At 41.0% G+C, this 132247-nt stretch overlaps 1 protein-coding gene and 1 pseudogene across 1 annotated transcript; both read left to right on the top strand.

The window, feature by feature from the left end:
* Positions 1-7296: 7296 nt before the first annotated feature.
* LOC110143874 (testis-specific Y-encoded protein 1-like) lies at positions 7297-9602 on the top strand. Its single transcript, XM_020903635.2, has 6 exons — positions 7297-7483; positions 7553-7965; positions 8784-8885; positions 9045-9156; positions 9266-9417; positions 9525-9602. Exons 1-6 carry the CDS (start codon positions 7360-7362, stop codon positions 9600-9602), a joined length of 981 nt encoding a protein of 326 aa, XP_020759294.2. The 5' UTR covers positions 7297-7359.
* Positions 9603-13185: 3583 nt separating this feature from the next.
* LOC110143872 (testis-specific Y-encoded protein 1-like) lies at positions 13186-96937 on the top strand (annotated as a pseudogene).
* Positions 96938-132247: the final 35310 nt, after the last annotated feature.

Consider the following 132247-nt stretch of genomic DNA (forward strand, 5'->3'; position numbering starts at 1 on the left):
GCCTCAGTCCTCCCAATGAACACCCAGGACAGGACTGATCTCCTTTAGGATGGACTGGTTGGATCTTGAAGTCCAAGGGACTCTCAAGAGTCTTCTCCAACACCACAGTTCAAAAGCATCAATTCTTCAGTACTCAGCTTTCTTGACAGTCCAACTGTCACATGCAGAGATGACCACTGGAAAAACCATAGCCTTGACTAGACGGACCTTTGTTGGCAAAGTAATGTCTCTGCTTTTTAACATGCTGTCTAGGTTGGTCATAACTTTCTTTTCAAAGAGTAAGTGTCTTAATTTCGTGGCTGCAGTCACCATCTGCAGTGATTTTCTAGCCCAGAAAAATAAAGTCAGCCACTGTTTCCCCATCTGTTTCCCATGAAGTGATGGGACCAGATGCCATGATCTTAGTTTTCTGAAGGTTGAGCTTTAAGCCAACTTTTTCACTCTCCTTTTTCACTTTCATTAAGAGCCTTTTTAGTTCCTCTTCGCTTTCTGCCATAACAGTGGTGTCATCTGCATATGTGAGGTTATTGATATTTCTCCCAGCAATCTCGATTCCAGCTTGTGCTGCTTTGTCCCAAGGTTTCTCATCATGTACTCTACATATAAGTTAAATAAGCAGGGTGACAATATACAACCTTGACGTACTCCTTTTCCTATTTGAAACCAGTCTGTTCCATGTCCAGTTCTAACTGTTGCTTCCTGACCTGCATACAGGTTTCTCAAGAGGCAGGTCAGATGATCTGGTAATCCTGTCTCTTTCAGAATTTTCCACAGTTTATTGTGAGCCACACAGTCAAAGCCTTTTGGCATATTCAATAAGGCAGAAATATACTGTAATGGTCTTTATCTTTCTGGCTTACTTCGCTCTGTATAATGGGCTCCAGTTTCACCCATCTCATTAGAACTGATTCAAATGAATTCTTTTTAATGGCTGCGTAGATGTATAGGACAGACTTGTGGACTCTGTGGGAGAAGGCGAGGGTGGGGTGTTTCAAGAGAACAGCATCGAAACATGTATATCTAGGGTGAAACAGATCACCAGCCCAGGTTGGATGCATGAGACAAGTGCTCAGGCCTGGTGCACTGGGAAGACCCAGAGGGATGGGGTGGAGAGGGAGGTGGGAGGGGGGGACCGGGATGGGGAATACATGTAAATCCATAGCTAATTCATTTCGATGTATGACAAAAACCACTGCAATGTTGTAATTAGCCTCCAACTAATAGAAATAAATGGAAAAAAAAATCAGTTACAGAAAAAAAAATGTTTATTAATAAAAAAAAAGCGGAAATAGATGTGTTTTTGAAACCCTCTTGTTTTTTTTGCTGATTCAGCAGATGTTGGCAATTTGATCTTTGGTTCCTTTGCCTTTTGTAAAACAACCTGAACACCTGGAAGTTCTGGGTTCACATATTGCTGAAGCCTGCCTTGGAGAGTTTTGAGCATTACTTTACTAGTGTGTGAGATGAATGGAATTGTGCAGTAATTTGAGCATTCTTTGGGATTGCCTTTCTTTGGGATTGGAATGAAAAGGGATCTTTTCTAGTCCTGTGGCCACTGCTGCGTTTTCCAAATTTGCTACCATGTTGAGTGCAGCACTTTCACAGCATCATCTTTCAGGATTTGAAATAGTTCAACTGGAATTCCATCACCTCCACTAGCTTTGTTTGTGGTGATGCTTCTAAGGTCCACTTGACTTCACATTCCAGGATGTCTGGCTCTAGGTGGGTGATCACACCATTGTGCTTATCTGGGTCGTGAAGATCTTTTATGTACAGTTCTGTGTGTTCTTGCCACCTCTCAATATCATCTGCTTCTGTTAGGTCCATACCATTTCTGTCCTTTATCAAATCCATCTTTGCGTGAAATGTTCCTTTGGAATCTCTAATTTTCTTGAAGAGATCTCTCTCTAGTGTTTCCCATTCTGTTGTTTTCCTCAATTTCTTTGCATTGATCACTGAGGAAGGCTTTCTTATCTCTCCTTGCTATTCTTTGGAACTCTGCATTCAAATAGGTATATCTTTCCTTTTCTCCTTTGCTTTTCACTTCTTTTCACAGCTATTTGTAATGTCTCCTCAGAGAGCCATTTTGCTTTTTTGCATTTCCTTTAGTCTTAATCCCTGTCTCCTGTACAGTGTCATGAACCTCCATCCATAGTTAATCAGTTTATCAGATCTAGTCCCTTAAATCTATTTCTCACTTCCACTGTATAGTCATAAGGGATTTGATTTAGGTCATATCTGAATGGTCTAGTGGTTTTCCCTACTTTCTTCAAGCAATAAAGGAGTTCATGATCTGAGCCAGTCAGCTCCCGGTCTTATTTTTGCTGACTCTATAGAGCTTCTCCATCTTTGGCTGCAAAGAATATAATCAGTCTGATTTCAGTGTTGACCATCTGGTGATGTCCATGTGTAGCATCATCTCTTGTGTTGTTGGAAGAGGGTGTTTGCTATGACTAGTGCATTCTCTTGGCAAAACTCTTATTAACCTTTGCCCTGCTTCATTCCATACTCCAAGGCCAAATTTACCTGTTAGTCCAGATGATTCTTGACTTCCTACTTTTGCATTCCAGTCCCCTATAATTAAAAGAACAACCTTTTGGAATGTTAGTTCTAAAAGGTCTTGTAGGTCTTCATAGAACCGTTAACTTCAGCTCCTTCAGCATTGCTGGTTGGGGCATAGGCTTGGATTACCGTGGTATTGAATGGTTTGCCTTGGAAATGAACAGAGATCATTCTGTCGTTAATGAGAGTGCATCCAAGTAGTGCATTTGGGGCTCTTGTTGACTCTTGTTGATGGCTATTCCATTTCTTCTAAGGAATTCCTGCCCACAGTAATAGATATAATGGTCATCTGAGTTAAATACACGCATTCCAGTCCATTTTAGTTCGCTGAGTCCTGCAATGCCGATGGTCACTCTTGCCATCTCCTGTTTGACCACTTCCAATTTGCCTTGATTCATGGACCTAACATTCCAGGTTCCTATACAATATTGCTCTTTACAGCATCAGGACCTTGCTTCTATCACCAGTCACATCCACAACTGGGTATTGTTTTTGCTTTGGTTCCATCCCTTCATTCTTTCTGGAGTAATTTCTCCACTCTTCTTCAGTAGCATATTGGGCACCTACCGACCTGGGGAGTTCATCTTTCAGTATTACATCATTTTGTCTTTTCATACTGTTCATGGGGTTCTCAAGGCAAGAATACTGAAATGGTTTGCCATTCCCTTCTCCAGCAGACCACATTTTGTCAGACCGGTCATGTCCAACTCTGTGACCCCCTGAACTTGTAGCAGCACACTAGGCTTGCCATCGTTCATTACTTCCCAGAATTAACTCAAACATGTCCATTGAGTTTATGATGCCACCAAACAGCTCATCCATTGTTGCCCACTTCTCCTTACCTCAGTCTTTCCCACCATCATGGTCTCTTCAGTGAGTCAGCTCTTCACATCAGAGGGCCAAAGTATTGGAACTTCAGCTTCAGCATCAGTCCTGATTGAATGATCAGTACTGATTTCCTTAGGATTGAGTGGTTTGATCACGCAGTCTTAAGATTCTTTTCTTGCATCACAGATGGAAAACATCAATTTTTGCTGCTTAGTCCTCTTTAAGATCCAACTCTCCAACTGCCTCCTGTTTTCCAAGAAGTGATGGGACCAATTGCCATGATCTTTTTTCGAATGTTCAGTTTTATGCAGGCTTTTTCACTCTCCTCTTTATCATTTTCATCAGAGGGCTCTAGTCCACTTTGTGCTACTGGTCTTCTGGTGTTAGATCTGGGTTGAGAAGATCCACGGGAGAAAGGGATAGGCTACCCACTCCAATATTCTTGAGCTGCTTTTGTGGCTCAGCTGGTGAAGAATACACCTGCAAGGTGGGAGACCTCGAATTGATCCTGTTTGGGAAGATCCCCTGGAGAAGGGAAAGGCTACCCACTCCAGTATTCTGGCCTGGAGAATTCCAAGGACTGTATAGTCCATGGGGTTGCAAAGAATTGGACATGACTGACTCACTTCTACTGTTAGAGTTGTGTCATCTGTATGTCTGAGATTATGGATACTTTTCCTGGCAATCTTAATGCCAACTTATGCTTCATCCATCCTGGCATTTCATATGGTGTACTCTGTGTATATGTTAAATAAGCAGGGTGACAATACACAACCTTGACAAACTCCTTTCCCAGTTTTGAGCCAGTCAGTTGTCCCATGTCTGGTTCTCACTGTTGTTTCTTGTCCCACATACAGGTTTCTGAGGAAACAGGTAAAGTGGTCTGGTATTCACATCTTTTTTTTTTTTTTTTTTAAGTGTATTCTACAGTTGTGATCCACCCAGTCAAAGGGTTTAGCCTGGTCAATGAAGCAGAAGAGGATATTTTTCTGAAATTCTCTTGCTTTTTCTGTGTTCCAACAGATGTTTGATCTGGTTCTTTTGCCCCCCCCTCCTGCTTTTGCTTTTTTATTTGCTTAAAAATAGATTCAGGCTACTAATTTTACTACCCTCCCTGTTTTTATTTTATTTTTAAAAATTAATTTATTGTAATTGGAGGCTAACAACTTTACAGTGTTGTAGTGGGTTTTGCCATACATTGACAAGGATCAGTCATGGGTATACATGTGTTCCCCCATCCTGAAATCTCTCTCCACAGCACCTTCAGCGTTTGCCCCATTGCACCAGATTTGAGTGCCCTATTTCATGCATTGAACTTGGACTGGTGATCTGTTTCACATATGGTAATATACGTGTTTCAATCCTATTCTCTCAAATCATCCCACCGTCACCTTCTCTCACCGAGTCCAAAAGTCTGTTCTTTATATCTGTGTGTCTCACTGTCTTGCATATAGGGTCATCATTACCATCTTTCTAAATTCCATGTATATGTGTTAATATATTGTATCAAGTGTTTTTGTTTCTGACTTCACTCTGTATAATGGGCTCCAATTTTCATCCACCTCATTTGAACTGATCAAATGTGTGTGTGTTTTTTTTAATAGCTGAGTAATTTTCCATTGTGTGTGTACACCACAGCTTTCTTATCCATTCCTCTGCCGATGGACATCTAGGTTGCTTTCATGTCCTGGCGATTATAAGCAGTGCTACGATGAACATGGGGTACATGTCTCTCTTTCTGTTCCTGTTTCCTCAGTGTTTAGGCCCAGCAGTGGGATTGCTGGGTTGTATGGCAGCTCTACTTCCAGTTTTTAAAGGAATCTCAACACTGTTCTCTATAATGGCTGTACCAGTTTGCATTCCCACCAGCAGTATAAGAGAGTTAGCTTTTCTCTGCATACTCTCCAGCATTTATTGTTTGTAGGCTATTTGATAGCAGCCATTCTGATCAATGTGAGATGGTACAGCATTGTGGTTTTAAGTTGCATTCCTCTGATAATGAGCTATGTTGAGTATATTTCATGCATTTGTTAGCCATCTGTATATCTTCTTTGGAGAAATGTCTGTTTAGTTCTTTGACCCATTTTTTGATTGAGTCATTTATTTTTCTGAAATTGCGCTGCATGAGTTTCTTGTGTATTTTTGAGATTAATCCTTGGTCAGATGCTTCATTCCCTATTATTTTCTCCAATTCTGAAGGCTGTCTGTTCACCTTGCTTATAGTTTCCTTTGTGGTGCAAAAGCTTTTAGTTAGGTACCCCCCCCCCTTTTTTTGCTTTTATTTCCTTTATTCTGGGAGGTGTGTAATAGATGATCCTGCTCTAATTTATGTCAGAGAGTGTTTAGCGTATGTTTTCCTCTCGGAGTTTTATTGTTCCTGGTCTTACATTTAAATCTTTAATCTATTTTTAGTTTATTTTTGTGTATGGTGTACAAAAGTGTTCTAGTGTCATTCTTTGACAGATGGTTGACCAATGTTCCCAGCACCACTTTTTAAAGAGATTGTCTTTTCTACATTTTATACTCTTGCATCCTAATAAGGTGTCCATAGGTGAGTGAATTTATCTGTGGGCATTCTGTTTTGTTCCATTGATCCATGTTTCTGTCTTTGTGCAAGTACCATACTGTCTTGATGAGTATAACTTCATAGTATACCCTGAAGACAGGCAGGTTGATTCCTCCTGATACACTGTTTCATAAGATTGTTTTGGCTATTTGAGGTATTTTCTATTTCCATAGAGATTGTGAAATCATTTTTTTTTTTTTAGCTCTGTGAAAAATGCCATTGGTACCTTGATAAAGATTACATTGAATCTATAGATTGCTTTGGATGGTATACTCATTTTAACTATATTTCTTCTTCCTCTCGCAGGCAGGAATTCGAACAATATTCAGGAAGTTCGGTCATGCCAGCAGACCTAGACATTCTCTTCCTCTGTCCAAGGTGTGGCCATGCCCCCTTAGTACTGTGTAGTGTTCATGTCTGCCCAGCAAGAGAGAGAGGGTAGCCCATCCGCCTCTATGGTTCAGCAGTGATGACCCACTGTTGGATTTCAAATTTGAGAAAGCACTGTCAAACCATGTGGAACAGAATAGTCTGATCTCCCATGGGTGCAACTCACTGAGGAGGAGAAAGGCTTGCTTTCACTACAAGGTTAAGCAGCTCTTCTGAGCGCTGGTGTCCAGAGAATGGCAGGCAGCCACAACACCCCTCACAAAGATAGACACAAAGAGAGAGCGGGCCCTATGACACACACAAAGATCACTTCATGCTATGCATGAAGCAGAGACAAAGACACACAGAAAGAGATCTGTACCCTATGGCTCTGGTGACCCTGAACAGTAGAGGTCAAGTGTTGCAAACGTTAGGGTTTGTAACCACTCCCCTATGATCCCAACAGCAACAGGCTTCTGTCCCATGGAGGAAAGTATCCAGCCACTTTGTACCCCTGCCTATCCTTTGGATAATCAGGGAGAGCTCCCAGGGATTGACGGTCCCATGGGACACAGGAGTGTGCTCTTTGGATTGTGGAGCAAGAACACATGGCTTCAATTTCCAGAGGCCAATTCAATGTCAGAGCCTGGGGGTAGCGCCAGATGCAATAGCCTGTCCTCCCTGAAGCCGAGTGTCGCCACGTGGGGGCGCTGGAGCCCAGGAAGCCGGGAAGACGCCCTCAGGTCTAGGGCCATGTCCATCAGGGTGCCGCCCCCTACCCTCTCTGCCATTGGTCTAGATATGGCCAAGGAGCCTGAGCGTGTCTCACAGCCTAGGGGTCCCATGTATTGGGCTGATCTCCGTGCACATTCTCCTAGCCTCTCTGGAACCCCCTTCTTCAGCCTCAAGGCACCCGCCACACACCAGTCCCCCCCCTGCTGACCATTCCACTCTCATCTTACCCCAAAGAGCTAGCGAGCCCCAGCCGGTTACTACAGCCCGGGCCGCCTTTGCGCACCACTTGCTGTGCTATTATGCCCGGTCCCTTCGAATCTGCCACAGCTCGGGGTCATGGCCAGGGCCAAGAGGAGCAAGAGAGGCGGCCAGAGGAAGGCAGCAGCGTCCCGGGACTCCGGACTTTCTTAGCTGGGAGCCCAGGTGCTCAGGGGGCAGTGGCCACACGGCCTGTCGTGATGCTGTGCACGGCTGGGACTTTGCAGCCACCAGTTGGCACACCAGGCGAAGAGGTCACCCTCTACGTGGTGGAGGCAGTGGACGACAGCGGGGCCCTGGTAGACGGAGATGAGGCGGGGATCTGGCGGGAGTGCCAGCTGCTGGTGAAAGACATCATGGAGGAGGGGGAGGTTGTGGCCGATGAGGTGTGGGATCGGGGGTCCTGCCAGGAGATGGAGGAGAAGACGGTGGAGCAGGGCCTGGAAAGATCCAGAGGCGTGAGTGAGCAGCCGGCGCTAGATATGCTACAGGCACTGTGCGCCCTGCAGTTGAAAATGAGCTCCCAGCATGAGGAAAACTGCCGGGCCTACGTTCGGTTCATGTACATGAACCATCTGAGGAGGAAGCATCACTTGGCTTGGAGAAGTGCCATCCCCAAGGGCATCCCTGGCTTCTGGGCCAAAGCTGTATCCTTCCTGCTGCTCCTAGAGGTCTGCCTCTCAGGAAGAGGAGGAGGAAGTGGAGCAGAAGCTGGAGCATGTGCCTGGCGGGAGGGGTGGCGGGTTGGGGGCGGGTATGGGGCGAGGGCACAGGAAAGGTGACAAAGCCCGTTGAGGGAAGTGTGGTCCTGGGCAGTGGCAGGTTCCAAAGGCACAGCCAAGTAGAATTCGGGTAGAGCAACACCTATAAATGTCACAGCCATGACTCTGGGTTTCCCCTTCATGCCTGCGTCTGAGGAGGACCAGCACCCGAGGCCTCTAGGTCAGGATGACCAGAGAAAGTACACTAGAGCAGCAACTGCAGACATTTATTGTTGTAAATGTGGATGATCCCCAGAAATAGCTGAGAAAAGGGTCTCACATACACACAGACACCCACTCACAGTGATACACACACATTCAGACACACACATTCAGAAACACACACACACCCCAGTTTCTTTCAGATACGGTGTCACAAGGACTGCAAGTCCGAACCATGTTACCAGTGACATGCAACTACCCAGCAAACACGGGCCAGGAGGGAGGCAGTAGAGGTCAGAAATAGCCCCTGGTTGCGAGATGCAGACCACCTGAGCTGCAGAACAGCAGAGAACCCAGAGCCACAAGCATGTCTGATGGTATGGCAGGGCCTGAAGACGTCAGTGGTGGCCGGGGAAGTGGGAGTGCCCAGCATCCTTGCAGATGCCTGATCCAGTGTCCTTCTTCCAGCCCAGACTAGGGCTGTTGCTCCTGGCTCTACTTGGCCTGGCATGTGGCCTGAATGGCTCCGTGACCTAAAGCAGATTATGAACCACCCTCAAGTGTCCATCGTAATCAGCACCCAAGATGAAGACTTTCTTAGCTACATGATTGACTTCAAGGACAGTGAGGGAGGCTTAAGATGGGTGCGTTTGGCACTTGACAAGGAGCTGGGGGATGGTGTTATCCATGGGCCTGTACTGTGAGACTTTGGAGAGGTGTCATGTAGGCTGTTAATGCCTGCCTGGGAGGCAAGCTGAGGCCCCTCAATGCTTGAACCTTTTCCCTACTCCCTGTGCTGGCAGGGCCAGGTGCGGAGCCATCCGCGGCCCCGCTTCAAGCTGATCTTCACCTTTTGGAACAACTCGAACTTCTGTAAAATGGTGATTGTTAAGGACTATTACCTTGAGATCACTGGTATACGTGGCTCCTAGGGTGTTGAGTGTGGGTGTGCAAGGGGGCTGGGGTGTGGGGGGTGGATGCTTCAGCTGCGGCATCTACCCCTGTCTCCCATGTCTTTCTACAGGATATAGGGTACGTCGTTCCACTCCAGTCCACTGGTTCTGGGACTTTGAACGGGGAGCACACAGCCACAGGCTGGACACCAGGAGCCTTACCTTTCTCAATTGGCTGTCAGGCCACAACTGCCCAGAATCAAACAGGATTGCTGATTGTTTTGTGTGGGCCTGCGCACAGTTAGTGATTGATGTTGGAACTCTTGGCTTCTGACAGGAGGGTTAGGGGCCTGGTCAGCCCCAGGCTGACCTTGCTCTTATTGCCATCAGCTCATTGGGCAGGACGTGTGGGATGATCCCCCGATGTACTACCCCAGGGAGGAATTTTGTGCCATGAGAGGTAGCTGACAGAAACACAGGTGGTGAGGGGGTCTGCAGGGAGGCCCTGAGGGGACAGCCGTGTAGAAGTTGGGGCACTGTCCTTTCCCAGATGGGGATCCTCAGGCTCATGCAACCTGGCTGCGGAGCCTGGGTTTGGGTCATGCATGTAGCAGGTGACGTGCTGAGACTGGAGGCTTGGGGACTTGGTGTGTCCATGAGTGAAGCAAGTCTCCCTCCAAGCAGCTGTGGTTGCAGTGCCAGAGTCATCGGTGATTCTGCGCGAGGCAGGGTGAATGACGTCTATTTGTCAGAATCGTCCTTTGCTCAATCCCGCCATCCCCGGCCTCCTGCTGCTCAGAGAGTATGAGATTGTCTGAGTCCTTCCCTCCTGCCATTTCTCCTGAGATAACCTATGACTGGAAGGGCATCCTCTCTGGTCTCCCAGTGCACTTGAGTGCTGAGTTTGGGGTCATCTGTGAATTTCCACATCCACCAATCGCCATCTCACCAACACCACGCAGGGCGAGATGGAACTGGCTTCAGGCCGGCTTGGGAAAATATGGAAGAGCTGCGGGACAAGGTGGATAGGGGGCCCCAAAGGAAGGACATGGTGCCTACTGATGCCATCTCCCACATTGCTGGGCACGGGCGTCTTCAGCTACTGAGAGAGCTGTGGTCCCTGTTTGCGTTTGTGTCCCTGTGCTGAGCATGTGTGTGTATATACACAAGTGGGCTTGTGTCACCTGTGTTAATGTGGGTCTGTGTGTGTGTGTGTGTTTCTGGCCCAGCGCAGACGCACAGATGAAGGTCTCAGGAGAGGAACTGCCAAGCAATGAGAAGAGGAGGCACAAGGTGTCCCCAGACTGAGGGTAGTTGGTCGAACTATCTCTGCAGTGATCCTGTCCAGGCTGGGAAAGAGGAAAGGGTGGCCAGTGATAATTCAGAGCATGGCTCCCATGTGTGCAATTAGACCAAAAAGGAAAACATGTTCACCATTTTACTGTGTTATTTTGTGTGTTTGGACCAGGTGGAGGGTTGAGTGGTCAGAGGATTGTCCCAGGGAAAATCAGGTGGTGTGGGGCTTTGAATCCACTGCCTATGGACCCCTCAGTCTGTGGCAGAGTGGGCCAGCCGATGGAAATATTGGACGTGGCTACGGCAGGGCCTGGGATGGTGAGGAGGCTAAGGTCCTGTGGAGAAGGGCAGAGACCTGAAGAGGGAGGAGTCACAGAGAGCCTGCTGCCCTGGAGACTTGTTCCACACACGTGAGAAGGATACACGGGAGAAGTCCTGGGCCAGGGCTGCCCCGGATTTCCCCGTCAGGCAGCACGCTCCCTCCCAAAGGAGCACACACTGGCACAATAGAACACAAAATGTCAGCTGTGCTGATGTAGGCTGTCCGTGTGAAACCCCAGGCATTCTAGCAGACTCAGGGTGTGAGCGTGGCATGCCAGCAGGCACTTGCACCTGGCAGGGCAGAACGGCAAGGAGAGCACAGGTGTGGGGTGTACGTGTGTGTCCCTCTACTGGCGTGTGCCTGTGAGGCAGAGAAGTGGGAGGATGCAAGACTGGTGGGCTGGCTGCTTGTCCCAAGGGACCTTGGGACAGTGGGAGACAGGGAATGCCGAGGGGTGCGCTCAGAGCCTGCTGGTTTTCACTGACCCTGCCAAAAGATAGCTCATGGCTCGTGCTGAACGCCCTGATGTGAATCCCTTCCATCTTTTAGGGTCTTGTCCCTGGCTGTAAGGCCAGAGTGGCACAGGTGACAGTGTTATCTTGGTGGATTCTGGCAGTTTCACTTGAGCAGAATCTCTGATTTTGTCTTAGGGGATCTGTACCAGGTGACACTCAGAGGAACCCTGCTTTCCAGGTGACCATTTTCGATGTCCCTGGGCCCAACTGGGGACTGCCTTCCTCTGCCCGTGGCCTAGGTAGGCAAGCAGGGATGCCTGTCTTTCAAGAGACCTACCTGGGCCTAGTGAGAGTAACTGAAATAGAGCCTTGGCATTTATCAAATGATTGAGGCCTTGGGTGGGATCAAGCCCTCTGGGTGCACTTGAGATAGAAACGGTGTTTTGTGCCCAAGAGAGGCATGAGCTGTGGGCCTAAAAGGGCCAGTTTCCCAGGGCATCATCCTTTCGGGGATTCTTGTGTGTCTGGGTAGTTGTGAACTGATGGGACTATGTCTAGGGATGCCGCCTTACCTTTCTGGCCTCAGGTCCCATGCCTTGTATTGGAAGAGACCCTATAGATGCATGTGCACCTTCTTCACAACATTGTATCAGTCCCAGGCCTGCCACGGTCTCTTTGGGCTCTTGGAGGCTTGGGCATCTCATTGGCCTTTTCCTGCTTCAGGGAGACAGCGCTTGGGTGCACAGGTAGACAGGTGCACACAGAAAGCTCCAGAGATAGGGAGGGCAGGGGACCTCAGCCAGAATGTTGTGGGCCCTAACAGATGATAGGCTTGCAATGGGGCACAGACTTGACAAGGCATGATGTAGAGAGGTGCACACCAAGAAAGCAGTTCTCCAAGTCAGCTGAGCCCAATGGCCCTTGTTTTCTGGTTCCCTGAAGGAATGCACAGGTAATGGAATCATGCCAACGTGACTGGTATTGTGAACCTACCCAAGGTTATGGGAGACTGTGGAACACAGGCGCAAGTCACTCAGCTGTCCATGGCGAGCACTTTCAGGCCTGGCTGACGCTCTGCAGGTCGGTCGTTGTCATGAACAATGCCAAGATTTGTGAACCTTGAGGACAAGTCACAGAGTTAGAAGTGCAAGCTGACAGGATCAACGACCAAGTGAAGGAAAATAACATGGACAAAGAAAGTTGGGTGCTTACCAGAACCCATGTTCTGGAACAAGAAAGCCTATACTTCTGCACATGTGTTAGTCTCTCTCAGGGACGTGAGTGTGTACATGTGGATGTGTGTGCACGTACTCACACAGAAGTGCCTACCGGTACACTTGTGATTGTGAACATTTGGAAGACATCTAGATAGGTGACGCAAGAATGGACAGCAGAAACATGAAGGGAACATAGACTGTTGCAAGCAGAAGCACTAAATTCAGGGAACCATGCCCTATGATCTCACTGAGTTAGCAAGTTCCACATCAAAATAGATGCCTGCAGCCCGGACCCCTGGCAGAAAGGAGAGGCAGGAGGAAATCACCTGGGCATGACACATGGCTTGAAATTCCAGAGGCCAATTCAATGCCAGCGCCTGGGGTAGTGCCAGATGCAATAGCTGTGCCCTCCCTGAAGCAGAGTGGCACCATGTGGGGGCGCTGGAGCGCAGGAGGCATTGAAACCACTCTCTGGTCTAGGGTCATGTCCATAAGGGTGCCACTTGCTACCCTCTCAGACATTGGTTTAGATTTGACCCAGCAGCCTGAGCCTGTCTCACAACCTAACGGTCCCCAGTGTTGGGCTGATCTCGGTGCACCTTCTGGCCTCTCTGGAAACCCTTTCTTCAGCATCAGGCCACCCGTTACACACCATGGACAGCCCATGGACCATTCCACTCTCACCCCGCCCCAGATAGCAAGTGAGCCCCACCCAGTTACTGCAACCTGGGACGCCTTTGTGCACCAGTTGCTGTGCTATTATGTCTGGTTCCTCAACATCTGCACCTGTTCGGGGTCACAGCCAGGACACAGAGGAGTATGAGAGCTGGTCAGAGGAAGGCGGGAGCTTCCTGGGACTCTGGACCTTCCTAGCTAGGATCCCAGGTGCTCAGGAGGCAGTGACCAGGGGGCCTGCCGTCGCGATGCTGTGCATGGCTGGGACTTTGCAGCCACAAGTTGGCACAACAGGCAAAGAGGTCACCCTGTACGTGGTGGATGAAGTGGAGGACTGCATGTCCTGGTGGATGGAGACGCAGCGGGTATTGGGTGGGAGTGCCAGCTGTTGGCAGACGACGTCTGGAGGAGGTGGAGGTTGTGGCGGGTGAGGAGCGGGAACAGGGGTCCTCCCAGGAGCTGGAGGAGAAGCGTGTTGGGGAGCAGGGCCTGGAAAGACTGGAAGGCCTGAGTGAGGGGCCGGCGCTCGACGCGCTAGAAGCAATGACTGTCCTGCAGGTGGAAATGAGTTCTCGGCAAGTGGAAAACTGCCGGGCCTCCGATCAGTTCATGTGCATGAAGCATCTGAGGAGGAAGCATCACTTGTCTTGGAGAAACACCATCATCCAGGGCATCCCTGGCATCTGGGCCAAAGCTGTACCATCCTGCTGCTCCTAGGTGTCCACCTCTTAGAAGGAGGTGGAGGAGTTAGAGGAAGAGGTGGGGCAGAATCAGGAGGATGTGGGGGTGGCGTGGCGAGTTCAAAGGAATGATGCCAGAGGCCCCTGAGGGAAGTGTGGTCCTGGGCAGTGGCAGGTTCCAAAGGCACAGCCGAGTAGAATCTGGGCAGAGCCACACCTGTAAGTGTCACAGCCATGACTCTGGGTTTGTCCTTCAGGCCTGCATCTGAGGAGGACTGGTACCCCAGGCCTCTAGGTCTGGAATAACCAGAGAAATTACACTAGAGCAGCAACTGCAGACATTTATTGTTGTAAATGTGGATGATCCCAGGGAATAACTGAGACATGGGAGTCACACACACACACACACAGACACAGACACACACACACGTACAGACAAACACACACATACAGACACACATAGAAATACACACATGCCTGTTTTTTTCAAGTATGTTTTGTCTCAAGGAGTGCCTGTCCTAACCATGTAACCAGTGACATGCCACTACCCAGCACACACAGACCAGGAGGCAGACAGTAGAGGTCAGAAACAGCCCCTGCTTGTAGGATGCAGACCACCTGAGCTGCAGAACAGCACAGGGAACCCAGAGCCACGAGCGTGTCTGATGGTATGGCAGGGCCTGAAGGCGTCAGTGGCGGCCGGGCAAGCGCGAGTGCCCAGCATCCTTGCAGATGCCTGTTCCGTCTTCACAGATGCTCTGTGCAATCCTAAATGGGAAGGAAATTTTTTTAAAACAGGAGATAAGTACATATAAATACACATATGCAGAACTGATTTACTTTTCTGTACAATAGAAAATAACACTACATTTAAAACATATGTACATGTACTGACTGCAGGCTCCATTTATAGGGGTGAATACAATTCACAATATTTCTTTAAAAGTGCATGATATTCACTCATTATAATGATTTTCTGTGAATTGAACTCTTTTCTGTTTTACTCTTTGAGAGCCTAGAGACAGTAGCCCATCAGGCTCTGCTGTCCAGTGAGTTTCCAGGGAAGAATTCTGGAATGAGTTGCCATTTTCTCTTCCAGGGGAAACTTCCCAACTCACATCTCCTTTGGCTGCTGCCTTTGCAGGTGGACTGTTTACACACTGTGCCACCTGGGAGGTCCAGTGTATTATTAGAGATATACAAACTATACTAATGAGGTATCACCTCTGAGTAGTGAAAAAGTATCAAATATTATACAAAGACATGGTAGAGAAACATTTTTAAAGGGGAATCTTTATGGTACTAGTGGGGTATATTTGGTAGGAGCCATTATAAACATGACTACAAGGTGCCTTGTAAAGTTAACAACAGACTGACTGTCTGATCTAGCAGCTTTACTCCTAATAGTAAGGAAAAAAATTAAAAAAAAACATTTTGAAAAATACATTTAAGCCAACTATGTACTACTGGAAGATTAACAACATCCTAAACATGAAAATCAAGAAAGTGATGCAGTCACTATGGAAAACAGTAAGCAGTAATTTTGTAATTAATGTTTATTTTTTTATTGAAGGATGATTGCTTTATAGAATTTGTTTTCTGTCAAACCTCAACATGAATATACTGCTCATCTCCTTTCCTGGTATGCAGTTTTTTAAAAAAAACTAAAAATACAGTTACCATATGATCCAACAATCTCACTACTTGGCATATATCCAGTAAAGATGAAAACTCCCATCAGAAAAGGGACCTGCACAACAGTGCACAGTGAAGCACAGTGTTCAGAGCAAAGACATGGAAACAACCTTAAATGCCCATAGATAGGTGAATGGATAAAGATATATTATGCATAAAATGGAATATTAGCCATAAGAAAGAATGAAATAATGATATTTGTTTTCAACATGGATGGACCTAGAGATGATCATACTAAATAAGTCAAACAGAGAAAGACATGAGGCACTTAGGTGGGTTCAGCTCACCTTGACACTTCCTTTGGACCTCAGTTGATAGGAGGTCTTCATCTTTTCCTCTTGGGTATCTAGAGTTGGCTGTTCCATAACAGCTCTAGAGCCTTGTGGCTTTCCAGTCACCTTAGTCATCTTGAAGACACTGAGTGATCTGATTCAGAGCTGCTGAGACCCCTATATATACCCCTCCCCAGGGAGCCACACCCTTATGCTTTATGAGGTCAGCAAGTCACTTCCCCAGCCAATGGTGCCCTGGGTGAGCCTTGACATCACAAAGCCCCATCCTGACACCTCTAGGGGAGGATGGGGAGCAACTCAGATGTTTGGTGGGAGAAATGAGGCATTCTCAATGCCCCTAAAGAGCCCTCCAAACTCACCTGCCATCCTCATCTCTCTAAGTCAACACAGATGGGCCACATGGCAGGGAGAGTGTGTCTCCTCCAAACCTTGCCTCACAGCCACAGTATGCAGGCTTTCCTTCTGTTCTCTCTCATTTCACCATTATCTAGTTTTTAATATCCTACCTAAAATCCTTCCATGATAATTAGGCTATATTGAAGTGTCTGTGGAAATGAGAATCATTCCACTTTCCTCCTACAATGTGGTCTTAAAGCACCCTGAAGACCACTTAAATCTGGGCCATCTAAAGAAATGTTTCCCATCCCACCTCCTTTTCTCAGTATTCACAGAGTTCTCCTCAGTTTTCTAGTTTCCAGTCTGAATCCCCTGTCTTCCCACTGTGAGAACGCACTGAATACACTTTCCCTTGCTCCACATGAAGCTGTCTTGTTTTACATCTAGGATGCATGGGCAGCTCACTAGGTATATTACTCAGGTTTGTGTTTTCACAGTGTGATGGAGAAGAGGCAGACAAATGCATGCTTCAGGTAATGCTGGATGATCCCAAGAAGGACATGATCACCTGTGACTGATTAGTATTCCCATGAAGGAGTGGAGCTTGCCCAGAGGTAAGTGAGTCTCATGTACAAAGGTCTCAACATGTGCCCTCAAAAATCTCTTTTCTTGTCTTTCTTTCCAGCTGGCCCCTCCATTGCAGCTTACCTCACAGTCAAGACCATGGTGGAATTCGTTTCCATGAACAGCTACCACAAGCTTCCAAATTTTTGGAGGAAACACTGGGTAATCATGTCCTGCCCATCTAGTTCTCAAGATCTCTCACTGAGGTGGTTTTCTCTGGAGAAAATAAGTTTTGGGCTTCACCACAGTCCTTGTGTTCCTAATTGACAAGCAGGGTCAAACAACCTGAAGTGTGCTTCTGGGGACACAGATTTTTTTTTTTTTTTGTCATAGTGGAATGTCCTGGGTTTCCAAGAGGTGCTCACTTCCTGGCATCCAGTGGTTACTTATTCACTCAGAATGCATCACACTGCTTAAAATTTTAAGAGGTAGAAGAAAAGCACACCATAAGCAGATCCAAACGATGACTCTTAAAATTTTTAGAACCAAGAACCTAAAACATGATAGAAAAATGTGAAAAAGACATGAGCCAACGGTTTATAAGAAAGATATCGCATAAGACATTCACTTTATTAAGAGATGTTCAAAAGACATGAGCAGCCAATTGAAAAGAAAGATGGAACTAGACTTTAACCACATTAAAAAGATATTTAATCTACTAAGGTAAGAAAGTCATATTAAAATTCCCTTGAGAAATCAAACTGATCCAGAATTGGCATAGATTTTAGAAATTGAAGAGACATTAAAATATTTGAAATAACTGTGTTTTGTATGTTATAAAATTAAGTAGAGATGTGGAAGTCATAAAATAGACCCAATTTCATCTTATAGATTGAAAACTATAGTGTCAGATGGCAAACACAGTGACTAGAATAAATGAAAGTTTACACAGGGAAGTAGGAGAATACTGTGCACTTGAAGAGGTAGTCATAGAAAGTGTCCACAATCAAGCACAGACTACACCAATGTATATGAAGTATAACACAGCATAATCTGTTGGCTTTTGTCCCCTTAAGAATGCAGCATTGGTTTAAAAGTTGAAAATAAATCAGTGTAATTAGCTTAATAAAAACTAAGGTCATCTCAATAAATGCAGAATAATCATTTGATAAAGTCTAATATCTATTCCTGGCTTGTGAAGAACCCTTGGAGAAGGGATAGGCTACCCTCTTCAATATTCTTGGTATTCCCTTGTGATTCAGCTGGTAAAAAAATGACCTGGCATGTTGGAGACCTGGGTTGCATCCCTGGGTAGGGAAGATCCCCTGGAGGAAGACATTACAACCCACTCCAGTATTCTTGCCTGGAGAATCCCTAAGGCCAGAGGAGCCTTTTTGGCTTACACTCCATGGGCTTGCACATAGCTGGACACAACTGAGCAACTGATCATATTCTGTATATACTTCTTATCAAACTAGAAGTATAAAACTTCTTTAACCTGATGAAGGTAATAAACTTCATATAACTAACATCAACTTTATGGCAGAACACTGAGTGTTGTTTTCTTTTCCTACTGTTCTTTCCCCCCTTGCAGTTAATCTTTAATGTATATAAATCTTCTTTATCTACCTCTATTTAACTTTGCATATCTATTTTTTTTCTTTCTTTCCTTTCCTCTCAACATATTTATTAGTTTTATTTTCACTGCTTTATTCCCCAATTGGCACCTTGCTCTAGTTTCGCTTTCCAGTTTGTGCTTCAGTTAGTTTTCTTCTGGTGGATTTATTTTTTGGTTTCCTTGATTTACCAGGTCAATCTATTGTACTTTATTTTTGTTGGACTGTTTTGATTTTGCTTATGGGTGTATATGTATATGTGTATATTCAGTCACACTTTTTATTGTTGTTATAAACCTCTGCCTCTACGTTGGGCTTTTGCAGTTCTGTGAAGTTTCCTTTTATTGTCCCCCTTTTCTGTAGTTTTCCATTTTCTTATTCTTTTCTTTTTTAGAGTTTTAATTTTTAAAAACCTATAATATTTTTTCTACCTTTATTCCATTATTGCCTTTCTGCTCTTCTTTCCCCCTTGCAGTTAATATTTAATGTGTATAAATCTTTGTCTACCTCTAAATCCTCATAAATATTTTTGGTTTCTTTTCTTTCTTTCCTTTCCTCTCAACATTTCATTAGTTTTATTTTCATTGCCTTAATCCTCACTTGAGAGTTTGCTTTAGTTTTGTTTTCCAGTTTGTGCTTTAATTAACTGTGTTCTTAACTGGTAGATATCATTTTTGGTTTCCTTTGTTCACTGAGTAAATCTACTGTACTTTAGTTTTGTTGAACTGTTTTGAGTTTGCTTATGGGTGTATATGTGTGTGTTCCCATTATGGGAATACATGTGTATATTCCATTACTCTAAATATTATTTGCCTGATAGTGTAACTTCCATTTGTCTGGGATTCATCTTTGGTTTCTCCTTTTTGGGTATTTTTAAACTTTAACAATGCCTTAACAAAGCACCTGTGGTGTCTCTGTTCCTGGCCAGAGATCCAGCCCTGAGCCTTTGGAGTGCGAGCACTCCTTGAGACAAAACATACTTGAAAAAAACAGGCATGTGTGTATTTCTATGTGTGTCTGTCTGTGTGTGTGTGTCTGTGTGTGTGTGTGTGTGTGTGTGTGTGTGAGAAATATCAATAACCTGAGATACTCAGAGGACACCACCCTGATGGAAGAAAGGGAAGAGTAAGTTAAGAGACTCTTGAAGAAAGTTAAATAGAGTGGGAATCTGGCTTAAAAATTCAACATTTAAAAAACTCAGATCATGGCATCCAGTCCCATCACTTCATGGCAAATAGACAGACTTTATTTGGGGATGCTCCAAAATTACTGCAGATGGTGACTGCAGTCATGAAATTCAAAGACACTTGCTCCTTGGAAGGCAAACTATGACTAAACAAGGCAGCATATTGAAAAGCAGAGACATTATTTTGCCAACAAGTGTTCATGTAGTCAAAGTTTCTGCTGGTTTCTCCAGCAACCGAGTAGGGATGTGTGAGTTGGACTATAAAGAAAGCTGAGGACTAAATAATTGATGATTTTGAGCTGTGATGTTGGAGGAGACTCTTGAGAGTCCCTTGGACTGCAAGAAGATCCAACCAGTTCGTCCTAAAGGAGATCAGTCCTGGGTGTTCATTGCAAGGACTGATGTTGAAGCTGAAGCTCCAATTACTTCAGCCACCTGATGGGAAGAGCTGACTCACTGGAAAAGACCCTGATGCTGGGAAAGATTGAGGGCAGGAGGAGAAGGGGGCAACAGAGGATGAGATGGTTGGAAGACATCACTGACTCAATGGACATGGGTTTGTGTAGACTCTGGCAGTTCATGATGGACAAGGAGGCCTGGCTTGCTGCAGTTCATGGGGTCGCAAAGAGTCAGACACGACTGAGCGACTGAACTGAGCTGAACTTGTGTTTAACCTTTGCTAGATTGGTTAGTGTGTGTGTTGCCGTATTTCTCCTTGGGTTTACCCTGTATGGGTCTCTTTTTGCCTCTTGGATTGTTTGACTATTTCCTTTTCCTTTTTGGGGACAAACCTGTGTCCATTGAGTCAGTGATGTCTTCCAACCATCTCATCCTCTGCTATGCCCTTCTCCTCCTGCCCTCAATCTTTCCCAGCATCAGGGTCTTTTCCAGTGAGTCAGCTCTTCCCATCAGGTGGCTGAAGTAATTGGAGCTTCAGCTTCAACATCAGTCCTTGCAATGAACACCCAGGACTGATCTCCTTTAGGACGAACTGGTTGGATCTTCTTGCAGTCCAAGGGACTCTCAAGAGTCTCCTCCAACATCACAGCTCAAAATCATCAATTATTTAGTCCTCAGCTTTCTTTATAGTCCAACTCACACATCCCTACTCGGTTGCTGGAGAAACCAGCAGAAACTTTGACTACATGAACACTTGTTGGCAAAATAATGTCTCTGCTTTTCAATATGCTGCCTTGTTTAGTCATAGTTTGCCTTCCAAGGAGCAAGTGTCTTTGAATTTCATGACTGCAGTCACCATCTGCAGTAATTTTGGAGCATCCCCAAATAAAGTCTGTCTATTTGCCATGAAGTGATGGGACTGGATGCCATGATCTGAGTTTTTTAAATGTTGAATTTTTAAGCCAGATTCCCACTCTATTTAACTTTCTTCAAGAGTCTCTTAACTTACTCTTCCCTTTCTTCCATAAGGGTGGTGTCCTCTGAGTATCTCAGGTTATTGATATTTCTCCTGACAACCTTGATTCCAGCTTGTGCTTTATCTAGCAAGTCATTTGGCATGATGTACTCTGCAGATAAGCTAAATATGCAGGGTGACAATATACAGCCTTGACATTCTCCTTTCCCAAATTGGAACCAGACTGTTGATCCATGTCTCATTATAACAGCTTCTTCTTGACCTGAACACTGATTTCACAGAAGGCAGGTCAGGCGGCCTTGTATCCACCCCCCCACCCCCCACCCCACACCTTGAAGAATGTTCCACAATTTGCAGGGTTCTACACAGTCAAAGGCATTGGTGGAATCAGTAAAGCAGAAGTGGATGTTTTTCTGGAATTCCCTTGCTTTTTCTATGAGCCAGCGGATGTTGGCAATTTGATGTCTGGATCCTCTGCCTTCTCAGAATCCATCTTGAACATATCAAAGTTCCTGGTTCATGTACAATTGAAGCCTAGCTTAGAGAATTTTGAATATGATGTTGCTAGCTCATGAGATGAGTGCAGTTGAGCAGTAGTTTGAACATTCTTTGCCATTGGAAGGAAAACTCACCACAGGATAGAAAAAAGTCAGTTTTCAATGGAATGCTGCTGAGTCATAAAAAGGAACACATTTGAGTCAGTTCTAATGAGGTGGATGAATCTAGAGCCTATTATACAGAGTGAAGGAAGTTAGAAGGCAAATGACAAATATGGTATACTAATGCAAAGATGTGAAATCTAGAAAATGGTACCAAAGAATTTATTTTCAGGGCTGCAAATGATACAGAGACAGAGAGAAGAGAATAATGGACATGGGGAGAGGGAAGGAGAGGGTGAGGTGTATGAAGAGAGTAACAGGACACATATTACCATATGTAAAATAGAGAGCCAACAGTAATTTTCTGTATGTTTCTGAAAACCAGACGGGCTCTGTATCAACCTAGAGGGATGGGATGGGCAGGGAGATGGAAGGGAAGTTCAGGATGGAGGGGATATATGTATATCTATGGCTGATTCATGTTAAGGTTTGAGAGAAAACAAAAAAATTCTTTAAAGCCATTATATTAAAATTTTGTTTAAACTTAATTTAAAAGTCGTTAAAATAAAAAATTTCAAATTATTAAACAAAAAAGTTTTAAAAGAAATTAAAAAAAAAACAACCCAGTTGAAATGACTCAAATATCCATCAACTGGTGATCAAATAAATAAAACATGCAATGCAAACTTATTCAGCTATCAAATGAACAGAGTTCTGATACATGCTATAGCATGCTATAGGTCTGAAATGATTGTGTTATTTAAAAGAAGCCAGGTACAAAAGGCTGTATATTGTATTATTCTGTTCATGTGAATGAATTCGTCCCAGACTAGGTAACTCTCTAAAGACCTAAAATAGAGGCATGGATGCCAGGGCCCAGATGAAGGGGAGAATGGCATGTGTCTGATGATTATATAATATTTCCCTTTGGAGCAATGAAAAAATTCAAGAACGAAGTAGTGGTTATGGTTATGCAACCTATGAAGAAATTACAAATCAATGAATTATACCCTTTAACTGTTAAATTCATGGTACATGAACAACATGCCAATAAATAAAAAGTTTTCTTAAACAAACAAACAAACAAAAAAGCTACATAACTTATCCTCGACGTCCAGGAAAATCATCCTTCAAAAATAAAGAAGTAGATATTCTCATATGAATAAAAAATTAGGGAATCGATTCTCAGCAGATATCTGATGTGTAAGAACTGTTAAAAGTAGCTATTTACACAAAATAAAGTGAAATAAAGAGAAGCTATGAAATAAATAAATGAAGGCAAAATGAAATGAAGGTTTTCTTTTTCTTATTATTAATTGGTAAAAGATAATATTTGTTTCAGTTTCTCCATATTAACTTATCACTGATTATGAATCTTCATAATTAAAGTGGGGTTATTGTACACAACATATATTTTGGTTCATTGATAAAGAACCTGCCTGCAATGCATGAGCCTTGGCAGATGTGAGTTATCTCTGGCAACCCACTCCAGTATCCTTGCTTGGAGAATCCCCATGGACAGAGAAGCCTGGTGGGCTACAGTCCATGGGTTGCAAAGAGCTGGACATGACTGAGCAACTAAAAAACACAGAGACATTCCTAACAAAAACCCTTAAGATACTAGAAACAGAAAAGAAAATTCTCAGCCTTAACAAAGCAACTCAAAAAGCCTGGACAGTAGAGCTGAATTATTAAAACACACACACACACACACACACACACACACACACACACAAACCAACCCGGGCAGTGCAGTTGAATTATAAAAGATTTTAGGCAATAAAATATCTCCCAACAGTAGTTTAACCAGTGTGTTCCACACAATAGAGAGGAGTAACTTTTAGTACCCATTCAATAGAAAAACTTTCCAGTTACATTCATAAATTAAAGGAAATAATGTCCAGAAAATGAGAAGAGTATAATATCCACTGATCCTTTTGTATCTAATTATGACTGTAAAATTTTAAGGGAATTTTTTAAGAAAAAAAATCTGTGAAAGATACAGTTTTAGCAGCCTCAATTAATGTAATGTTATTTTCTTTGGTCCATAGTTTCAAAATAACTCACAAGAGTGAATTTCACTATAAAACATTTTTCAAGTTCAGCAAGATATTTTATGTCCCAATATGAGAAGATTTCATGCATTTCAAACTAAAAATATTTGTACATTGCATGAATACTTTTTCCCATTGATTTAGACATAAATAATTGCTGGGAGAAATATCAATAACCTCAGATAGGCAGATGACACCATCCTTATGGCAGAAAGTGAAGAGGAACTAAAAAGCCTCTTGATGAAAGTGAAAGAGGAGAGTGAAAAAGCTGGCTTAAAGCTCAACATTCAGAAAACTAAGATCATGGCATCTGGTCCCATCACTTCATGGGAAATAGACGGGGAACAGTGGAAACAGTGTCAGATTTTATTTTTCTGGGCTCCAAAATCACTGCAGATGGTGGTTGCAGCCATGAAATTAAGACACTTACTCCTTGGGAGGAAAGTTATGACCAACCTAGATAGCATATTAAAAAGCAGAGACATTACTTTGCCAAAAAAGGTCCGTCTGGTCAAGGCTATGGTTTTTCCAGTGGTCATGTATGGATGTGAGAGTTGGACTGTGAAGAAAGCTGAGTGCCAAAGAATTGATGCTTTTGAACTGTGGTGTTGGAGAAGACTCTTTGAGAGCCTCTTGGACGTCGAGGAGATCCAACCAGTCCCTCCTAAAGGAGATCAGTCCTGGGTGTTCATTGGAAGGACTGATGTTGAAGCTGAAACTCCTTTACTTTGGCCACCTCATGTGAAGAGTGGACTCATTTGAAAAGACCTTAATGCTGGGAAGGGCGGGGGCAGGAGGAGAAGGGGACGACAGAGGATGAGATGGCTGAATGGCATCACTGACTCGATGGACATGCGTTTGAGTAAACTCTGGGAGTTGGTGATGGACAGGGAGGCCTAGTGTGCTGCGATTCATGGGGTCGCAAGGTGTCAGACAGGACTGAGCGACGGAGCTGAACTGAACTGAAACAGAAATGAAAGCACTTTGTGTGTCTTTACCTTGGCAATATTTGTTGCATCACTGTGTATATAGAATCAACTGTTTAAACGTGGTGTGTGCGTTAGGATGTTCCCCCTGGGACAGCAGGCTTTGCAGGAAGTGGTCTCAAGGACTTCCAAACCATTAAAGATTCTCTGTTTAGTGAAGCAGTGCTAACCTTGGCAACCTGTGTTGGCACTAACTGTTTAACAGGGTCTTCTATTAATTAGCTGCCTCGTAGTATACAATGAACTTTAAAAGATAAGTGCTAAAACTGTGGCCCTCTGAAATTGTGTGTGTGTGTGTGTGTGTGTGTGTGTGTGTGTGTGTATGTATACTGTATATCTGTTGTATGTTTGTATGTATATAAATATTTTAAAAGTTTGTACTTTGTGAATAATATATGAAACATTAAAACCTGACAAAACGGCAACAAAGTTTAAAAATTTAAGCCAGCAAAATTTGATTTTGCAGAAGGTAAGTGTTTAAATCCTGACATTATTTAAGAATACTACAGTATGGGCATATCAGATAAAATAGACTTTCAAATAAAGAATGTGAAAAGAGACAAAGAAGGACACTATGTAATGATCAAAGGATCAATCCAAGAAGAAGATATAACAATTATAAATATATATGCACCCAACATAGGAGCACCGCAATATGTATGGCAAATGCTAACGAGTATGAAAGAGGAAATTAATAGTAACACAATAATAGTGGGAGACTTTAATGCCCCACTCAAACTATGGATAGATCAACTAAATAGAAAATTAACAAGGAAACACAAACCTTAAAAGACACAATGGACCAGCTAGACCTAATTAATATCTATAGGACATTTCACCCCAAAACAATCAACTTCACCTTTTTCTCAAGTGCACATGGAACCTTCTCCAGAATAGATCACATCCTGGGCCATAAATCTGGTCTTGGAAAATTCAAAAAAATTGAAATCATTCCAGTCATCTTTTCTGACCACAGTGCAGTAAGATTAGATCTCAATTACAGGAAAAAAATTGTTAAAAATTCAAACATATGGAGGCTAAATAACATGCTTCTGAATAACCAACAAATCATAGAAGAAATAAAAAAAGAAATCAAAATATGCATAGAAATGAATGAAAATGAAAACACAACAACCCAAAACCTATGGGACACTGTAAAAGCAGTGCTAAGGGGAAGGTTCATAGCATTACAGGCTTACATCAAGAAACAAGAAAAAAAGCCAAATAAATAACCTAGCTCTACACCTAAAGCAATTAGAGAAGGAAGAAATGAGGAACCCCAGGGTTAGTAGAAGGAAAGAAATCTTAAAAATTAGGGCAGAAATAAATGCAAAAGAAACTAAAGACACCATAGCAAAAATAAACAAAGCTAAAAGCTGGTTTTTTGAAAAAATAAACAAAATTGACAAACCATTAGCAAAACTCATTAAGAAACAAAGAGAGAAGAACCAAATTAACAAAATTAGAAATGAAAATGGAGAGATCACAACAGACAACACTGAAATACAAAGGATCATAAGAGACTACTACCAGCAGCTCTATGCCAATAAAATGGACAACTTGGACGAAATGAACAAATTCTTAGAAAAGTATGACTTTCCAGAACTGAACCAGGAAGAAATACAAGATGTTAACAGAGCCATCACAAGCAAGGAAATCGAAACTGTAATCAGAAATCTTCCAGAAAACAAAATGGACCAGATGGCTTCACAGCTGAATTCTACCAAAAATTTAGAGAAGAGCTAACACCTATCTTACTCAAACTCTTCCAAAAAATTGCAGAGGAAGGCAAACTTCCAAACTCATTCTATGAGGCCATCATCACCCTAATACCAAAACCAGACAAAGATGCCACAAAAAAAGAAAATTACAGACCAATATCACTGGTGAACATAGATGCAAAAATCCTCAACAAAGTTCTAGCAAACAGAATCTAACAACACATTAAAAAAAATCATACACCATGACCAAGTGGGCTTTGTCCCAGGAATGCAAGGATTCTTTAATACCCACAAATCAATCAATGGAATACACCACACTAACAAACTGAAAGATAAAAACCATATGATTATCTTAATAGATGCAGAGAAAGCCTTTGACAAAATTCAACACTCACTTATGATTAAAACTCTCCAGAAAGCAGGAATAGAAGGAACATACCTCAACATAATAAAAGCTGTATATGACAAACCCACAGCAGGCATCACCCTCAATGGTGAAAAATTGAAAGCATTTCCCATGAAATCAGGAACAAGACAAGGGTGCCCGCTCTCACCACTACCATTGTGAGGCTGTCACAGCTAACGCCATGACAGGCAGCCTAGATTAGGAGTAGGCCTGGTTTCCCGGGGTAACATAATTATCAGGCCTCCTGGAGCTAGCCAATCAACATATGCCTAGCAAGAAAAAAGGGAACCTATCAGGGGAAAGCTGAAAGCCCCACGTTGGGCCAACAAAAATTGCCTTGCAACTGTGTAACCAATCCGCTTGCGCCAACTACCTGCTGCTTTTTTTGACCTAATAAAGTACCCGAGAGAACTGGGGCTCGGGGCCTTTTCGTCCTCACACCCTTGGTGAGGGCGGGAGGCCCTGGCTCGAGTCAGTAATAAATTCCCCTATTGCAAGTTGCATTGTTTCGAGGAGTCTTCTTTCCCGACCGGGGACTCGGACTACGGGCAGAACACTATTCAACATAGTGTTGGAAGTTTTGGCCACAGCAGTCAGAGCAGAAAAAGAAGTAAAAGGAATCCAGGTAGGAAAAGAAGAAGTGTAACTCTTGCTGTCTGCAGATGACATGATCGTCTACATAGAAAACCCTAAAGACTCTACCAGAAAATTACTAGAGCTAATCAATGAATATAGTAAAGTTGCAGGATATGAAATTAACACACAGAAATCCCTTGCCTTCCTATACACAAACAATGAAAACACAGAAAGAGAAATTAAGGAAACAATACCATTCACCATTGCAACAAAAAGAATAAAATACTTAGGAGCATAGCGACCTAAAGAAAGAAAAGACCTATACATAGAAAACAATAAAACACTGATGAAAGAAATTGAAGATGACACAAATAGATGGAGAAACATACCGTGTTCATGGGTTGGAAGAATCAATATTGTCAAAATGGCTATTCTACCCAAAGCAATCTATAGATTCAATGCACTCCCTATCAAGCTACCAATGGTATTTTTCACAGAACTAGAACAAATAATTACACAACTTGTATGAAAATACTGAAAACCTCGAATAGCCAAAGTAATCTTGAGAGAGAATGGAACTGGAGGAATCAACCTGCCTGACTTCAGACTCTACTACAAAGCCGCAGTCATCAAGACAGTATGGTACTGGCACAAAGACAGAAATATAGATCAATGGAACAGAATAGAAAGCCCAGAGATAAATCCACGAACCTATGGACACCTTATCTTCGACAAAGGAGGCAAGGATATACAATGGAAAAAAAAAGACAACCTCTTTAACAAGTGGTGCTGGCCCAATGTTCATCGCAGCACTGTTTATAATAGCCAGGACATGGAAGCAACCCAGATGCCCATCAGCAGACGAATGGATGAGGAAGCTGAGGTACATATGCACCATGGAATACTACTCAGCCATTAAAAAGAATTCATTTGAATCAGTTCTAATGAGATGGATGAAACTGGAGCCCATTATACAGAGTGAAGTAAGCCAGAAAGATAAAGACCATTACAGTATACTAACACATATATATGGACTTTAGAAAGATGGTAACAATAACCCTATATGCAAAACAGAAAAAGAGACTCAGATGTATGGAACAGACTTGTGGACTCTGGGAGAAGGTGAGGGTGGGATGTTTCAGGAGAACAGCATTGAAACATGTATATTATCTAGGGTGAAACAGATCACCAGCCTAGGTTGGGTGCATGAGACAAGTGCTCGGGCCTGGTGCACTGGGAAGACCCAGAGGGATCGGGTGGAGAGGGAGGTGGGAGGGGGGACTGGGATGGGGAGTACATGTAAATCCATGGCTAATTCATATCAATGTATAACAAAAACTACTGTAATGATGTAAAGTAATTAGCCTCCAACTAATAAAAAAAAAAAAACAAAAAGGAAAAAAAAAAAAAAAACAAAAAAAACAAGTGGTGCTGGGAAAACTGGTCAACCACTCGTAAAAGAATGAAACTAGACCACTTTCTAACACCATACACTAAAATAAACTCAAAATGGATTAAAGATCTAAATGTAAGACCAGAAACTATAAAACGCCTAGAGGAGAACATAGGCAAAACACTCTCCCACATAAATCACAGCCGGATCCTCTATGACCCACCTCCCAGAATATTGGAAATAAAAGCAAAAAGAAACAAATGGGACCTAATGAAACTTTAAAGCTTTTGCACAACAAAGGAAACTATAAGCAAGGTGAAAAGACGGCCCTCAGATTGGGAGAAAATAATAGCAAATGAAGCAACAGACAAAGGATTCATCTCAGAAATATACAAGCAACTCCTGCAGCTCAATTCCAGAAAAAATAAATGACCCAATCAAAAAATGGGCCAAAGAACTAAACAGACATTTCTCCAAAGAAGACATAGAGATGGCTAACAAACACATGAAAAGATGCTCAACACCACTCATTATCAGAGAAATGCAAATCAAAACCTCAATGAGGTACCATTACACGCCAGTCAGGATGGCTGCTATCCAAAAGTCTACAAGCAATAAATGCTGGAGAGGGTGTGGAGAAAAGGGAACCCTCTAACACTGTTGGTGGGAATGCAAACTAGTACAGCCACTATGGAGAGCAATGTGGAGACTCCTTTAAAAACCTGGAAATAGAGCTGCCATATGGCCCAGCAATCCCACTTCTGGGCATACACACCAAGGAAACCAGATCTGAAAGAGACACGTGTACCCCAGTGTTCATCACAGCACTGTTTATAATAGCTAGGACATGGAATCAACCTAGATGCCCATCAGCAGATGAATAGATAAGAAAGTTGTAATACATAAACCCAATGGAATATTACTCAGCCATTAAAAAGAATACATTTGAATCAATTTTAACGAGGTGGATGAAACTGGAGCCTATTATACAGAGTGAAAGGAAAACGCCAATACAGTATATTAGTGCATATATATGGAGTTTAGAAAGATGGTAACGATGACCCTGTAGGCAAGACAGAAAAAGAGACACAGATGTATATAACAGACTTTTGGATTCTATGAGAGAAGGCGAGGGCTGATTCATTTCAATGTATGACAAAGAGCACTGCAATGTTGTGAAGTTATTGGCCTCCAACTAATAAAAATAAATGGAAAAAAAAAAAAAAAAAAGAAGGCGAGGGTTGGATGACCTGAGAGAACAGCATCGACACATGTATATTACCAAGTGTGAAACAGATCTCCAGTCCAGGTTGGATGCATGAGACAAGTGCTCGGGGCTGGTGCACTGGGCTGACCCAGAGGGATGGGATGGGGAGGCAGGTGGGAGAGGGGATAGGGATGGGGAACACATGTACACCCATGGCTGATTCATGTCAATGTATGGCAAAAACCACTACAATATTGTAAAGTAATTCGCCTCCAACTAATAAAAATAAATGGAAAAACAAATAAATAAAATAAAAATTTCCTTGCAATTTTTTAGTGTTTATTAGACATAAGATGATCAATAGATTTTAGACTATGTTTATTCTCTCGACATTTTTATTTCATAAGTTTATGAATGTTACTAGAAAGTTGTTCTACTAAGTGAGTATTAATAATTACTCCTCTCCCTTGTGTGGAGCACACTGTTTACACTACTGTGGGAGATATTTTATTGCCTAAATTCTTTTATAATTCAGATCTAGTGTCTATATCTTTTTTTATAATTCATCTCCACTATCTAAGCTTTTTTATTCCCCACTTGTTTAGGCCATGAAGTTTCCCATGTATTTTTAGTATCTTCAGAGTTTCTGTTAGGAATATGTGTCTGCTGTTGTTTAGTTGCTCAGTCGTGTCCGACTGTTTGCCACCCCATGGACTGTAAGCCCACCAGTCTCATCTGGCCTTGGGAATTCTCCAGGCAAGAATACTGGGGTGGCTTTCTATGCCCTCCAACAGGGGATAATCCTGACCCAAAGATGGAATTCCAGTCTGTTACGGCTCCTGTATTGCAGGCAGATTCTTGATCACTGAGCCAAAATATATCTTGTATCACAAGAAACGCACTTTAACTATGAAGATTAATAATTAGTGAAAAGTAAAGATGGAGAAGCTCAAACATTTATCTTGTACCAAGTAATAATAAGAAAAAGCATTCATTTCAATTTGGCTTTGTTTAGTTACCTTTAATTTATTGTTTTGTTGAAGGATAATTGCTTTCCAGAATTTTATTGTTTTCTGTCAAACTTAAACATAACAGTCTTTCTTAACTCATAGTTTCTCTTCAATATCATCTTATTCTGTGTAAATAACTCCTCTTAATCTTTCTAACAGATCAGATATCTGCTTAAAATAAATTTCCTAATTTTTTGTTCATATGAAAATGTCTACTTCTCCTTTATTTTTGAAGGATAATATTTCTGGACATCAGAGTTAGGTTAAGTAGCTTTATTAAAAAAGAAAACCACAACTTTCAATTTATTGACATGTTGCTCATGTACCATTTATTTCTCAGTTCAACTGTATAATTCATGGATTTGTAATTTCTTCATAGGTTGCATAGCATAACAACTTCCTCATTCTGGAATATTTTCATCACTCCAGTGGGAAACACTGTCCAGATGGCAGACATTCTCCACTTTCCACTTCATCTGTACCCTGGCACCCACTCCACTACTTTCTGTCTTTCAGTTCAGTCACTCAGTCATGTCCAACTCTTTGCGACCCCATGAACTGCAGTATGCCAGGCCTCCCTGTCCATCACCAACTCCAGGAGTTTACCCAAACTCATGTCCATCAAATCGGTGATACCATCCAACCATCTTATCCTCTGTCATCCCCTTCTCCTCCTGCCTTCAATCTTTCCCAGCATCAGGGTCTTTTCAAATGAGTCAGCTCTTCATACCAGGTGGCCAAAATATTGGAGTTTCAGCTTCAACATCAGTCTTTTCAATGAATACCCAGGACTGATCTGCTTAGGATGGACTGGTTGAAACTCCTTGCAGTCCAAGGGACTTTCAAGAGTCTTCTCCAATATCACAGTTCAGAAGTGTCAATTCTTTTGGCACTTAACTTTCTTCAAGTCCAACTCTCCCATCCATACATGACTACTGGAAAAACCATAACTTTGCTTAGACGGACCTTTGTTGACAAAATAATGTCTCTGCTTCTTAATATGCTTTCTAGTTTGGTCATAATTTTCCTTCCAACTAGTAAACATCTTTTATTGCAGGTCAGGAAGCAACAGGTAGAACTGGACATGGAACAATAGGTTGGTTCCACAAAGGAAAAGGGGTACGTCCGGGTTGTATATTGTCACCCTCCTTATTCAACCTAGATGCAGAATACATCGTGAGAAACGCTGGGCTAGAAGAAACACAGCTGGAATCAAGACTGCCAGGAAAAATATCAATAACTCCAAGTATGCAGATGATACCACCCTTATGGCAGAAAGTGAGGAAGAACTAAAGAGCCTCTTGATTAATGTGAAAGAGGAGCATAGAAAGGTTGGCTCTAAGCTCAATATTTAGAAAACTAAGATCACGGCATCTGGCCCCATCACTTCATGGCAAATAGATGGGGAAATAGTGGGAACAGTTGCTGACTACTTTTGGGGGGTTCCAAAATCACTGCAGATGATGATTGCAGCCATGAAATTAAAATTTTCTGTCTTCAGAGAATTACCTAATATGGGATATATGTATTTGTATGAACAGAATAATGCAGTATGCAGGCTTTTGTTCATGGCTTCCCTTAATTAATAAAATTCAGAATGATAGCATAGTATAGCATGTATAAGAACTCCATTAATTTGATGGCTGGATTATACTTCATTGAATGATTTATTTATTCGATCACCTGTTGATGAACATTTGAGTCAATTTTTTCCATTTTTTGTTTATTTCTTTTTAAACCATTAATTTTCAATATAATAATTTTACATTTTAAAACTTTACATCTTTTTCTGCATCTATTTAGGTTATCATATGATTTTGCTTTCCTTTGGTAAATATGGTCTGTCACATTGATTGATTTGCAAATATTGAAGAATCCTTGCATCCCTGGAATAAAACCAACATGATCACAGTGTGTGTGTTTTTTGACGTGTTGACTTCTTTTTGCTAAAATTTTGTTGAGGACTTTTTGCATCTATGTTCAACAGTGATATTGACCTGTGGCACTTTTTTTGCTGTTTTTGCCTGGTTTTGGCAGCAGGGTGACGGTGGCCTCATAGAATTAGTTTGGAACTGTTCTTTCCTCTGCAATTTCTTGAAAGAGTTTTGGAAGGAAAAGCATTATATCATCTTAAAATATTTGATAGAACTCAGCTGTGAAGTCATATCCTACTGGGGTTTTTACTTTTGGGAGATTTTTCATCACAACTTTGATTTAGAGCTTGTAATTGGGTTGTTCCTAATTTACTTCTTCCTGGCTCAGTCTTGGAACATTGAGATTTTCTAACAATCTGTTCATTTCTTCAGTTATCCATTTTATTGCAGTAGAGTTGTTCATAATAGTCTCTTATAATCCTTTGTATTTCTGCATTGTCCATTGTAACCTCTCCTTTTTCATTTCTAATTTTGTTAGTTTATTCTTCTCTCTTTTTATCTTGGTGACTCTAGCTAAGGGTTTGTCAATTTTGCTTATCTTCTCAAAGAACCAGGTTTTAGTTTTATTAATCTTTACTATTGTTTCTTTTATTTCTGCTCAAATCTTTATTTCTTTCCTTCTACTAATTTTGTGTGTTTTTGTTTTTTGTTGTTGTTCTTTTTCCGGTTGTTTTAGGTGTGAAGTTAAGTTGTCTAATCGATGTTTTTCTTGTTTCTTGAGAAAGGCTTTTATTGCTATAAACTTCCCCTTAGAGCTGCTTTTGATGAATCCAACATGTTTTGAATCGTCATGTTTTCATTGTCCTCTGTTTCAAGGAATTTTTTTATTTCCCTTTTGATTCCTTTTTTAAAAAATTTGGTCATAGCAGACACTTTTTATTTAGTCATAGCAAACACCCTCTTCCAGCAAAACGGGAGAATACTCTACATGTGGCCATCACCAGATGATCAACACCAAAATCTGATTGATTATATCCTTTACAGCCAAAGATGGAGACGCTCTATACAGTCAGCAAAAACAAGACTGGGTGTGAACTGTGGCTCAGATCAGGAACTCCTTATTGCCAAATTCAGACTGAAATTGAAAAAGTGGGGAAGACCACTAGACAATTCAGGTATGACCTAAATCAAATCCCTTATGACTATACAGCAGAAGTGAGAAATAGATTTAAGGGACTAGATCTGATAGACAGAGTGCCTGATGAACTATGGATGAAGGTTCATCATTTTGTACAGGAGACAAGAGCAAGACCATCCCCAGGAAAAAGGAATGCAAAAATGCAAAATGGCTGACTGAGGAGGCCTTACAAATAGCTGTGAAAAGAAGAGAAGCAAAAAGCAAAGGAGAAAAGGAAAGATATACTCATTTGAACACAGAATTCCAAAGAATAGCAAGGAGAGATAAGAAAGCCTTCCTCAGTGATCAATGTAAAGAATTGAGGAAAACAATAGGATGGGAAATACTAGAGATGTCCTCAAGAAAACTAGAGATACCAAGGGAACACTTCATGCAAAGATGGGCTCAATAAAGGACAGAAGTTGTATGGACCTAAGAGAAGCAGAAGATATTAAGAAGAGGTGGCAAGAATACACAGGAGGACTGTACACAAAATTTCTTCACAGCCTAGATAATTATGAAGGTGTGATCACTCCCACTCACCTAGAGCTGGACATCCTGGAATACGAAGTCAGGTGGGCCTTATGAAGAATCACTATGAGCAAAGCTAGTGGAGGTGATGGAATTCCAGTTGAGCTATTTCAAATTCTAAGAGATGATGATGTGAAAGAGCTGCACTCAATATGTCAGCAAATTTGGAGAACTCAGCAGTGGCCACGGGACTCGAAAATGTCAGTTTTCATTCTAATCCCAAAGAAAGGCAACCCCAGAGAGCATTCAAAGTACCGCACAATTGCCCTCATCTCATACGCTATTAATATTCAAAATTATCCAAATTTTCACAATTTGGTTTATTGACTATGTTCAATAATTTAACAAAAATGTTAAAATTCTCCCTGTTCCTGGGAACGATTCAAAACACGAGAAAAGGGGGATGACAGTAGATGAGATGGTTGAATGGCATCAGTGACACAATGGACATGGGTTTTGGTGGACTCCAGAAGTTGGTGATGGGCAAGGAGGCCTGGTGTCCTATGGTTCATGGGTTCGCAAAGAACCCAAAATGAGTCCAAAGAGACAGGGCAGATCTGGGTTGAATCCAAGGAGATTGGGCAGAGCTGGGTCAGAGGAGTCCTGCTCAGGACCAGGAGGGGATGTCTGGGTCCCTGGAAAGGGATTTGGGCAGTTGACTTTCTAATGTCCCCTTAATGCCACAGCTGGAACATGTACCTTGAGAGGGCCTTGGCTTTAAGTATGAGCAGGCCCAGTGGCCTTCTTTGCCACATTTGAAGTAGGGCCCAGTTGGCTTCCTTTCTTTGTTGGTTGGTGGAGGCTTGGAGCCATATAGGGCAGTGAGTAAGAGGTGGTATTTGGCCTGATCTTGTTGGGCCTTCTCTAGCTTTGCCTGTTCTTCCCAGTTATTGAAAATCTTAAAGGCTAAATTTAAAAGGTCTCGTTGAGGGGTTTGAGGGCCTTCTTCTGCCTTTTTTAGTTTCTTTTGGATATCTGGGGATGACTGGGAGATAAAATGGGTGTTAAGGACAATGGTGCCCTCTGCTGAAGTGGGGTCTAATTTTGTATATTTTTGTAGCACTTCTATTAACCTGGCTAGAAATTGTGCTGGGTTTTTGTCTAGCCCTTGAGTTATTTCCTGGAGCTTATCAAACGTTGATGGCTTTATGCCCTGCCTTTTGAAGGCCCACAATGAGGCAAGCAACCATGTGATTACGGGCTGCTCACCCAGGTCTCCCTGCCTGATAATCCCAGTTGGGATCTTCTTGGGGGACAGCTGTTGCCCCTTCTGGCTTAGTGTCGTCTGTCCTGTGTATCTCATCAGCATGCACCTATGAGGCTTGCATACCTGTTCCTTCTCTTCCGAGAGAAGAGTGGAAGAAAGTATAGTGTAAATATCATGCCAGGTTAAGTCGTAAGACTGAGTAAGATACCTGAATTCTTTTAGATAATTATCCAGGTCTGAGGAGTAGGAGCAAAAATTCTATTCAATCTGAGATAGATCGGTGAGGGAGAAAGGGACATTAACCTAAAAAACAACTTCTGCTCCAGCTACTTCCCCTAAAGGGAGGAGTGGGGCAGAGGAAGGAACGGGGTCCTGCGGTGAAGTTTTCTATTTTAAAGTTGTTCAGGACCAGGTACAGGGAGGGGATCTAGGGAGTTCAGGGTAAAGCCTTGGGACCCTCCAGATAGATGGTGAGGCTGAGGTCTCAGAGCTTATCTCAGGCACAGGTTGGGGAAAGATTTGGGAGCTGCAGCTGTGGTGGAGGCCTGCACTTGAGGAGGAGGGAAGGAGGAGGGGATGTAAGGTGGAGGTTGTGGAACTGGATCTGGAGTGGCTGCAAGGGGATTGGGAGCGACAGGGGGTGGGCTGTGGTCGGAAGGGTCGAAGGAAGAAGAAGAAAAGTCTGAACAGGGATTGGGAGACATTGTATTAGGAGGATGTGGCCCAGAGTGGGCTAAGAGTATCTGAGAAGTAGAACAGGATTCACAGAGAACAGATTGAGAGCGAAGAGCAAAGAAAGCCTAAACATAAGGGGTTTATAATTGAGAGTTCCTTTTTCTGGCTACTGGGACCTGTTATCAAGTCTGTATTGCAGCCAGACAGTGTTAGAATAGTAAATAAGTCTTTTTGGTCTTATCTCCCCTTGGAAGCCCAAAGCTTTTAGGTTTTGGAGAAGGCATCCTAGAGGAGTAGATTTTGAGGGCTGGGATTGAGAATTTCCCATTGTAGCCTGTCAACTACAAATTGGCACTTACCAAGAGCATTGCCAATGACTGAACAACAAAGGCATTTGCCATCTGCCTCTATGGAGATTGAACCCCATGCTGCTATAGCTGTTGACCTTCAACAATCCCTGAGGGAGTTCAGGGTGGAGTGAGGCACTCTGTACTCCAGAAAATCTGATGCAACAGGCCTTTAGATAGTTGGATATTTTCAGAAACAGATTTTATGATCTCAACCCTTGCAGTTTCTCATATCTATTGAGAAGCACCAAATCCCTTCATGGTGACATCAGATCCTCATCACTAACAAGAAACCTTTTGTAAAATGAGTGTTTCATTGTTTTGAATTCCTCCGTCACCAAAACCTTATGTATTGACTTTTCCCCTTTGCTTTTTTGGAGCAGTTTTCAGAGCTACCTGAGATGCTGTCTCCCGGGTGCTGCAGTCCTCATTTTGCCCCAAATAAAACTTAACTCTCAAGTTGTACATCTTTCTTCAGTTGACAGGCCAAATAGGGAGGTTAGACAAGGAGAAAGAGAAAGGTCCGAGAGAAAAGGCGTCCCGTTCTCAGGACTTTCTCAGAGAGTAATAATAGTCTGCTTTGAAATGGGCATCCCCTATTTCAAAGTCAGACAGGGTGCAAGGTTGAGGACCCAAGGGCTGGATTATCCCACCTAGTGCTAGGATTATCCCACCTAGCGCTAGGACTTGGAGATGAGGCAAGAGAGAGAATCTGAGGGTATGGGATTTCACTCAACCTTGTAACTGATGTATGAAATGTCAGCCGGTGTGTGGATGTCTATCCAGCAAGGCAAAGGGAGAGTCCCATCCTGGAGCTTGTTTCAGTTTCTCAGAAAGGTCTAAGGGAGGGGACCAGCAGAGGTGGGCTCATGGGAGGAGCCCACCCAGTTGTGGATGGATCTTCCCTCCCAGGTTTTTGTACCAGAATGCAAGGCAAGTGTGGAGAAAAACAGAGCCAGCCAGGCATTTAGGCAAGAAAAAGGAAATTTATTAGAGGGAAAAGAGAGGGTGACTGGCTCTTAAGGAGAACCAGCATTCTCCCTTTCTGATGGAGTCCTTCTTATACCCCACCAATGAAAAATTCTCTGAAGGGATGGTCACGTAGCTGGAGGTCTGGAATCTGGTGGTCTTGCAGCTTTGAGAAGATAGGCACCAGTGAGATAACAGGATGCCATTTAAGCAATTTCATCAGTCTCACAGAACACTGTGATTTTATTCTTCGTTTGCAAGGTCGACATAAAGAGCCATCATAATGGGCCATCTTAGGGTCCATGTGCACACTATCAGGTGGTAGTAAGCTGTAGATCTGATGGGAACGGAGATCACCTTAGCTTTTCAACCTCATGTTCAGTGTCTTGGTTTGGGGGAGACCATTTGGATTCCACGTGCACCTTCTTTGTGACACAGTATCAGACACAGGTCTGTTATGTTCTCTTTGGCCTTTTGTAGTACTGGGTGTATATTTGGCCTTTCCCTTGGGGAAAAGGAATCAGTTGCACACAGAAAGCTACACAGTTAGGAAGACCAGGGGAACCTGACTCGAAAGGTCAGAGGCCTTAGGGGGTGGTGGGCCTGTGACAAGGATGTGGTATAGACAATGAATGGTATTGGGAGGGGCAGTTTGAAAAAGGGGCATTCTAAGTCATCTGAGACAAAAATATCTGGTCATATCTGTGTGGTTTCTGGAAGAAAAACACAAGGAATGGAATCATTCTAATGTGATGTCCCTGTGAAACTGTCAAAGGTGAGGGGAGAATACAGGACACAGGCTCCTGTCACTCAGTTGTCCATGGAGACCGTTTCCAACCCTGCCCACTTCTTTGCAGGTCGGTCCCACCCAGGAATAAATCTCAAGATTTTGCAACCTTTCAGGAGAGGTAGAAGGGCACATTGACTTGATTGATGAGGGAGTCAAAGAAAATAACTGGGGAAAAAATAGGGGTACTTAAAAAAATCTATTATACTGAATTAAACCTCTAGTTCTGTACGTGTTCAAGTTTCCTTCCAGGGCTGTGTGTGTGTGCTTGTGCATGCGCACATGCACACCTGCCTGCACAAATATGTGTGAGGTGTCAGAACCTGCCTGGATGGGGATGGGAGAATGTACAATGAATGTGGGGTGGGAATGACAGTAGAGTTTAAATATTTCATATCATATAGGTGGTGAATCATAAATTTTTAAGTGGAGGAGTGTTATGTTCTGATGTCTCTTCTGTGGAGTAAACATGGTAACCATAGACTTTTGATCACCCTATCCTCTTTAGAGTCTTGGAATGCTGTATTTTCAACTTGCCAGAAATTAGTAGTATGAGTGGAACAGACTGATGTTTACCCTATCCCTACTCCAGGACATGGATTACTCTGGCGTCCAGGCAGCAAATTAGTGGTATTTTCTCTTCCTTGAACATTTCTTGTAGAGATAGTATAAAAGACAGAATATATGGTAAGACCTAGTGTAGGAACATATTACAGTCATCCTTGAAATATGGCATCAGCAGCCATTGTTCTACATAGATCTAGCAAGATGTGCTGAAACATATTTATTTTTTTCAGCTGTAGATAACCTGAATTTAATACCAAGCAGCCCCTGCATGACTTCCTCATTAGTGCTGATGCTTTTGATATATATCCAGCCTCACTTCAAATTAGAATGAACCTGTACTTCATACGTTAACTGTAGGTACAAAGTTTACCATTATGACTCATACTAACTGATCTTGTTGCAAACCATGGCCAGAGGCTCCATTATGACTTGAACAGTTCTGCCATCGAATCAGAGAACCACAGACATCTCTCCCAAGGATATATGGCTCTCCTTCCTGTATTTCAACATTGTCATGCCTATTTGTATGTCACAAGTGAAAGAGGCTATAGATTCCATTGTATTCCACAATTGTTTCACGGCAATCATGCAAATCCCCTTGATATCCATTTGTACAAAGCTACTAGTCCTTTACCCAGAGAAGGAGTTCTCTGATGCTAGTGAGAGTTTTTGTAGTTTTTATAGCCTTTTAGCATATTTGTCTATTTCATATTTTAATAAGATTGATAGCAGGTCATGAGAGTGGTCACCGTTGACTCCATGAGAAGCACACAAGAATAATTGATGGAGGTATCTTGATGCTCAGGGGAAGATGAAAATGATTTTAGAAAGGTGAAAGGATGGCCTCCACAGTGACATATTTGAAGGTGTCAGAAACAATGGGTTAGAGTACTGATTGCTCTAATAAAATGAAAGGGGATGGCTAATGAGGTGATCAGAAATCTTGTCATGATACTAAGGAAGAAGCTGAAAAGTGTGGTTTAGTTTTGAGATCAAGCAGGATTGTATGCAGGATATAAGGTGAGGGCAGGGATTTAATGAGAACTAGCTGGGAGAAATAGGAACTTATTGACACTTATGACAAGTGAACTATTTACAAGGGTTGCTAATTTCTCATCAGAACATCCCCAACACTGCTACAATCAGCCAACAGCAATCCATCAGCCAACTCATGGCCTACTCTCCCATGACCTTAATTAATTACCACACTCCTCAGAAGTTTCGCTTGTCTATGCTTTTGCATTTTTTTTCCTGGGGATCAAGTCTGTAATCCAATGCATGAAAGTAAAAATTGAAAATGAAGTATCTCTTACCAAAGGGTAGGCAGGTTTGCTTTTTTAGGAGGGTAACTGGCCATTTTCTGGCTTTATCTTCACAGAGTAATGTCTCTGTGCTATCTGTGCTGATTTCCTTTCCTTGAAAAGAATCAGTCATGTTAAGCCAACTAATTAGTTAGACACCCAATTTCCAAATAGGGTCAGAATGAAATGACAGTTTGCTTACATTTTGACTATATACAAAGTGCAGAGATTTAGGTCTTCAACATACAATTTTTTTTTCATTTATTTGTATTAGTTGGAGGCTAATTATTTTACAATATTGCAGTGGTTTTTGCCATACATTGACATGAATCAGCCATGGGTTTACATGTGTTCCCCATCTTGAACCCCCCTCCCCCCTCCCACCTCCCTCCCCATCCCATCCCTCTGGGTCATCCCAGTGTACCAGCCCTGAGCACTTGTCTCATGCATCCAACCTGGACTGGTGATCTGTTTCACATTTGATAATATACATGTTTCGATGCTGTTCTCTCAGATCATCCCACCCTCACCTACTCCCGTAGAGTCCAAAAGTCTGTTCTATACATCTGTGTCTTGTTTTCTGTCTTTCATATATCTGTTTATCATATATATATATTCATATGTCATATATCATATATATTCTATCATTACCATCTTTCTAAATTACATATATATGTGTTAGTATACTGTATTGGTGTTTATCTTTGAGACAATATAGTTTATTCATAATATTGATTTTATTCTTTCCATTTGGTATAGCTGTATATTCATCCACCTCCCAGTGTTCACCACACTAACCATGTCTCCCAAACCCGGAAAGCAGCTGTGTAAGAAAAATGGGTTCTTCTGGAGTAATACAGGATGAAACAAAATTCTGAGAATCCTAGCAATCTCCACAAAGATATGTGGAAATCCTCTCCACAAAGATATGAGGAAAGAAATATTTCTATAATTGAATAAATATCAAACTGTATAATGTAATGCACCTGATAAGCAAACTTGCATGGGGCATATATATCCTTATGGCTGATTCATGTTGAGGGTTTGACAGAAAACAACAAAATTCTGTAAAGCAATTATCCTTTAACTCAAAAATAAATTTTTAAAAAGTTTCAGAGACCAAAAATATGTTTTATATATTTATCCTAGCAATCTATTTGGAGAAGGCAATGGCACCCTATTCCAGTACTCTTGTCTGAAAAATCCCATGGACGAAGGAGCCTAATAGGCTGCAGTCCATGGGGTTGCTAAGAGTCGAACAGGACTGAGCTACTTCACTTTCAACTTTTCACTTTCATGCATTGGAGAAGGCAATGGCAACCCACTCCAGTGTTCTTGCCTGGAGAATCCCAGGGACAGGGGAGCCTGGTGGGCTGCCATCTATGGGGTCGCACAGAGTTGGACATGACTGAAGTGACTTAGCAGCAGCAGCAGCAATCTATTGACTACGCTAAAGACTTTGATTCTGTGGATCACAACAACCTGTGGCAATACTTTTTTTTTTTTTTAGTTTAATTGGAGGTTAGTTACTTTATAGTATTATTGTGATTTTTGCCATACACTGACATGAAACAGCCATGAGGCTCTTTCGCCCTATTCTGGAGCCCCCTTCCACCTCCCTCCCCACCACATCCCTCTTGGTTGTCCTAGACCACCAGCTTTGAGTACCCTGATTCAAGCATTGAATTTTCACTGGTCATCTGTTTTACATATGGTAATATACATGTTTCCATCCTATTCTTTCAAATCATCCCACCCTTGCCTTTTCCTTCATCAGTTCAGTTCAGTCACTCAATCGTGTCCGACTCTTTGTGACCCCATGAACCACAGCATGCCAGGCACCCTTCCTATCACCAACTCCTGAAGTTCACTCAAACTAATGCCCATTGAGTCGGTGATGCCATCCAGGCATCTCATCCTCTGTCGTCCCCTTCTCCTCCTGTCCCCAATCCCTCCCAGCATCAGGGTCTTTTCCAATGAGTCAACTCTTCGCATGAGGTGGCCAAAGTATTGGAGTTTCAGCTTCAACATCAGTCCTTCCAATGAACACCCAGGACTGACCTCCTTTAGGATGGACTGGTTGGATCTCCTTGCAGTCCAAGGGACTCTCAAGAGTCTTCTCCAACACCATAGTTCAAAAGTATTAATTTCCCGCATAGTTCAAAAGTTTTTTCTTCACATCTGTGTCTCTTTTCTTATCTTGCATATAGGGCCATTGTTACTGTCTTTCTAAATTCTGTATATATCCATTAACATAATCAGTAGAACTGATTCAAATGTGTCCTTTTTTATACTTGGGTAATAATATCCCATTATGCACATGCACCATAGTTTCCTTATCCAGTGGTCTGCCAGTGGACATCTAGGTTGTTTCCATGTCCTAACTATTGTAAATAGTGCTGCAGGGAACATTGGGCAATATGTATCTTTCAGTTCTGATTTCCTCGGTGTGTATGCCCAGCAGTGTGATTGCTTGGTCATGTTGCAATTCTGTTTCCAGTTTTTAAAGGAATTTCCACACTGTGAAATTTCTACACCAGTGACTGTACTAGTTTGCATTCCCCCCAACAATATAAGAGGATTCCCTTTTCTCCACACCTTCTCTGGAACTTATTGTTTGTAGACCTTTTGAAGGCAGTTATTCTGACCAGTGTGAAATGGTACCTCATTGTGATTTTGATTTGTATTTCTCTGATAATGAGTTATGTTGAGCAGTTTTTTGTGTGTTTGTTTAACATTGGTATGTCTTCTTTGGAGAAATGACTGTTTAGTTCTTTGGCCCACTTTTTGGTTGAGTCATTTATATTTTCTGGTATTGAGCTGCTTGTATATTTTGCAGATTCATTCTTTGTCACTAGTTTCAGTTGCTATTAAATTCTCCCATTCTGAAAATTGCCTTTTCACCTTGTTGGCAATTTCCTTTGCTGTGCAAAAACTTTCAAGTTTAATTAGGTCCCATTTGCTTGTTTTTACTTTTATATCCATTACTCTGGGAGGTGGGCCATAGAGGATCTTGCTGTGATTTATGTCAGAGAGTATCCTGCCCATGTTTTACTCTAATGTTTTATTGTTTCTGGTCTTAAACAGTTAGATTTTTAATCGTTTTTAGTTTGCTTTGTGTGTGATGTTAGAAAGAGTTCTAGTTTCATTCTTTCACAGGTTTTGGACCAGTTTTCACAGCATCACTTGTTAAAGAGATTGTCTTTTCTCCATTGTTTATTTTGTGTCCTTTGTGAAGATTAGTTGTCCATAGATACATGAATTTATCTCTGGTCTTTCTATTTTGTTCCATTGATCTATATTTCTGTCTTCATTCCAGTACCATATGCTCTTGAAGATTGTAGCTTTGTGGTATAGTCTGAAATTAAGCAAATTGATCTCTTCATTTCCATTCTTCTTTCTCAAGATTGCTTTGACTATTCAAGGTGTGTGTGTGTGTGTGTGTGTGTGTGTGTGTGTGTGTGTGTTTCCATACAAATTGTGAATTGATTTCCTTTAGTTCTGTGGAAAATACCATTGTTAACTTGATAGTGATTGCATTGAATCTACAGTTTGCTTTGCATAATATACTCATTTTCACTATATTGATACTTCCAATACACAAACATGGCATACTTTCCCATCTATATCTGTCATCTGATTTCTTTCATCATTGTTTTCTAGTTTTCTATAGGTCTTTAGGTAAACTTTGTTATTGAGGCAAATTTACCCCTTAGTATTTTATTCTTTTTGTTGCAATGGTGAATGGGATAGTTTCATTAATTTCTTTCTGTTTTCTCATTGGTAGTGTATTGGAATGCAAAGGATTTCTGAGCATTAATTTTGTATCCTGCAACTTCACTATACTCATTAGTTAGCTCTAGTAATTTTCTTCTGGTGTCTTTAGGGTTTTCTATGTAGAGGATCATGCCATTTGCAAACAGTGAGAGTTTTACTTCTTTATCAGTCTGGGTTCCTTTTCTTTCTTTTTCTTCTCTGATTGTTGTGGCTAGGGCTTCCAGAACTATGTAGAACAATAGTGGTGAGAATGGGCATCCTTGTCTTGTTGTTGATTTTAGAAGAAATGCTTTCAATTTTTCACCTTTGAGGATACTGTTTGTTGTGGGTTTGTCACATGTGGCTTTTTTATGTTCAGGTATGTTCCTTCAATGCCTGCTTTCTGGAGAGTTTTCATCACACCAGGTGCTGAATTTTATTAAAGGCTTTCTCTGCATCAATTGAGATAATCATGTGTTTTTTTTTCTTTTTAATCTTTCAATTTGTTAATAAGGTGTATCACACTGATGCTTTACAAATACTGATGTATCCTTCATCTCTGAGGTAAAACCCATTGGTCATTACTTCTGATCTTGTTAATATGTTCTTGTTTACCAGAATTTTTTGAGGATTTTTGAGTCTATATTCATCAGTGATATGATGACATGGTGAAGCTCAGACTCTTGCAGACTGAATGAAGAACCTGGATTAGGGTCACGCAGGTAACATGTGACAGGCTGAGACTGGAGATTTGGGAATGTCACATGTCCATGTCTCACTCGAAGTAGCTGTGTTTGCAGCATGAGAGTCCTAGGTGATTCTGGTAGAGCCAGGGTGAATCAAGCACCATTATCATAATCATCTTTCCCTGGGTCCTATCACCCGCCCCAGGCCTCATCCTCATTAAATTTGAGATTTCAAGGGCCCCTCACTCTCACCCCTCCTTCTGGGAAGATCCACCAGTTCTAATGGGCTTCTGTCCGATGTCCCATTGTACTTCTGTGCTATCTATGTTGACTTCTGTGAATTTTCACATCTAACGCTTGGTCTCTCACTACACCAGCAAAACTGGATAAGGCTCAATGCTGGCAGGTGATAATACTGAAGAGCTGGTCGGGGAAATGGATAGGTATCCCTAATAGTCAGGGCAGCTTGCCTTCTGAAGCCATCTCCCATATCGCTGGGCACAGGCATCTTCAGCTACTGTAACACTGATGTACCCTTTTTGTTTGTGCCCCTTTGCCTTGCACATGTGTATGTACAGAGGTGCACATGTGTCACCCGCATTTATGTGTATTTCTGTGAATGTGCCTGTGTCTAGCCCAGTATGGATACAGAGATGAAGGTGACAGAACATGGAGCAACCAGAAGAGGAGGTACCAGTGGCCACATATTGGAGGCGACTGATCACTCTATCCCTGTGGCTCCCCTGTTCAGGATCAGTTCAGTTCAGTCAGTCGTGTCTGACTCTTTGTGACCCCATGAATCGCACTGTTCAGAATAAGGATGAGGAAAAAATGGCCAGAGACAACTCTAGAGTGTGGGTCCACAAACCTGGAATTACATCAAGAGACATAAACAAGCTCACTGTTTCTTCTGTGTTGTTGCGTGTGTTTGTATGGGTAATGGGGATGAAGGGTTTCAGGAATCATCCAGACTAAATCAAATGGTGTGGACTTTAAAACCACTGCCAGTGGATTCTTCAGTCTGTGTGGCACTAGTTGCCCTGTAAAGATGGTGCCGTGGCTAGGTCAGGACCCAGAATTATAGAAAGGCCAAAGTCCTTTGGAAAAGGGCAGAGAGTGGAAGGGGGAGGCATGGAAAGAGAGCCTGCTGCCCTGAAGACTTGTTCCAAAAATGTGAGAGAGAGACAAGGAGACAAGTCATAGGCCAGTGCTGCTTCAGATAAGCCTGTCAGCCAGCACAGTCCTTCTCTGAGTTGCACACATTGGCACTACGTGAGACAAATCACATGCTAAGGTAGTCTCCCAATTTGAAACACCAGGAATTCGAGGAGAGTTGTGGTGTGTGTGTGTGGTATCTGCCGGTCACATCCAGCCTGCTAGGCAATTCAGAAACATGAGAAAAGTGCAGATGTGGTGTGTATGTGGGGTTTCCTTCATGATTCATATGGTAAAGAGCACACCTGAAACGTTGGAGACCTGGGTTTGATCCCTGGGTTGGGAAGATCACTTGGAGGAGTGTAGGTCTACCACAGCCTAGCAAGGCAGTAGAAAAGAGGCTTGGGATATATAAATCATGAGGTCTGGAGTGGAATCAAGAACACTTCGTGGATTTGGGAGGGAAATGCTGCTTTCTGCACAAGGGAGGTAGGGCTGTGGTACCCGGGTGGGCAGGTTTCCCAGGGTGTCAGCTATATGGGGGCTCTGTGTATGTATCTGGATAGAAGTAAACTGTAGAGCCAATGTGATGGGAGGTCACCTTAGCTTTCTGACCTCGTTCAGTGTCTTGTTTCATCAGAGACTCTTTGGATCCATGTGCATCTTCTTCACGATGTTGTCTGAAGTCATTCTTCAACACAGGCCTTCTTCAGACAGTGTTTCAGGCCTCTCAGGTTGTCTCTGGACTTTTGCAAGATCAGGCATCTATTTTGCCTTTTCCTGCTACAGAAGATGACCCTTGAGGAAAAAGGAAAGCAGTTGCAAACAAACAGCTACAAAGTTAGAAAGAGCAGGTGCACCTGGCTGGGATATCCACAGGCCAGAGAGGTGCTGGTCTGGCAACTGAGGTGAAATTGACAAGGAATGATCCTGGGAGGTGCAGGCTGAGAAAGGGTTGGGACAAAGATACTGAAATAAAAGCCACTGGCCATTTCTGTGTGATTCCTGGAAGGAAAGCACACAGACTGGAAATCATTCCAATATGATTTGCACTGTGAACCTGTCCAAGGGGATGGAAGAACACAGAACACAGATGCAAATCATTCAGCTGACCATGATAATCACTTCAAACCCTGACCGCCTCTTTGCAGGTTAGTCCCATTCATGAGGAAATACCAAGACTCTGTAATCTTCCAGGATAAGTCATAGGGATAGAAGCGCATATTGACTTGATCAACAAAGGAGTGAAAGAAAATAACTGGGATTAAAAAAAAAAAAAAAGAGGGGTACTTACCAAAATCTGTTTTACTGGACTTAAGAGTTCTGCAAGTTTCCGTGTGTGTGTGTGTGTGTGTGTGTGTGTGTGTGTGTGTGTGTGTGCTGTCAGAACATTCCTGGCCCAAGGATGGAAGAATGCACAGTGAGTGTGGGGTGAAAATGACAGAAAGTTTAAAAACTTCATATTACATCAGTTGTGAAACTCACCAGAAAACTTTAAGGGGATGAGTGATAGGTTCTTATGTTTCTTCTGTAAAGAGTTGAATAAACAGATTTTTGAGGGCTACAGATGCTTTAGGCCCCTGGAATGCTATATATTCTCTTTGCCTGAAATTAGTAGGACAACTGGAAGAGATTGATGTTCAGCTTATTTCCTACTCCATGGCATGAAGTAATTCTAGCATCAGGGCAGCAAACAAGTGGTATTTTCTCTTCCATGAACATTTCTTGTGTGGATAGGATAGAAGATGAAATAGGTGGTAGGACCATGTGAGGTAACATGTTACAGCCATTCTTGAAATACAGCATCTGCAGTTATGGTTCCACATTGTTCTAGGAGCATGCTACAAAACATATTTATTTTCTTCAGCTGTAGATAACCTGAATTTCATACCAATCAACCCCTGCATGACTTTCTCATGGGCACTGAAGCTTCTAGATAAACACCAAGCCTGTCTAAAACACATCAGCAGCCGTACTTCATTCTTTAAATGTAGGTACAAAGTCTACCACTGTGCCTAGTACTTACTGATCTTGTTGGAAAACATGTCCAGGAGGAATAAGTGGCAACATGATGGTAATCTACAGTTGGTACTCCATGAATATGTGTTCTATGTCCATTTGGGACTTTCCAATACTGATCTCCAGAATCTCGTAAACAGAGCACAAATACTGGACCTATTGACTTTTTTCCTGGAACCCTGAGGGGAAAACCAGTGCCCCAGTTCATGAGTTTGTTACTGCTAACAACAAGGCCGCACAAATTGTGCAGCACCATTACAGTTACTAGAAAGTTCTGGGAGATGAGATCTAGAAAGAAAAAAATGAAAAGGTAGAAAATTTACTAGGTCTGACACAAAGATTTATGTTCCTCATCTCTTCACCTTACTCCCATCTTTCTACCTATTCTTCATGCCCTAGGTAAAAAATGCATTTAAAGAATGGCTCTTCTGTTTTCACATGGTTTAGAAACAAAATGGGCATCACTGAATTTTGAGGAAGGCCAGATTTCTAGAGTTTAACCTTTTTCTTTAATTTATTATTTCTATGCCTTGACCTAACCCAGTCCACAATATTACAAACATGCCAAGTTTACAAGTGCAGCTTTGGAGTTTCAGACTGTGTAGCAAAGGACTCTTACAGTTTTCTTCATCTTGAAAGAGATGCAAGAAAATACATGGATAAACTTTTCTTCAGCTATACAAATATAACTTATTGGGATAGGAAATGTCATCTCACACCAGTTTTCTTGCCTGGAAAATTCCATGGACGAAACAGCCTGGTCGACTGAACTACATAGGGTTTGAAAGAGTCGGACACTGCTGAGTACACACACACACCTAACTTAGGATCGATACAAAAATGTTCTTTTTTTTCTCATAGGACTTCATGTGGTTCACACTGAATGGCTATGGCTTTTTCAAAATTACCTCTGCAGCTTTCCTAAAGACTACTAGCTCTTTCTGTTCCTTCAAAAAATCAAAAAAGCTTCTTCCCATAGGGAGCGTGTTCTTCCTTACTCCTTTAGTTTTGGACCTTCTTTCCTGTCTTTTGAAATAAGGATTTCTATCTTATTTTAGGCTTAGGAATTTGTTCTTTGGGGATTTCTTTCTTTCTTTTCTATTTGGGAATAATATCAGGTTAATATCAATCCAGGTCAATACTGAAATCAGATTAACTATATTCTTTACAGCCAAAGATGGAGAAGCTCTATAGAATCAGGAAAAAAAGACAGAAATATGTCTATGGCTCAGATCATGAGCTCCTTATTGCAAAATTCAGACTTAAATTGAAGAAAGCAGGGAAAACCACTAGACCATTCAGGTATGACCTAAATCAAATCCCTATGATTATACAGTGGAAGTGGCAAATAGATTCAAAAAACTAGATCTGATAGGTAGAGTACCTGAAGATCTCGGATGGTGGTTTGTGACATTGTACAGGAAGCAGTATTCAAGACCTTTGGCAAGAAAAAGAAATACAAAAAGGCAAAATGCTTGTCTAAGAAGGCTTACAAATAGCTGAGAAAAGAGAAGATAAATGCAAACGAGAAAAGGAAAGATATACTCAAATGAATGCAGAGTTTCAAAGAATAGCAAGAAGACATAAGAAAGCCTTCCTAAGTGAACAATCAAAGAAATAGAGGAAAACAATAGAAGGGGAAAGACTAGAGATCCCTTGAATAAAATTAGAGACAGCAAGGGAATTTTTATGCAAATATAGGTACAATAAAGGACAGAAGTGGTATGGACTTAACAGAAGCAGTAGAAGATATTGAGAAGCAGTAGCAAGAATACACAGAATATATGAAAAAGATCTTCATGACCCAGATAACCACGATGATGTGATCATTCACCTAGAGCCAGACATCATGGAATATGAAGTTAAGTGGGCCCTAGGAAGCATCACTATGAACAAAAACCTAAAGCAGGTACTGGAAAGCAAGTTGAGCTATTTCAAATCCTAAAAAATGATGCTGTGAAAGTGCTGCACTCAATATGCCAGCAAATTTAGAAAACTCAGCTGTGGCCACAGGACTGGAAAATGTCAGCTTTCATTCCAATCCCAAAGAAATGTTCAAACTACCATACAATTGCATTCATCTCACACGATAGCAAAGTAATGCTCAAAATTCTCCAAGCCAGGCTTCAACATTACGTGAACCATAAATTTTCACAACTTTAAGCTAGATTTAGAAAAGGCAGAAGAACTAGATATAAAATTGTCAATATCTTGTGGATCATCAGAAAAACAAGAGAATTTCAGAAAAAAAAAATCTATTTCTGCTTTATTGACTATGCCAAAGCCTTTGACTCTCTTGATCACAATAAAAATTTAAATAGATGGGAATATCAGACCACCTTATTTGACACCTAAAAAATCTGTATGCAGGTCAAAAAGCAACAGTTAGAGGAGGACATAGAACAATGGATTGGCTCCAGATTTGGAAAGGAGTTCGTCAAGACTGTTTATTGTCACCCTGCTTATTTAACTTCTATGCAGAGTACATCATGCAAAATGCTGAGCTGGATGAAGCACAAACTGGAATCAAGACTGCCAGGAGAAATATCAATAATCTCAGCTATGCAGATGACACCACCCTTATGGCAGAAAGTGAAAAACTAAAAAGCCTCTTGATGAAAGTGAAAGAAGAGAGTGAAAAAGTTGGTTTAAAGCTCAACATTCAGAAAACTAAGATCATGGCACCTGGTCCTATCATTTCAAGAGCAAGAGACTTGTTTTTTTTTTTAATTTGGGGAGGTGGGGAAGCTTCAAAATCACTGCAGATTGTAACTGCAGCCATGAAATTAAAAGATGTTTGCTCCTTGGAGGGGGAAAAAAAAAGAAAAATTATGACTAACCTAGACCACATGCTAAAAAGCAGAGACATTACTTTGCAATTAAAGGTCTGTCTAGTCAAAGCTCTGTTTTTTCTAGTAGTCATGGATGAATGTGAGAGTTGGACTATAAAGAAAGCTGAGCACCAAATAATTGATGCTTTTGAACTGTATTGTGTTCCCTTCTCCAAATGTGTTGGAGAAGACTTGATATTCCCTTGGACTGTAAGGAGATCCAACCAGTTGTTCCTAAAAGAAATTATCCCTGAACCTTCATTCAAAGGACTGATTTTGAAGGTAAAACTCCAATACTTTGGCCACCTGGTGTGAAGAACTGACTCATTGAAAGAGATCCTGATGCTGGGAAAGATTGAAGGCAGGGGAAGAAGGGGATGGCAGAGGATTAAATGGTTGGATAGCAATACTGAGACAATGAACATGATTTTAGCCCTGGGAGTTGGTGATGGACAGGAAAGCCTGTTGTGCTGCAGTCCATCGTGGTAGCAAAGAATTGGACATGAATGAGCAACTGAACTGAACCTCTAACTTAACATTTCCCTTGTCTAGAGCAGTAAGGAGTACATTGGAAGTCTGTAGAACTGAGAGGAAATTATAAATGTGAGACCCACCTATATCTATTCCTTATCTAGGAGTAGGCTATTTATGCCTTGAACATGACTGTCAGAATCACAGAACTACACACTTCTCACCCAAGGGAACATGGCTTTTCTTTGTCTTTACCATGCTGTCATGTCTGTTTTAATGTCATAGGTGAAAGAAGTTAAAGATTCCATTGTATTCCACAATTCTTTCCACAGAAAGGATATGAATCTCGCTCATATTCTGCCCCATCAAGCTACAGGTCCTTTTCCCAGATTATATGAAAAAGGATGAGTGTCCCATTTCTGATGCAGTTCTAGGGTATTAGTGAAGTTTGCAGAGTCGTTTAATATATTTGTCTGTTTCATACTTTATAAAGATTGATAAAAGGTCTTGTGGATGGTCATAAATGTCTTCATGAGAAACACAAAAGAAGTACTCATGGAAGTATCTGGATGCTCAAGGAAAGACGTGGATGATGTAGGAAGACAGAAAGATTACCTCACAGTGGCATATTTGAAGGTGTCAGAAGCAGTGTGCTGGACTGTGGATCACTATCATAAAGCAAAAGGGGATAGCCAATGAAGTCATCAGTAATCCTGTCATAACACAAAGAAAGAGGTGGAAATGTATACTTTAGACTTGAGATCAAGCAGGATCTTCAGTAGGCAGTTTATATGATGAGGGAAGAGACTTAAAAGATAATAAGCTGGAAGAAATAGGGCCTTAATGATATCCATGAAAAATGAAATACAGGGGTTTGTGATTTACCATCAGACCTCCCCCCACGCTACCTTGTCAACCAGTCAGCCCATAGCCTGTTTTCCCATGACCTTCCTTTATTTCAGATACTCCCCAGAAGCTTGACTTCCCTGTGCTTTTGCATTTTATATGACTTGTATTTTCTTGAAAGCCTCTGGTATGCAGGAGGAGTGGGTCGTTTAGTGACAGGAAGTCATTTACCACAATTAGTACAGTTAAAGAAATTAGAGAAGGGTCCTAATACTAAAATATGTCTCCACAATATCCTGTACCAGGTACTGTTATCATTAAATATTCTCAGTTGAGCATGTCTTTGGCCTGATGTGCTGCAGTACAGAGTCTGTCTTTTAGGTTTAAGTATTTTTTTTTGGGGGGGCTCCAAAATCACTGCAGATGGTGATTGCAGCCATGAAATTAAAAGACGCTTACTCCTTGGAAGGAAAGTTATGACCAACCCAGTCTGCATATTAAAAAGCAGAGACACTACTTTGCCAACCAAGTTCCGTCTAGTCAAGGCTATGGTTTTTCCAGTGGTCATGTATGGATGTGAGAATTGGACTGTGAAGAAAGCTGAGCACTGAAAAATTGATGCTTTTCAACTGTGGTGTTGGAGAAGACCCTTGAGAGTTCCTTGGGCTGCAAGGAGATCCAACCAGTCCATCCTAAAGGAGATCAGTCCTGGGTGTTCATTGGAAGGACTGATGCTGAAGCTGAAACTCCAATACTTTGGCCACCTCATGTGAAGAGTTGACTCATTAGAAAAGACCCTGATGCTGGGAGGGATTGGAGGCAGGAGGAGAAGGGGACGACAGAGGATGAGATGGCTGGATGGCATCACTGACTCGATGGACATGAGTTTGGGTAAACTCCGGGAGTTGGTGATGGACAGGGAGGCCTGGCGTGCTGTGATTCATGGGGTTGCAAAGAGTCGGACACGACTGAACAACTGAACTGAACTGAACTGAATATGGAACATAGAGAAATCTTGTCGACATAATTTCTCGAGTTGGTAGATGATGTAAAGTCTGAAATCTTTACCCGTGCTTGTAACATGTCTATGGCATGGCTTTAGGTGTTAACAGTAAGATTGTCAGGAGCTTTGGTTTTGCTGTTAATCACAGACCTTGCTGAATGGAAGACCATATGCATTTCCATTTGTTGGGCTCCTTCAGTTTGGACTGGATTGTATTCCTTTTTTTTTTTTTTTTTTTTTTTAGACATGTAGTTTGCAAACTGGATTAGTAGGCTTTAGATGTTCTCAGGAATCCAGAGGTCTGGTGATAATAGTGGGAGCCATAGACTACAAATTCTGCTATGGAGTAGGTACCACCAATAGGCCTATTAAATTCTGGAGGAAAGGCCCAGGTAGCTCCAATGGTTGGGAAGATTTATGATCCTCTAGGCTTCCCATGGCTACTGCAGACTAGTGTCTTGGTTAGAGGAAGTTTAGAGAGGCATGGTTGACATGACATCACCACATTCTGACATCACTAAAGTAATAGGCAGCAATGTCTTGATCACTGTTGCCTTGTAGGGATTTAGAAAGAGAGCTGTGGTAATGATAAAAAGGGAGGACTGTATCTTTTTACAAAGTCAGACTTTCTTCTTGATATGCTTATTTTCTTTTACTGTTTCATGTAAATTATGCTCATTCTAATATTTCCTAGATCAATTTACCCATGAGTTAGAAATACATTCTCACCCACTGACTCTCTAATAAACAGTGAAAGCTCTTAGGGAGAATTAGATATCTGTGATGATCATCAGATTATGGATAAGGAAACGTAACCAGTTTCTTTTATGAAGAATTTAGGCAAGAAAAGGAGGCCTCATTAGAAATACACAGCCCCTTTTCAAGAGGAAGTAGGTGTATTGTTTTGCTAGGGTTGCCATAACAAGGTGTCCCCAGGTAGCTTAAATAAATATTTTCTAAATCTTCAGGGCATTTAGTCAGTAATCAAAGGGTCAGGAGATATGTTTTCTTATGGATTTTGACTGGCCATATTCTGATTTTGTCTTCACTAGTAATGGCTCTCTGGTGTATAGGACTGATCTCCTTTTCTTTTCTTTTTTTTTTTTTTCATTTATTTTTATTAGTTGGAGGCTAATTACTTTACAACATTGCAGTGGTTTTTGTCATACATTGAATTGAATTACCCATGGATTTACATGTATTCCCCATCCCGGTCCCCCCTTCCACCTCCCTCTCCACCTGATCCCTCTGGGTCTTCCCAGTGCACCAGGCCTGAGCAGTTAGTTGTCTCATGCATCCAACCTGGGCTGGTGATCTGTTTCACCCTAGATATACATGTTTCAATGCTGTTCTCTTGAAACATCCCACCCTCGCCTTCTCCCACAGAGTCCACAAGTCTGTTCTATACATCTGAGTCTCTTTTTCTTTTTTTGCATATAGGGTTATTGTTACCATCTTTCTAAATTCCATATATATGTGTTAGTATACTGTAATGGTCTTTATCTTTCTGGCTTACTTGGCTCTGTATAATGGGCTCCAGTTTCACCCATCTCATTAGAACTGATTCAAATGAATTCTTTTTAATGGCTGAGTGATATTCCATGGTGTATATGTACCACAGCTTCCTCATCCATTCGTCTGCATATAGGTTGCTTCCATGACCTGGCTATTATAAACAGTGCTGCAATGAACATTGGGGTGCACGTGTCTCTTTCGGATCTGGTTTCCTCAGTGTGTATGCCTAGAAGTGGTATTGCTGGGTCATATGGCAGATCTATTTCCAGCTTTCTAAGGAATTCCACACTGTTTTCCATAGTATGGATTGGAAGAATCAATATTGTCAAAATGGCTATTCTACCCAAAGCAATCTATAGATTCAATGCAATCCCTATCAAACTACCAACGGTATTTTTCACAGAACTAGAACAAATAATTTCACAATTTGTATGGAAATACAAGAAACCTCGAATAGCCAAAGTAACCTTGAGAAAGAAGAATGGAACTGGAGGAATCAACCTGCCTGACTTCAGACTATACTACAAAGCCACAGTCATCAAGACAGTATGGTACTGGCACAAAGACAGAAATATAGATCAATGGAACAGAATAGAAAGCCCAGGGATAAATCCACGAATCTATGGTCACCTTATCTTCGACAAAGGAGGCAAGGATATACAATGGAAAAAAGACAACCTCTTTAACAAGTGGTGCTGGGAAAACTGGTCAACCACCTGTAAAAGAATGAAACCAGAACACTTTCTAACACCATACACAAAAATAAACTCAAAATGGATTAAAGATCTAAATGTAAGACCAGAAACTATCAAACTCCTAGAGGAGAACATAGGCAAAACACTCTCCGACATAAATCACAGCAGGATCCTCTATGACCCACATCCCAGAATTTTAGAAATAAAAGCAAAAATTAACAAATGGGACCTAATGAAACTTAAAAGCTTTTGCACAACAAAGGAAACTATAAGCAAGGTGAAAAGACAGCCCTCAGATTGGGAGGAAAAATAATAGCAAATGAAGCAACAGACAAAGGATTAATCTCAAAAATATACAAGCAACTCCTGCAGCTCAATTCCAGAAAAATAAATGACCCAATCAAAAAATGGGCCAAAGAACTAAACAGACATTTCTCCAAGGAAGACATATGGATGGCAAAAAAACTTATGAAAAGATGCTCAACATCACTCATTAACAGAGAAATGCAAATAAAAACCACAATGAGGTACCATTGCACGCCAGTCAGGATGACTGCTATCCAAAAGTCTACAAGCAATAAATGCTGGAGAGGGTGTGGAGAAAAGGGAACCCTCTTACACTGTTGGTGGGAATGCAAATTTGATCTCGTTTTCTTATAAAGAACCATATTAACCCAAGAAAGAATCATATTTACCTAATCTCCTATTTAGAGGTCCAATTTCCAAATAGGGCCAGAACAAATGACAGTCTGCTCTCATTTTGACTCTATACGAAGCGCAGAGACTTAGGTCCTCAACATATAAATTTTGAGAGAATACAATTCTTCACAATATTGCTTTTCTTCTTATCACTTGTATATTGATCTGTCTCCTAGAGTTCACCCCACTAACCAGGTCTCCCAAACCCAGAAAGCAGATGCATAAGAAAAATAACTTCTTCTGTAGTAAAGCAGATGAAACAAAATTCAAAACTTCTTACCAATCTAGAAAATCTTCTTCAGAAAGACATAAGGGAAAGAAAACATTTCTATTATTGAATAAGTATTAAACCATAATGTGATACACATGTTAAGCAAACTACTAAAATTTTACAAAGTGAAAGGTTGTTGCTGAGCTGTGAAATATACCATGATTCTTGGCCTGCTGAGAAGAGGAATTTGGTCCAGGGCCAGTGATGAGGCTTGATGGCTCAGAGTTTTTGAGTGATCAAGTTTTATTAAAGTGTAAGAGAGATAAAGAAAACTTCTGACATAAACATCAGAAGGGGGCAGAAAGAGTGTTCCCCTGCTAGCCTTTGATAATATGTTATATACCTATCAGCAGGCTGCTAATTAGACCAAAAAAAAAAAAAAATCTCAAAACTCAAGTGGCGTGAGGCCCCTCAGACAAAACATACATTTTGAGATAACAATCTAAATATCAAGAAATATCAATAACCTCAGATATGCAGATTGCACCACCCTTATGACAGAAAGCTAAGAAGAACTACAGAGACTCTTGATGAAAGTCAAAGAGGAGAGTGAAAAGTTGGTTTATAACTCACCACTCAGAAAACTAAGATCATGCCATCCATTCCCATCACTTCATGGCAAATAGATGGGGAAACAATAGAAACAGTGAGAGACTTTATTTTCTTGGACTCCAAAATCACTGCAGATGGTGACTGCAGCCATGAAATTAGAAGATGCTTGCTCCTTGGAAGAAAAGCTATTATCAATCTAGAATGCATATTAAAAAACAGAACATTACTTTACAACAAATGTCCATCTAGTTAGAGTTATGGTTTTTCCAATAGTCAAATGTGGATTTGAGAGTTGGATTATAAAGAAAGCTGAAGAATTGATGCTTCTGAAACCAGATCTGAAAGAGACACGTGCACCCCAATGTTCATTGCAGCACTGTTTATAATAGCCAGGACATGGAAGCAACCCAGATGCCCATCAGCAGACGAATGGATGAGGAAGCTGTGGTACATATACACCATGGAATATTACTCAGCCATTAAAAAGAATTCATTTGAATCAGTTCTAATGAGATGGATGAAACTGGAGCCCATTATACAGAGCGAAGTAAGCCAGAAAGATAAAGACCATTACAGTATACTAACACATATATATGGACTTTAGAAAGATGGTAACGAGAACCCTATATGCAAAACAGAAAAAGAGACTCAGATGTATAGAACAGACTTGTGGACTCTGGGAGAAGGCGAGGGTGGGATGTTTCAAGAGAACAGCATTGAAACATGTATATTATCTAGGGTGAAACAGATCACCAGCCCAGGTTGGGTGCATGAGACAAGTGCTCGTGCCTGGTGGACTGGGAAGACCCAGAGGGATCGGGTGGAGAGGGAGGTGGGAGGGGGGACTGGGATGGGGAATACATGTAAATCCATGGCTAATTCATTTCAATGTATGACAAAAACCACTACAATATTGTAAAGTAATTAGCCTCCAATTAATAAAAATGAATGAAAAAAAAGTCTTCTCCAACACCACAGTTCAAAAGCATCAATTCTTCTGTGCTCAGCTTCCCTCACAGTCCAACTCTCACATCCATACATGACCACTGAAAAAAACATAGCCTTGACTAGATGGACCTTTGCTGGCAAAGTAATGTCTCTGCTTTTTAATATGCAGCCTAGCTTTGTCATAACTTTCCTTCCAAGGAGTAAGCGTCTTTTAATTTCATGGGTGCAATCAACATCTGCAGTGATTTTGGAGCCCAAGAAATAAATCAGCCAGTTTCCCCATCTATTTCCCATGTAGTGATGGAGCCAGATACCATGATCTTAGTTTTCTGAATGCTGAGCTTTAAATCCACTTTGTTTTCACTCTACTCTTTAACTTTCATCGTGGGACTTTTTAGTTCCTCTTCACTTTCTGCCCTAAGGGTGGTGTCATCTGCATATCTGAGATTATTGATATTTCTCCTGGCAATCTTGATTCCAGCTTGTGCTTCTTCCAGCCCAGCGTTTCTCATGATGTACTCTGCATACAAGAAGACACTCCTTGCCGGAGGTCAGGAGCGGTGGCCAAGAGGAGCTACCGCATGCCGGAGGTCAGGGTCAGTGGCTGACAGGAGCAATCCCCAGTCCAAGGAGCAGCGGCTGTGCAGTTGCAGGAGGGCCAAGAGGAGCTACTCATCAACTGTGCTACTGCTACTGCTACTGCTAAGTTACTTCAGTCGTGTCTGACTCTGTGCGACCCCATCCCTGGGATTCTCCAGGCAAGAACACTAGAGTGGGTTGCCATTTCGTTCTCCTACGTATAAAAGTGAAAAGTAAAAGTGAAGTTGCTCAGTCATGTCTGACTCTTCGCGACCACATGGACTGCAGCCTACCAGGCTCCTCCATCCATGGGATTTTCCAGGGAAGAGTACTGGAGTGGGGTGCCATTGACTTCTCCGACTATATAGGCCATCAAATCCACCGTATATGACATCACATCCTCTATATGTGACATCACACCATCTGTGTCTATGACATTACAAACACTACCTATGGCATCACACCCACTGTGTTTGTGACATCATACCCAGGATATTTGTGACATTGCACCCACTGAAACTATGATCACACCCACTGTATCTATGACATCACACTCACTGTATTTATGACATCTCATCAACTATATATGGTATAATATCCCAGTATATGAAGTCACACCATCCATAATTATGACATCACACCCACTATATCTGTCAACACATCTACTATATCTGTGACATCACACTCCCTGTAACAATTACATCACATCACTGTATATGACAGCACATCCATTGTATCTATGATATCACTTCCACTGTATCTATGGCTTCACACTCCTGTGTTTATGACATGACAGCCACTGTATATCACATTACACCTACTACATATGACATCACACCCACTCTATATGACATCACACACACAACGTATGATGTTTTATCCACTACATGTGGCATTATGTCCAGTACAACTATATCACACCCATTGTATTTATGATATCATATGAACTGTTTTTATTACATCACACTCAGTGTAATTATGATTTCACATCCACCATATTTATCATCACACCGACTGTATCTATGATATCACACCACTATGTTTATGACATCATACCCACAATATATGACATGACACCTATGTGTTTATTATAACACAACCACTGTATCTGCTCTCACACCCATTATATCTGACACCACATCCATTGCATCTATGTCATCACACCACAGTATTGATGATAACACACCCACTATATATATGATATCACATCCACTATATGTATGTCATATGTACTATGTATGGCATGACACCCACTGTTTATAACATCATATCCATTATATATGACATCACATCTACTGTGTTTATGACAACACAACCACTATACCTGACATCATATCCACTCTATCTGTGACTTCACATCCACCATATCTATGATTGTACTTACCATATTGATAACATCACAACCACAGTATTTATGAAATCACATCTATAGATGACATCACTTTTTTTATCAGCCACTTTTTTTATGACATCACATCCAATGTATGTTTCACATTCACTATATATGTGACATCACATACACCATGTCTATGATCAAACCCACTGTATCAATGACATTTCATAAACTATATATGACATCAAATGCACTATATCTCTGATATCACTTCCACTGTATCTATGACAACACACCCTTATGTTTATGACACCCACTATACACACCCATTGTATATGACAACACAACACAGCATATGGTATGTTATCCACTACATATGACATCACACCCAGTATAACTATGATGTCACACCCAGTGTATTTATGATATAACACCCACTGTTTTTATGACATCACATCTACTATATCTTTGACATACTCACTATATCTGACATCTCATCAGTTATATCATTATATATCATTATATATCATTATATATCATTATATCAGTTATATCATTATGACATCATAATGAACATATCTATGATCACACCCACTGTATCATGATATCACAGCCACTATATTTCCACTATATTTGTGACATCATATCCACTATATTTGACATCACTCCAAATATATAGAGCTTAATACCCATTCCTTTTATGACAGTACACCCACTATATATGATATCACATCCACTATATCTGTAACATCATATCCACAGTATCTATTATGACAGCCACTGTATTGATGACATAACATTGTACTCACAGGCTCTGGAGCAGACCACTGGGAGTCTTCAAAATGACTAAGGTAACTGGGAAGTCAAAAGTCTCAAGAGCAGCTATGGAGCAGCCAACTCCAGATACACTGCAGTAAAAGATGAAGACCTATCAATGAGGCCCAAAAGAAATGTCAAGGTGAGTTGAACCCACCCAAGCTCCTCTTGCCTGTTGACACCATCCCATAAGACCCCTCCCCTGTCCTTGCCTGGCACACACCCCTTCTCTGCCCACACCATTTCTCCTGAATCCCTCAATTACAACCACATTTATCCTCTTCCCCAAACCAATGCCATTCTTTGTTCCCTTTCTTGTTTTCTCCAGGTGGCCAGGGTAACCATGAGCGTGAATAAGCACATTCAAGCAAAGCTGATGAAGGAAGTTTCTCAAAAACTCCCACCTCAAAGCAACTGAAGACAATCAGAGGCTCAAAACTCTGTAGCTACTGTTCTAGGGTGAATGAAGAACTGAATCAAAATAACTCGAGGAGATCCCAGGATCCTGGAGTCCCCTGTCATTCCAGTTGGACCAGTGGGCAGCCGGTGACTTTAGAGCATGGCTAGAGATCTCAGAAATCTTTAGGGGTCTTGAAACTATGAATTGACCAACAGTACAGATGTTGAATCTTATACCAACAGCAAACATTAATAATGAAAAAACAAAATCAACCTGATGTGAAATTAAGTTTCTTGAACTCTCTGATAAATAGTGTAGGACAGAAAGGGCAGGGAAGGGATAAGTGTGTGAAGAGGGAGGGAGATGGGTCAAGTGGAGTTGGAGGTGGGACCAGAATATACAGTTAGGCAGAAGGCAGGGGGAAAAACTGAATCCAGACTGAACCCCAAAGAAACACTTTTCATGGGAGAAGAGGAAGAGGAACTTATTTGTGGAGCCCTATCATGTGGGGGGTGGCAGTGCCATTTGCTTAAAAGGCATAGAAAGTGGTTGCCCCTAAGGCACCTACCTAATAGTTGTGTTTATTACACCTCAAGGTATGACTTCAGCAACTCACAGCCTCAAAAACTCAAACTTGCTTACTAAAAGGTCATCCATTGGAGTGAAATAATAGTGGTTTTCATTACGAAGATTTCTCAAAATGCTAAGAATGAAACACACCATGACCTAACAGTTTCATTGTTTGATATATTTTTTAAAAACCCACAACATCGAATAAAAAGATACATGCACCACAATGTTCCTTGAAGCACACCATTCAGCAAGACATGGAAGCAACGTAAATGTCCATCAGATGATAGACAGATGAGCTGGTATATTTTTTCTATGGGACATTTGTTGTTGTTCAGTCATTAAGTCATGTCCCACTCTTTGCAACCCCATGGACTATTCCCCTCCAGGCTCCTCTGTCCATGGGATTTTCCAGGCAAGAATACTGGAGTGGTTGCCATTTCTTTCTCCAAGGGATCTTACTTACCTAGGGATTCAACCCACATCTCCTACTTGACAGGCAGATTCTTTGCTACTCAGCCAGTGAGAAGACATATAGAATACTACTCAGCTATAAAATGAATAAAATATTGCCATTGGTAGCAACATGGAAGGTATAATACTAAGTAAAACAACTCAGAAAAAGACAAATACTCTATGATATAATTTGTAGAATCTAAAAATACCTCAAAGTAGATAATTTAACAAATAAGGAGGCTCACAGAGATAGAGAACAATCTACTGGTTACCAGCGGGGAGGGGGAAGTGGGAGAGGTAGCACGGAGGTGGGGGAGTGGGAGGCACAGAGTGTTAGGTGTAAGATGATCTCAAGAATGTATAGTACAATATGCGGAATAGAGCCAGTGTTTTCTAAAAACGATAAATGGAAAGCAATCTTTAACAATTGCATAATGAGAAAGAAAAGGAAAGAGAGACAGGGAAGGAAGGAGGAAAGAAAGGAAGGAAAAGAATGGCATTTTCAGAGGTCACAAAGTCAATATTGATTAGGCTCGTTTTAGCTAAGGATTTTAGAATGGAGCAGTGGCCTTCCAGAGGCAGGTCAGGGGGAGTAGCCCACATCCAGTGCAGGCAATGCTGGGGAGCATTGCCTATAAAGAGTTTTATTAAAGGAATAAAACAAAGTAAAAGCTGGTTCTGTTTGTATTACCATCTCCATACTCCAGTATTCTAAATTAATGTCAATAGTTAAACACTTTTCCTCTGCAAAACCGAATTTTGCTGGGTTAAGCTTTAAAATTTTGTTGTTATTTATTTCAGGTTTTAATATTTCATATGTTATTCACAAGGTTAAGTTTTTATGTATATATATATATGTATATATATATACATACACACACATATAACTTCATAGGGCCACAGTTCTAGTACTTATCTTTAAAAATTCATTGTCTTCTATGAAGGAGTTAATTAAAAGAGACAACTGTTAGACAGTTGCCGCCAACACAGGCCACCATGGTTACCACTGCTCCATTCCACAGAGCATCCTTAATGGTTTGGAAGGCCTTGAGACCACTTCCTGCACAGCCTACCCTCCTTGACGGAACATACTAATAACATCCTATGTTTAAGCAGTTGATAGTAAATAAACAGTGATTGCACAGATGTTGTCAAGAGGAAAACACACAGTGTGCTTTTATTTATGTCTAAATCAGTGAAACGAAGTAGTCTTGCAATGTACGAACTCTTTTAGCTTGCAAAGTACAAACTTCTTATATTGGAACATGAAATAACTTGCTGAATTTGAAAAATGTCTTAAAGTGAAATTCATTCTTATTTGTCAGTTATTTTGAAACTATGGACCAAAGAAAATAAAATTGCCTTAATTGGGGCTCCTTAAACTATATTTTTTGCAGATTTTTTTTCTTAAAAATTTCCTTCCACTTTTATAGTCATAATTAAACATAAAATAAGCAATAGATTTTATATTATTTTTTCTGGACATTTTTATTTCCTTTGATTTATGAATGTAACAAGAAAATTGTAATATTTAATGTGCAGTAAAAATTACTCCTCTCTCTTGTGTGGAACACACAGTTTACACTACTGTTGGAAGACTTTTGTTGCCTAAAACCTTTTACAAGTTGGCTCTACTGTCTAGGTTTTTTTATAATTCAACTTTACTGTGTATGCTTTTTTGTTTCACTTTGTTTAAGCTGAGAACTTTCTCATGTATTTCTAGTATCTTCAGAGTATCTTAAGTGTGTCTATTTTTCTTTAGTTGCTCAATTGTTTACAACTCTTTGCCACTCCATGGACTGTAAGCCCACCAGTCTCCTCTGCCCATGGGGATTCTCCAGGCAAGAATACTGAAGTGGGTTCCATGTTCTCATGCAAGGGATCTTCCTGACCCAGAAATGAAACTCTTGTCTGGGACAGCTCCTACATTGCGACTGATTCGTTATCACTGAGCAAAGATACATGTTGTGTACAAGAAACACACTTTAATTATGAAGATTCATAATTAGTGAAAAGTAAAGATAAAGAAGCCCAAACAAGCATTTATCTGCTTCCAATTAATAATAAGAAAAAACCCTTCATTTTACTTTGCCTTGATTTATTTTTTATGACACTCTTCACTTCATAGTTTCTCTTCAATATCATCTTATTCTGTGTAAATAACTTCTTAACATTTCTTACAGACATGGTATCTGCTGAGAATGAATTCCCCAATTTTTTGTTCATATGAGAATATCTCCTTCTCCTTTGTTTTTGAAGGACAAATTTCCTGGACACACAAAGAACAAATACTAAAAGCAGCAAGAGAGAAACAACAAATAACACATGAACGGATTACCCTAAGGATAACAGATGATCTAGCAATAGAAACCCTTCAGGCCAGAAGGGAATGGCAGGACATACCTAGAGTAATGAAAGAGAATAACCTACAACCTAGATTAAAGTACCCAGCAAGAATCTCATTCAGATATGAAGGAGAACACAAAAGCTTTACAGAAAAGCAAAAGCTGAGAGAATTAAGCACCACCAAACCAACTTTTAAACAAATGCTAAAGGATCTTCTCTAGGCAGGAAACACAGAAAGGTTGTATAAACGTGAAACCCAAACAACAAAGTAAATGGCATCGGGACCATACTTATCAATAATTACCCGAAATGTAAATGAGCTGAATGCCCCAACTAAAAGACAAAGGCTGGCTGAATGGATACAAAAACAAGACCCCTATATATGCTGTCTACAAGAGACCCACCTCAAAACAAGGGACACATACAGATTAAAAATGAAGGGCTAGAAAAAATATTTCACGCAAATGGAGACCAAAAGAAATCAGGAGTCGCAACACTCATATCAGATAAAATAGACTTTCAAATAAAGGCTGTAAAAAGAGACAAAGAAGGACACTACATAGTGATCAAAGGATCAATCCAAGAAGAAGATATAACAATTATAAATATATATGCACCAACATAGGAGCACTGCAATATGTAAGGCAAACGCTAACAAGTATGAAAGAGGAAATTAATAGTAACACAATAATAGTGGGAGACTTTAATACCCCACTCACAACTATGGATAGATCAACTAAACAGAAAATTAACAAGGAAACACAAACTTTAAAGGACACAATGGATCAGCTAGATCTTATTGACATCTATAGGACGTTTCACCCCAAAACAATCAACTTCACCTTTTTCTCAAGTGCACACGGAACCTTCTCCACAAGAGATCACATCATGGGCCATAAATCTAGTCTTGGTAAATTCAAAAAAATTGAACTCATTCCAGTCATCTTTTCTGACCACAGAGCAGTAAGATTATATCTCAATTACAAAAAAATATTAAAAACACAAACATGTGGAGGCTAAACAATATGCTTCTGAATAACCAACAAATCATAGAAGAAATAAAAATATGCATAGAAATGAATGAAAATGAAAACACAACAACCCAAAACCTATGGGACACTGTGAAAGCAGTGCTAAGGGGAAGATTAATAGCATTACAGGCCTACCTCAAGAAACAAGAAAAAAGTCAAATAAATGACCTAACTCTACACCTAAAGCAACTAGAGAAGGAAGAAATGAAGAACCACAGGGTTACTAGAAGGAAAGAAACCTTAAAAATTAGGGCAGAAATAAATGCAAAAGAAACTAAAGAGATGATAGCAAAAATCAACAAAGCTAAAAGCTGGTTTTTTGAAAACATAAACAAAATTGACAAACTGTTAGCAAGACTCATTAAGAAGCAAAGGGGGAAGAACCAAACTGACAAAATTAGAAATGAAAATGGAGAGGTCATAACAGACAACACTGAAATACAAAGGATCATAAGAGACTACTACAAGCAGCTCTATGTCAGTAAAATGGACAACTTGGAAGAAATGGACAAGTTCTTAGAGAAGTATAACATTCCAAAACAACCAGGAAGAAATAGAAGATCTTAACAAACCCATCACAAGCAAGGAAATTGAAACTGTAATCAGAAATCTTCCAGCAAACAAAAACCCAGGACCAGATGGCTTCACAGCGGAATTCTACCAAAAATAAAGAGAAGAGCTAACACCTATCTTACTCAAACTCTTCCAGAAAATTGCAGAAGAAGGTAAACTTTCAAACTCATTCTATGAGGCCACCATCACCCTAATTCCAAAACCAGACAAAGATGCCACAAAAAAAGAAAACTTCAGGCCAATATCACTGATGAACATAGATGCAAAAATCCTTAAAAAATTCTAGCAGACAGAATCCAACAACATATTAAAAAAAATCATACACCATGACCAAGTGAGCTTTATCCCAGGAATGCAAGGATTCTTTAATATTCACAAATCAATCAATGTAATACACCACATTAAAAATTGAAAGATGAAAACCATATGATTATCTCAATAGATGCAGAAAAAGCCTTTGACAAAATTCAAGATCCATTTATGATTAAAACTCTCCAGAAAGCAGGAATAGAAGGAACATACCTCAACATAATAAAAGCTATATAGGACAAACCCACAGCAAGCATTACCCTCAATGGTGAAAAATTGAAAGCATTTCCCCTAAAATCAGGAACAAGACAAGGGTGCCCACTCTCACCACTACTATTCAACATAGTTTTGGAAGTGTTGGCCACAGCAATCAGGGCAGAAAAAGAAGTAAAATGAATCCAGATAGGAAAAGAAGAAATGAAACACTCTCTGTTTGCAGATGACATGATCCTTACATAGAAAACCCTAAAGACTCTACCGGAAGCTTACTAGAGCTAATCAATGAATATAGCAAAGTTGCAGGATATAAAATTAACACACAGAAATCCCTTGCATTCCTATACAATAACAATGAGAAAACAGAGCAATTAAGGAAACAATACCATTCACCTTTGCAACAAAAAGAATAAAATACTTAGGAGTATATCTACCTAATGAAACAAAAGACTTATACATAGAAAACTGTAAAACACTGATGAAAAAAATCAAAGAGGACATAAACAGATGGAGAAATATACTGTGTTCATGGATTGGAAGAATCAATATTGTCAAAATGGCTATACTACCCAAAGCAATCTATAGATGCAATGCAAGCACTATCAAGCTACCAACGGTATTTTTCACACAACTAGAACAAATAATTTCACAATTCGTATGGAAATACAAAAAAAAAAAACCACCTCGAATAGCCAAAGTAACCTTGAGAAAGAAGAATGGAACTGGAGGAATCAACCGCCTGACTTCAGACTATACTACAAAGCCGCAGTCATCAAGACAGTATGGTACTGGCACAAAGACAGAAATATAGATCAATGGAACAGAATAGAAAGCCCAGAGATAAATCCACGAACCTATGGTCATCTTATCTTTGACAAAGGAGGCAAGGATATACAATGGAAAAAAGACAACCTCTTTAACAAGTGGTGCTGGGAAAACTGGTCAACCACCTGTAAAAGAATGAAACTAGAACACTCTCTAACACCATACACAAAAATTAACTCAAAATGGATTAAAGGTCTAAATGTAAGACCAGAAACTATCAAACTCCTAGAGGAGAACATAGGCAAAACACTCTCCGACATAAATCAAAGCAGGATCCTCCATGACCCACATCCCAAAATATTAGAAACAAAAGCAAAAATAAATAAATGGGGCCTAATGAAAGTAAAAGCTTTGGCACAACAAAGGAAACTATAAGCAAGGTGAAAAGACAGTCCTCAGATTGGGAGAAAATAATAGCAAACGAAGCTAGAGACAAAGGATTCATCTCAAGAATATACAAGCAACTCCTCCAGCTCAACTCCAGGAAAACAAATGACCCAATCAAAAAATGGGCCAAAGAACTAAACAGACATTTCTCCAAGGAAGACATACAGATGGCTAAAAAACACATGAAAAGATGCTCAACATCACTCATTATCAGAGAAATGCAAATCAAAACCACAATGAGGTACCATTACATGCTAGTCAGGATGGCTGCTATTCAAAAGTCTACAAGCAATAAATACTGGAGAGGTTGTGGAGAAAAGGCAACCCTCTTATACTGTTCATGGGAATGCAAACTATTACAGCCGCTAAGAAAAACAGTGTTGAGATTTCTTAAAAAAACTGGAAATAGAATTGCCATATGACACAGCAATCCCACTTCTGGGAATACACACTGAGGAAACCAGATCTGAAAGAGAGACGTGCACCCCAATGTTCATCGCAGCACTGTTTATCATAGGCAGGACATGGAAGAAACCTAGATGCCCATCAGCAGACGAATGGAAACTCTGGTACATATACACCATGGAATATTACTCAGCCATTAAAAAGAATTCATTTGAATCAGTTCTAATGAGATGGATGAAACTGGAGCCCATTATACACATTGAAGTAAGCCAGAAAGATAAAGACCATTACAGTATACTAACACATATATACAGAATTTAGAAAGATGGTAATGATAACCCTATATGCCAAACTGAAAAAGAGACACAGATGTATAAAACAGACTTTTGGACTCTAGGACAAGGCGAGGGTGGGATGTTTCAAGAGAACAGCATCGAAATAATATACTACCAAGGGTGAAACAGATCACAAACCCAGGTTGGATTCATGAGAGAAGTGCTCGTGCTGGGTGCACTGGGAAGAGCCAAAGGGATTGGTCGAGAGGGAGGTGGGAGAGGGGATCAGTATGGGGAATACATGTAAATCCATGGCTGATTCATGTCAAAGTATGACAAAAACCACTAAAATATTGTAAAGTAATTAGCCTACAACTAATAAAAATAAATGAAAAAGATAAAGAGGTTAAGTTTAAATTTAGTAGTTTTTTATAAAAAACCTTTTATTTACTGACATGTTGTTCATGTGTTATGAATTTATCATTTAAAATGTATAATTCATTGGTTTGTAATTTATTCATAGGTTGCATAAGCATAACCACTCCCTCATTCTAGAAAATTTTCATCATTCCAATGGAAACATTGTTCAGTTGGAAGACATTTTCCATTTCCTCCTTCAGCTGGGTCCTGGAATCCACTCCTCTATCCTCTGTCTTTAAAGAGTTACCTGATCTGGGACATATATATTCATATGAACGGAATAAAGCAATAAGGCGGCATTTTGTGCCCGGCTTCTTTTAATTAACACAATCATTTCAGAGCTATAGCATATTATAGTATGTATGAGAAATCCATTAATTGGATGGCCAATTAATATAGCATTGTATGTTTTGTTTATTTGATCACCAGTTAAAGAACATTTGAGTCATTTCAACTCTTTTCTTTTAAAACTTATTTCTTTTAAAACTTTATTTCTAATTTAATAATTTTAAATTTTTTATTTTAATGGTTTTTAAATAAAATGTAAATAAAATTTTAATGTCATGGCTGTACAGAATTTTGTTATTTTCTGCAAAACCTCAACAAGAATCTGTCATTGGTATACATATCTCCCTTCCCTCTTGAACCTACCTCACATCTCCCTCCCTAATCCCACTACATTGATACAGAGCCCCTGTTTGAGTTTCCTGAGATGTACAGTAAATTCCTGTTGACTACCTATTTTAAATATGGTAATATAAGTTTTCATGTTACTCTCTTAATACATCTCACTCTCTCCTTCCCTCTCCCCATGTCCATTATTCTGTCCTCTATGTCTCTTATTTGCAGCCCTGAAAAGAAATTCTTCCATACCAACTTTCTAGATTCCTTATAAATGTGCTATAATATTTATATTTTTCTTTCTGATTTACTTCATTCTGTAATAGTTCTAGATTCATACATCACCTTAGAACTGATTCATATGTGTTCCTTTTTATGATGGAATAATGTTCCATTGAAAAACGGACCTTTTCCAGTCCTGGGATCAGTTTCCCTTCCAATCCCAAAGAAGGTCAAAACCAAAGAATGTTAAAACTATTGCACAATTACATCCATCTCACATGTTAGCAAAATAATGTTCAAAGTCCTCCAAGTGAGGTTTAAACACTACATGAACTGAGAACTTCCAGATGTTCAAGCTGGATTTAGAAAAGGCAGAAGAACCAGAGATGAAATTGCCAACATCTGTTGGATCATAGAAAAAGCAAGATAATTCCAGAAGAAAGTCTACTTCTGCCTTTGATTGTGTTAGTTTCATTTCAGTTCAGTCACTCAGTTGTGTCCAGCTCTTTGTGACCCTATGGACTGCAGCACACCAGGATCAGTGCAAACTGTGGAAAATTTTCAAGCGGTGGGAATACCAGACCCCTTTAACTGCCTTCTGAGAATTCTGTATGCCAGTCAAGAAGCAGCTGTTAGAACTAGACATGGAACCGCAGTCTGGTTCCAGATTGGGAAAGGAGTACATCAAGGCTGTAAACTGTCAACCTGCTTATTTAACTTATAGGAAAATTATATCAAGCAAAATGCTGGGATGTATGAAGCACAAGCTGGAATCAAGATTTTCAGGAGAAATAGAAAAAAACCTGAGACAGGCAGATGACACCACCCTTATGGCAGAAAGTAAAGAAACTAAAGAGCCTCTTGATGAAAGTGAAAGAGCATGAAAGAGCATGAAAAACCTGCTTAAACCTCAACATTCCTAAAACTAAGATCATGGTATCTGGTCCCATCACTTCATGGCAAATGGGGGCGGGCAATGGAAATAATGAGAGACTTTATTTTCTTGGGCTGCAAAATCACTGAAGATGGTGATGATTGCAATCATGACATTAAACAATGCTTGCTCCTTGGAAGAAAAGCTGTGACCGACCTAGACAGCATTTTAAAAAGCAGAGACATTACTTTACCAACAACGTTCCCCCTACTCAAAGGTACATTTTTTTCCAGTAGTCAATTATGGATGAAAGAGATCAAGTGTGGTTTAAAGAAACTAAAGACAACATAAACAGATGGAGAGATATTACTGGTCATGAATAATCAATATCGCAAAAAACGACTATGCTATGAAATGCAATCTACAGATTCATCTATCAAATTTGACACCTATCAAATTACCAATGGCATTTTTCACAGCTCTAAAAAAAAAATTCACAATTCATATGGAAATGCAAAAGACCCTGAATAGCCAAAGCAGTCTGAGAAAGAAGAATGGAGCTGGAGGAATCAACCGTCCTGACTTCAGATTATGCTACAAAGGTATGGTACTGGCACAAAAACAGAAACATAGTCCAAGGGAACAAGATATAAAGCCCAGAAATAGATCCATGCATCTATGGGTACCTTATATTTGACAAAGGAAGCAAGAATCTACAATGGGGCAAAGAGAGCCTGTTCAATAAGTGGAGCAAAACGGAAGCTAGCAGTAGTATTTTTCACAGAACTAGAACAAATAATTTCACAATTTGTATTAAAAAAAAAGTCAAATGGGCAAAGTAATCTTTTCAGACAAGCAAAAGGTAAAAGAATTCACTACCACAAATCCAGTTTTACAATAAATGTTAAATTGACTTATCCTTTCATTTTCTCTCCACTTCTGGGACCATTATAATTTGAATATTGGTACATTTAATATTGTCCCAACAGTCTCTGAGACTATCCTCAGTTCTTTTCATTCTTTTTACTTTATTCTTCTATTCAACAGTTGTTTCCACCATTTTATTTCCAACTCACTGATCCATTCTTCTGCCTCAGATGTTCTGTTCTTATTTCCTTCTAGAACATTTTAAGTTTCAGTAATTGTGTTGTTTGTCTCTGGATGCTTATTCTTTAATTCTTTTAGGCGCTTGTTAGTTGATTCTTATATGTTCTCCATTTTGTTCTGAAGGTTTTTGATCATCTTTACTATCATTATTCTGAATTCTTTTTCTGAAGTTTGCCTATTTCCTCTTCATTCATTTGGACTTCTGTGTTTCTAGTTTGTTCCTTCATTTGTGCAGGATTTCTCTGCCTTTCCATCATTAAAAAACAAAAACAAAAAAACCCCAAACCTTATTGTGTTTGAGGTCACCTTTCTCCAGGCTTCAAAGTCAAATGCTTTCTTCCCTTTAATTTCTGCCCTCCTAAGGTTGGACCAGTGGCTTGTGTAAGCTTTGCATTGGGTGAGACTTGTACTTAGTTTTTGTTTTTCCTCAGTTGTGCAGGGATGAGTGAGATGGTAATCCTGTCTGCTGATGACTGGATTTGTGATTTTGTCTTGTTTGTTGTTTGGATGAGGTTTCCTACACTGTGTGTGACTAGTGGTTGGGTAATGCAAAGTCTTATATCCAAGTGGGTTCCTTTGTGTGAGTTCTCACTATTTGATACTCCCTAGGGTTAGGAGTTCTCTGGTTGTATAGGGTCTTGGAGTCAGGGCTCCCACTCCAAGGCTCAGGGCTGGATCTCTGCCCAGGAACAGGGATACAACTGGTACTTTCTTATGGTTTTAAGTTAGTTAAAACAAATATCAAAAAATGAGAAACCAAAATGAACCCCAGAAAAATGACAGTTACAATGTCAGGCAAATGATAATTAAAATAATGTACTATACACATATATTCCCATATGTGGGAATATAAACTCATACACACATAAGCAAAATCAAAACAGTCCAACAAAAGTGAAGTACAATAGATAGTCCCAGAAAACAAAGGAAATAAAAAAATAATATCTATCATTTAAGAACAAAACTAACTAAAGCACAAACTGGAAAACAAAACTAAAGCAAGATGCCAATTGGGGATTAAAGCAATGAAAATAAAACTAACAAAATGTTGAGAGGAAAGGAAAGAAAGAATAGATATGCAAAGTTAAATAGAGGTAGGTAAAGAAGATTTATATACATTAAAGATTAACTGCAAGGGGAAAAGAGCAGTAGGAAAAGTAAACAAAGGAATAAATGTAGAAAAAAAGAATAGTATATATTTTTTTAAAACTAAAATTAAATAAGGGAAGGGGGGGTAGAAAAATCCGTAGTCCTACAGAAGCACAACGTAGAGACAGAGGCTTACAAGAGCAATAAAAAATGTGACTGAGGGGGTAAAAAAAACTCAAAAGCTTAATTAGATTTTATAGTGCTAATAAAATTGACAACTACAACTGAGGTGGGGAAAAAGGAAAGAAAAAAGAAAAGAAAAATCCAAAAGAATCTACAGAGCATGTCAATGAGAATAATACATGTTTTTCTTGAGTCACTGCTAACAGAGTCCTTTCCCTCGCTGGAAGTCACAGTCCACCTCACCTCCCTAGGATGCCCTCCAAAACTGTGCTGATCTCTGGACCTGATTTGGGTACAGTTGAGATTTGTAATTTGCCCTAACTCCTGTGCATTTTTGCCTTCAATGTCCACAGCCATCAGAACTAGTGTGTTTTTCCCCTGCCCACCATGGGAGCTCTGAGTCTGACTAGTTGATCATGTGGATTTAATCTGCAGCTAGTACAGATAGTGGTTGCAGCCATGAAATTAAAAGACGCTTACTCCTTGGAAGGAAAGTTATGACCAACCTAGATAGCATATTAAAAAGCAGAGACATTACTTTGCCAACAAAGGTCTGTCTAGTCAAGGCTATGGTTTTTCCAGTGGTCATGTATGGATGTGACAGTTGGACTGTGAAGAAAGCTGAGTGCCGAAAAATTGATGCTTTTGAACTGTGGTGTTGGGGAAGACTCTTGAGAGTCCCTTGGACTGCAAGGAGATCCAACCAGTCCATCCTAAAGGAGATGAGTAATGGGTGTTCATTGGAAGGACTGGTGCTAAAGCTGAAACTCCAGTACTTTGGCCACCTCATGCAAAGAGTTGACTCATTGAAAAAAACCCTGATGCTGGGAGGGATTGGGGGCAGGAGGAGAAGGGCATGGCAGAGGATGAGATGGCTGGATGGCATCACCGACTCAATGGATATGAGTTTGAGTAAACTCCAGGAGTTGGTGATGGACAGGAACATCCATGGGGTGGCAAAAAGTTGGACATGACCAAGAGACTGAACTGAACTGAACAGAGTACAGCTGGTAGGAAAGTTTCGGATTGCCTTCCTTAGCCACACTGTCCCTGGGTTTCAATTGTGGTTTTGTTTCCACCTCTGCATGTGGATCATCCACTGGGGTTTGCTCTTGAGGCTGCCCTGGAGGACTTGGGTTTGCCCCGTGAGGGCTAGATGTAGAGGTGCAACTGCTTGAGTTGCAAGATTTCTAGAGTTGGTGGCTGGGGCAGCAGGAAATAAAATGTTCTAGAAGAGTATGGCAACCAGTATTTGCGGATATGCTTCAGTATTCTAGCCTGGACAACACCACCCCCAACCCCTCGCTGACAGTAACACTTGGAAGGCCACAGTCTACAGGGTCGCAAAGAGTTGGACACTACCAAAGTGACCCTGCACACATAAGTGCAATACTTTTTTTGCCTGTGGAAGTTCTGCCCAGTGACAGTTGAACATCAATGTGGCACAGATTATTGGCTTGTGGAGAACCCTAGTGGCCCCAAGTGTGCAGGGACAAGGACTGCCTCTGTTGCAGGAGCTATGCCCTATCTATCTTTTTTCCAGCCTCTTGTACCTGGTGATCAGGAGGCCTTTTTGGGTAGTCTTTCTCTGTAACTCTGCCCATTAAGGCACTTAGAAGGTTCCCTTCTCTGGGGTCCTTCCCTGTTGTTCAGGGTGTCAGGCATATAGAATGGTCCCCTGGATGGAGTCCTACTCTGTAGTTTGGTGAGTCAGGTACTTGATGGGCCAGCCTGTCTATTGCTCAGCTGCCGATTGCTGTTGGGTGGGGAGAGAGAGGCTATGGTGATGGCTCCACTCTCTTCGATTGACTCAGCAGTATCGCCTTGATTCCATGGTGCCAGGCTTTCCTCCACAGGCATTTCCCTTCCCGTTCTCCTCCCTCACATCCCATCAGTCCATCTCTCTGCAGGCAACAGCAGCACTCGCCCTGGGATTGCTCCACAATCCCCAAACTCCAGCTCCCAGCTGCTGTGTCTTCTAGGGGACCTGCGTCCCTGTCTGGGGTATGTATGGCTGCGCAAGGACTGTCTGATTCTCATTCAATTTAGGCTGCCACAGATCAGCTGTTTCACTCTCAGCCTTAAATGTTTCTCCTCTGATCCAGATAATTACCCTGATGTGGGGATTTGACAAATACTTCAGTTCTCCCACCCACTGGAGGAAGTTCCAGTCCTACTAATACTCCTGCTTTCCCTCCATTCCTTCATGCTACTGAGCTTTGTGATTCTATATATTCTTTTCTGCTGGTCAGGTAATCCTGTCAGCTCTCAGCTGGTGTTGTGCAAGTACTTCTGTGTCTGAAGTTATATTCCTGGTGTGTCTGTGGATAGATGTACTCCACATTCACCTACTCCTCTGCCAACTTGTTCCTCTCAACTCTTTGACTATTACAAATAAGTGCTGTGAACCTCCATGAGCACGACTTTGGGTAATCATATTTTTTTCATATTTGTTTGTATAAACCTAGGAATGGGTTTGCTGGGTTATATGATCACCCAATGTTTAACTTTTTAAGGAAATTTCAGAGAATTTTCCACCCTGGCTCTACCATTTTGTATTCCTATAAGCAATGCAGGAAAGTGCAAATATTTTCACATCTGCATCACACTTGTTCTTGTCTATAATCTCATTAGAGCCATCATTTTGGTGTGTCCTGTATACTTAGTTGTCATCTGTATATCTTTATTTAGTGAATTTCCTATACAAATATTTTGTCCATTTTTTCACATTGCTTCCTTTCACATATTTTGTCAGATTCTTAAGTTTTACATACTTCAATATTAGTTATTTTTATTTTAAATTTCATTTGTTCTACCATATAGAAAGGCAATTAATTACATTTTATATATCATATATGTATCTTTCAAGACTTCTTAAATTAATTCTTAGTTATAGTTATTCTGCTGTTGCTATAGATTTTGTTGGATATTCTTCATAGATGTTACTGAGACATTAAAAAGTTTAATTCTTTTTTTCCAAATGGGATGATTTCTCAGTCATTTTCTAATATGGTTTCATGGACAGAAATTCAATAAAATGACAGTGGATATCTTTTTGTTGATTCTGATCTTAGAAGTAAAACATTCAGTATTCTACCATAAAGTGTGACAGTAGTTATGCAGCTTATTGCCTTCATCAGGTTGAAGAAGTTTTCTATTTCTAATTTGCTAAGATTTTTTATACAGAATGTGCTCAGTAACTCAGTTGTGTCCAGCTCATTGCGACCACATGGAGTGTGAGTCCAACAGGCTCTTCTGGCCTTGGGGATTCTTCAGGCAAGAACACAGGAGTGGGTTCCCATGCCCTCCTCCAGGAGATCATCCCATACCAGGGATGGATCACAGTGCTGCTTTCTTAGGGGGACAAAAATCAATAGATTATGCTTTGTTGTATTTCGTATATATTGATGTAGATGGTGCTTCATTCTGGACACTTTCTATTGCTTCCTCTTCAAGCGTACAATTTTCTCCTGCTGCCCAATCTGTCTTTTTTTTTTCCCCCTATCCACTGTGTTTGTCATCTGACACTATAGTTTTCATATCTATAAGATGAAATTGGATCTATTTTATGATTCCCATATCTCTGCTTAATTTAAGAACATACAAAACACAGTTACTCCAAGTATTTTATTGTCTCTGTCTGCAGTTTCTAAAATCTATGCCACTTCTGGATCAGCTTTATTTCTCAAGGGAATTTTAATATGATTTTTCTCACCTTAGTAAGATTAAATAACTTTTAAATGTGATTAGGGTCTAGCTCCTAGACCCTACGTCTAGTTCCATACATTTCTTGTCAATTGGCTGCTCATATCTTTCAAACATCTCTTAATAAAGTGAATGGCCAGTGATACATCTTTCTTATACACTGTTGGCTCATGTTTCCTTCACATTTTTCTGTCATGGTTTAGGTTTTTTTTAAAAAAAAATTTTTTTTTTCCCATTTACTTTTATTAGTTGGAGGCTAATTACTTTACATCATTACAGTAGTTTTTATCATACATTGAAATGAATTAGCCATGGATTTACATGTATTCCCCATCCCGGTCCCCCCTCCCACCTCCCTCTCCACCCGATCCCTCTGGGTCTTCCCAGTGCACCAGGCCCGAGCACTTGTCTCATGCACCCAACCTGGGCTGGTGATCTGTTTCACCCTAGATAATATACATGTTTCAATGCTGTTCTCTTGAAACATCCCACCTTCGCCTTCTTCACCCAAAAGATCTTTTGGGTTTGTTTATGGTGTACTTTGTTCTACCTCATAAAATGTGAAGCAGTGTGATGTATCCTGGGTGAATAAGCAACCAGAGGACTCCAGGATGTGAACATTTCACAGGAAACCCAGGAAGTCCCAATAAGCCAAAAACTATGTCCCCAGGGGCACATCTTAGGCTGGCTTAACATACTTGTCAACTGGGAACACAAGGACTGTGGTGAAGCACACAACTCATCCCCCTTTCCTCCAGAGCCAACCAGCTCAGTGAGAGACCTTGGGAAGTAGGTGGGAAGGAAATGATGACTCAGGTTTTCCTCCAAGAAATTGGAAGCTTATGGTGGCCCTTGATGGAAATGAATTCCGCCATGGTTTCGACTGAGAGGTAAGCTCCAATAGAGGGGCCGGCAGGGAAACAAGATGAGAAAAGAGATTTTTGAGGGTATATGTTGAGAAGACCTTTGCTTACCAGGCTCACACAGCTCTGGGCAAGCTCCACCCTTTCCTGGGAACACTAATCAGTCGCAGGTGGTCATTTTCTGCATGGGATCACCCAGCACAACCTGAAACATGCATTTCTCTGCCCATCCCCATCACCCTGTTCAAACCCAAGCCTGGGTAGTACTCCTAGTGAGGTGACCCTGAGTCCTAAATTTGAAACAAGACAGCTCCATGTGGAGCAAGGGCAAGTGTATTCAGTGCATTTTCACAGCATGAAGGCAAGGATTTCAGACTGCAAACCAGAAAACTGAGGAGAGCTATGGGAACATGGAGAAAAGGAGGTGGGATGGGAAAGGTTTCTGGTAGGTGGCCCTAAATTAAATGGTCTTTAAGTGCATTAAGACCACATTGTGGGAGGAAAGTGGAATGATTCTCACTTCCACAGACACTTAAGCACAGCCTAGTTGTCATGGAGGGATTTTAGGCAAGATATTAAAAACTAGATAATGGTGAAATATGAGAGAGAACAGAATCAGAGCCTGAATACTATGGCTGTAGGGAAGGTTTGGAGGAGACACACTCGCCCTGCCTTGTGATCCATCAGAGTTGACTTAGAGAGATGAGTATGGCAGGTGAGTTTGGAGGGCTCTTTAGGGGCATTAAAAATTCCTTATTTCACCCACCAAATCATCTGAGTTGCTCCCCATCCTCTACTAGGGTGTTAGGAAGGGTCTTTGTGATGTTAAGTCTCAGGCAGTGCCACCATTTTTTGGGGAAGTGATCTCCTGACCACATAAAGCATAAGCGTGTTTCCTCCTGGGGTGGGGTATATACCGGGGCTCTCAGGGTCTCTCAAGCAGACCACTGGGAGGCTTCAAAATGACTATGGTGACTGAGAAGCCACAAAGCTCTAGAGTAGTTATGGAACAGCTGAATCTAGATACCCAGGAAGAAAAGATAAAGACCTACTCTCAACTAAGGTCCAAAAGAAGTGTCAAGGTGAGATGAACCCACCCAAGCTCCCTTTGCCATTGACACCTCCCCAAAAGGCCACCTCTACTCTCCCTGCCTGGCACCTACCCCTTCTCTGCCTGCACCCCTTCTCCTGAAGCCATCATTCCCATCCATCTTCACCCTCTTCCCCAAACCAATGCCATTCTGTTCTCCCTCTCTTGTTTTCTCCAGGTGGCCAGGGTAACCATGAGGGTGAATAAGCACATTCAACCAAAGCTGACCAAGGAAGCTTTTCAAATAGCTCCCACCTCAGAGAATATTAACAATATTAGAGGTTCAAATCTCTGTAGCCAGTGTTCCAAGGTGAATGAAGAGCTGAATCAGAATGAACTAGAGAAGTTCATGGAGACCCCTGACATTCCAGCTAGTCCAATGGGCAGCCAGTGACCTCAGAACACAGCTAGAGACCTCAGAAATCTTCGAGGGTCTTGCCACCGAGAAATGGCCAACAGCACAGATGTTGAATCTTAGCATACATTAAAAATGAAAATAAACCTGATGTGGAATTATGTGTATCTCTGAGCTCTCTGATAGGTAGTGTAGGACAGAGAGGGCAGGGAAGGGATAAGTGTGTGAAGAGGGAGGGAGATGGGTCCTGTGGAGTTGGAGATGGAACTAGAAGTTTCAGTTATCCTTAAACTATGGTGAAGAACTGGGTCCACACTGAGCTCCAAAGATGTACTTCCCAATGGGAGAAGAGGAAGAGGACTTGGTGTTTCTGTGTGTGACTGCATAGGTGGGAACTTAACTGTGGAGCCATGTCATGTGTTGGGAGGCAGTGCCATTTGCTAAAAAGGCACACAAAGTAGTTGCCCTTAGGGCATCTACCTCATAGTAGTGTTTTTTACACCTCAATATATGATGTTAGCAACTAACATCCTCAAAAACTCAAATTTGTTTACTAAAAGTTAGTTCTTAGGAGTGAAATATTGGTGTTTTTCACTATGGATATTTCTCAAAAACTAAAAATGTAAGAGCACATGACCTAGCTATGTCATTCTTGGATATATATTTTTTAAAAGCCCACAATGTTAATTAAAAATACACATGCGCCCCAATGTTTCAGTGACATCACCATTCGTCAAGACATAGAAGAAACCTAAATGTCCATCAGATGATAGATGAATGGATAAAGATATGGTATATATGTACTACAGGACACTCACTGTTGTTCAGTCACTAAGTCATGTCCCACTCTTTGTGACACTATGGACTCCATTCTCCAGGCTCCTCAGTTCATGGAATTTTCCAGGCAGGAATACTCCAGTGGGTTTCCATTTCCTTTTCCAAGTGATTTTCCTTACCTAGGGATTGAACCCACATCTTCTTTACAGGCAGATTCTTTGCCACTGAGACACCAAGGAAGACTTATCAAATGCTACTCAGCCATATAAGAAATGAAATAACATCATTTGCAGCAATATGGAAGGTATAATACTAAGTAAAATAAGAAAGAAAAATACTGTATGTTGTTACTTATAGAATCTTAACCGTTTACCACTTCCCCCTTCATCTGGGCCCTGGAATTCACTCCTCTATTTTCTGTCTCTAGAGAATTGCCTAATCTGGGACATATCCATTCCATGAATGGAATAATGTAATAGACAACCTATTGTTCCTGGCTTATTTTAATTAGCATAATCATTTCAGAGCTATCACATGTTATAGCATGTATAAGAACTTCATTCATTTGATAGCTGAATTATATTACATTGCATGTTTTATTTATTTGATCACCAGTTGATGAACTTTTGAGTCATTTCAATTTTTTTCTTTTTTTTAAAAGTTTATTTCTTTTTAAACTTTGTTTATAATTTAGTAATTTTAAATTTTTAAATTTAATGGCCTTTTCTGCATCTGTTTAGGTTTTCATATGATTTTTATCTTTCATTTGGTTAATATGGTCTGTCACATTGATTTATTTGTGATTATTGAAGAATTCTTGCATCCCTGGAATAAATCTAACTTGATTATGGTGTATACATTTTTTAATCTTTTGTTGTATTCTGTGTGCTAGAATTTTGTTGAGGATTTTTTGCATCTATGTTCATCTGTGACAATGGCTTGGAATTTTCTTTTTTGACATTGTCTTTGTCTGGTTTTGGTATCAGTGTGATGGTGGCCTCATAGAATGAGTTTAGAAGTGTTCCTTCCTCTGTGATTTTTTTTAAAAAAGAGTTTTAGAAAGATAGGCATTTGCTCATCTCTAGATGCTTGAAAAAATTCACCTGTAGTCATCTGCTCTTGGGCTTTTGCCTTTTGGGAATTTTTGATCACAGCTTTGATTTGGAGCTTGTAATTGGGTGGTTCATAATTTCTATTTCTTCCTGTTCCAATATTGGAAGAATGAACTTTTCTAGGAATCTGTTCATTTCTTCCAGGTTATCCATTTTGTTAACGTAGAGTTGTCCATAATAGTCTCATATAATACACTGTATTTCTACATTGGCTGTTGTAATCTCTCTTTTTTCATTTCTAAGTTTGTTGATTTGATTCTTCTCTCTATTTTTCTTGATGAGTCTGACGAAAGGTTTGTCAATTTTGTTTATATTCTCAAAGAATCAATGTTTAGTTTTACTAATCTATATTCTTTATTTCATTTATTTTTCTTTTATTTCTGCTCAGATCTTTATGATTTCTTTCCTTCGAATACTTTTTGTTTTATATTTTTCTTTCTTTTTTTTTTTTGCTCTTCTTTTCCAGTTATAGGTGTGAATTAAGGTTGTCCATTCAATGCTTTTCTTGTTTCTTGAGTTAGGATTGTATTGCTATCAATGTCCTTCTTAGAACTGCTTTTGCTGCATCCCATAGCTCTTCAGTTGTTGTGTTTTCATTGTCTTTTTCTTTTTTCAACAAAATACTTGATTTCCCCTTTGATTTCTTTAGTAACCTTTGGGTTATTTAGAAATGTGTTGTTTAATCTCCATCTGTTAGTGTTTCTTACACTATTATTCTTATAATTGATATCTAGTCTCATGGTGTTGTCATCAGAGAAGATATTTGATACAATTTCAATTTTTAAAATTTTACTGAGGTTTGATTTGTGACTCAAGATGTGGTCTATCCTGGAGAATATTCCATGTGCACTTGAGAAGAAGGTTTATTCTCCTCCATTTGACATGTCCTGATGGCACGTCCTAAAGATATCAATGAGATCCATCTCATCTCATGTATCTTACATGTGTTTCCTTATTAATTTTCTGTTTTGATGACTTGTCCATTGGTATGAATTGGGTGTTAAAGGCCCCTATTATGATCTGTCACGTTTGTCTTCTGTATTGAATTACTCATATGTTGGGGAAATAGATATTTACAATTGTTATGTCTTCATCTTGGATTGATCCCTTAATCATTATGTAGTGTCCTTCCTTATCTCTTGTAATCTTCTTTAGTTTAAGGTCTATTTTGTCTGATATGAGGATTGCTACTCCAGCTTTCTTTTGCTTTCCATTTTCATGGAATATATTTTTCCATCCTTTCACTTTCAGTCTATATGTGTCTTTAGGTCTGAAGTGGGTTTCTTGTAGAGAACATATATATGGGTCATTTTACTTTAAATTAATTTATTTTAATTGGAGGCTAATTACAGTATTGTGGTGGTTTTTGCCATACATTAACATGAATCAGCCATGGGTGTGCATGTGTTCCCCATTCTGAACCCCTTTCCCCATCCCTCAGGGTTTTCCTAGTGCATCAACTTTTTGTGCCCTGTTTATGCATTGAAGTTGGACAGGTGATCTATTTCACATACGATAATATACATGTTTCAATGTTAGTCTGTCAAATCATCTCATCCTGGCCTTCTTACACAGAGTCCAAAAGTCTGTTCCTTATATATGCGTCTCTTTTGCTGTCTTGCTTATGGTTGTTGTTAACATCTTTCTAAATTCCATACTATGAATTAATATACTCTATTGGTGTTTTTCTTTGACTTACTTCATTCTGTATAATAGGTTCCAGTTTCATCCACCCCATTAGAAGGGATTCAAATGTGTTCATTTTAATAGCTGAGTAGCATTCCATTGTGTATATGTACCACAGCTTTCTTATCCATTTGCCTGCCAAAGGACATCCAGCTTGCCTACATATTATAGGTATTGTAAACAATGCTGTGATGAACATTTGGGTACATGAGTCTTTTTCAATCTTGTTTTCCTCTGTGTATATGCCCAGCAGTGAGATTGCTGGGTTACATGGCAATTCTATTTCTAGTTTTTTAAGGAATCTCCACACTGTTCTTCATAGTGGCTGTACTAGTTTGCATTCCCACCAACAGTGTAAGAGGGTTCCCTTTTCTCCACACCCTCTCCAGCATTTATTGTTTGTAGACTTTTTGATAGCAGCCATTCTGACTGGTGTGAGATGGTACCTCATTGTGGTTTTGATTTGCATTTCTCTGATAATGAATGATGTTGAGTATCTTTTCATGTGTTTGTTAGACATCATTATGTTTTCTTTGCAGAAATATGTTTCTTTCTTTGACCCATCTTTTGATTTGGTCATTTATTTTTCTAGTATTGAGCTGCATGAGCTGCTTGTATATTTGTTTAATTCTTTGTTAAGTTGCTTCACTTGCTTTTATTTTCTCCCATTCTGAAGGCTGCCTTTTCACTTTGCTTATAGTTTCCTATCATTGTGCAAAAGCTTTCAAGTTTAATTAGGTCTCATTTGCTTATTTTTGCTTTTATTTCCTTCACTCTGTGGGGTGGGTCATAGAAGATCCTGCTATGAGTTATGTCAGAGATTGTCTTGCCTAGGTTTTCCTCTAAGAGTTTTATAGTTTCAGTATTACACTTGGTCTTTAATCTATTTTGAGTTTATTTTTGTGTACAGTGTTAGAAATTGTTCTCTTCGTGTATCACCACATAGTAATTCCAGACGATCATGACACAAACACTGGCCACTGTGTTCAGTATTCCTGCAATAATGAACGGACTGAATGTGTTGTGCTTCCATGGAAATCTCAGGTACACGTGCCAAAACGCAGAGGTGAAGGAGACTTTGTCCCCACACCCTAGAAAGCTGGTGAGCAGGAGAATGTTTTGCACCAAACAGATATCCAGAGGGAAGTAAGAATCAAGGTAGCAGTAATGGTGACACTCAATGGCTCTGTTGATGTTGTTGGTGCATTGGAATACCCAGACTCTCCATATCGCCATGGAGGTTAGGTCTCAGGGGAAGAGTGAGGCATCATTGATGTGCCAGACTCGCCACTCTAGGCCCATGGCCATGGTGCTCAGGATCCAGCCAATGGTGGCTACAATGAACCCTGTCAATTGGTGCTTGGTTATTGGGAATCAATGGCAGGGTGACCTTATTTTCACAGGGCCTCATGAGAGTGGGACCCTCATACATGGAAGAGCCCCCCATAGTTATAGTCAAAGGGAAGATACTATGTGAAGAGGGAAGAGCTGTGTTGGAAAGAAGTGCTATCTTTGAAAACAGAGACACTGGAGGCTCCACTGGTGGGAGTGCTTACCTGGCACACTTTGTCAAGGGCCATCGGGTAGCATTTACTGAAAGCTTTAAATGCACAAAAACCTTCAAACACACAGTTCCACTGCTGGACATTTGTTCAATGTCATAACTAAGACTGGCTGTAAACCTTTCATCATGGTCCATACACCCACATTTGTAATATTGACAAATGGGAAATGAGTTCGAGTCCAACAAGAGAGCTTGGTTAAGTAATGGATACTAGTTTCATACAAGGGAGCTATATGCCTGCATTCAGAATAGAACTGGACTAGTAAGAGGTGTGATATATCATGTGTCTGCCTCTGTTCAAGGTTCATCCATGTTGTAGCATGTGTAAGTAGGGCAGCTTTAAAACCCAGAGTAGTATCCATTTGTAGGGATGCACCAGTTTGTTGACTCACTCACCAGTGTTTGGACATCAGGATTTGCTCTGCTATAACCCTTTTATTCAAAACCTGGGATGGGGGTACATTCTCATTTTCCTCATGAAGATACCTACAACTGGAATTTAGTGGGTGATACAATAAATATATGTTTCACTTCTTAGAAAGTCCTAACCTGTTTCCCCAAAGGGCTGTACCATTTTATATCCAAGCCAGCCATGCATGAAGACTCCATTTTTAATCTCCAACAGTTTGGTACATTTAGTCTTTTTTATTATGGCCATTCTAGTTGCCATTAAAAGAAAATGTGACCAGCCAGAGGAGGAAGATATTCACAATATGTCAAATATTAAGAGCATATTAGGAAACAGTATGTATAGATAATCAGGGATGTGAATAGAATTGGAAGTCTAGATGGTGAGTATGTAAGAGACATTTTGAACTGGGTTAGAGGAGCTGAGGAGTTTTAAGAGCTATCTGTGTTAGGAAGAATCAGGTACACGTTAATAGGGAAGCGCATGTAATAATCTAAGTGGAGAACTCAAAGAACTTTCAAGAGGCCCATACACTCTGTGAAGAAATATGTATATTATCTCCACTTCCTTATCTGTCTTTATATTTTCTCATCTCAGAATTCATCCCCCAAACATTCTGCCTTATTTTCAAGGGAGAAATCATTCAGTAGGCATTCCTGTGTAATAGGCTTCTTTCACTCACTGTGTTTATGATCTCAGAATGTTTCTTTTAATGATGTCTGGCTGTTCAACAGAGATGAATCTGATCTGTTGAAGAAAAAAGACTTCATTAATATACCTGAAGCAATGGAGGATTAATTCTGGCATAAAAATACACTCACACCCAGTGGGCAGTAAGGCAATTCATTCACCATAAGCCTCCATAGCTGTGAAGGTATGAGAATGTTTAGTAACATGGAAAAAACATCCTGCCCCATGATAATGTTTACAGCAGTGGTCTCCAAACTTTGTGGCACCAGGCATGGTTTCATGGGGGTGATAATTCAAATGCAGTATATTTACTGTGCAGTATTATTTCCATTATTATTATACCAGCTGCAGCTCAGATCATCAATTAATCCCAAAGGCTGGGGATCCCTGGTTTAGGGGACCCTTCTTCTTTGAGAACCATGTGCGCAAAGGATGCAGACGGGAAATGCCCCAAAAACTGAAGCCTGGCCTAGAGAAGCTGCCTAATCAGTATTTGGAGAAGGGAAAGTTAAATATGAGGGAAACAAAGGACTGTGTTTTGCAAGTTTAGTTCTAGTAATGTTGTTACCTATGGCAGATATCTTTCTATTTTCAGTATCTGTGTTAGAGTCTCCTGCATTCTTTTCAATTGACCTGGCTAAAGACATCTCACACCTGATTAAATACTACTTCACACTCAATAGGATGGTTCTTATAAAAAAAACACTGAAAGTAGCAAGTATTGGCCAGGATGCGGAGAAACCAAAACTTTTGTGTTTTGCTGGCTTGACCTTGAACTGGTACAGCTGCTGTGAAAAACAGTACCATGATTCCTCAAAATGTACTATGTTTTTGACAAGAATTTCTCTTCTGGGTAGGTACACACCACAAGATAAAGCAGGGACTTAAACATACACGGGTATGCCAATGTTTGTAACAGCATTATTCACAACAGCTAAGATGTGTGAGTAGCCCAATTCTCCATCCATGGCAGAACGAACATGGAGACAAAATGTGGTCGATCCATATGAAAGGGCATTTCTCAATCTTCAAATGGAAGGAAATTCAGACACATTACAAAAAGGATGAACCTTGGAGACTAACAACGCTGAGGGAAATAAGCCAGGTATAGAGAGACAAATACTGTATGACTTAACTTTTCATAGGACCCAGACTCGTCAGTTCACAGGCACAGAAAATAAGAGAGCAGTTACCAGGGTCTGGGGGAGGCAGGAGAGGGTAGGTAGTGCTAAACAGACAAAAGTTGCAGTCTGGGGGGAGGGAGGGTGGTAATAGTTGCCCAACACTGTGAATATCCTTAATGTCACTTATGCTTAAAAACAGTGATACTATAACCCATATCTCTTTAGCCATAAGACAAAGACAACAAAGAAGCCAGAGTGTCTACTATCTGGAGTCTACCAGAAGAAGCCTCTGGAATCAAAGACAGTGAGCTCAGAGGCACAAAACTGCCAACAGACAAACAGTCCCTCTCCATCATATTTTGCTCAGAGTGGCAGGCTCCTTTCTTCAGGGGTAGAGGGGCTATCACTGCCATGGCCAGTGGGGATTGCCTGGGAGGCCAAGGCCCTCTCTTCAGACTTGTAGTCACCACATTCATATTCACGGTATGTACCACCAGCATTCTCAGTTGCTAGGTGGTGTATGCCATGGTGACAACTCTGTTGCTGATGGTGGCATGCTCCCTTCACCTTCTCTCCTCTGTGTCTCCTGGCTCTATGCCAGAAGGGAGTACATTTCCTCCAAGGACCCTAAGAGTCCACTTTTAAGATCTGTGTGTCTGCTTCAGGTGTGTCACCCCTCATCACTTTCTCTTGTCCCCCAGAATTGGTACCCAACCCATTTAACCTATAGTTAATAACATTTTTTCTTACAGCGATGGCACCCTATACATGCAGGTGTTAGCAGCTGTGGTGTCCACAGGAGGGGGACTAAGTCGGGACAGACCAACGACAAGAAACACATTAGGAAACATACCCTTAGTTCACGGGAAACCACCCCTTTCCTGTTGAGTCTTGGATCACAGATGGTCCACGGGAGTATGGCTGGTATGGACTAGATAAGGTAGCTGCTAGATAGGGAAGAGCTTCAGATGGGACTTCTGTAAGAAATGAGACATCATGTCAATGAGCCAGCAGTGAGGACTACATTTCACAAACAAGCCGAAATGCCACTGGAATCCTCTGTGTACAACTTTCCTGTAACAAATTTATCCCAAGGAAATGAGCAGAGAAATTACAAACATGTCAGTGGAACATACATACCCAATGAGCTTTATAACTGCACTCACAATGGGAACAAATAGGGAGAAGAAAACCCAAGCAGAGACTATGTACAGTAAACTACTTTATATCCTTACAATGGGACATAACACAATTCAACCTTATGAAGAATAAAGAAGGAAAAACATCCTAGTACTGCTAAAATAAAAAGTTGATTTCAAAAATACATAATTAAAATTACTGGAGAGGATGTGAAGAAAATGATATCCTCCAACCCTGTTGGTGGAAATGTAAATTTGTGCAGCCACTACATAGAACAGTAAAGATGTTTCTCATAAAACTAAATACAGTGGGAGAAGGCGAGGGTGGGATGTTTTGAGAGAACAGCATGTATATTATCTATAGTGAAACAGATCACCAGCCCAGGTGGGATGCATGAGACAAGTGCTCGGGCCTGGTGCACTGGGAAGACCCAGAGGAATCGGGTGGAGAGGGAGGTGGGAGGGGGGATCGGGATGGGGAATACATGTAACTCCATGGCTGATTCATGTCAATGTATGACAAAACCCACTGCAATGTTGTGAAGTAATTAGCCTCCAACTAATAAAAATAAAAGAAAAAAAAACCAAAAACAACAACAAAAACCCCTAAATACAGAATGACTATATGATCTAGCATCTCATTCCTGGGAATATACCCAGACAAAACTGTAATTAAAAAGATACATGCACCCCTATGTTCATAGCAGCACTATTCACAATAGCCAAGACATGGAAACAACCTAAAGTCCAGCGAGAGGTGAATGGACATAGATGACTTGGTACCTATTTAATGGAATGCTACCCAGCCATAAAGAAGAAAAAAAAAAAATGAAACAATACAGCAACGTGGATGGGCTTAGAGATTATCATGGGCTTCCTAGGTGTCTCAGTTGTAAAAATCTGCCTGCAATGCAGGAGGCCCAGGTTTGATCCCTGGGTTGGGAAGATCTCCTGGAGAAGGAACTGGCTATCCACTCAAGGATTTTTGCCTGGGAAAGACCATTGAAAAAGAAGCCCAGTGGGTTACAGGGCACATGGCTGCAAAAGAGTCAGGCATGACTCAGTGACTACACAACAACAAAGAGACTATTGTATTAAGTGAAATAAGTCAGACAGAAAAAGACAAATACCATACACTATCACTTATATTGGAAACCAGTTCAGTTCAGTTGCTAAGTCATGTCCTACTCTTTGCGACCCCATGGACTGCAGTGTGCTAGGCTTCCCTGTACATCACCAACTCCCAGAGCTTGTGCAAACTACTTTTCATTGAGTTGGTGATGCTATTCAACCATCTCATCCTCTGTCATTCCCTTATCCTCTTGCCTTGATTTCCTGATTTGATCTCCTTGCAATCCAAGGGGTTCTCAAGAATCTTCTCTAACACCATCATTCAAAACCCTTAATTCTTTGGTGCTCTGCTTTCTTTATAGTCCAACTCTCAACTCCATACATGACTACTGGAAGAATTATAGCTTTGACTAGAGAGACCTTTGTTGGCAGAGTAATGTCTCTCTACCTTTTAATATGCTGTCTAGGTTGGTCATAGCTTTTCTTTCAAGGAGCAAGTGTCTTAATTTCATGCTGCAGTCACCAACTGCAGTGATTTTGGAGCCCAAGAAAATAAAGCCTGTCACTTTTCCATTGTTTCCCCAACTATTTGCCATGAAGTGATGGGATTGGATGCCATGATCTTAGTTTTTCAAATGCTGAGTTTTAAGCTACCTTTTTCACTCTCCTCTTTCACTTTCATCAAGAGGCTCTTTAGTTCCTCTTCGCTTTCTGCCATAAGATCATATCATCTGCACCTCTGGGATGGAACCCAGAACATAGCACAAATGAAGCTATCTATAAAGCATACAAGACTTATAGAGAGAAGACTTGTGATTATCAAGGGGGAGGGTGGAAGGATGGACTGGCATTATGAGATTGGTAGATACAAACCACTACATTTAGAATAGATAAACAACAAGAGGATTTGTAGATACATACTACTATATTTAGAGTAGATAAACAACAAGTTCCTACTGCAGAATGCAGTGAGCTATATTCAGTAACTTCTATAATAGCAGCCTCTGCTGTTCTCTCAGGCCTGGTTGTAAAGGAGAATAAAATGAGAAATAGGAAGTCATCAAAAGCTTTTGTCTTTTTAGGCTTTGAGTTTTTTCTTTAAGTGAAACTTTATTTTTTATTTAAGACTATAGACATCTTTATAGTTTTAGCTGGGACACAGTTTCCTATTCCCTTCCACAGACACCTGGAGGTATTCAGCTGGTTACTGTTGGAGCTATGTTTTTAAAATTTGTTGAGCACATGTCTCTTGATACAAGAGATCCATGAGGATTATGAACTGCATAGGTATTTGTGGGTGTAGGTTTATTCCAGCCTTCACCTTTAAGCCTCTCATTCACGGATACCCTTTGGTAACTAATTTTCTTATCATGAGTGTCACTCCATTTCACTTTTATATCAGTACTCATCACCATCAATGTTTTCTTTAATCGTCTCTGGAAGGTATACGATGTGATATCTCTTTAATCCGTCCTCTTTTACTTGCTCCGATTTACTCTACATTTCTGTGTATCCCTGAAAATGGCGTTTTTTGTTTTTTATTTTTTGCATCTCCTAACATCAGAGTCATATTTCTTTGTGTATCTCTGTCCCATTTCTTTCTCTTTTCATCTGCAACCAGTGATTCTCTTTCCTTTTATCTCTTGGGCATTGTGAATGTTGCTGCAGTGCATGTTTGTGGGGGTGTGGGTGTGGGCATGTGTTTTCCTTGATCTGTTGGTTTCTCAGATCCTCTGGGAGTGTAACCACCACATGACATCATCTGTCTCATATTGTGTTTCCAAGGCCCTTTGACAGTCATGCTCATAAAGGCTCCAACCTCTTACCTCCCACCCCTGGCATATAAGGATCCCCTTTACTAATGCTGCTCTACTCTTTGTTTTCTGTATAGTTTTGGGTAGTAGCCTTTCTATTTTCTCAATAGTGATATGTTGCAGTTTAACTTTTCATATCACTGATAATAGAGCAAAGAGACACATTTCCAGAAGCTTCTTTCTAAGCATTGACTTGTATTTACCTGTTGATGTTTCCTTCCTGATCATGTGGTGTGTTCTTGTTTTTGTTTTGGTGTGCCACCCCTGGCCATTTTGTAAGGGTAGTTGTTATTTAGAGCCCGGCCGCCTTGTGAGTAGTCAGTGTCCGTCAGCCACTTTGAAGTTTTCTGTTTCTCAAAGAGGCCACAAGGTGGCAGGATTTCTTCAGGTTCTCCTCCTGTTACTATGGTAACTGCATCTTTAGAAGTGTGCACCATTTCCACTTGTAAATGAAAGTATAATGAGATAGAGGAAGTTCCTGGAAAGTTTCTGTCTCATTCCTTCTTGGTTTTTACTGTAGTTCATGTCTCTTGTTTGATTAATTTCACGTACAGGGTTGCCTTTGCTATGGCCAAACTGGTTCTTGCTCCCTTACACCAATACACAGAGGCATTCAGCAGTGTTTATTTCCTCCGACCTACCTTCAGAAAGGGTGTAGTACATCATGTTTGCTATATTGGTCCCTGCGGATTATTTATTTCAAAGATATTTATGGGAATCGGTAAATTTAAGCCTTCAGTGTAAGCCTGCCTCTCAATCCCCCTTGCGAAGCATCAGTGACTTCCCAGCACTGGGTGTCCAATTCACCTTGCTCAGGACACTCACTGCTCCCAATATTGTCTGTAATGTTTGAATGGTTAACCATATGGCCTGTCTCTAATCTGCCCTTCTTCTTCACTGACTCTGATTATCACCACACTTGTCTGTACCTCTGGCAACGACATTGTTTCCTTGTTTCAATGCCTGAGTCATATTTCACTGTGAACCCGTATCCCATTCCTTGATCCATTCATCTCTTCATCCATGCATTCTTTCTTTACTTTCATCTCTGGGCATTGGGAATGCTGCCATAGTGCATGCTCTGGGGTGTGAAATTTTCAAAATCCATGTATTTCTGAAGTGTCCTAGGAGTGGAGAGACCATGTCATACTTTCTGTTTCTTCCTTCCTTCCTTCCTTCCTTTATTCATTTCATTTTGTGTGTAAAGGCACTTGGACAGTGATTCACACACTGGCTCCTCCCACTGATATGAACCCACTTTTATAAAAGAATCCCTCTGACTAATGATAATCTATCATTTCTTGTCTGGACCGTTTTCCATGGTGGTCTTTTCCATTGCTCAGAATTGATGTCTCATGGCAGTTTAGATTTCATATCTCTTGTTCCATGGCACTGAGATACTAGATATATTCAGCTGTGCTTGTTTGCTCCTACATGTTATTAGAACCTGTTTCATCTACCATTCTTGCTGAAGTAGGCTTATGTGGATTCTGTATTTTATACGCATCCATGGGAAGAAATTAATGCCAAGCTCCAGCTGTATTCCTTCCATTCACCATTCTTTTACTACCCATAAGTTTGTTGCCCAGCTGGTTGTCCATGTCACCTTTGTGTGTGTCCTCACTGCTGTGCTTTTTCTAATCCAACCTCTCTGTTTCATGCCATGATATTTCTTGAGAGGACCCTCTTTCACTCAGTGTGAAGACCTCTGGATTTATCTTTAATCAAAGTGAAATGGAAACCCAGTGCTGGAAATACACTTTTGCTTAGCAAAGGAAATGGGTGACAAGAAGGCTTACATTGGAAGGCTGAAATTTATGGATTTCTACAAATGACTGTCAAATGCATAATCCACAGGGACAGACTTAGCAAGAGTGATGTACTACACACTTTCTGAGAGCAAGTCAGGGAAATAACCAGTGCTGAATGCTTCTGTGTTTCCATGTAAGGGAGCAAGAATCAGTACAGTTACAACAAAGGCAGCTCTGTACATCAGCTTAGTCAAACAAGAGCTATGATCTACAACAAAATGGACAAGGATGGAGACACAAACTTTTGGGGGCTTTCCTCACACTGACTACTTACAAGGTGGCTGGGCTCAAATTACACCTACACTTACAAAATGGCTAGGGTTTGCACACTGAAACAGAAACAAGAGTAAACCACACAATCAAGAAGGAAACTTTCACAAGTAAATGCAATTAAATGAAGGAAGACACCTCAGGAAATATACCTTATTTGCTCTATTATCAGTGATTTGAAAGTTAAACTGCAATACAATATCAAAACTGAGAAATCAGAAAAATCCACTAGTAATATCTTCTGCTTCTGTTAGGTCCATACCATTTCTGTCTTTTTTTGTGCCCATCTTTGCATGAAATGTTCCCCTGGTATCGATCATTTTCTTGAAGACATCGCTAGTCTTTCCTATCCTATTGTTTCCTTCTATGTCTTTGCATTGATCACTGAGGAAGGCTTTCTCATCTCTCCTTGTTATTCTTTGGAACTCTGTATTTGAATGTGTATATCTTTCCTATTCTCCTTTGCCTTTCACTTATTTTCTTTTCACAGCTATTTGTAAGGCCTCCTCAGACATCCATTTTGCCTTTTTGCATTTCTTTTTTTTTTTTTTGGCAGGGTGGGGGGGAGGTCTTGATCCCTGACTCCTGTACAATGTCATGAAACTCTGTCCATAGTTCTTCAGGCACCCTGTCTATCAGATCTTATCCCTTGAATCTATATCTCACTTCCACTGTATGATTGTATGGGATTTAATTTAGACTATACCTGAATGGTCTAGTGATTTTCCTTACTTTCTTCAAATTAAGTCTGATTTTGTCAATAAGGAGTTCACCATCTGAGACACAGTTAGCTCCCAGTATTATTTCTACTGTATAGAACTTATTCATATTTTGCTGCAAAGAATATATTCAATCTCATTTTGGTATTGACCGTCTGGTAGAGTCTTCTTTTGTGTAGTTGGAAAAGTGTTTGTTGTGACCCATATGTCCTCTTGGGAAAACTCTATTAGCCTTCACCATTCTTTATTTTGTACTCCAAGGACAAATTTGCCTGTTACTCCAGGTATTTCTTGACTTCTTACTTGACATTCTAGTCCCCTATAATGCAAATGACATTTTTTTTTTGGGGGGGGGGGAATGTTAGTTCTAGAAGGTCTTAGGGGTCGTCATAGAACTGTACAGCTTCAGCTTCTTCAACATTACTGGTTGGGACATAGACTTGAATTAAATGTGATATGGAATGGTTTGCCTTGGAAATGAACAGATACCAATTTTCCATTTTTGAGATTGCATCCGAGTACTGCATTTCAGACTCTTTTGTTGGCTATGGTGGCTACTCCATTTCTTCTAAGGGATTCTTGCCCATGGTAGTAGATATAATGTACATCTGATTTAAATTTACCCATTCCAGTCCATTTTAGTTTGCTGATTCCTAAAATGTCAATCTTTGCCCTTGTCATCTCTTTGACCACTTCCAATTTGCCTTGATTCATGGACCTAACATCGCAGGATCCTATGCAGTATTGCTTTTAACAGCATCAGACTTTACTCCCATCACCATTCACATCCACAACTGGTCATTGTTTTCCCTTTGGCTCTGCCTCTTCATTCTTTATGGCATTAGTTCTCCACTATCTCCAGAAGCATATTGAGCACCCACCAACCTGAGGACTTCATCTTTCAGTGTCCCATCTTTTTCTCTTTTCATACTGTTCATGGAGTTCTCAAGGCAAGAATACTGAAGTGGTTTGCCTTTTGCTTCTCCAGTGAACCACATTTTATCAGAAATCTCCACCATGACCCATCTATCTTGGGTGGCCCTACATGGCATGGCTCATAGTTTCACTGAGTTAGACAAGGCTGTGGCCCATGTGATCAGATTGGTTAGTTTTCTGTGATTGTGATTTTCATTCTGTCTGCCCTCTGATGGAGAAGGATAAGAGGCTTATGGAAGCTTCCTGATGAGAGAGACTGACTGAAGGGGAAATTGGATCTTATTCTGATGGGTGGGGCCATGCTCAGTAAATCTTTAATCCAATTTTCTGTTGATGGGTGGGGCTGTGTTCCCTCCCTGTTATTTGACCTGAGACCAAACTATGGTGGAGGTAATGAAGATAATGGAGACCTCATTCAATGGTCCCATGCACACACTGGTACACTCAGTTCCCTCAACCCTGCAGCAGGCCACCATCGACTCATGCCTGCCTGAGACTCCTTGATTCTCATAGGCAAGTCTGGGTCAGTCTCTTGAGGGGCACTTATCCTTTCTCCTGAGCCCTGGTGCCCACAAGGTTCAGTTTGTGCCTTCCAAGGGTCTGTATCCCAGTCTTATGTAAGTTCTGGTGGCTCTATGGTGGGACTAATGGCAACCTCCTCCAAGATGGCTTATGCCGTACTTATGTCTGCCGCACCCAGAGTCCCTGCTCCCACAGCAGTCCATTGCTGACCCATAGACACTCAAACACAGTTCTATCTCAGTCTCAGTTGGGTATCTGGGTTCTGATGCACCAAGATTTGTTTGATCCCTCTGAACATCTCTGGCAATTATGGAGCTTTATTCTAAATGAGATTTCGCTCCTGCTACCATCTTGCTAGAGCTTCTTTGCTCTTGGACGTGGGGTATTCAGGAATATTCAGAACTGATTTCCTTTAGTATTGACTGGTTTAATCTCCTTGCTGTTTAAGGGACTCTCCAGAGTATATGTGGGCATGAATAAATATTTATTGTCTTTATGCTGCCCTTTCATGGAGAAATAGATGAATGCTTATGAATGTAATTTATAAAATCCAGGGGTATTCTCTCATATGTATGCATCTGCATGAATATATATTTACTGTGCTTTTGCTGCCCTCTCGTGGAGAAAGAAAAGTATGCTTATTAATGTAATTGGTAAAACCCAGATGTATTCTTTACATGTCGAAAATGATACTGTGTAACTTTATTAAAAATTAATACATGCTCAGAACAGAAAATGTAGATTTCCCAGAAAAATACAAATAAAGAAAACAAAGCACTCATGATTTCACTTTACCTTTTGCACAGAATTCTGAGCTCCTGGGACGGGAAGATAAAAAGATGAGGGCTTGCTAGTTCTTTCAGTATAAAATCATCTTTTCTGCTATTTGAATGCTAATATAGAACTTGGTTTTGATACTTGATTCTTGCTTTGTTTATTTATCTTTAAGCCTCTACTTGTATAAATACCCAGTAATTTGACCCCCTGTTTAGAGGGTGTTCATTGGAAGGACTGATGCTGAAGCTGAAACTGAATACTTTGGCCACCTCATGCGAAAAGTTGACTCATTGGAAAAGACCCTGATGCTGGGAGGGATGGGGGCAGGAGGAGAAGGGAACCACAGAGGATGAGATGGCTGCATGGCATCACCCACTCGATGGACATGGCTTGAGTGAATTCCAGGAGTTGGTGATGGACAGGGAGGCCTGGAGTGCTGCAATTCATGGGGTCGCAGAGTCAGACATGACTGAGCGACTGAACTGAACTGAATTTAGAGGTTGTTTGCATTAAGGTTTTTTCATTTGTTTGTTTCCATGTTTGGTATGATTTAAAAATTTTGCATGTCTTGACTATGGCAAACAGTGCTGCAGTGAACATCGGCGTGCATGTATCTTTTGGAATTAAGGTTTTCTCATGGAATAGGCCCAGGAGTAGGAGTCATATGGTAATTCTATTTTTATTTTTTTTATTTTTTAAGGAGCTACCACATTGTTTATCATCATGGCAGTACCAATTTACGTGCCCACTGACAGTACAAGAGTGTTCCCTGTTTTCTACACCCTCTCCAGGAATTATTGTTTATAGAACTTGTGATGATGGCCAGTTGGAGGGGGTGAAGTAAAACCTCACTGTAATTTTGTTTTGCTTTTCTCTAATAATTAGTGATGATGAGCTTTTTTTCATCTGTTTACTTGGTGATCTGTATGTCTTCTTTGGAGAAATGTCTATTTAGATCTGTCCACTTTTCGATATTTTTTTCTGATACTGGGATACATGAGCTCTTTGTATAATTCATAGAATAATGCCTTGTTAACAAATGGTAAACATTTGTGTAACACAGCTAACCATCCTCATGTCCTTCTTCCAGCCCAAACTAGGGCTGTTGTTCTTGTGTCTTCTTGGCCCGGCATGTGGCCTGAATGGCTCCTTGGCCTAAAGCAGATTACGAACCACCCTCAAGTGTCTGTCATAATCAGCACCCAGGATGAAGACTTTCTTAGCCACATGATCCACTTGAAGGTCAGTGAGGGAGGCTGAGGACAGGTGGGTTTGGCACTTGATGGAGAGTTGGGGGATGGTGTTATCCATGGGTCTGTGCTGTGAGACTTTGGAGAGGCATCGTGGAGGCTGTTAATGTCCGCCTGGGAGGCAAGCTGAGGCCCCTCAATGCTTGCACCTTTTCCCTACTCCCTGTGCTGGCAGGTGCAGGTGCGGAGCCATCCGTGGCCCCACTTCAAGCTGACCTTCTCCTTTCAGAACAACCCGTACTGCCTGAACATGGTGATTGTTAAGCAATATTACCTTGACATCACTGGTAAATGTGGCTCCCAGGGTGGTGAGTGTGGGTGTGTAAGGGGGCTGGGATGGGTTGGATGCTTCAGCTGTGGCATCCGCCCCTGTCTCCCCTGTCTTTCTGCAGAGTATAGGGCATGTCGTTCCACTCCAGTCCACTAGCTCTGGGGCTTTGAATGGGGAGCACCCAGCTGCAGGCTAGACACCAGGAGCCTTACCTTTCTCAATTGACTGTCAGGCCACAACTGCCCAGACTCGAACAGGATTGCTGAGGTGGGTTTTGTGTGGGCCTGAGCACAGTTGGTGATTGATGTTGGAGCTCTTGGCTTCTGACGGGAGGGTTAGGGTCCTGGTAATCCCCGGGCTGACCTTGCTCTTATTGCCATCAGCTCATTGGCCAGGATCCCCTGACGTACTACCCCAGGGAGGAAATTTGTGCCATGAGACATGAGAGGAAGCTGACAGAGACCCAGGTGGTGAGATGGTCTGCAGAAGGGCCCTGAGGGGGCAGCTTTGTAGAGGGTGGGGCACTGTCCTTTCCCAGATGGGGATCCTCAGGCTCATGCAAGCTGGCTGCGGAGCCTGGGTTTAAGTCATGCATGTAGCAGATGACATGCTGAGACTGGAGGCTTGGGGACTCGGTGTGTCCGTGAGCAAAGCAAGTCTCCCTCCAAGCAGCTGTGGTTGCAGCGCAGAGTCATTGGTGATTCTGCTCGAGGCAGGGTGAATGACGTCTGTTTGTTAGAATCATTCTTTGTTCAATTCTGCCATCCCCGGCCTCCTGTTGCTCAGAGAGTTTGAGATTGTCTGGGTCCTTCCCCCCCGCCACTTTTCCTGGAATAACCTATGACTGGAAGGGCGTCTTCTCTGGGCTCCCAGTGCACTTGAGCCCTGACTTTGGGGTCGTCTGTGAATTTCCACATCCACCACTCGCCATCTCACCACCATCATGCAGGCTGCCCTGGAACCGGCTTTAGGCCTGCTTGGGAAAATACAGAGGACCTGTGAGATGAAGTGTACAGGGGGCCCCAAGGGAAGGACATGGTGCCTACTGATGCCATCTCCCACATTGCTGGGCATGGGCGTCTTCAGCTACTGAGAGAGCTGTGTTCCCTGTTTGCATTTGTGTCCCCGTGCCGAGAATATGTGTGTATATACACACGTGGGCTTGTGTCGCCTGTGTTTATGTGGGTCTGTGTGTGTGTGTGTGTGTTTCTGGCCCAGGGTAGAGGCACAGATGGAGGCACCAGGAGAGGATGTGCCAAGCAACCAGAAGAGGAGGCACGAGGCGTTCCAGACTGAGGGTCTTTGGTCGACGTATCTCTGCAGTCATCCTGCCCAGGGTGGGAAAGAGGAAAGGACGGCCACTGCTATTTCAGAGCATGGCTTGCACATGTGCAATTAGACCAAAGAGAAAAACACGTTCCCCATTTCTACCACATTATTTTGTGTGTTTGGACCAGGTGGAGGGTTGGGTGGTAGGAGGATTTGCCTAGGGCAAATCAGGTAGGGTGGGGCTTTGAAACCACTGCCTGTGGAGCCCTCCGTCTGTGGCAGTGTGGACCAGTCGATGGAAATGCTGGACGTGGCTATGGAAGGAGCCGGGGTGGTGAGGAGGCTATGGTCCTGTGGAGAAGGGCAGAGACCCAAAGGAATAGGAGGCACAGAGAGCCTGCAGCCCTGAAGACTTGTTCCACACACCTGAGAAGGATACATGGGAGAAGTCCTGGGCCAGTGCTGCCCAGGATCAGCCCATCAGGCAGCATGCTCCCTCCCAAAGGAGCACACACTGGCATGATATGACACAAAATGTCAGCTGCGCTGAAGTAGGCTGTCCGTGCAAAACCCCAGGCATCCTAGCAGAGAAAGGGTGTGAGCGTGGCATGCCACCAGGCACTTGCAACATCCCTGGCAGTGCAGAATGGCGAGGAGAATGCAGCTGTGGGGTGGACTTGTGTGTCTTTCTGCCAGCGTGTGCTTGTGAGTCAGGGAAGTGTATTTCTTGTGTATACTGGTTCCACAGATCTACAGATCTAAGCAGATGGATGCTTTAGGTGTTGCTCAGCATTTGTGGAATGTGTACTGTAGAACACAGACTCCTTAGTTGTGGGATACTTACATTTGAGTAGAGGCTCAGTAGTTTTGACATTTGATTTAGCATATCAACAGTTTAGAGTAAGACATATGCTGTCAAGTGTAGACTCAGTAGAATGGCATATTCTCAGTAATGTCTGGACCCATGGTGTTGAACGTGGGACCATTCTGGTGGGACATATACCCCAGATTGAAAGCTCAGTTATTGGGACTCACTTCCTCTGTAGCATGTTCTAAGTATTGTGGCATCCTTCCACTGGAGCATAGGCTTAATAGTGGAGGAAGAAGGCTGTAGAACATGGGCTCACTAATGTTTTCTTGCATTCTCCAGACAAAAACTCAATATTTGTAGCATGGCTACATGACAGTAGTGTTTTCATATACTGTATTTATTTTTTAAAAAGTAATATAGTCTTTAATTAACTACTTAAAGTAGAAGAAACTAAACACATATTTAACAGTTTTGGCTCATTGATACAGTACTTTAAATAAGTTATGCACAGAGTTAAGTAACAAAAGTTCCTATCAGAGTAAAATGACAAAGCACAGAAAAAAATCAACTCTACTGCATCCTGTGGGTGGTTTCACATTCATCATCCCCCTTAAAAAAAACCACGCTTGGAAGCTCAGTTTTGGGTTTATTTACATTATTGACTTTCTCTGTGGAGCTTTTGTAGCCTCATCAAGAACTTGGAAAGCTGCAAAAGTGGACTGAAAGCCTCTGAGTTGAAGAGCACTTCAGCCATCCGCCTAATGCTTATTGCCACAACTCTCTGCTAACTCCACTGCAGGTCCAGGGCTGTCTCTGCCAGCCGTCAGCCACACATGGTCTATTTGGTACAAGCATCAATGTGTGTAAGCTGGGTAGTAGTGGGTCTGACCAGATGAGGTAGCAGGGGAAGCGCCATCTCTGTTTCATATGCTTTAAAATGAAAGCTCAGCACTTGTAAAGCACAACTGTAGAATTGGGGCTCAGAATTGCTGGATGTGTGCCCAGGGTGCATGGTCAGTAGTTGAGGCAGGCTCCCCCTGGAATGCAGGCTCTGTAATTTTGGAAGGACTGCAAAGGGCAAGCTCAATATCTGTTGCAAGGCTGATTGAAACTGTAACTCAGTAGTATCAGAAAGCGTGGTCCATTGTGGAAGTTTCATAATTTCAGCAAGTCTGTTCTAGATTTCATACTAGTGGTGGTGGGGTACATATTCCAGTGTGCAAGTTCATTAGCTGTGGCATTTGTGTTCTAGGGAGCAAGCTCAAATGGCAGGTTGTGTCCTCTAAAGTTCAGTTTCATAGGTGGAAAGGCTCTTGCTCCAGAGTGCAAATTGAATAGTCATTTATGACTGCTTATAGCACAGGCTCAGTTATGTCAGGACCCATACTACAGCATGCAAGTTCAGTAGTTGTATGCAGGCTCTAGAATGTAGCCCCAGTAGGATGTGTGCTGCGGAGTTCACACTCAGTTTTTGGTGCATTTCATCTCTAGAGTATAGGCTTTTAGAGTGTAGGTATGTAAGCTTAGGGCTCATTTGCGGCAGGCATGTGCTCAAGAATGCAAGAACGGAAGTTGGAAATGGGGATACTGGAACAGGAGCCAGTAAAATTGGGACTTGAGCTTCAGAATACACCCTTGTTAGTTGTATAGTGCATGTTCTAGAATTCAAGGCTCTTAAGTTGCTACAGGCAGGCCCTATTGTGTGAGCTCATTAGTTGTGGAATGCCTGCTTTAGAGCATGATTCCACGGTTGCAGAATGCATGTTGAGTGCAAGCTTAGTAGTTGTGACTTATAAGTGCTAGAGTACAGGATCAGTGTTTGTGGGAGGCATGCTTCACAATGCAAGTTAGTAGTTGCAACATTGCTACTCTAGAGTCAGGGCTCAGTAGTGAAGAGTGACATATTCCAGACTGCAAGCTCAGTGGTTGCATATATCTGCTCTAGAACATGGGGGTCAGGAGTGGAATGATGTCTTCTCTGGAGAACAAACTCATAAATTGTGCCACAGGTACTTAATAGCACTGGATCAGTTGTGTTCTGGAGTGATAGCTCAGTATTTTTAGTACATCTGCTCTAGAACTCAGTCTCAGAGACTGAAGGGCACATCCTCCTGAGTGCACAGGCTCAGTAGTTGTAGCAAGCATTCAGTAGAACTCAAGTTAAGTACTAGCAGAACACGTTCTTCAGACTGCAAGTCTGCAACTCAGAAGTTGTGACATAGTGCTTTAGAGCATAGATTCACAATTTCAGGGGCATATGCTCTATACTGCAGCCTCATTCATTGTGGTACATGTGTTTTAGTGCTGATCCTACTGGTGAGGGGATGCATGCTTCAGTATTTGTGGACGGTATATCCTAGAACACAATCTCAATAGTGGTGTGGTGCATGCTTCTCAGTAGTTGTGGCATGTCTGTTTTAGACTATCAGCTGAGTAGTGGTGAGATATGTACTCTGGGAAGTGGGCTCACTAGAATGGCATGTATGCCCTGTTGTGTGAACACAGTTGTTGCAACATATGTTCTTTGGAATGCAAGCCCAGAAGAAGTGGCAACAGTGAGTAAGAGTGCAGGCTTAGTAGATGGCACTCCCCATTTAAAAGTATGGGCTAATAGTAGTTGGATGCATGCTCTAGAACATGTGCTAGATAGTTGCAGCACCAATTCTCCAGAGTACAAACTCAAAGTGGGGAAATGCCTCTTTAAGTGTTGGGCCTCAGCAGTACAATGATGTATACTCATAAATGCAAGAATGAGTAGTGGTGGGATGAATATTCAAGATTGTAAGCTTAGTACACACACACAAATTCTAGAGTGTGGGTTCATTAGTGGAAAGATGTATGCTCCAAACTGTAACTTTAGTAGTTATGATTGCCTGCTCTAGAATGTGGTGTTTGTAGTGCTAAGACGTGTGATCCAGAATGCAAGTTCATTACACACAGTAACCCTGTTCTAGAGTACATGTTCAATAGTGGTGGAATGGGGAACCCAGAGTGCAAGCTCGTTATTTGTGGCAGGTCTGCTTTAGAACATAGGCTCAGTGCTACAGTGTGCAAGTTCTAATAGTAACACATTTGCTCAATAGTGCAGGCTCAGAAGTGGTGGAACTTGACTCTACAATGTGGGCAAAGTAGTAGCAAGACACAGGATCAATAGAGGTGGGATATTTGCTCCACTGAGAAAGCTCAGCAGATGTGACACACTTTCTCTAAATCTCTGGCTCAATAGTTTCTTGATACAAGCTCCAGAGCACAAGATCCCTAGCAGCAAGACATGTTCTCCAGTTAGCAATTTCAATTGTTTCATGGCTCACCTCCTCTATAACATGATTTAAAGAGTTGTGTAATATTTTATCTGCTCTGTAGTGGAGGAACAAAGCTGTAGAACTTGAACTCACTAATGTTTGGATACATTCTCCAGAACAAAGCTCATTAGTTTTGGCATAGCCACTATAGAGCATATATTCAGTAGAGGCATCGTGTGTTCTAGAATGCTACTGCTGAGAGATAAAACATGATTGTAGAATGAAGCCTCAGTAGTGGTTGGATCCATACTCCAGGCGGCATAATCAGTAGTTGAGGGAGCCACACATGAATATGCAGACTCCAGTATAATGGGAAACAGTCTATATACTGAAACTTCAGTAGCTGTGGCACACCTGCTTGAGAGTGCAACTCAATTGTGTCAGAAAGCATGCTCCAAGTCTTGCAGCAAGACTGCTCTAATATTGGGCTAGAAGTGGCAGGACATATGTTCCAGGGCACAGCTCATTAATTGTGACATGTGTGCTTCAGGGAATAGGCTCCTATGGCATGTTTATTCCTCTAAAACCTGGACTAATTGGTGGTAAGGAACTTGCTCCAGAGTGTAAACTGAGAAGTTGTGCATGCCTGCTCTAGAGTTCAGACTTAGTTTTGTATTGGAACCCATAGTCCAGAGTGCAAGCACAGCAGTTATGGCACAGGCACTCTAGAATGCAGTCTCATTAGTGGTAGGATTTGTTTGTTCCTCAGTGCCACTCAATTCATGGGGTATTCCTACTCTAGAGTGTGGGATTTTAGTGGCAAGATATGTCCTAGAAAGAGAGATTAATAGTGGTGGACATATCCTCTAGAGTGCAAGGTCAGTCATTCACTCACACAAGCTCCAGAGTGGAGTCAATCTCTGGAGTAAGTTTTTTGATGGTACTGAGCTCACATTTTAAAACAGGCATGTTGCCATTTCTGAGTCCATGTTCTAGAGCAGACAAGTCACAGCTACTGAGTTGGCAATCTGGAGAAGGCATTCCACCACAGTTGATTCAACATTTTAGGGCACATATGATTCAACTAGTGGGCCTGCACTATGGAATTGATGCATACCGGAGAATGTAAGCTCAGTAGTCAGGGTATACCTACTCTAGAGCTGAGGCTAAGAGGTTGTGTCATGTGTGCACTAGAACATGAACTCCATAGTGGCAACCATCTATCACATAGTACAAGCTCATCAGTTGGCTTGTCTGCTCTATGGACTTACTAATGGGTTAGTAATGGCAACCTGCCTGCTTTAGAATGAGAACTCAGTATGATCAGTACATTTTTTGAAGAGTCAAAATCAGTAGTCGCAGCAAGGATGCATAGAGTGTGAATCCAGTAGTTCAGGATTCACACTATAGAAGGGGTGTTCAGTAGTGGTGGGACATGTCCTCCAGAGGATAAACTTAGTTATTGTGGCATGCCGGCTCGAGAACAGGGCCAGTAGATTCTCAAGGTATGTTACAGAACATATAGGACTTAGGAATGGTTGGAAGCATGCTCCTGAATGCAAGCTTATTGTTCAAATATGTGCTATAGAGTGCAGACACAGTAGCGGCAGAATTTATGCTCCAAAGCAAAAATTTACTACTTGCAGGGAGTATCCTCTATATAGTAGGTCTACAGTGATGGATTGTGTGCTCTAGAGTTCAAGATCAGTAGTTACGGCACATGTGCTCTGGCATGCAGCCTCAAAAGTGACAGGATACAGGTTATGCAACTTGTGCTCAGTGTGACCAGATGTGCACTAAAGACTAGTTGTGGAAACTGGGATTTATAGGCCAAGCTCAATAGTGGTGGGATGTGTGCTCCAGAGTTCCAGATCAGTAGTTGTAGCGTGTGTGTTCTAGAGGATAGGCTCAGTTGTGTCAGGATATCTACAGAGAGCATATAATATTTTGGTAGCAATATAGTAGTTGTGGTCAATGTGATCTAGAATGCTAGATCAGTGTGCTCCAGTGTGCTTCTTAATAGTTGAAGCAGTGTTTCTGTACAGTGAGGACTCAGTAGTGGTGAGCTGCATGTTCCGGGATCTAAACTCTAGTTGCAGTACACCTGTTATACATCCAGGGGTGAGTAGTAACACTATGCCTATCCAGAGTGCAAGCTCAGAAATTGTACCTTTGGTACTTAATAGTACAGGATAAGTGGTGTAGGTATTTGTGTTCCAGAGAGCAAACTTAGTATTTCTATCACCCCTGCTCTAGAACATGATCTCAGTAGTAGTGAGGCATATCCTCCTGAGTGCAAGTTCAATAGTGGTAACTCAGGTGCACTAGAGGACAAGATCACTATTGACAGTTTTACACTTCAGCCTCTAGTGTGCTGGTCACTAGTGGCATGATGCCTGCTCCATTGTTCAAACACAGAAGTTGATCACAGGTGCTCAACAGCATGGGCACAGAATTGTAAGGATGCATGCTCCAGAGTGTAAGCTCAGTAGTTTTAGGAGGCCTACTCTACAATGTTGTTTCAATAGTAATGGGATGCGTGCAGTGTTCTCAGAATTTGCAGCCCATCTGCACAACAGAATTGGCATAGTAGCTGTGAGATGTATGCCCCTGCGTTTAAGCTTGGTAGTTATACCTTAAAGCGCATGCCTAGTGAAGTTGGGATGCATTCTCAAGAAAGTGGGCTCAGTCTAACGGAATGTCCTTGAGTGCAAACTCAGTAGTTGTAGCATATATGCTTTATAATGGAAGCTCAGTACTGCCAGAAGGTAAGCTCTATAGTGCAAGTTCAGCAGCTCCACCATGCTTGCTCTAGAAGACAAGCTTAATGCTGGCAGAAACCTGGCTCCAGAGTTCAAGCTTAGTTCTGACAATCATTCTTTAGATCACATGCTATAATGGCAAAGTGTGTGTGCACTGCAGAATGTAAACTGAGTAGTGGTATTTGTGCTCTAGAGTTCAGGATCACTGGTGGTGGGATGCATGGTCCAGAGTGCAAAGTCATTACTGAGGGCACCATGAATCCAGAGTGTCTGCTCAGTAGTTGCAAGACCTGTATTTCACAGAGTGAACTCAGTAGTTGTGGCAAAGAAATTTCTAAGCATTGTGTTCAGTACTAGCAGGACTTGCATTTCAGGCTAAAAGCACAGTAGTTGCAGCACATATACCATAAAATGAAGGCTCAGTAATGGTGGGACAATTGCTCCAGAGTGCAACTTATTAATTGTGGTGTGCCTTCTCTGGAGCATGAAGCCAGTAGTGATTGAACAGACTCTTGTATTTGGGCCCAAGAGTGGTAAGATGCACATTTTAGAAACTGGGCTCATTAGATTTGGCATAGTTGCTCTAAACTTTAATCTCACTAGTTGCAGCATGTATATTTAGAGTACAGACTCAGGAATGGCAGGAATCATAGTATAGAAGTGGGTTCATTAATGCAAGACACATGTTCCAAGGAACAAGCCCAATACTTGAAGCATGCCTGCTCTAGAGCAGTGGATTAGTAGGTCCTCAACATGTACTCTAGAACACCAGCTCAGCAAGGTCAGTATACATCCCATAGAGTGAAAACTTAACTCTTGATAAATGCAGGCTGAAGTGCATAGATACATGAGTGACATGATATATATTCCACAATATATTGGATATAGTTGTGGCCTGACTGCTCTAAATTATGGGCTCAGTTGTGGTGGGGTATGTATTCCAGAGTACAAATACACTGGTTATAGCATGGATATTCTAATAAAATGATGGCTTATTAATGGAGGAATATTTGCTCTAGAGTGTAAGCTCAGAAGTGGGGCATATTGGCCCTGGAGCAAATGTTCAGGAGTTGTGGTACAGGTTAAAAGAGTATGGACTCCATACCAGCATGTTTTCTATGATGTAAACTCAGTATTGAAGTATGATTGCTCTAGACCATGATCTCAGTGGTGGCACATCATGTTTTCCAGAGTGCAAAGTCAGTAGTTGCAGTATGTGTGCTCTGCAACATTTACTCAACATTTATGCCTTCATTTAGAGAAAGGAGGTTTGCTATAGAATGCACGCCTAGTCATTGTGACATGCTTGGGCTAGAATGAAGACTCAGTATGGAACAACCTGTGTTCTAGAAGCCAGGTTCATTAATGTGAAGAAAAATACTCCAGAAGGCAAGAGCAATTGTGGCAGTTCAGTTCAGTTGCTCAGTCGAGTCTGACTCTTTGCAACCCCATAAACCACAGCATGTCAGACCTCTCTGTCCATCACCAACTCCCAGAGTGTACCCAAACTCTTGTCCTTTGAGGCGGTAATGCCATCCAACCATCTCATCTTCTGTTGTCCCCTTTTCCTCCTGCCCTCAACCTTTCCCAACATCAGGGTCTTTTCAAATGAGTCAGCTCTTTTCATCAGGTGGCCAAAATATTGACATTTCAGCTTCAACATCAGTCCTTCCAATGAACACCCAGGACTGATCTCCTTTAGGATGTACTTGTTGGATCTCTTTGCAGTCCAAGGGACTCTCAAGCATCTTCTCCAACACCTCACAGCTCAAAAGCATCAATTCTTTGGTGCTCAGCTTTCTTTATAGTCCAACTCTCACATCCATACATGACCACTGGGAAAACCATAGCCTTGACTAGACAGACCTTTGTTGAAAAAGTCATGTCTCTGCTTTTTAATATGAAGTGTAGGTTGGTCATAACTTTCCTTCCAAGGAGTAGGTGTCTTTTAATTTCATGGCTGCAGTAATTATCTGTCAGCCACTGTTTCTAATGTTTACCCACCTATTTGCCATGAAGCGTTGGAACCAGATGCTGTGATCTTAGTTTTCTGAATGTTAAGCTTTAAGTCAACTTTTTCCACTCTCCTCTTTCAGTTTCATCAAGAGGCTCTTTAGTTCTTCAATTTCTGCATATCTGAGGTTACTGATATTTCTCCTGGCCATCTTGATTCTAGCTTGTGCTTCATCAAGCCCAGCATTTCTCATGATGTACTCTGTTTATAAGTTAAATAAGCAGGGTGACAATAGACTGCCTTGACTATATACTACATTATAGTACTATAATAGTACTGCTTTCCTACTTGGAACCAGTCTGTCGTTCTGTGTCCAGTTCTAACTGATGCTTCCTGACCTGCATACAGGTTTCTCAAGAGGTAGGTCAGGTGGTCTGGTATTCCTGTCTCCTTCAGAATTTTCCACAGTTTATTGTGCTCCACACACTCAAAGACTTTGCCATAGTCAATAAAGCAGAAATAGATGTTTTTCTGGAACTCTTTTTTTTAACGTCTTTTTTTTTTTTTTTTTTTTGATGATCCAGTAGATGTTGGTAATTTGGTCTCTGGTTCCTCTGCCTTTTCTGAAACCAACTTGAGCTTCTGGAAGTCCACGGTTTACATATGGCTGAAGTCTGGCTTGGATAATTTTGAGCATTACTTTGCTAGCATGTGAGATGAGTGCAATTGTGCAGTAGTTTGAGCATTCTTTGGCATTGTCTTTCTTTGGGATTTGAATGAAAACTGATATTTTTCAGCCCTGTGACCAGTGCTGAGTTTTCCAAATTTGCTGACATATTGAGGTCAGCATTTTCACAACATCATCTTTCAGGATTTGAAATAGCTCACCTGGAATTCCATCACCTCCACTGACTTTATTTGTAGTGATACTTCCTAAGACTCACTTGAGTTCATAATCCAGGATGTCTAGCTCTTGGTGAGTGATCACACCATCATGATGATCTGGGTCATGAATATATTTTTGTATAGTTCTCCTGTGTGTTCTTGTCACCTCTTCTTAATATCTTCTGCTTTTCTTAGGTCCCTACCATTTATATGGTTTAATGAGCCCATCTTTACATGAAATATCCCCTTGGATCTCAAATTTTCTTGAAGGTATCTCTAATTATGGCAAGCATGCTGTAATATTCATATCTATAATGGTGGGAAGTTTGCTGCAGAGTGCAAGTTCATTACTTGTGGCAAGGGCTTGCTCTAGAACATGCGGTTAATAGTAGTATGACCCATGCTCCAGATTGAGAGCTCAATACGTGCAGCATGCCTATTCTTGAGAGAAATTCAGTAGTCATGAAAGTCATTCTCGAGTGCAAGCTGAATAGTTGCAGCACATCTGAACTAGAATGCATTTTAGTAGTATAGTAGTTTATGAACATATTGGATACAAGCTAGAAATTTTGGCATTCCTGTTCTGCAGTAGGAAGTCAGAAGTGGCAGATGCATGCTCTAGAGTCAAACATAGTAGTTGTGACATACATACTCTGGACCACAGTCTCATTTATGGCAGACTATATACTAAGAGTGCAAGTTCAGAGGTTGTGGCATTTGTGCTCAAATGCATATATGCTCAGTATTTCAGGGATACAGGCTCCAGAGTGCAAGCTTAAGTAGTAGTGTTATGCCTGTTCTAGAGCATCATCCTGGTAGTGATGTTCAGTAGTTACAGAATATGTGTCTCAGAGCACAAACCACAGATCTGTGGCACAAGTGCCCTAAGGCATAAATTCAGCATTTTATGGACATACCCTGAATAGGGCAACCACAGTAGTTATGGTATACCATTCTACTTGTTGTCCCACTAGTGAGGGGATGCATCCTTTTTTTGGGGGGGGGGGGATGCATTCTTGAGATGATACTCTGTATTTATGGAATGTATACTCTAGAATGGGCTTCCCTTGTGGCTCAGCTGGTAAAGAATCCACCTGCAATGCAGGAGACCTAGGTTTGATCCCTGGGTTGGGAAGATCCCCTGAAGAAGGGAAAGGCTACTGAGTCCAGTGTTCAGGCCTGGAGAATTCCATGGACTGTATAGTCCATGTGGTTGCAGAGAGTTGAACATGACTGAGTGATTTTTACTTCACTTCACTTCACCTCACATCATACTCTACAGCACAGGCTCATTAGTGATGGAATGTATACTCCTGAGTTCATGCTCCATAGCTGTGGTATACCTGTTAGCTAAGTAAAAGTGAGTTGTGTGCTCTAAGAAGTGGCTTAGTGGAATGGCACGTATTCCCTGGAGTGCAATCTCAGTAATTATTTTGCATGTTCTTTAAGCACAGGCTCAGTAGAGGTATTCCAGTTCTTAAGAGTACTAGTTCAGTACTGGCATCTCACCTTCAGGAATGGGTTAATGGTGGATGGATGCATGCTTTACAATGTGGCATCAGTAATGGTGAGACCCATGCCCCAGAAAGTAAGTTCAGTACTAGGGGCATGCCTGCTTGAGGGCTGGGTCTAAGAAGTATTGTGGTGTATGATCAAAAACGCAAATTCTGTAATGTGAGGTAGTTGCTCCAGAGTGCAAGGTTAGTAGTTGTGAACGAGTGAAAGTTTAGGCAAGAAGTCCAAGGCCATTTAAGGAGGAGGTAAACATTATCATGCATGCTTTCCTTAAGCCTTGTGCAATAATGAATCTTGCCCAAGAACTGGCCTTTGTTTAGGTATGGAACTGATGACCACACAGCACAGTGTCTTATTTATGATTATGCTTTTCTTAGGCTCCATGTTAATGATTATAATTGCAACAAGTCTTTCCTGGGAACCTGTTTCTCAAGACTCATACTCCTGATTACACAGAAACAGTATATCCCATCCAGAAATATTGCCCACAACCCAATCTTGTGCCGAAGTTATCTCAGGAAAGGATCTTGTGGAACTATTACAACCTTGAGGTATTCTTTTTGTCTTTTCTTGGCAACCAGTTGAGAAGAACACAAGGCCCTTGTTAAATTAGTGAGGTGGGAACTCTCCTACCCACTTCTGACATCTATGTCAGAATCTTTCTATCATTTTCACTTTAATAAAAATCTGCACTAAGCCCTGAGTCACTGAGACCCATCTTTGGTCCCAGAGTTAAATCTGCTCTTTTGGAGGCCACAAATCAAGACAATATTCAATGAAAGCTATCTCCTGAAGAACAAAAATTCGAGAATGTTGATTAGCCACAGGCAAGATGTGTGCTCCAGAGTGCAAATTCAGTAGTTACCATCACTTGCTGTAGAATGTGGTGCCAGTAGTGGCAAACACTTAATCCAGAGTGAGGTTTCAGTACTTCCAGTATGCCTGCTCTAGAGTTCATGCTCAGTAATGGTGAGATGTGGATTCCAGAGTGCAGGCTTATTATTTGCAGCAGGCTTTCCCTACAACAAGGAGATCCAACCAGTCCATCCTAAAGGAGATCAGTCGGGTGTTCATTGGAAGGACTGATGCTGAAGCTGAAACTCCAGTACTTTGGCCACCTCATGCAAAGAGTTGACTCATTGGGAAAGACCCTGATGCTGGGAGGATTGGGGGCAGGAGGAGAAGGGGATGACAGAGGATGAGATGGCTGGATGGCATCACTGACTCGATGGGCATGAGTTTGAGTAAACCTTGGGAGCTGGTGGTGGACAGTGAGGCCTGGCGTGCTGTGATTCATGGGGTCGGAAAGAGTCGGACAAGACTGAGTGACTGAACTCAACTGAACTGAACTTCCCTACAACATGGGCTAGGTAGTGTCTATAAAGTGCTTCAGTATACAAGTTCTAACAGTAGCACACATGCTGTACAGTGCAGGGTCAGGAGTAGTGAACATCTAGAAAATCAATTAGTGATAAAACACAGATTGATAGTGGTGGGAAGTGTACTCTACCATAAAAATTCTAGATTATACACACCTACTCCAAAACTCTAGGTCAATAGTTTTAGGATACATGATCTAGAATGCAGGGTCTGTAGTGGCAGAACACAACCCAGATTATAAGCTCAGTTTGTTGTAGCTCATCTTTTCTATAGAGTGTTCTAAGTGGTTGTGACATTCTGTTTCTGCAGTGTGGGATCAATAGTAAAGGTAGAAAGCTATAGACCTGGGCTCACTAGTGTTTAGATATGTTCTCCAGAAAAAAAATTCATTAGTTAAGGCATGGCCACTATTGAGCATAGACTCAGTAGTGGCATCATGTGCTCTAGAATGCATGCTCAAGAGTCACAAAACATCACAATAGAATGTTACTCAGTAGTGGCTGGACACTTGTTCCAGAATGCATGATCCATAATAGAGATAGTCTTGCCCTGGAATGCAGAGTCTAGTTATGGGAGGAGGCTGTAAAGTCCAAGTTCAATATATGTTGCAAGGCTGATTAAGATTTTGACTCAATAGAGCAGAAATTGTGGTCCAGTGTGGAAATTTCATATTTGCAGCAAGTGCACTCTCTATTTCAGACTAGAAATTTTAGGACTTCTAGTCCTGACAGAGTGCAAGCTTATTGGTGGTGGCATGTGTGCTCTAGAATGCAGGCTCACTGGCAGACTGCATCCTTTAAAATGTAGCCCATTTTTTTTTGTGAGGCACTTACTCTAGATTTCAAGCTGTGTAGTCTGCATTCCTGCTCTAGAGCACAAGCTCAGTTGTGTCAGGAAACATACTTCAGAGTGCAAAGTCAGTAGTTGTGGCACACGGCCTCTAGAATGTAGCCTTAATAGTGGCAGGATGTATGTTCCCGGGTTCACATTCAGTTCTTGGGACATTAATATTCTAAAGTGTGGGCTTTTAGTGACAGAATGTTTCCTCTAGACTTAAAGGTCAGCAGTGGTGAAATATAAGCTTTAGAGTGCATGCTCAGTGGTTGCAACAGGCCAGCTGTAGAAACTGGGCTCAGTAATAGCAAGACGAATGTTTTATAACTTGGATTCAGTAGTCTCAGGATGTTTCTTCCAGAGTACAATCTTGAAACTTGCGGTACAGATGCACTAAATCTCAGAATCTCTAGTGGCGGAAACTGCTTCAGAGTGTATGTTCGTTAGTGGAAATATTATTTCTAGAGTGACTTCTCCGTAGTGCTATGGTGCATATTCTAGAACAGAAGCTCAGTAGTGGCAGGACACATGCTCCAGAGTGCAAGCTCAGTACTTGAACCATGCCTGCTCTGGAAACCAAGTTCATTAGTCAGGGAGCTTATATTGCAGAGGTCAGTGTGTTGGGGCATGTGATTCAGAGTGCAAACAGGCTCTCAGAGTGCTGGGACACTTGCTATGAAATGCAAGATAAATAGTGGTGGGAAGCAAATCCCTAAATACTGCTTGGAAATTTTGATATGGGATCCTGAATTTAGGCACATTGCTGGTAGGATGCTTACTCAAGATTGCAGACTCAATAGTGTGAACTAGAATGTGGGATCAGTAGTGGTGTGACTAGAGATTCAGAGAGTATATTCATTACTTATGCCACTTGTGCTGTAGAATGTTGCCTCAATAGTGACAACGGGTGGGCCCTATAATGCAAGTTAAGTGGATGTGGAATGCCTCCTTGATAGTGTGGTTTCAAAAGTGTCAGAACTCGTGTTCTATAGTGTAATATAGTGTAATTAGTACTCACAGCAAGGATCCTCTATAGTAAGGGCACTTAGTGGTGGTACATGTGCTCCTGTGTTCAAAGTCTCTAGTTATGGGATGCCTGGTATAAAATGTGGCCTCAATAGTGATGAGATACATCCTCTAGAACATGGGCTCATCAGTGGCAAGATACATCCTCCAGAGTGAAAGCCAACTAGTTTTGGTAACTTTTCTTTATAGATAGGAACAGAGGTGGCTATAGGCATGCTTAATTGTCCAAGCTCAGTAGTGGGGCATGCCTTCCATAGGGTGGGGCCTCACTATGTATGACATGCATGAACTACAGCATTGGCTCAGTATGCCAAGCATGTTCCATAGTACATGCTTTAGTTTTGACACCACAGCTCTAGAGCATTGGCTTAGTATTGGCAATAAATATATTTCAGAGTACATGGTCAGTAGTCTCAGTACTTATGCTCCAAAATATTGGCTTTAGTGGTGGTGGGATGATGGCTTCCGAGTGCCTGCTCATTATTTGTGGCAACCCAGCTTTAGGCATAGGGCTCAGCAGTGGCAAGATGCATATTCTCAAACTTGGCTGTAGTAGTCTCAGTTCAGTTCAGTTCAGTCGCTCAGTCATGTCTGACTCTTTGTGACCCCATGAACCACAGCACGCCAGGCCTCCCTGTCCATCACCAACTCCTGGAGTCCACCCAAACTCATGTCCATTGAGTCAGTGATGCCATCCAACCATCTCATCCTCTGTTGTCCCCTTCTCCTCCTGCCCTCAATCTTTACTAGCGTCAAGGCTGACTCAAATGAGTCAGCTCTTTGTATTGGGTGGCCAAAGTATTGGAGTTTCAGCTTCAGCATCAGTCCTTCCAATGAAAACCCAGGACTGATCTCCTTTAGGAAGGACTGGTTGGATCTCCTTGCAGTCCAAGGGACTCTCAAGAACCTTCTCCAACACCACAGTTCAAAAGCATCAATTTTTTGGTGCTCAGCTTTCTTTATAGTCCAATTCTCACATCCATACACGACAAGGCTATGGAAAAACCACAGCCTTGGCTAGACAGACCTTTGTTGACAAAGTAATCTCTGCTTTGTCATATTATTTAATACGCTGTCTAGGTTTGTCACAACTTTCCTTCCAAGGAGTAAGCATCTTTCAATTTCATGGTTGCAATCACCATCTGTAGTGATTTTGGAGCCCAGAAAAATAAAGTCAGCCACTGTTTCCCCATCTATTTGCCATGAAGTAATGGGACCACATGCCATGATATTAGTTTTCTGAAAAAAAGTGTTTTTCTGAAAAAGCCAACTTTTTCACTCTCCTGTGTCACTTTCATCAAGAGGTTCTTAGTTCTTCTTCACTTTCTGCCATAACGGTGGTGGCATCTGTATATCTGAGGTTATTGGCATTTCTCCCAGCAATCTTGATTCCATATTGTGCTTCCTCCAGCCCAGTGTTTCTGGTGATAGTCCAGTGTTTCTAGTAGCCTCAGGACTGCACACTTCCTCAGTGCAATCTCAATACTTGCAGTGGATGCCCCAGAGCACAGGATCAGTAACGATGGGACCTATGTTCCAGAGTTCAAGCATAGTAGTTGCAAAATGTGAGCTGTAGAGTGGTTTCTCACTAGGGCTATGGTGCATGCTCTAGAACCGAAGGTCACTAGGGCAGGATGCATGCTTCCAAGTACAAGCTCAGTAGTTTTGCATGCCTGTTCTAGGAGTTTAAGTCAATATTGGTAGGACCTGTGCTCCAGAATGCAAATAAGTAGTTGTGGCACACGTGTTCCAAAGCATGATTTCAGAAAGGTAGTATATTTGTATCCAGGGTGTAAGCTCAGTAGTTCCTGCAGGCCTACTCTAGAACATTGGCTCAGTAATAGCAGAACCACAAATCACAATGGAGGCTTAGTAATGGTGTGTCCCACAGTGGGGCTCATTAGTCTCAGGACAGTTGGTGTAGGGCCCAAGCTCATTTGTTATGGAACTCATGTTTAGAGTACGTGCTCAGTGTTTAGTTGTGGGACACCTAATTCTACATGCAGCTCAGGAGATGCAGTCATGTGTTCTAGAACACTGGCTCAGTAGTTGTGGCAAGAGTTCAGTAGAGCACAAGCTCAGTAGTGGCAGAACACATGCCTCAGAGTGCAAGTTCCAAAGTTGAAGCATGAGTGCTCTAGAGCATGGATTCAGTATTTCAGGGATGTGTCCTCTGTAGGGCCACCTCAGTAGTGGTGGTATGCTTGTCCTAGTGATGTGATGCTTTCTTCAGATAATCAGTATTTGTGAAATATATACTCCAGAGCACAGGCTTAGTAGTTCAGTTCAGTTCAGTTCAGTCATTCTGTTGTGTCTGAATCTTTGCGATCCCGTAGAGTGCATCATACTAGGCTTCCCTGTCCATCACTAACTCCTGGAGCTTGCTCAAATTCACACCCACTGAGTCGGTGATGCCACATACCATCTCATTCTCTATTGTCCCCTTCTCCTCATGCCTTCAATCTTTCCCATCAGGGTCTTTTGCAATGAGTCAGTTCTTCACATCAAATGGCCAAAGTATTGGAATTTCAGCTTCAGAATCAGTCCTTCCAATGAATATTAAGGATTGATTTCCTTTAGGATGGACAGGTTTGATATCCTTGCTGTTAAAGGGACTCTCAAGAGTCTTCTCCCAACACCACAGTTCCAAAGCATCAACTTTTTGGCACTCAACTTTCTTTATATTCCAACTCTCACAACCATACATGACTCCTGGACAAACCAAAGCTTTGGCTAGGCTTAGCAGTGGGGATACACTTATTCCTGAATGCAGAGTAAGAAGTTGTGTCATGTCTACTTTAGAGTATTGGCCAAGTATAGGTGAGACTTGTGTACTGGAAATTGGGCTCAGTAGAAAGTCATGTATGCCCTGGTGTGCAAACTCTGTAGTTGCATCATACATTTTCTAGGACATAGGCTCAGCAGAAGTGGTCCAGTTCTTAAAAGTGCAACTCAGTAGTTGTGACAACCTGTGACATGGGCTAACAGTTATTGGATCCATGCTCTTGAACATAGGATCAGTAGTGGTGGGACCAGTGCTCCAGAGTGAAAACTCAGAAGTTGTGGCATGCAAACTCGAGTGTGGCTTCATTTATGAAAGTTTGTGTGCTCCACAGTGCAAGTTCAATACCTGTGGCACACCTGCTCTAGAGTATGTGCTCAATAGTGGCAGGACATGGAACTTCAGAGTGCTAGCTCTTTATTTCCCACAGGTCTTCTCTAGAACATGTACCCAGTAGTGGCTATTGAGCACTACAGTGTGTAAGGTCTAATAGCATACTAGTGCAGGAACAGGTGTGGGGAAACCCAAGTCTAGAATGTGGCCTAAGTAGTGGCAAGACAAATGTTCAATAGTGGTGGGATGTATACTCCACAGTGAAAGTTCAGGAGATACCACGTATTTAGTCTAAATCCTGGGCTCAGGAGTGCCCAGATACATGCTCTAGAATGCAGTATTCATAGAGCAGGACACATACTCTGGATTAAGAATTCAGTAATTGTGGTTCACCTCTTTTATAGCATAGTCTAAGTAGCTGTGTCATGCTTACTCTATAGTGTGAATGTAGTAGTGGAGGAACAAGGCTGCATTACATGGGCTCACTACTGTTTGGATGCTTTCTCCAGAATATAAGCTCATTAGCTGCAAATGGCCACTATAGAAAATATATCCTGGAGTGGTGTCATAAGCTCTAGAAGGCAAAGCTCAGCATGAGCCTAGAATACTGGCTTAGTAGTAACCAGACACATTCTATAAAGTGCATGTTTCATAGTTGAGGCGGAATCACACTGGAACACAAGAATAGTAATCATGGAGGCAGACTGTAGAATGCATGTTCAGTAGCTATGGAAGGCCTGCTTAATAGTGTGACTCAATAGTATCAGAAACTGTGCTCCAGTGTGTAAATTTAGTAATGGCAGCAAATGTGCTCTAGATTTCAGACTAGAAGCGGCAGGACACATGCTCCAGTGTTAGAGTTCTTTAGTTGTAGAAAGTGTTCTCTACAGTACAGGCTCAAGTGGCATGTTCCACACCCTAAAATGTGGCTCACTGATAGAAAGATTCTTGCTTCAGAATACAAACTGGGTAGTTGTACATGCCCACTGTAGAACACAGATTCCTCTGGGTTAGGACACATACTCCAGAGTGTAAGCTCAGTAGTTGTGGCACCCATGCTCTAGAATGTGTCCTCAGTAGTGACAGCATGTGTGCTTCAGGGGCATTCCTATTCTACTCTGTAGGCTTTTATTGGTGGGATGTGTGTTTTCGAATGAAGAAACAGTAGGGGTGGGAAACATGTTGCAGAAGTCAAGGTCAGTCATTGGGCCACATAAGCCTTACAGTACAGTCTGACTGTGGTGAGATGCATGCAAGTGGGGAGTGAAAGTTCAACAGTGAGGGCATGCCTATTCTAGAACCCTGTTAGAGTAATTGGGTGGCATGTGAGAGACAGATCATGAGTGAAGTAGTGGAAAGATGTATATTCCATAGGTAAGCTCAGTAGTTGAAGCATGTGTACCCTAAAAAGGTGGCTCAGGAGTAGCATAATCCTTTCTCACAAATGCAGGCTCAGTGGTTCAGCACAACTACTCTAGAGCACAGTCTCAGTGATAGCAGGGCATGTCCTCTTGAGTGCAACTTCAGTAGTTGGGGCACAGATGCGCCAGGGAATAGGGTCAGTATTGGTGGCAAGCATGCTTCAGGATGCAAGTTCTGTAGTTTCAGGATCCTAATTCTAGTATGTGGGCTCAGTAGTGGCATGTTGCTGCTCCAGACAGCAAGCTCAGTAGTAAACAAAAGTCCTAGTCTAGAGTGTGGTCCCAATAGTGATGCAATGCATGTTTCTGAGTGTTGCGCTGAATATGTGGGACGCCTGTGCTGGAGCTTTGGCACAGTTATTGTGGGATATATGCTTCTGGCTTCAAGCTTAGTAGCTGTGGTGCACCTACTTTAGAGCATATGTCCAGTAGTGGCAAGACACATGCTATACGATATAGGCTCAGTAGTCTCAAGACGTACACCCTGGAGTGTATGCTCAGTAGTTTCCATAGAGTTGCTCTAGAATGGGAAGTTAGTAGTGGCAAGCTCTACAGTGCAAGTTCAGTAGCTCTACCATACCTGCTCTCAGGGACAAACTCAATAGTGGCAGATTGGTGACCTTAGATTTCAAGATTAGAGATTAGAGGGGTACTTTGAATTGCGTATCATACTGTCAGAAAGTGTGCTCCAGAATCCAGGCTGAGCAGTGGTAAGTGTTTTCTAAGTAGCAGGATATAGACAAGGGGTGTATGATCCAGAGTGCTAATTCACTAGTGGTGTAATTATACTATAGAGTGAGGGCTTAGCAGTTGGGGTGCATGTGAATTAGAGCATAGGTTCAGTAGGTGCAAGACCTGCATTCCAGAGAGTAATCTCAGTAGTTGTGGCTTGACTGTCCTTAAGCACCAGCTCAGCAATGGTGGAACTTGTATTCCAGATTATAAGCAGAATACTAGCAGTGTGCATACATGAAAATGAAAACTCACTAATGACAGAACACTTGCTCCAAGGTTCAATTTCATTAGTTGTGGCATACCTTCTCCAGAGCATGAGTTCATGGACCCAAGTCTCCAGTGCAGGCTTAGCAGTGGTAAGATGTGTGTTCTATAACCCTAGATCAGTAGTCTCAGTACAATTGCTCTAGCATTCAATCTTAGTAGTTGCAGCATACATGGTTAGAGTGCAGGTTTAATAGTGACAGGATGCATGATACAGAATGTGGGCTCATTGGTGTGAAACACAAGCTACAAATCAGTAGTCTCAACATGCCGGCTTGAGGGCAAGGAGTTGGTAGTTCCTCAACATGTGCTCTAGAACATTAGCTTGGTAGGGCTGGATTTATCTCCTAGAATCAAAAAAATCATACACCATGACCAAGTGGGCTTTATCCCAGGAATGCAAGGATTTTTAATATACACAAATCAATCAATGTAATACACCACATTCACAAATTGAAAGATAAAAACCATATGATTATCTTAATAGATACAGGAAAAGCCTTTGACATAATTCAACATCCATTTATGATTAAAGCTCTCCATAAATCAGGAATAGAAGGAACTCACCTCAACATAATGACAAACCCACAGCAAGCGTTACCCTCATTAGTGAAAAGTTGAAAGCATTTCCGCTAAAATCAGGAACAAGACAAGGGTGCCCACTCTCACCACTACTATTCAACATAGTTTTGGAAGTTTTGGCCACAGCAATCAGAGCAGAAAAATAAGGAAAAGAAATCCAGATAGGAAAGAAGAAATGAAAATCTCTGTTTGCAGAAGACATGTCCTCTACATAGAAAACCCTAAAGACTACCAGAAAATTACTAGAGCTAATCAATGAATACAGTAAAGTTGCAGGATATAAAATTAACACACAGAAATCTCTTGCATTCCTATACACTAACAATGAGAAAACAGAAAGAGAAATTAAGGAAACAATACCATTCACCATAGCAACAAAAAGAATAAAATACTTAGGAGTATATCTACCTAAAGAAACAAAAGACCTATACATAGAAAACTATAAAACACTGTTGAAAGAAATCAAAGAGGACACAAACAGAAGGAGAAATATACCGTGTTCATGGATTGGAAGAATCAATATTCTCAAAAGGGCTATACTACCCAAAGCAATATATGGATTCAATGCAATCCTTATCAAGCTACCAATGGTATTTTTCACAGAACTAGAACAAATAATTTCACAATTTGTATGGAAATACAAAAAAACCTCGAATAGCCAAAGCAATCTTGAGAAAGAAGAATGGAACTGGAGGAATCAACCTGCCTGACTTCAGACTCTACTACAAAGCCAAAATCATCAAGACAGTATGGTACTGGCACAAAGACCGAAATATAGATCAATGGAACAGAATAGAAAGCCCAGAGATAAATCCACGAACCTATGGTCATGTTATCTTCAACAAAGGAGGCAAGGATATAAAATGGAGAAAAGACAATCTCTTTAGCAGGTGGTGCTGGGAAAACTGGTCAACCACCTATAAAAGAATGAAACTAGAACACTTTCTAACACCATACACAAAAATAAACTCAAAATGGATTAATGATCTAAACGTAGGACCAGAAACTATCAAACTCCTAGAGCAGAACATAGGCAAAACACCCTCTGACATAAATCACAGCAGGATCCTCTATAACCCACCCCCCAGAATATTGGAAATAAAAACAAAAATAAACAAATATGACCTAATTAAACTAAAAGATTTTGCACAACTAAGGAAACTATAAGCAAGGTGAAAAGACAGCCCTCAAATTGGGAGAAAATAATAGCAAATGAAGTGATAGACAAAGGATTAATCTCAAAAATATACAAGTAACTCCTGAAGCTCAACTCCAGAAAAATAAATGACCCAAACAAAAAATGGGCCAAAGAACTAAACAGACATTTCTCCAAGGAAGACATACAGATGGCTAAAAAACACATGAAAAAATTCTCAACATCACTCACTATCAGAGAAATACAAATCAAGACCACAATGAGGTACCATTATACGCCAGTCAGGATGGCTGCTATCCAAAAGTCTACAAGCAATAAATGCTGGAGAGGGTGTGGAGAAAAGGCAACCCTCTTACACTGTTGGTGGGAATGCAAACTATAGTATAGCCACTATGGAGAACAGTGTGGAGATTTCTTAAAAACCTGGAAATTGAACTGTCATACCACTGCAATACCACTTCTGGGCATACACACCGAGGAAACCAGATCTGAAAGAGACACGTGCACCCCAATGTTCATCGCAGCACTGTTTATAATAGCCAGGACATGGAAACAACCTAGATATCCATCGACAGACGAATGGATAAGGAAGCTGTGGTACATATACACCATGGAATATTACTCAGCCATTAAAAAGTATTCATTTGAATCAGTTCTAATGAGATGGATGAAACTGGAGCCCATTATACAGAGCAAAGTAAGCCAGAAAGATAAAGACCAATACAGTATACCAACACATATATATTGAATTTAGTAAGATGGTAACGGTAACCCTATATGCAAAACAGAAAAAGAGACTCAGATGTATAGAACAGACTTTTGGACTCTGTGGGAGAAGGCGAGAGTGGGATGTTTCAAGAGAACAGCATTGAAACATGCATATTATCTAGGGTGAAACAGATCACCAGCCCAGGTTGGATGCGTGAGACAAGTGCTCAGACCTGGTGCACTGGGAAGACCCAGAGGGATCAGGTGGAGAGGGAGGTGGGAGGGGGGATCGGGATGTGGAATACATGTAAATCCATGGCTAATTCATGTCAGTGTGTGACAAAAACCACTACAATATTGTAAAGTAATTAGCCTCCAACTAATAAAAATAAATGGAAAAAAATGATAAATAAAAAAATAAACGGAGCTCTCAGGTTTATGGGATCCTCTTTTTCATGTCGACAAAAAACCAACCCCTCAAAGTAGGTGCTGAGTAAATTTCAATTAAAGTATATGACAGTTCAAAGCCCCCCCGCCCCCCAAAAAAAGAATCAGGGTCTTTTCCAATGAGTCAGCTCTTTGCATCAGGTGGCCAAAGTATTGGAGCTTCAGCTTCAACATCAGTCCTTCCAATGACCCCCAGGACTGATCTCCTTTAGGAAATATATCTGTACATATGTGTGTGAGTATATATATATATACATACATACACAAGTATATATGTATATGTATATATATATATATATATATACATATATATACACATACATGCTTTGTCGCTCAACTGTGTCTGACACTTTGTGACCCCATAGACAGTGGCCCACAAGGCTTCTCTGTTCGTGGGATTTCTCAGGCAAGAATACTAGAGTAGGTTGCCATTCCTTTCTCCAAGGGATCTTCCTGACCCAGGGATCAAACCCAGGTCTCCGACATTGCAGGCAGATTCTTTACCATCTGAGGCACCCTAGATATATATATACACACACACATATACATGTGTATATGTGTTTATATATTCACATATATACACATATATATAATTCATGATTGTGCTTGAATGTGTATCTAGCAATATTAAATTAACCATATTAATAACAATTAAATTTCTTGGTTATTCTTTATAGAATTATGTTATCTGTAAACAATAGCAAGTTTGCATTTTGTGTTTAATCCTTGCATCTCTTGGTTTTTTCCACCTTACTTCCAATGTGATATTAAAGAGAAGTGGTGAATGGCCAGCTAGCATCACTGTCTGATTTCTGATCTAAAAAAGAAAATGTTCAATGTTTCATTAATAAGTTCTAATCTGCAGTACAATGTTTGCAAATGATCTTTTATCATATTAAAAATACTGATCATAGATCAGGAAATTTTGTCACGAATTAGATGCTGACTGTGATTAAATATCTTCTCCATTTATTGAAATAATATATTTTCTCTTTTGTATTCTTTTATTGTCCTTGTTCACATTGATCAATTTTCAAATATTCAACCCATCTCATATTTCTGGAATAAACTCAACTTTGCAATGCTGTACTTTACACTTGCTATTAATTTTGTTTAGAATTTTTGCATCTATGTTCATGCAAGAGAAATACCTGTGACTTTCCCTTTTACAATAACTATGCCAGGTTCTGATTTGCAAGTTATGCTGCTCTCAAAGAATGAATTGGGGAGCACTCTTGCTTTTCTATTAAGTTTAAGAATTTCTATAAATTGGTGTTATTCTTTTTTTTAACTACTTGTTATAACTTGATAGAATTCAATGGTAAAGTCAGCTAGACCCAGAGGTTTCTTTGTAGGGATACCATATTCAATTTGTTTAATAGATAAACAACTATTCATATATTTCTATCTATTCTTTTGTCAACAATGGCAAGCTTATTTTTTCTAGGAATCTGTCCATTTTACTGAACTGTCAAAACTAGTAGCATAAAATATTAATAAACACCTCTATTATTTTTAACATACACAATATCTGCGGTGATACTCTTTTGCTCTGCACATTGATAATTTGCTCATTCTCATTTTTTATCCCTTGATTAATCTCCACAAGTATTTATAAATTTTATTATTCTTTTCAGGATGTCAACTTGTGATCATTTTTTTTGGATTATTTTAGAACTCTTTAATTTCTATCTTCTTCCTGGATAAGGGAAAGACTTTAGAGCAATTTAATCATATTCATTCCATTTCCAATAGATGGGTTATCATTACCAGTTACTTTCTTTCTATCTTAAATTTCCATTTTTATTATTATTCTAAACAGTTAATGTTACTTTATATTTTCCTAAGTATTTACCAATAATTTTCTTCTCATTTCTCTGGTTTTACAGACCTCCCATCTGGGATTATTTTTCTTCAAACTGAATGACATCTGGATTGAAATTTTAGTCCAAATTAAATCTCATTGACTTGAAACAACAAAGATTTATTCTTTTCTTTGACATTTATGCCTATGATGGATCAACTATAGCTGTGCTTAATATACTCTTTATTTCAGGGTCAGAGTTAATGGAGCAATTTTTGTCTAGGACAACAGTTTTAAACCTTTTGCCCAGAAGTGTCACATGTCATTTCCACTCAGACTAAATCAGCTAATAAAGTGATATGGTAAAATCTGATAACACTGGGGCATAAGATCTATATTAGAAATAGCAGAAAAAAATTCTGGCATTTAATAGTATCTCCCTAATCATTTTTCTGATGTTCCCACTAGAAAGAGTCTGTTATGACAAACTCAGGGTTTGTCTTCCCTGAAAAATATCTTTCATTTACTGACATTTTCTGTGTATGAAACCTCTGGGTATTTTACCTTTCAGAACAATAATGATGTCATTCAGTTACTTCTGACTCCACTGTTACTATTAAATTAGCTATCAATCTAATTGCTACCATTTTGAAAATAATTTTTTTAAAAAATCTCTGGCTGCTTTTAAGATTTGAACTTGTATTTGGTTATTGAATATGATATATTCAGATCTGTATTCTTTTCTATTTATTGCATTTGGGATTTGTTGGGCATTTTGAATCCACAGATTGTATTGCTCTGTTCTGAAAAATTTGTAGCCAATATCTCCTCAAATATTTTCTCTTTCCCATTCTTCCCCTACTTTTCTTCTAGAACTTCAATTAGACATGTATTATACCTGATGTATTAGACTTTCTTTTTTGTTCCTCCATGAATTATGTCTCTTTCATATATATCTTCAAGCTAAATTCTATAAGTTATATGTTATTCTATATATTCTTATTCTAAAAGTTATTCTGACTGACCTTCTGGATAACTATTCTGATCTTGATGGCTTCACAGCTGAATTCTACCAAAAATTTAGAGAAGAGCTAAACTCTTCCAGAAAATTGCAATAGAAGGTAAACTTCCAAACTCATTCTATGAGGCCACCATCACCCTAATTCCAAAACCAGACAAAGATGCCACAAAAAAAGAAAACTACAGGCCAATATCACTGATGAACATAGATGCAAAAATCCCTAACAAAATTCTAGCAAACAGAATCCAACAACATATTAAAAAAATCATTCATCATGACCAAGAGGGCTTTATCCCAGGAATACAAGATTCTTTAATATCCGCAAGTCAATCAATGTAATACACCACATTAACAAATTGAAAGATAAAAACCATATGATTATCTCAATAGATGCAGAAAAAGCCTTTGACAAAATTCAACATCCATTATGATTAAAACTCTCCAGAAAGCAGGAATAGAAGGAACATACCTCAACATAATAAAAGCTATATATGACAAACCCACAGCAAGAATCACCCTCAATGGTGAAAAATTGAAAGCACTTCCCCTGAAATCAGGAACAAGACAAGGGTGCTCACTCTCACCACTACTATTCAACATAGTTTTGGAAGTTTTGGCCACAGCAATCAGGGCAGAAAAAGAAGTAAAGGGAATCCAGATAGGAAAATAAGTGAAACTCTCTTTGTTTGCAGATGACATGATCCTCTACATAGAAAACCCTAAAAGCCCAGAGATAAATCCATGAACCTATGGTCACCTTATCTTCAACAAAGGATGCAAGGATATACAATGGAAAAAAGATAACCTCTTTAACAAGTGGTGCTGGGAAAACTGGTCAACCACCTGTAAAAGAATGAAACTAGAACACTTTCTAACACCATACACAAAAATAAACTCAAAATGGATTAAAGATCTAAATGTAAGACCAGAAACTATCAAACTCCTAGAGGAGAACATAGGCAAAACACTCTCCGACATAAATCACAGCAGGATCCTCTATGACTCACATCCCAGAATTTCAGAAATAAAAGCAAAAATAAACAAATGGAACCTAATGAAACATAAAAGCTTTTGCACAACAAAGGAAACTATAAGCAAGGTGAAAAGACAGCCCTCAGATTGGGAGAAAATAATAGCAAACGAAGTGACAGACAAAGGATTCATCTCAAAAATATACAAGAAACTCCTCCAGCTCAACTCCAGAAAAATAAATGACCCAATCAAAAAATGGGCCAAAGAACTCAACAAACATTTCTCCAAGGAAGACATACAGATGGCTAACAAATGCATGAAAAGATGCTCAACATCACTCATTATCAGAGAAATGCAAATCAAAACCACAATGAGGTACCATTATACGCCAGTCAGGATGGCTGCTATCCAAAAGTCTACAAGCAATAAATGCTGGAGAGGGTGTGGAGAAAAGGGAACCCTCTCACACTGTTGGTGGGAATGCAAATTAGTACAGCCACTATGGAAAACAGTGTGGAGATTTCTTAAAAAGCTGGAGATAGAACTGCCATATGACCCAGCAATCCCACTTCTGGGCATACACACCAAGGAAACCAGATCTGAAAGAGACACGTGCACCCCAATGTTCATTGCAGCACTGTTTATAATAGCCAGGACATGGAAGCAACCCAGATGCCCATCAGCAGACGAATGGATGAGGAAGCTGTGGTACATATACACCATGGAATATTACTCAGCCATTAAAAAGAATTCATTTGAATCAGTTCTAATGAGATGGATGAAACTGGAGCCCATTATACAGAGCAAAGTAAGCCAGAAAGATAAAGACCATTACAGTATACTAACACATATATATGGACTTTAGAAAGATGGTAACGAGAACCCTATATGCACAACAGAAAAAGAGACTCAGATATATAGAACAGAGTTGTGGACTCTGGGAGAAAGCGAGGGTGGAATGTTTCAAGAGAACAGCATTGAAACATGTATATTATCTAGGGTGAAACAGATCACCAGCCCAGGTTGGATACATGAGACAAGTGCTCAGACCTGGTGCACTGGGAAGAACCAGAGGGATCGGGTGGAGAGGGAGGTGGGAAGGGGACTGGGATGGGAAATACATGCAAATCCATGACTAATTCATTTCAATGTATAACAAAAACTACTGTAATGATGTAAAGTAATTAGCCTCCAACTAATAAAAATAAATGGAAAAAAAAACTATTCTGACCTTGTCATTGAGTTTTTAATTTGAATTATTGGTTTTCTTATTTCTAAAACATACTTGTTTCCTTTTCAAATACACTAGGGTATGTTTAGAATGTTCTAATTTCAGATACATCTTATTTCTTTGAACATTGTTAGTATGACTTTTTGGGCTTCCCTGGTAGCTCAGCTGGTAAAGAATCTACCTGCAATGCAGGAGACCCTGGTTTGATCCCTGGGTTGGGAAAGATCCCCTGAGAAGGGATAGGCTACCCACTCCAGTATTCTTGGGCTTCCCTGGTGGCTCAGATGGTAAATCTGCCTGCAATGCAGGAGACCTGGGTTAGGAAGATTCCCTGGCAACCCACTCCAGTATTCTTGCCTGAAGAATCCCCATGGACAGAGGAGCCTGGTGGGCTTATAGTCCATGGGGTTACAGAGTCAGACATGACTGAGCAATTAAGCACAGTATGACTTTTATAACTTGTGATTACACAATAACTGAAGTATTTGCACACTTAGTTTTGTTGTATGTTTTGTTAGCTGGTTCTTGCTACTGATGTCTTATTTCCTTGTCTGGTTCATTTTTATGACTAGTGAGTGCCATTGAGTCATTTTCCTTAGAAAAATATTCAAGATACTCTTTGAGGCAAAGATACTTTTTTTGGCAGAAAAGCTTTCTGTCGGGTCCCTGAGGATACCCTCAATTCAGAAGCAATTACACAGAATCAAGGTCTTAGGGAGCTGTCAACCTATGTAAATTTGGGTTTCAAATACATATGAGAAACAGACTGTGATTTTAACTTCTCTGAGAGTTTCTTCTGCTGCTTTTCAGAGCACCAAGATGCTCTTCCTTATAGACCTGCACTGGAAAACTGAGGCCAGTTTATGTCTCATCCTCTGACATTCCTTGTGGTTCCCAACTCTACAAGAGGAGTGCTACCTACTAGATGTTCCACCTAAAGTGGGTCTTTGGTTTGTCTCCTGACTACCATGTCCTATTTTCATTTGAGTTTAACTCATTTGGCAAACAGCCTCAGAGAAAAGTGAGGGATTCAATGAATCTCTTAAGCTTCCAGTTCTAGCTTTTATTTATATTCTAATTCAGTTGATCATTACTATATTTTTAGACCTTTGGTGCTTTCCATTTTTATTTTATATTTTATGGAGTGTTGTTAATATTCCACTGCAGAGGCTGGTCCTAATAGTCTATATCATCATGTTTCCAAGAAGGGAAGTCTGAAAATGCATCTTTGACACATACATACTATTGATACTATGTATAAAATAGCAACTAGTGAGAGTCATAGCACAGGGAACTCTACTTAACACATTGTGGGGACCTGAACGGGAAGGGAATCCGAAAGCGAGGGAGTATATGTGTCTATATGGCTCATGTCTTGCTGTACAATAGAAACTAACATAATATTGTAAACCAACTACACTCCCATAAAAATTAATTTAAAAAATAAAATTATTCATACATTTCAATGATGTTTTTTCTAACAGGAACATATTCATTGCAAACAAAACACAAATAATATTTGTCTCCCACCTCCACTTTAGTGGAAGAAGTCTTCCTCATGCTAGATGAAAATTGCAATAGTTCTCATGTTTTGGATATCCATCTCTGGACAATAGTAAGTTTTAAACGACCATTAGCATTAAATTGCTTCACTTCCTGCCACCGCCCTCATTAAATTTAGCCTACTTTGGTCTGGAGTCTGCTGTATTGAAAGGGATCTCTTTACTCTCCTCGACTGTCTCTGCTCACTTTCTTTCCCATTTCACCCCTTTGCTTTTCTACTCTATTCCTCTACATGCAATTTCATCCCTTCTCACTAGCTGCTAGTTGGCCTGTCTCCAGGATTAAAGTTATGTATCACAATCAAGAGACTGAGTCAAGGAACTGAGCTACAAGAGCTAAGGGAACAAAAATGTACTCACTTAGATGAGAGGTTTTGCACTCTCTGAACCCGGCAAACTATGAAAGTTGACTTTTATGAGATACTTTGTGGGCTTAGAGGATGATTCCTACAGAGTACCTGTGATTCAATTCCCAATGGTCATATGAGATGCCTTTCTCAAGCCCTGGCTGTTGATACATTTCCAGACTCTTTTCTATGAGGATAACCACTGGATAAACCCTCATGTGATCCATACTCCTTTTCTCCTGTATTCAGTTTACAGGAAATGTGCTCTGACAAACTCTGAAAGTACAAGTCAATCAAAACAATTGAGCATTCTCTTAGCTTTGTCAAAAAACAATGTGTCCACTTTTCTTATCTCCAGATTTCTCAGGCAGGAGTCAGATCTTTGTCTTATAAGTTTCATTTTTCTCACCTGTACGAAGACATAAGTCCTCTATGGTTCCCAGCTGTAGGAAAAACATTTAGAGCTGTAAGTTCCTCACTGAAGTCTTTCCCAAGGAACTTTGAGAGGGAGGGAACAGACAGTTCTACAGGCAGCAGAATGGAGACTCGTGACTCATACATTCAGTGGCTCAGTTGTGTCTGACTCTTTGCAACTCCATGGACTGCAGCATAACAGCCTTCCCTGTCCATTACCAACTCCCGGAGCTTGCTCAAACTCATATCCATCAAGTCCATGATGCCATCCAACCATCTCATCCTCTCTCATCCCCTTCTCTGCCCTCAATCTTTCTCAGCATCAGGGTCTTTTGAAATGAGTCAGTTCTTCACATCAGGTGGCCAAAGTATTGGAGCTTCAGCATCAGTCCTTCCAATGAGTATTCAGGACTGATTTCCTTTAGGATTGACTGGTTTGATCTCCTTGCAGTCCAAGGGACTCTCAAGAGTCTTCTCCAATACCACAGTTCAAAAGCATCAATTCTTTGGTGCTCAGCTTTCTTTATAGTCCAACTCTCACATCCATACATGACTACTGGAAAAACCATAGCTTTGACTAGATGAACCTTTGTTGGCAGAGTAATGTATCTGCTTTCTAATATGCTGTCTAGGTCGTCTGTAGCTTTTCTTCCAAGGAGCAAGGGTCTTTTAATTTCATGGCTGCAGTCACCATCTGCTGTGATTTTGGGCCTAGGAAAGTAAAGTCTGTTACTGTATCCATTGTTTCCCCATCTATTTGTCATGAAGTGATGGGACTGGATGTCATGATTTTAGTTTTCTGAACGTCGAGTTTTAAGCTTACTTTTTCACTCTTCTATTTCACTTTCATCAAGAGGCACATTAGTTCTTCTTCGCTTTCTGCCATAAAGTTGGTGTCTGAGGTTATTGATATTTCTCCTGGCAATCTTGATTCCAGCTTGTGCTTCATCCAGCCCAGCATTTCATGTGATGTACTCTGCATATAAGTTAAATAAGCATGGTGACAATATACAGCCTTCACATACTCCTTTCACTTGTGAAGCCAACTGTCATGCTGTGAGTAGACTGTGGAGAAGCCTGAAAGGCAAAGCACTGAGAGCAATCTCCAGTCCACGCCAGCAAGCCTGAGTCCACCAACCAAGAGGAGCTGAGCCCCACCAATAATCGTGGCAGAAACTCAGAGCTTCTCCTCCCCAGCCACACCCTGAGATGACGGCAGCCTCTGCCATGCCGCGACAGTGGCTGCATGAGAAACCCTGAGTCAGATGACCCAGTTACACTGCTTCCACACTGGTGGCCCACAGGAGCCATGAGATAACAACTGTCATGTTCTAAGCACCAAACTTATGAGATAAGTTGTTACATATGTGTATACACACACACACACACACACACACACACTATTCAACAAAAAGAACACTTTAATGACTTCATCGTTGAATAAATATACTGCTGACTTTAGAATGGAAATATCCTTGTGTCCACCCCAACTCTTATTACTCAATCCAGAACTTTGGTATCTCTCCCTTGGATTTGTCTCCTTGCTTTGAGTTCTGTCCCTCTGAATCCATGTGTTATGTGTTTATGTCCCTCAAAAATTCTGTATATGTGATATGTCCTTAGAGTGTTTGCAGATGTAACTAACTAAGATTAGGTCATACTGGAATAGGTGGGTCCCTAATCCAACATGACTGATGCTCCTTGTAAAAAGTGGAAATCTGGACACAGGCATACAGAGAATGACATGGTGCCTGACCAAGCCAGGAGGGGGGAGACAAAAGGCCTGCAGCTGGTCAGAGCTCTACATGGGGACTTGGGTCTGGTTTCCGCTTATCCTCTGACCCAGCACCACATGGATCAGAAGCGGTCCAGGCCCCATACTGCTCTCTAGCTTGCCTTTTGGATGCCATCAGCATCAGACTGCCTACCACTCTCCACACTCCCACCATGCTGCTCTCCCCGGCAAGTCTATGCTTGTGCTGCCCGCTGGCATGGGAAGCCCTTTCGTTTCCATCAGAACCTGACCCAGGGCCTAAAACATAGCAAGACTCAAAAGTCTGACTTGAATTAATGAATAAATGAACTTTATGGGCACCAGTGCTTGGTCCACTGCTTATTAGCTATGTGGCATTATTAAGCTCTTTGGGCTTTAGTTTTCTTGGTAGTAAGGATTAATAATCACCATCTTGTTAAAAATATTAAATAAGATGTTACATGTGATAACTCTAGCAATAATATTGACTAAGCACTTACTTGCTAGGCCCTGGGCTTGGTGATTCACATAGACTATCTCATTTTAATCCTTTCACACATTAAGCCTAGGACTGTGTGACTATGTCAGTCGCTCAGTTGTGTCTGATTCTTTGCAACCCCATAGACTGTAACCCGCCAGGCTTTCCTGTCCACAGAGTTCTCTAGGCAAGAAATGGCAAGATTGCCATTCCCTTCTCTGGAAGAACTTCCCAACCCAGGGGTCAAACCCTGGTCTCCTGTATTGCAGGCAGATTCTTTACCTAGGAGATAGGTGCTATTATTACACCCATTTTACAAAAGCAGAAACTGAGGCTTAAGAAGCTTACATTTACATAATAGGATTCAAACAAAAGCTTTTTACTCCTATGAAAGCAATAATATATTTCAGTAGTATTTAACTTGCAATAAAGTCCAATTTAAAAAATGATTAAAATGTTAATAAAGAAATAGCCCATATAATCTGCCTATATATTTAGTAAATCTTATACTGAAATGCAAATATTAGTGAGTGCAATGAAAACAAATTATAAGAAAAGTAATCAATATAGTCAAAGGAGATTAATATGATCCTTCCCAGGTGGTGCTAGTGGTAAATGACGGGGTTATTTTAAGAGAAGTTGGTTTAGACAGATAAGAATAACAATCACAAGATAAATTTTCAGTGAAAACAACACAATATAAATGACTGATTATGTTATAAACCAAACAGAGGTTCTCCAGCCCTGAGAAAGGCTTAGAATCAAGAAGTTTAACCCTCTCTTTAGATACTTTAAATCACCCTATATCACATCCCAAACCATATTAGTCATACTATATTTTCTGCTTCAAGAAAAACCTATAAGAAACTACCTTAATTAAAAAGAGTACTAGTCATCAAATATGAATTACCTTAAACTAATACTGAGAACATAAACTCTAGGCACAATAAGCAGGAGAGTACATAAACTTAAAGTAACAGATAACAATATTAACATCACACCTGTCCCAAGACAAGAGTTTGAACGAATTCCAGAAGGTAGTAAAGGACAGGGAAGCCCGCCATGCTGCAGTCCATGAGGTGCAGAGTCAGACACGACTGAGTGACTGACCAAGACAAGAAAACATGAATTGATGTTGACCACATCAGAATAATGTAAGTCTTAATATTTAAATTTGCAAATTGATGCTTACATGGAGCAGTGACTTTTGTTGATTTTTCTCTCTGAGCTATTCATGTTGCCATCCCCAACATACATGAGTTAAACAGCAGAGTGAATGAGAACACACTGTGGGCAGAGAGGATGCTGCAAAAGGCACTGAGGTGAGCAGATGGGAAGGAAGCCCAAGGGAGAGGATGCATGGACGTGCACGGGCAATCCACCCTGCTCCACAGTAGACGTGAACACGTTATAAAACAACTGTACACCAAAAAAAATTATTTTACATAAATAAACCCAGAGCATAGATTCTAGAGCCTGACTGTTTGGATTGAGAATTTTGATTCTAATAGCCATTAGCTGTTACATAACCTCATTGCTCCTCAGTTTGCTCATCTGCAAAATGGAGACCCACTTCATAGGATGTAAGTATTATATGTAACGCACGTGAAACAGTGCCTGGCACAAAATAAATGCTATATGTTGGTGATGATTACTGGCGTTATCACTGAAATTAAATAATATCTTTCCATAAACCATATATTTGTGTCTCCTTTAAAATTCATATGTTGAAACCTAACCCTTGACATGATATTTGGAGATGGAGCCTTTGGGAGGTAATTATATTTCAGCAAGAGAAGAGTAAATGGCTTCCCATTGCAATATCCTTGCCTGAAAAATCCCAGGGGCAGAGGACCTGGTGGGCTGCAGTCTGTGGGATTGCAAGAGTC

The sequence above is a fragment of the Odocoileus virginianus genome, unplaced genomic scaffold (genome assembly GCF_023699985.2).
Source record: "Odocoileus virginianus isolate 20LAN1187 ecotype Illinois unplaced genomic scaffold, Ovbor_1.2 Unplaced_Contig_32, whole genome shotgun sequence".
Classification (NCBI taxonomy): domain Eukaryota; kingdom Metazoa; phylum Chordata; class Mammalia; order Artiodactyla; family Cervidae; genus Odocoileus; species Odocoileus virginianus.

What these genes read in the sequence shown, in the direction of transcription:
- LOC110143874 (XM_020903635.2), top strand. Translation starts at nt 7,360, where the DNA reads ATGCCCGGTCCCTTCGAATCTGCCACAGCTCGGGGTCATGGCCAGGGC. An exon ending in CTGGCTTCTGGGCCAAAGCT is followed by an intron (nt 7,966 to 8,783) that starts GTATCCTTCCTG and finishes GACCTAAAGCAG; the next exon opens with ATTATGAACCACCCTCAAGT. An exon ending in CTATTACCTTGAGATCACTG is followed by an intron (nt 9,157 to 9,265) that starts GTATACGTGGCT and finishes GTCTTTCTACAG; the next exon opens with GATATAGGGTACGTCGTTCC.